Source organism: Salminus brasiliensis, chromosome 3 (assembly GCF_030463535.1).
Source record: "Salminus brasiliensis chromosome 3, fSalBra1.hap2, whole genome shotgun sequence".
Taxonomy (NCBI): Eukaryota; Metazoa; Chordata; class Actinopteri; order Characiformes; family Bryconidae; genus Salminus; species Salminus brasiliensis.
In genome coordinates, this window is record NC_132880.1 from 2,280,028 (window position 1) to 2,405,610 (window position 125,583).

The window sequence follows — 125,583 nt, forward strand, 5'->3', positions numbered from 1 at the left end:
AGATCTGGAGACATGATGGCACTGAGTAATGAGAAAGGGCTTTTACACTAATAATGTACATTATCTAGCTTAGCTAAGCCCACCTAAAACTGGTGTAGCAACACCTCTAATTGATGCTAAGGCCAGGGTTGAGATAGATTATACACCTAATTTTGCATCATGTCCTCACCTGACCAGGGTGCTCTCTCTCTCATACACACAAACACACACACAGCCATAAAGTCACTAATCACAGGCAGACATCATTTTAGATGATAGGATCACTGAGAAACTGGAAGCTTATCTGAGGCCAGTTTAGCAGCGCTATGATTACAGTTCAGTTGGATCCTTATATTTCAGTTTAATCGTTACGTTTGTTGGCATAAACGCTGAGCGCCCCACCCACTTCCCAGGCACCTACGGGCATGCAGAGCTTCCAAGCTTTCCACCCTACTGCATCTGATCCAACTAATCAACACATTCGACCCAGTCCAAGCGCGTGAGGTCTGAAGGAACAGTCTCTAACCGTACAGAGCTTGTTGTGAAATAAGGATTAGTCTCGACCATCGTTAGCCGTGAGTCACATTTACTCATCAGAATTTATTACAGGGAGGTTTATTACTTCAGAACATCAACAGACAACATTCAGTTCATTGCCAACAATCACTGAGGGAATCCAAGGCCTGTGTGTGTGTGTGTGACTGTGTGTGTTTATGTGCATTTGCTCTCACAGGATGATTTTTTTTAATCCCACCACTACCATTAGTGTATCAAAGCAAACATAATATACCATGGTTTGTTAAAGGCTTTGATTGAATGCAGTAAGTTTACTTTCATCTCGCCGGGAATGACTTTGTGGCCGTGGCCGGTCATTAGCAATGAGCTGAGTCACTCCACTCTGTAGACCCCTGCCTCCTGTTACGTAAGAGTGCCCAGAGTAGACATGCCAGTGATGGATATCGTCATTGGGTTGATAGCAGCACATAAAAGAAAACTCGAAAAGTGCCAGTATGGCCATTATGGTATCCCATAGGGGTTGCCAAGCTGTTTCTTGGTGGTTGCTAAGGTTTTGCTATGGTATCGCTTTTGGTTGCTATGGTGGTTGCTATATGTAGGTGTATGGTAAAAGATGGTTGGTTCAAACCTTCATACAATATGAAACTTTTGGCTAAAATGTGGGGCGGCAAAACATTTGGCCAAAAGCTCCTTCAATGTGTCCACAAACTTTTGGCCAAAATGTGGGGTGCCAAAACTTTTGCCTAATAGCTCCTCCAAGCACAGACATTACTAGAGAGCAAGGGAGAGAAGGGGTGTGGCCTTTCTGTACTTTCCACCATTCATTCCTATGGGTGAAAAATGTTTGAAAAGTTTACGGACACATTTCAATGCGTTCCTATGGAAGTGTTTTGGCCATGGTAGTTTTGTTTGGACGATTCCTGTCCGAATACCATTGGACCTAAATGTGGGTAGCCATTGCTTGCTTGGAGCACTTTTGTTAGGTACTGACCACTTCATACTGGGAACACCCCACCCAGTTTGACCAACCTGACCAAGCTGGTCGGCCAGCTGCACCAGGGTATGTATGCTTTCACCTGGATTACCAGCCTTTCAGCCTTTTGGTCGAATGATCAGCCAACTCCTGCAACTCCAGCAGCACACTGACGCTGGATGTAGTTGCTCTCTTAGCCTTTCAAGAGCAGTGTGTGCGTGAGCTGCTGAGCATTGTGGGTTTGACAATAGCAGTGTATCACATTGCCCAGGCGGTTATGCCCACCTGGTGCCTCGAAGGGTGGGCAAGGCCATAATGATAGGGACACATGGTGAGATGGTCCTAGAAGAGAAAAACACACACACACACACTTTCTCAAGTGGGCCACAGTGAGTCACCTCTCGCTGGCCATGTGCTGCCACTGTGTGGGTGGATTTGTGTGTGTGTGTGTGTGCGTGAATGAGGGGGAATGTACAGTTGACTCACTGCTGGCACTGCACTCACACAAAGCCAAAGATAATAAAAGTTAGGGGCTCACCTGGTTTCTCGTGCACACCTGCACACAAGTGCGCAACAACGCGGCCATTTCTAGACATGTAAAGAGCTTGTTATGGTAAACAGTCCACCTATATAATGACTAGTGCGGGTCATCATTAGCTGTGAGTCGCACTGACTCACTGACTAATTTACTGGCCTGTAGCACAGTTTATTACTTCAGAAGCACAACAGATCCAGTACAGGTACGAATGATCAGCCATAGGGCCTATAATAATATGTCCCATATGTTTTATATATTATAAGAATATGACTTATATTGTTAGTACCTATAGGCTTTATGAAATGCATATGGGATGTTTGATTTTATATATATATATATATATATACTATTATACCCCTATTATTAGTATCTATAGGCATTATAGCATTCTAAAATATATATGGGACATATAACCACATATACATATATACATTATATATATATATATATATATATATATATATATATATATATATAGAGAGAGAGAGAGAGAGAGCTATATGTCTAGCTATTTTAAGTTGCCCCCCATTGCTGACACAGACGTGCACATGCACACACTGTAGATAAGAAGTACTGCCAATAGAATAGGACTTTCTGAAGCAGATCATAAACATGAACCTATTGGCAACATGCTACCTAATGACAGGTGTGGGGTTATAAAGGGCCAGAGGGGTATAAAGCCCCCCAGCATTGAGCTGTGGAGCAGTGGAAGAACTGTGTTCTCCGGAAGGATGGATTGCGCTCCATCTAATACTTTTGGGATGAGCTGGAGAGTTGCGGATGGATGAGGTGTGGTGCTGATTATTCAACGCTCTTGTGGTTGAATGCAATCCAATCCTCACAGCAATGCTGCTCCAAAATCTAGTAGAAAGCCTTCTTCCCTGGACAGTAGAGACAGTTACTCCAACAAAAGCAGGAGAAACTCTTTTTAACCCCCTTGATTTTAGAAGAAACAATGAATGAATGAGTAGGTGTCCCAATACTTTTGTCAATAGATTTATATATAATATATAATATAATATAATATAATAGGTATTTTAAAGATAAATATATACATATGTGTGAACCCACATCCTAGCATAGTGTAGTGTGTGTGTGTGTGTGAGTGTGTGTGTGTGTGTGTGCCTTCACAGATGGGTTTATTTTGATCTCACCACCGCCGTCAGTGTATCAAAGCAAGCGCAGTTTAGCCTGGTTTGTTAAGGGCTTTTGCTTAATTGCAGCAAGTTTACTTTCATCTCTCCAGGAATGGCTTTGCGGTTGCGGCGGCCATACGTTAGCAATCCTGAGTCACTCCACTCTCTACACCACTGCATCCTCTCGTCTCCTCCTGCCTCCTGTTACATAAGTCAAACGACAAACTCAAAGGCTCTGGTGTAAGCGCCTCTGAGGCCCATGTTTATTTGTCTTTTAAAAAGTCCACTTCCTCGAACAGCAGCACCTGCACCGGCTGAGGTCCGGAGTGAGTCAACGGGCGCTATTTAGCTGCCAACATGCTGTTAAACCTTTAGCAGCCATGCCCTCTGCGGGGCCTGGGGCAGGAAACAGTGTCCGGGGAGGGAAAAGTGGCCGGTGTTGGCGTGCAGCTGTGGTAGCCGGATGCCCCAGTTGGCTTCTTGTGCCAGGTTGTGAGGATATCGCACAGGCAGTGAATTACGCTAGTCCTTTTGGGTTAGCATGTTTGTGTAGTCTCTGATTTGCGTGCACACCTGTAGTCTGGCCTAGCCTCGTCATGTTGGTGTAGACTGCACACCTGTAGCCTAGCCTTGCCCACATGAATGAGCTCATGTCTAGAAGTAACTAGAAGGTACCTCAGGATTCTCTCCCTGGCTTTAGCGCTAGCCTCTTCTCTCATTATTCCTTTATCCTTTGTTTATTTTCCCCACATTTTTCCTCTCTCACAGTTGTGGTATTTTCCAAGCGTTTGGCCTGATGCCTTTGGAACCACACACACTTTGCTGCCAACATTCCAGAGGCTTCCGGGCACCGAGCAGAGTTGGGTGTGTCCCCACATGGAGCGAAAGCTTCGTTAAAAAGCTCGGTGAATGGAATCTTCCAGCGGCCCACAAAGCTACAATGCACACCCGAGACCCAGCTTCACCCGAGGAACATCCCTACAACCTGGACGTCCTGTAAATGGCTCCTTGCTCCCTTGGCTCTGGGATTAATGGCTCCCTTAATCTGATTTAGCAAATACTGTCCAGAGAGGTGGTAAGAGCCGGTGTCGTGACACATCTTATCCCCCCGGACACAACCTAACCCCCAGACTGGACTAGACTAGAATGTCATTTTTTTATCCCCCCTCCCATAAATCAGTTGTTAACCCTTACTCTGCTCTAGCGTAAGAGGGTGGGCAAACAGGGAATTCAGGGGGGGAATCCACTCTGCGCTGGAAGCTCAATGAAGACGGTCTGAGACACTGTGGCTTGGTCAACATGACAACACGCCACTACAAATTGCCTGAAATTACTACATTGCTAAATACTACATGCCAAGATGGCACTAAAGATGTAACCAGGCTTGGTGGTCAGGATTCCTTTCCAGCTGAAGTGTTGTGGGCTTGTCAGAAATGCTTGAAATTATTTAGTGGAGCAGACTAGTACTAAAGAATAGCCTCGGCCAAAGGGCATCAATGCTGCGGCTAATGGCAAAATGCTAGCAGGAGTGGTTATATGCTACCAAAATGCTAAACAGCACTCATGGTATGACTGGGCCCATTGTAACTGTTTGTGTGGGTGGTGTTGTTGTTTTTTCTTTAAGTGGGTGTGTCTAGTGGGCGTGGTCTCTTGTCTGGCAGGAGTAAACTACAGGCCCAAGTCCACTCACTAGCTGCCAGTAGGATTGACCAACTACAGAGGCATCTTCTAGGCCATGGCAGAAGAGGTGGCTAAGGTTTTCCAGCGTCTCAGCATGATGGAAATTTAGGGGTGGGGAATTTACCTTAGAGAAGAGTCACTCTTGGGTAATGCCCAGTTATCTCCCACGTAGCTGCAGTGCCTCTGAACCAGGCCTGGGAAAGGAGAAGAACAGGGCACACTGGAGGAGGGCAAGAGAAGGAAACGGGGAAGAAGTTAAAAAGGGGAACTGGCAAGGAGCCTTGCTCTCTATTCTTGCTCGCTCGGCCAAAATCCCCATTCCCTCCTTCCTCCAAACGCATTAGTCACAGATCCTCAGTGGGTGAGCAAGTCTTCCACCTACAGCCACCCAGGCAAAGAACCTCACATCCGCCCAGCTCTAGTGTGATGTAAAAGAAGGAAGGATTGAGGGGTGGATGGGATATTAGACCCCCCTGCTGACAGTGAGAGCGAGGCCCGAGGCCCAGAGCATCCATGCACTAAAGCCTCGACTATAGTGAACTTACTGGTTGCATAACTGAGGAACGTCTTTGGGTGCTATATGGAACCATCTGCAAAAGAACCAAATGCTTAAAGAATGTCGTGGTGCTATATAGCACCATTGCTTTTACCGGAGAACTCGGGGGCACTCTTTTTTGCCCTCGTTCTCTCTGAGTGGGTAGGACGGCCCTCCCTCTCCCCCCCATCACTCGGTACTCCACTGGTGTAGCTGATGTAACAGAACTGGTGGTTAGTGTTCTCCTCCTAGCGTGCTCAAGCTGTCCAGTGTCCAGTGGTGGAGCTTCAGGAAGCTCTTGCTAGTCTTCAGCCGCAAAGCAATCAGCCATAACATTAAAACCACCTGGCCCATATTGTGTAGGCACTTGGCCTTGACCAGACCCGTCGAGGTATGGACTCCACAAGACCTCTGGGGGGTGTCCCGTGGTATCTGGCACCATGACTAATGTTAGCAGCAGATGCTTTAAGTCCCAGGAAGTTGCAAGGTCAGGTGAGGCCTTCATAAATAAATACCTGTTGGCCACACCCCTGGTTGCTGATGAGGCCCAGAGCATTCACCCACTAAAGGAGACCAGGGGAGATGATGATTATCCACAGTATTAATGACGGTGCTGGTAACATCGACGTGTTTAAAGAGAAACGGAAAGAGAGAGAGAGACACTCAGTAAACAAATGGAGTGTGAAGTTCATGGACAAATATGGTAAGGAGTACGTGTAATGGCCCGGATGGGCGGGACAGGAAGTGAAACTGACGTTAAGGTGTGCTCCCGAAGCAGGTAGGAGGGGAAAGAGAAGAGGGACGGGCAGGTACAACCCAAAGCTGGAAGCTGCTGGTCTATCTGGGTCATATAAGAGGAAGAAGGAAGGAGAGGGCCTGCCTGAGACCGAGAGCGAGGGAAGAGGCAAAGAAGGCCGGGGCCTACGTGTGCAGCTGCATGCTGATCTAAGGAAGTCATTCGCACAAAAGCGCGACACCGAGACCTGTCATCTTTACCGCTCTCTGGGAAACACTGACAGCTGGGTGTCAAACGCTGCTTATGGGAATCTGGACAGGATGGACAGGAGTGGGAGTAGAAACCTCCAAAAATAGCCAAGCAACACAATCTAGGCTCGAAACACTGAATCTGAAAGTGAATGTTAAACATGGGCTGCGGTTCCTTTTCCCAAGTTTCCCTTTCATCACAGATTTTCGGCTTTCTCATAAACAAGAGCTTTAAAGCATTTTTCATTTAAATACAAATAATCTAGAATCTCAGTTTATTTACTATTGTTATTACTATTTTATTACATGTGACATTAGCCTGTATCTAATACATCATGGGTTTCTTAACCAGGACATTTAGTAATGTCTTAAAAAGTGTTTAATTAGTGTTAGCTAGCGTTTCCACATTAGCATCACACTAGCTTACGCTTCACTTACGCTTCATTTAAGGATATTTAGACTTAGATATTTAGATATTTAGGATAAAGCTGGATATTTTGTAAAATAGGCCCATCTAGTGGCCAAACCACTGGACTTTTGTTTACTTATAGCTTGGGTTCAGTTGATAAAACACATTACTATGTGAAGGCTAATTTAGCTATTCTAGCATTTAGTCTCATTGACATACAGAGGCCTATATGCTTAATCTGTGCTAGCGTTAGCTGCCTGAGGGTACAGTAATTAGCAGTGTTGCTAATGTTTCAAAGCTGGCAAATGATTGTTATTACTTAACAATTATTAATTTAATGTATTAGTGTAGTAAATACTGAACTGATGTGTACACAAAAGTTTAGAGCTACTCATTATTCATTAATAATAAATAATAATAATAATGTCTATCAGCTTGCTTTTGGGTGTCAAATTGAAGGGTGTTCACACTTATGTACATATGATATTTTACTTTTTGATGTTTAATAAATTAGTGTCTAAAAGCCTGCTCTCGCTTTGTCACTGTTGGCTATTTTTTGGAGAATATTGTGACAAAAAATGAACTCTAAATTAACTATTAATCTATTGTGAATAAATCTATATAGCTGTCCTGTAATACTTTAGGGGTGTGGTCATATATAAATTATATACATACATAACTGTAATGCAATTCATCATGGATACATCTATATATACACATATTTGTAAACACACCTACACTGTGTGCACAATTATTAGGCAAGTCTTCTTTTTGAGGATTATTTTTTATTAATCACCGACTACAGTGCTTTATGTTAATCCAAAATATTAATAAACATCAAATATGAATGTTTAAGAAAGTTAAGGTGAGATTTTGGCTTTCTTAGGAGAATATCTATATGTGCAGAAATATTGGGCATTATTGGGCAGGTTGTCTGTGGAAAGCTGGCTGACCAGTTTGGTCCAGATTTACATTTACATTAATGCCATTTAGCAGAATGACTAGACGAGACTAACAAGGTCACTCATATTACAGAGGTGAGCCAATGCAGTGTTCAGAGTCCTGCCCAATGACTCATATTGGTGTAGCACAGCATAGTCACCCAGACCTGGAATCGAACCCCGGCCTCCCACAGTGTGTAACAGCTCACTGGCAGGTAGTGGTGTTATCTGTTGCGCACCACCAACCAGATATCCCTACTGGAGGACCACAGTCATATTACTGGTCATGCCGGCTGACCAGTTTTGGTCAGGAGGGTCATGATGGTTAACAGGCTTGGTCATGCTGGTTGACTAGATATGTAAGGTTGGCCGTGTTAGTAGAGCAGCTAAACCGTCTGACTCACAACAACAACATATCCTGTGCTAATCTAAAGCTGGTCGACCACCATAAACAGCTGGACTAGCCTAAGGTGGTCAGGCTGACTTTTCCAGCAGGGTAATGGCTAATTAAATTAAGCTTATAAATTACAAACATTTAATTATAAATTATTTAGATGTATATTTATGATTATTATTTAATTATATTATAAATTTAATTTAAACACACATTATAAAAATCATCACATACAAACCAGGTTATATAATCCCATTATTCATCTTTTGTAGTTTTTTTAGAGGTGTAGGTACATGGGGAATCTATAATAATTTAGTTATTAAATGCACACACAGCTTGTCTTGTTTTTATTTTTATAGGATTTTATATATAGTTTTTATTTGATGTATTTTTTAAATAGATTTCTGTCTTTCTCTATATATTCTGATTATATGTATTCATCAAAAAATATATATTTTTAAAACTATATTTACAATACACTAAATAACAAATAACAACAAATGCTATTCGTTACATTAATAATGAATAATAAACTATGATATTATATCATATATATATATATATATATATATATATATATATATATATATATATATATATATATATATATATATATATATATATATATATATATGTGTGTGTGTGTGTCTATCAGCAGGACCAACTTCACAAAGCTGGTTGTCAAACAGGTTGTCTGTGGAATAATATATAAATTAATAATTATTAATATAATCAAATAATAATAATAATAAATATACATATAAACACTTTATAATTATAATCTAATGTTTGTCATTTATAAGCTTAATTTAATTAGCCTTTACCCTGCTGGAAAAGTCATGAAGTTTTATATATATATAGTTTTTATTTTATTTATTTATTTGTATAAAATTATTATTAATACATTTCCGTATTTTAATATATATATTCTGATTATATGTATTAATTAAAATGTAAAATTAATTTTTAAAGCATTATTTAATTGATATAACTAAATAACATAACAAACGCGACAACGCGCGCGCTCCGTGAAAAAACGCGAGACTTTATTAGGCCGCGACGATGACGTAGCGCGTCGACGCGAGAGTGTGGAGCGCTCCGAGCAACAAACAACAACAAGCGACAAACAGGCAGAAACACCCGGCGTGTGGCCAAACCGTCCGCTCCCCGCTGCTCCCACGCGGTCCGCCATGAGTGTGGACAAGGCCGAGCTGTGTGACTCCCTGCTCAGCTGGGTAAGAGCAGCTCCGGCGGGCTCTGAGTGCGGGACCGAGGGCTTAGCTTAGCTGCAGGAGTCGCTAACTGAGCTTCAGCTGGAACAGGTGGAAACAGTCCATCCCCCCAGGGAGAGTTAAAGAGAGGGGTTTAAGAGGGACAGGGGTGGTTAGGAACTCTAGGGGTTATTTTTATTTACTAACACGTCTTTTTATTTCTTTTTTAATCTGGGGAAATCATTTAGGTTATTTTAAAATGTGATTTTAGCTGTTTTTGACTGCATGCAAGAGCTGGTGTTAACTAGATAGAGGTTTTATGGTGAATTGTACTAAATCCAGCTCAATAGGTCTCAAATATGTCTGATATTTCTCAGATTTGGTCAAATGATTAATGTACCCTCCATAATTCTGCATAAAAAGTGTCCCCCTGTGATGTCATTAAGCCTTAAGACCTCCCCTCTGAACGCGCTGTGCTGTGCTGTGCTGTGCTGGACTGGACTGGACTGGACTGGACTGGACTGACCGGTGCCTCCAGCATGTCTACGCGGACACATGCCAAAGTCTTCTCCTAGGTGGCTTTAAGGCGTAGTTACGCAACCGAGCAAAGGTCTTAGGGCTGCTCCCTGAATGCGCTCCAGTCACAAACCGAAAGGAAGCCGGCTGTTGGACCCCTGTAGTGGGAGTGTGGCTTTCACACACACACACACCTTTTCCCTTCATCACATCAGAGTCGAACATGATAATGCGAGACCTCCTTCCTTCAGCATTTCGATTGGTCCAATCATTCTGAATTACGTCAGGAAGACTCAAAAAATGATTGCGATGGTTCTACTCTTTAACAAACCTGCCCCATAATTCCTGTCCTCTTCCTCCGCAGCTGCAGACCTTTCAGGTGCCGTCATGTACGAGCAAGCGTGACCTCACCAGCGGAGTGGCCATTGCTCACGTGCTGCACAAAATGTAAGACACTGTAATGTAAGACACACTTTCCATACTTGCTTCATTGAGCTGTTGTGCTTTTGATTAGTCAATTGATCAGGAAAAGAGATAATCGGTCAATAATCTGACCGATAACAACAACAAGAAGGCTTGACCAGACGTCCTTTAGGATCCACGGAAGACGAGCATCCAGCTATTCGGGTGCCTGGACGACAGAGTGGCTCGCTGTCCTTAAACGCAGACTGAAGACCCTCCTCTTCCTAGAGTACTTAGTGTGTGGAGTATTATGGTCTCCATACTGGCTTCTGTATTTAGTAGAGTCTAAGCTTTGAGAGTATTTTCCAGGCCGTCCACCAGGAGTGTGGACAAGGCCGAGCTGTGTGACTCCCTGCTCAGCTGGGTCAGATCAGCTCCGGGTGGGTCTGAGAGCAGGGGCTTAGCTGCAGGAGGTTGTTTTTTAAAGAGACACAGGGGGTGGTTATGAACGTCTGCTAAATACCTTGATGTAAACAATGTAAATCACACAGAAATGCATAAGGTTTACACATCCTCCTAGAATCTCAGACCCCCATAAGAGCCCCTGGGGGGCTCTTATGGGGGTCTGAGATTCTAGGAGGATGTGTAAACCTTATGCATTTCTGTGTGATTTCCCATGTGGGTCAAACGACCAACTGTTTCCAGTGAGTATCTGTATCCATGTGGGCGAGCGGGTCTGTCAGCATAAGCAGCCCTGATGACCGCTGCTGAGTTGCATTTAGCCACCAACACAAGCTGGATTGTCCTGTTGCTGAATGCCCTGCTGTTCCTGATTAGTCCAAGAGTCGAGAGTGCTCGTATTCAACGATTTCATGAGCTTGTCCTGGTCGGGTTGTTTACACAGTGAGCACTGCCCCGTCCTGGAGTGATTTCTCTCATTAGCTGTTTATCCCAGCGTTAAAGACCTTGCTGGGTCAGTGGGGTCAGAGCAGGGCTGCCCTCTATCTCCTCCATAACTAGACGTTTCAGAACTTTCTACACATGAGAGTAAAGTAGCGCTTTCTATTGTCAGGATCCCCCCCCGAATCCAGTCCGAGTCTCTTAATGCTGTCTGTCGTCCGATGCCGATCTGATCTTTGTGTTTCTATAAATAACACAGCCTCACAACTTGGGTAAGCTGTGCTAATCCACAACAGTAAACAGCAGCAGTTAAATCACACACATGTTTTAGTCCCAGTTTCTAAAATCAGACTGAAGTCTAATCTGATTTACTTCTTAAATATCTTACAGTTCAGTCTGACTGACCTACCAGACCATTCAGCTCCTTTAAAACTCACTGTAGCATCTAAAAACTGTAGATCACTGTAGCATTAGCCTCCTCCTCGCTGGGATAGATCAGACCATCAGAGTTTAGATCCTCCTCTTCTATCAGATTAACTCACCCACTCTTTCCCGAACTTTGTTCCACCTTAAATAACGACGCAGTGGCGCTCTGCTGTTGAGATGTACGCACTGTAACCGTGGCGCTATTTAAGGTGGAATGGAGAGTTGGCTTTAGGATCTGACTTTAGCTTCTAGCTGTATTAGCTGCTAACTGTTAAAGCTGCCGCTCGTATCGGTTCAGATAAAGCTCTGTTTGGATCATTCGTCCATTAATGTCTAGAATCCGTATCTGTCTTGTGCATGTCTCACGTCCTCTCCTGTCCTTTCAGAGACCCATCCTGGTTTAATGAGACATGGCTGGGGAGGATAAAGGAGGACAGTGGAGACAACTGGAGACTCAAGGTACAGGAGGAATTGCCTTCTTGCTTCACTGCTTCCCTTCCTCTCTTTAGATTAAGTCGGAAATTCAGCTCATAGTGCAGAAGCACTGCCAATAGAATAGGACCCTCTGCAGCAGATAAACATGAACCTATTGGCACTGTGCTGCCTAATGCCAGGCATCTCATTAACACTCTTGTCATGGAATGCAAGTGTATTAAAAACGTCTAACGTTTTAATACCCATGATTTCAATTGTCCCAATACTTTTGTCAATATACTGTACATTAAAATGAAAAGCTTTATGATTTCAGTTTTTTTTGTACATGGAAATATAATTTCTGGTAGGTGGTGGGTGTAGATCAGTCTGACCGCCATTCCCACTATGAGAACAGTGAGTGCTAGTACTAGGCGCTGGTCATATAAAGGCCAGGACGACATGCTGACATGCCTTTGTCGTATGTGTTCTCAGGTCAGCAACCTGAAGAAGATTCTGCAGAGTATGATGGAGTATTACCATGATGTGAGTAGGATGATCACACGCTGACTAATGAGTCATGAGTGCTGGAGTGCTGCTGTGGTTTGGGACTCTCTGTTTTCGTCTGTCTTTCAGGTGTTGGGGCAGCAGGTAGCTGATGAGCATGTTCCAGATATTGCCCTGATTGGAGAAATGGGGGACGTGGTGGAGCTGGGGCGGCTGGTGCAGCTGGTTCTGGGCTGTGCGGTGAGCTGTGAGAAGAAGCAAGGTAAGCCAGCTGGTGAAATTTGAGTGGTGTTATTATTGAACAGTGGAAGAGTTTATTGAGGAACAGCTCACAGAGAGCAGCTCAGCCACCGAGTGTCTGTCAGACCACGTAAAGTTACAGAGCGGGGTCAGGGCCGAGTGCTGACTGCAGACCCGCTGCTGCTGGTAGAGCTTAGAGCAAAAGGAGAGACCAGAATGGGTTTAGAATGGGACCTCAGAAAAGCTCCTGTGGGTGTCCCAATACTTTTGTCCCCGTTGTGTACCTAGTTGTTGGGCTTAAACGCAACACAAAGTGAACCTCGATATCGATTTATGTGACTGGTACATCCCTAGTTCAGACGTGGGCTCGTGAGTATATGTTTAATCCTGTTTGAGGAGCCGCTCCCTCCGTCTGCGGGACTGTGTACTAACCCCACTCTCCTTCTCCCCCTGCAGAGCACATTCAGCAGATAATGACCTTGGAGGAGTCTGTCCAGCACGTTGTCATGACAGCCATCCAAGAGGTAAGCTTTGTTCTTCTGTGGTTTTCACCCTTTTTCTTCCCCTCCATCTGCTTTGATTGCATTCAGCCTCTAAACCACCACAGCACCATGCTCGACGGCTACACAGCCCAATCCTGTGGCATCCCATTCTACCAAGTCATTTCGACTTTTCTCTAATTACAGAAGTGGTCTCTGAATATGGTCCGATGCAGTCACCCTGATTGCGTGATCGGACTGTTATTACTGTACATAAACTGGTTATTACTCTACATGGCAGCGGCCATAAAGGGTCCTTTCATTTTCATGCATCTGTTCTTGTGCTGAAGAGCCACATTACCCTGCAGGCCAAGCTTTAAACACTTATTTATTGTGATGCTGGAGCTCTTTCTAAGATAGATCTCGACCATGTGACTGGTGTGATCCTGGAGTTCTAGAGGCGCCATAAGTAATGTTTGGGTGTGCTTTGGTGGTTGTTCACTTCTCAGCTGCTGACCAAAGAGCCTGTGGAATCTGGAAGCCCAGACACGTACGGGGATTTTGATTACCAGGTATGGGTTTTGATCTTTGCTCTCTCATCTGGGCAGACTGAGAAGAATCTGATGATCTAATTTAAGACTTAACTTAAAAACAGTCAGGTCGTTCAGGCTAGCGTATGCCTGCCGGGTCTGTTGACCGTAATTGTACTGTTATTTAATTCTGTGAAATAATAATTTATTATTATTATTATTATTAATAATAAAATTGCTTATTATTAATAATAATATTAATATTGTTACCAGCTTACTGCCTTTTCTCCTCTATGTCACGCTCTTACTAGCTCTGCCTCTCTTTCAGTCGAGGAAGTATTACTTCTTGAGCGAGGAGCTGGATGAGAAGGACGATGTGTCCCAGCGCTGTCGGGCGCTGGAGCAGCAGGTGGGTGAATAGTGCTGGGTCTCCACTCCTTCACAGACTATAAAGCCTAAAACCCCCAAATCCTGACTCTCAAGCTATGGTTGCTAGGGTATTGCTAAGTGGTTGCTATACAGTTGCTAAAATATCTCAGTTGGTTGTTAGGGTATTGCTGAGTGGTTGCTATGCAGTTGCTAAAATATCTCAGGTGGTTGTTAGTTGGTGTTGCTAAGAGTTTAAGATGTTGCTAGATGTTTGCTATGCAGTTGCTGTGTTGTTCCTAGGTGATTGCTTTGGTTATACTAAGTGGTTACTAGGCAGTTGCTAAAACATCCCAGTTGGTTGCCAGGTGGTTGCTATAGTGTCACTAAGTGGCTGCCAAGATGTTGCTAGATGGTTGCTAGGCAGTTGCTGTGGTGCTGCTTAGAGCTTGCAAGTGTCTTCCTATGTGGTTTTTAAAATGTCCCAGTTGGTTTCTAGGTGGTTGTTATGGATTTTCAAAGTGGTTTCTAGGATGTTGCTGTGTTGTTTCTATGTGATTTGCTTTGTGGTTGCTAGGTAGTTACTATGGTGTTGACACTTGCCCACATTAAGAAAACCTGCAGTTGCTCAGTGTTTCTAGTTGATTGCTAGTGATTACTGGGATGTTGCTAGAGGTTATCCCCTTTGATGTTTCATTGTCTTGCTACGTGATTGCTAGGGTGTTATTGTCTCACTGCCCACCCTAGTGCCCCTCTTGGTTGGTGGTCTTGTCTCCTTGCTCCTTTACTGTTTGCACTGTTTACTGAGGGGCTGCAGTGGGTTCCTAAAGCGTCTACTTTCAGGTACGCGACGTTTATGAAAGATTAGGCGTCTCCATTTCAAAAAAGAATAATGTCGCCGCATGATGGATTGGGTTGCCACGGCAATGTATCCTTGTAGTCTGGCTGGGAGCAGGAAAGCTGGCGCTGACCCCAGACCCCCACAGCTCTGCCGCCGCCAAGGAGTCTGGGATACAGAGCCACGTTTATTCAGTTTACTCTCAGAAAGGTCTAAGAAGGTTGGGACTTCTGTTTCTTGGCTGGCTTGAGAGAGCAGGATTAGTTTAATTGGACTTGTTTTAGAGGATTAAGCTTAATCTTGGATTCAGTTACAGTATTAGTAGACATTTATTGAAAAATCCTTTTTAATCCAGGACCAGGGTTTATGGGGGTCTGGAAAACCAGCTGCATCTACAGCTACCTCTGTACGTAGGGCTGAATGATGAGGCCTCGATAATGCAGTGTACAGTATTTGCCTGTATGAGTCTATAGGAGTATACAGAGGATTAAGCCTAGCCTTAGTTTCTCACCAGACCAGTGGTGGTTCACTATTATAAACCCCATTTAGTCTTGGACTTACACTTGGGCTTAATCTGAGCCTGGTCATATATATCGTTCCAATTTTAGGTCTCAAAACATGGTTAAAAGATAATCGAGCTGCTTAGTGGTTGCTGTGGTGTTGCTAGGTGGTTTGCTGGGTTGTTGATGGGCGCTTGCTTTGTTGATGCTTGGTGATTGATGGTCAGTTGACAAATTATTTCAGTTGCTTGCTAGGTGGTTGCTATGGAGTTGCTATAGTGTTGCTGAGGGGTTGCTATCTAGTTGCTTAGTTGTTGCTAGGTGGTGTCCCAGGTATTTGCTTTGGAGCTGCTTGGCGAATGTTGGGCAGTTGCCAAAATATCCCAGTTGCTTGCTGTCCCAGGTGGTTGCTATGGAGTTGCTATAGTGTTCCTGGGGGGTTGCTATGTGTTTAGTGGTTGCTTGGGTGTTATCCCAGGTGATTGCTTTGATGTTTGTGTTGCTAAGTGATTGCTAGGTGGTATCCCATGTATTTGCTAGAGTGTTGCATGGTGGGATCCCAGGTATTTGCTTTGGTGTTTCTAGGTGATTCTATGGTGTTGCTAGGTGGTTGCTTTGGAGCTGCTTGGTGATTGATAGGTAGTTGCCAAAATATCCCAGTTGCTTGCTGTCCCAAGTGGTTGCTATAGTGTTGCTGGGGGGTTGCTATGTGCTATGGTTGCTTGGATGGTATCCCAGGTGATTGCTTTGATGTTTCTAGGTGATAGCTATTGTGTTGCTAGGTGATTTCTAGGTGGTATCACAGGTATTTGCTTTTGTGTATCTAGGTGCTTGTTCAGGAGCTGCTTGATGATTGATAGGCAATTGCTTGCTTTCCCAAGTGGTTGATATGGAGTTGCTGTAGTGTTGCTGGGAGGTTGCTTGGGTGGTATCCCAGGTGATTGCTTTGATGTTTCTAGGTGATAGCTGTGTGTGTGTTGCAGTTGTCTGTGATAACGGAGGAGAAGTCGTCGCTGCAGATGGAGCTGCAGTCCCTGAAGGACCGACTGAGTCGCTGCGAGCCTCAGGACGCCTCCACTACGATCACAGGCAAAAAGCTGCTGCTGCTGCAGACCCAGATCGAGCAGCTGCAGGAGGAGAACTACAGGTGAGGACCCCTTCATGGAGCTCTGCTCTGAGGCCCATTCTACTAACCCCTTCTGAAATCGAGGGTGTTTTTGTTGGAGTGACCGTCTCTACTGTCCAGAGAAGAAGACTTTCTACTAGATCTTGGAGAAGCACTGCTCTGAGGATATGCATTCAGCGGCCGTGTGTTGGTCCTATTCTATTGGCAGTACGTCTCTAGAGGGACTAGTGTGACGCTGTGCATGTGTGAATATCATTAATCCCCAAAGTGTGTGTGTGTGTGTGTGTGTGTGTGTGTTTGTAGACTGGATAACAGTCGTGATGACCTGCGCATCAGGAGTGAAGCTCTGGAGAGAGAGGTAGCTGACCTGCAGCATCGCAATGAGGAACTGACCAGCCTGGCCCAAGAGGCACAAACACTCAAAGATGAGATGGACATCCTACGGTACAGTGACACACACACACCGACACACACACACACACACACCCTTACAAGTTCACACCAACCCTCTTCTTCTTTAACTCTCCTCAAGCACCAGATGCCCTCATGTTTGCGATCAAGAGGTGTGTGAGTGTGAAGAACCTTTTAAAGGTCTAAGGAACCTTTACTCAAAGGTTCTTTACCAATTTAAAGGTTCTTCACACTTCGCACATCTCAAAAAACCAATGTATATGGAGCCTGAGGTGGTCTAGGTCTTTCTATGACCACTCGGAGAACCCTTTAAAGCACCTTTAAAAGTCTAGTGATGTGTTCCGTCTGTGCCCCCAGACACTCCTCGGACCGGGTGAGTCGCCTGGAGGCACTGGTGGAGACGTACAAGCGAAAGTTGGAGGATCTGGGGGACCTGCGCAGACAGGTGCGTCTGCTGGAGGAGAGAAACACCGTCTACATGCAGCGCACCTGCGAGCTAGAGGAGGAGCTGCGCCGGGCCAACGCTGGCCGCACACAGCTGGACTCCTACAAGAGACAGGTGAGGCCTGACGCGCGTTCCTACAGAAAGTGGTGGTGGTCGTTCTCCATCACTGTGTTCATCATTAGAACGTCTCCAAAGTTCTCCTCTCTCATGGAGTCTAGTATTATTTAGAGTTCTCCTCAGATCAACACCTGGTTTGGTGGTAAATCAGGGCTTAATGATGGTAAATCAGGTGAGCTGCTGCTGCTGCTGCTGCTGATGGAGTTGAACACATCCTCCACGATGTGCTGACTGGACTGGGGGGTGTCCAGGAGAACCCTGGAGGGACCGAGCTCTGTTCTTCAGACTAGCTCACTGACAAGATCTCACTACTTTCTTTCTTCAGAATGAGAAGCTCTTGTTTCTCCTTTTTACTGGATTCATGTTTACATGCTTTATCTGTTCTGATGAGATCTGGAGCTTCTACTGTAAAAACTCTCTTAGCTGGCAGTGCGGTAGGCAAGCAGAGGTCAGGAATCAAACTACTAATTAAAATGATCATTTATTTAGTTGCATGTTTACAGGATGTGATTTTGTCAATGGGCCTCAGTGCAGAGCTCCGCAAAGGGGCCCTTACAGTTTCAGAAATATGAGCGTGTTTGTACCCGGCAGGTTCACGAGCTTCACAGCAAACACTCCTCTGAGGCCATGAAGGCGGAGAAGTGGCAGTTTGAGTACAAAAACCTTCACGATAAGTACGAAGCCCTGCTGAAGGAGAAGGAGGTGAGCTCTACCTGTGGGAAACCAAACATTTGTGTTTGCAGACCTGCGCCTGTGTGTGTGTGTGTGTGTGGACCGGTGCAGCTGGTTGCAGAATTATTAGAACTCTGGTCATATGAATATCTGTGGCTTTCAGTTCACGCTTCATGTTCTACGGTCTTGCGTAAAAAAAGGCCGAAACCCGTTAATGATTGATTGTGTGTCTGCGTGTAGAGGTTGATATCTGAGCGGGACACACTGAGAGAGACCAATGAGGAGCTTCGCTGTGTTCAGGTCCAGCAGAAATGCCTAAGCCAAGCAGGTTAGTAACTGTGACTCATGACCACTATATGTCCAAATATTTGTGGACACCCTTCTAATGAATGCATTCAGCTTTAAGTTGCACCTATTGCTGACACTGAAGTACAAAATGCACACACAGCTGGTCTAGTCCCTGTAGAGAAGAAGTACTGCCAATAGAATAGGACTCTCTGGAGCAGATCAACAACATGACCCTATTGGCACCATGCTGCCTAATAATGCCAGGTGTGGCCTAGAGGGGTATGAAGCCCCCCAGCATTGAGGAGCTGGGAGCAGTGGAAGAACTGTGTTCTCTGGAATGATGGATGGTGGAGCTCCATCCAGTACTTTTGGGATGAGGTGGGGTGGTGATCATCATTCAACATCCTAACCTCACTAATGCGCTTGTCGCAGAATGCAATCAAATCGTCACAGCAATGCTCCTCCTCCAAATTCTAGTAGAGAGCCTTCTTCCCTGGACAGTAGAGACAGTTACTCCAAAAAAGCAGGAGAAACTATCTTTAATAGCCTTGATTTTTAGAAGGAACAATGAATGAGCAGGTGTCCCAATATTTTTGTCAGCATTGTGTAGCTGTGGCGAATGTTGACTTGTCTTTGTCTCTGTCGCCCCCTGCAGGCTCTCTGGTTTCTGATTCCGATGCAGTGGGTAACCTGGCCTCTGAGATCATGCCCACAGAGTTCAAGTGAGCACCCCCCCACACACACACACACGCACACACACACAAACACAATAACACACGCACACACAAGCAGTGCAAACTACTTTTAGGTGTCAGGTGGGTTTTTTGCACACACTCAATTTTTCCACGGCTTCTGTGTTCTGTTGCTTTAGCCTGATACTGCTGCCTATTTACATAATGGCTTATTATTTTTTTAAATAAAGCTGCTCCGTGTCTTTCTGAGCTAATGCTGAAGTCACAGGTTAACCTGCATTTCACGTTACAATATGCGCTATGTTGACAAAAGTATTGGGACACCTGCTCGTTCCGATTTGACCGCATTCTGCAACAAGCGTGTTAGCAAGGTCAGGATGTTGGATGAGGATGATGATCACCACCACCACATCATTCCAGAGAACACAGTTCTACCACAGCTCCTCAATGCTGGGGGGGCTTTATACCCCTCTTGCCCACGCCTGGCATTAGGCAGCATGGCGCCAATAGCTTCATATGTTCAGTTGATTAGACAAGCTGTGTGTGCGCATTTGCACATCTGCATCAGCATTGGGTACAACTTAAAGCAGCTGAATGCATACATTAGAAAAGGTGTCCACAAATATTTGGACATTGTAGTGCATGTTTTGGTTTTACAGGATTAAGGCAGTCGAATTTAGAAAGCGATACCACGTATCAGGATCTCGGAGCTGATCTCAGATCTGTCACAGAGTAGTTTGAGCATGATGGGCTATACTTTGATGCTCTTCTTGAGGTCAGCACTTCAGTTATCGGCCCTTAGCATAATAATGGAATCAGCTGACCACCCGAGGTAGTGGTCAACTTCTTTAGAGTGGGGTATCACAGTGTGTATGTGTACTGTATGTAATGCATCTCTCTCTCTCGCTCTCTCTCTCTCTCTCTCTCTCTCTCAGGGAGACGGTGGTGCGTCTTCAGAGTGAGAATAAGATGTTGTGCGTTCAGGAGGAGTCCTACAGACAGAGACTCGGAGAGGTGCAGGTCCATCTGGAGGAGGCACAGCGCAGCAAGAACACACTTGAAACACAGAACAGGTGTGTGTGTGTGTGTGTGTGTGTGTGTGTGTGTGTGTGTGTGTGTGTGTGTGTGTGTGTTAAGGCTGAAGTCATGTCTGTAGCAGATTTTTCAAAGCGGAGTGTGAACATGCTCGTAGCAGTGCGTTTTGCGTCACTTCCCAGCAACAGAGGGCTCAGTGTGGGTTGAGACAGCAGCAGATCGTATCACAAATAGCCGTGTGTGTGTGTGTGTGTGGTGGCTGATGTGCTTTTTACTGAAATCTTGGGGCAGAATCTCTTCTGAGAGTGTGTGATGGTTGATTGACAAGCTGACATCATTATTTGCAGAGCCAGCAGTTTGTTCACTAGTATAGGCTGGAGAAAGTGTGTGTCTGTCTGTCTGTGTGTTTTCTGAGATTCTCTCTCGACCTCAGGTTGAGCCAGCAGCAGATAGCACAGTTGCGCTCTCAGGTGGAGGACTTGCAGAGAGCTCTTCAGGAGCAGGACAGCAAAGCTGAGGATGTGAGTTTTTTTTTTTTTGTTTTTTTGTTTTTTTACACACACACACACACACACACACACACACACACTGCCATGTATATGGACATACATGTTTGATCAACACAGAATCAACTAGACGGTCTGATTTTGTCTTGAATATTGAGTTTTATTGATTAAACACTATATGTCCAAATGTTTGTGGACACCCCATCTAATAAATGCTTGTCTAGTCCCTGTAGTGCAGGCGTACTGGCAATAGAATAGGACTGAACATGAACCCATTGGCTCCATGCTCCCTAATGCCAGGTGTGGGCTAGAGGAGTATAAAGTCCCCCCCCAATACTTTTGTATGGGATGAGTTGGGGAGTTGGGATGGATGAAGTAGGGTGGTGATCATTATCATCATCATAATCATCCAACATCCTCACCTCACTAATGCTCTTCTGGCAGAATACAATCAGATCCTCACAGCAATGCTCCTTCGAAATCTAGTAGAAAGTCTTCTTCTCTGGACGGTCACGGCAGTTACTCCAGCAGAAGCAGGAGAAACTCTTAGCCTTGATTTCAGAAGAAACAGTGAATGAGCAGGTGTCCCAATACTTTTGTCCATATAGTCCAATCAGTGTTACTCTGTCTGTCTGTCTGAGGTGTGTGAAGTTTAACACGTTTGCTGTGATGATCTAAATTAACACCTGCCTGATTCTGTCTCTCTCCGCCCACTTCACCCAATCGACCAATCACCTGCCTCTTAGGCCATCGTAAGTACAGTCCGTTTGTGCCTGTCTAGTGTCTGATTGAATACAGTGTCGCAAATAAGCAGAACAAAGCATGAACCAGCCACTTCATTAACACCACCTCCTTGTGGTCTTCCTATCAGCTCTACTGACCGTACAGCAGCACTGTGTAGTTCTGTAAGTCCAGGCTGTGTCCATCTGTTTCTCTGCTGTCCTGTGGTCCACAGGATGGACCACCACAGAGCAGACTGTATTATTTGGGTGGTGGTTGGGTCAGTCAGTCATTCTCAGTACTGACCGTAGGGACACTAACTGACATGGTGGTGGCGATGTGTTGACACACACTACTAAGACACTGGCCATCAGCATGTCAGTCAGAGTCCCTACTATCAGTGCAAAGAATGACTGACTGACTGACCCACCCACCACCCAAACACTACAGTCTGCTCTGTGGTGGTCCGTCCTGTGGGGTCCTGAGCACTGAAGAACAAACAGGGTGAGAGGAGGAGGCTGAGAACAGAGTCTGCAGAGAAACAGATGGAGTGTGATGCTGAGAGCATGGACGGTGAGTGTGGTGTTAATGAAGTGGCTGGTCAGTGTATAAGGTCTAGTTTGAAGCATTGACTCCTGACCTCTCTTATATTTGCTCTGTCTTCAGTCATCGCTACTGCAGAAGAAACTGGAGGAGCATCTGTGAGTATACGAGTTAAGGGGTTAATATGGAGGGATTAAGGAGAGGTGCACATGGCTGATTCTGAGGGGGTTCTGATCTGTGTATGTGTGTATGCTGCAGGGAGAAGCTGCATGAGGCCCACTCCGATCTACAGAAGAAGCGGGAAGTCATTGAGGATCTGGAGCCTGGAGTGGACAACAACAGTGAGTTTGACTCATTTTGGTATTCAAGCATCTCTAAGATCTAATAACATATTGCTCTGGGTAACCAGATTTCCTTTTATCAAACTGCACTATATGGACAAAAGTATTGGGACACCTACAGGCGCTTTTCTGACATCCCATTCTAAACCCATAGGCATTATTAATATGGAGCTGGTCCCCTTTTGCTCTAAGCTCTACCCGCAGCAGCAGCAGGTCTGGAGCTCTGCTGCAGTTACTGAGTCAGTTGGAGGCTTTTCTGCACTCTGCTCTGAGCTCAGCACTCGGCCCTGACCCCGCTCTGTAACTTTACGTGGTCTGACAGACACTCTGTGGCTGAGCTGCTCTCTGTGAGCTGTTCCTCCTAAACTCTTCCACTGTTCAATAATAACACCACTCACAGCTGATGGAGGAAGATCTTGGAGGGAGGAGATTTCACCAGCTGACTTGTTGTTGTTGGTGCAGCGGTGTCTCCTATTACATACAGAACCATGCTGGAGTTCAGTGAGCTCTGCAGAACCTCCCGTTCTTTCACTGATGTGTGGAAGAAAGACGGACTGCAGGGCTAGGGGCTTGATTTTATACGCCTGTGGTAATGGGACTGGATGAACCACTTGAATTCAGTGACTAAGACTAATACTAATACACGCGCGTGTCCCAATACTTTTGTCAAAAAAGTGCATCTGCTATAACAGTTTGTCTGCAGTGGCTAAATACCAAAAGGCAACATGGGTCCACAGGAAGCTGATAAATGTTTAGGCAGTCTTATGTTTAGGTTCTGCTCCAGATGCCTCAGTTTCGGCACCAGCTTGCCTCCTTTAGCCTCCAAAAGGTGGATATTTAGTGTTTCCAATCCGAATACGCCTTTCACCGCTTCTCGAGGACTTTCCCTGCTCCAAAATAGACTTTAGAGGAGCCGAAGCCTGTCTGTAGAGGTTCTGAAAAGTGAGATTGGGGTCAAGTCTGCTTTCACATCTGAATTGTGCCACGATGCGCCGCAGTCGCGCTTTCGGTTTTCGATTCGTTTTTACCGACACAAGATATTTTTCCGCTGGGGTTAAACAAGTGTCAACTAAAAGTGAGAGCAGTGTGGTGAAGATGCCCTGCTACACCCTGCAGACTGTGCGCACGCACACACACACACACACACACACATTTCTGTACAGCCACAGGACTAGACTAGAAGGTTGCAAGACTAGCATTTGGACTCCAGCTTATTTATTGTTTCTCATGAAATCAAGGGTGTAAAGAGTGTTGGTCTCTACAGTCCAACTGTTTCTACTAGATTCTGATCTGATTCTACATTCAGCAAGAAGAGCAGCGCTAGTGAGGTCAGGGAGTTAAATGATCACCATCCCACCTCATCCCAGAAGTATTGGCTGGAACCCCATCCAGCAGTTCCACTGCTCCACAGCTCAATGCTGGGCAGGGCTGTATACCCCCTCCAGCTCACGCCTGACATTAGACTGCTTTGTTGATCTTCTCCAGAGAGTCCTATTCTATTGCCAATACTTTCCTATTCAATTGCTATTCACAAGAATTCATTAGAAAGAGTGTCCACAAACTTTTGGACATGTCGTGTATCACAGGTAGTTGCATTGCTGTGAACAGCGCAGCTCCATTAGGTCATCTAAGCCCCTTCCAGTCGTTGTTGAGATCCTGCTGCTGTGGGTTTTCTCGCTTCTTGGGCACCGTAATAGGTGAAGACGGGGGCTCTTAGACATTTTGTAGCCAGGGGCCCCTGATGTTCAGCTTGTAGCTTTTAGTATTTAAATCCAGATGTAGCTGAGCTAGGTTCACCATCTTGTTAGCTTAAACTACCACCAAACCATTACAGGGGGGCAATTGTAAACTCATGGTTTAAGGCGGTATGAATAAAGTGGATACTGCCCGACCCTAATGAACATATTTATTTGCGGTATGTAAATGTATTTCTCTCTCTCTCTCTCTCTCTCTCTCTCTCTCTCTCTCTCTCTCTCTCTCTCTGTGTCTCTGTCTCTCTTTCAGTGGCAAAGAAGATTGATGAGTTGCATGCGGTTCTGAGAAAGAAAGATGAGGACATGAGGCTGATGGAGGAAAGATACAAGCGCTATGTGGAGAAAGCTCGGACGGTGAGAGCCCACACCATCCCACACAGGGTAGAGGACAGTACTGTACATTTTTTTTTTATATATATATATATATACACACACTCATATTAAATGGTACACTGAGAGACCCGCCACTGTATGAACACATCCCACTCTACAGCTTTACTGTAAACCACCCTACACCCTACAGCAAGCCAACCCCGCCTGCATTTGCTGTGCTGTGTTTCCTGTGTGTCAAGTGTTGCTGCTCTGGTCCTGGCACCACTGCCCCCCCCCCCCCCCCCCCCCCCCCCCAATTGCGCGAGTGTGTTTACTCACAAAGCTCTTCTTCATCAGTTTCCAGCATGCACACTCTCACAGTTTCACTATTACAGGTTTCATTTTTCCATCCCACGTCTGTCTTGAACAACATCCACCAGCTGCATGATTACCCTTCCTGTACTTCGGCGCAGAGCTGGACTCGAGCCTGAAGCTACAGCTTGTTCCATTTGAATTATCCCTTTCAAAACATCAGGCCTTCCCAAAAGCTCTCAGACCCTCCAAGCCTCCGAGGCTACGTCTCGTTTTCAGATGCGTTGTTCACTGACTGGCAGCGAAGCCCTTTGAGAGTAGAAGCGGATGAAGAAGGGTCACGACGTGGCGACAGTATTAATAACCCTGTCCTTTTAAACGTTCAGGTGGACGTTTCTACATCAGAATCTGCAGTTTCTCGTCTTCATAAATAACGTCTGTGTGTTTTTGCAGGTCATAAAGACACTGGATCCCAAGCAGAAGCCCCACTCTGTTCCTCCAGAGGTTCAGGCTCTGAGGAATCAGCTGTCGGAGAGAGACAGAAAGATCCAACATCTGGAGGTGAGCCAAAGACAAACACTTAGAGGTTCAACAGTCACAAACGTCCCGAAATACCTCGTATAGAATCGCATGATTTCTATGTATAATTTTATAATGATATATACTTATTGTGTACAAATACATATTGTATATAATGTTTGTCCTCATATTGTATATAATGTTTGTGTGTGTGTGTGTGTGTGTGTGTGTGTGTGTGTGTGTGTGTGTGTGTGTAGCATGACTTTGAGAAAACCAGGTCCAGACATGATCAGGAGGAGAAGCTCATCATCAGCGCCTGGTACAACATGGTGAGGAATATCTCCTATATCTGTTTTTTTTTTTTTTGGTGCACATTTCATACTGTACATGCAAATAATCTGCATAAACAGCCCGTTTTGAAGTAGCACAGTTATTCAATTTCAGCCCAAGGCACAACACAGGGCAGCCAATCAAAGCAGAGCTCATTTGCTTAAAGGTACATGTTCAAACACACGCACACCGTTACGTTGAGCACACTCGCCTGGGAAGCAGAGAAGAGGGTTAAGGGTCTTGCTCAAGGGCCCAACTGTGGCAGGTATCGAACCTACAACCCTGTCCTCAATAGTCCGGTGCTTTACCGCTGAGCCATGTGGACACTCCTCAGTTTGACATATGCAGTAATTTTAATGGTCTGCCTGTCTGTGTGTCTGTAGGGTATGGCTCTCCATCAGAAGGTGGCAGGGGAGCGGAGCGGTTCCCCAGGCCAGGCCCAATCATTCCTGGCCCAGCAGAGGCAGTCCACACAAGCTCGGAGAGGCCTTACGGGCCGTCTCCAGCCCAGATAACAACACACACAGAGATACACTGAGAGAAAAACACTACGACTGCCTCTAAACTCTCCTCTCCTCTCCTTCCCTACTGGAATATCTACCTTCTCTGCCCACAACTGGTCCAGAATCTCTGTGGGCAGCTGCTGGAAGCACTTTGCTGCCCCTAGAGTCAAACACTGGAAAGGCAAGGGTTGTTTTTGTTTGTTTGGTTTTTGCTGCTGGTTAAACTTGCACCTCTGTTTTCTTGCCTTTTGGAGAGTGTGGTCTGGGCTGAAAACATGAAGTTGAAGATTGCTGAAGTCCGGGGAAGAGGACAAAGGAACAATGAGAAGGGGAGCGTGTTGTTGCCTACTGTCAGCTTGTTTTCTTGCTTAGGGACTTAATAATCTATTGTAGTGGGATAGTTAGAACGGTTATATATTTTAATAATGATACAGGGTGTTTGAAAGCGCTTTAACCTGCCATATGTAGGTAGATGTAGGGCTCAGCCAATCGGGGATTAGGGAATAATAGTAGGGTATACCTCCTCCTCTTTTTTTTTTTTTTTTAATTAATACAACCCCCATCCTTCCTGCTTTTACTTTTGGTTTTTCATCCATCCAGACAAACATTTTTGTCCAATGGCCAGATGGTACAAAGCTGTTAATGATGGTCACTACAGCTATAGCTGTGGACGTGGTGAGGTGTGACCCTCCTGCTGCACAAATGCTGCTCGTATCCAGTGCTGATGTTCATGTGCGTCCTGTCTGGTTTGAATGTTGGCATATTTAGTTTTAATTTTTTAATTTTCTCTTTGATTGTTTTGATCTCTACATTTTAACCCTGGTTTATTTTGTGTTTAGTGTTAGACCTAGTTTTATGCATAACTAACAAATTATTATTATTTTTAATCATGTTTTAGCTCAGTGCTGCAGCTCTAGCCTAGCTTATTCTAACTGGAACCCGTCGATTTTGATGGCTCATTACCGTAGCACAGATCTCAGCTAATGGTGGATATCAGTGCCTTTGTAGACTCTGTTAGCAATGGCTGTTTTTGGCGCTGTCCGCTTGCTGACGTCGAAGACGTCGACCCTGAGAATGTTGACCAGGCTGGACTCTCCAGTGATGGATTGTTAGCCGTCTCTCTGGTTTGGCAGGTACGTGAATCACATGAACTAATGAAATGAATTATGAAGCCGGGTGGCTTCCCATCGAACAGACGCATGAAATGGATCATAGTCTTTAAAATGAAAGCCTTTTTCCCGGCAGGTGGACTACGCTTGTTTTCCACCCCCTCCTCTCTTTCTGGTTTGTCAGAAAGAAGCTGTAGTGTCTCAAAATAATGACGCATTTTCTTAAAAAGAAATGGGTACTTATTCTTGATCTCAAACTCATGATGGATTTTTCAAGAATTGTGACGGTACCTCAAAATAATGTCTTCCTTATGTTGAAATATTGACTCTTTTCCCTCTATATTCCAGTTTAGTGTCTCAAATTAACAATTGCTTGTCTGAAAATGACTTCATCCTAAAATAAGACAAATGGTTAAATGGATGTGGTCAGTATGGTCATTATTTCAATATTCGACCCAAGTCAGCTCTGGAAAAATCTCATCATGAGGATCTGAAGTTACTCGATTGAGATTTTAAGGCAGTGTTCAGAGATACTGCATCAGATCCTTGAGAAAATGAGTTATTTTGAGATACAAAGTCCAAATGATTCAAAATGATGGGCCTTGTTTCCACAGAAATCAGAAGAGGAACCCAATTTCATGATCTAGAGCTGTTCACCGTTCTAGATAATCTGCTTTAAAAAGAAAATAATAATAAGAATACTGTTTTCTTCTGTAAATGTGCTTCTATCACTACAGAGGTTCTCGTGGTTCTAATCTGCTTGTTGTCTGTTTGAACCTGGTTGATTTGCACAAAGTGAAAAAGCCTTTAGTCGCTAAAGGGAAGGTTTCTTCTCAAACGATGAGCTACCAAAGTTCAAAGCTGTAATTTTTATTATTATTATTATTATTATAAATAGTTTTTGGACACTACTGTCTGTGGTTAAACCCTGTTTTCTGGTTTAAAAAAAACACAGTGCTTGTCTGGAAGGAGAGCCTCGCTACGAAGCGCTAACATGGCTAACTCTGAGGGGAAGGCCTGGGTTTAGGTGTTAGCAACGTTAGCGTTGTGTGACTGAAATACTCCTCAACTCCCGGTTAGGTGACTGACTATCTCGGCCTAAGTCCGTGTGTGTTTGTGCTTCCTTTTATCGGAGCACATTGAATTTGTTACAGCTGAATTTGTTTGGAACCACGACACTAAAACTGAAGATGTGTGAAAGGTGTGATTCTGGTTTCTGTTTTTTTTGAGAGCCTTTTGTCACGAAGACACTGGAGTGAAGATGTTGATGTTTGAATCATATTTACATGTTTTAAGTCTATTTTTGATGTGTGTTTTTTTTGGTGTGGGTCGAGCACGAGTTGTAGATGACTTTAGTTCATGTTCCACATTTTGCACTGCAATAAAAACCATGAACGGCTGGTACTAGATAACTAAACGAGTGTGTGTGGGTTTGTGTGTGTGTGTGTGTGTTCTCATTGATGGTGTATCTTCACTCCATATAAACCCCTTCGTTCTTAACTGCGGGACGTGACTCCCACCCTGCAGCATGCAGCCTTGTTAAAGCATAGCTGCTGCCCTGTGGTCGGGTGGCGTAGTGAATAACACCACTGCTGTCCTCACTCCAGGTGTGAAAGCGATGGAGTGCTTCGCTTGGTTTAACCAACAGCTGCTTGGATCCGTTACATTTAATGTTTTAAGAAATGGATTTATTCTGTTCTACTGTAAACTGAACAAATATACAGTGTTTGATCCTGAAATAAACGTTTCCTAATAATACTGTTAACATGAGTTTATATTTCTACAACTAAAGAGTTCATACAGATGTTACAGATGTTACATTTGTTGATGTGGGAGGGATGAGATCAGGTCCGGCTCTACTCCTGGAAAAAAGGAAGGGAGAAGCTCTGGTTCAGCTTAGCAATTCAGTGCCTTCAGTTTTGGAAACATCAGTAGAGGAAACATTAAATATACCAGATCATCCACTTCAGCACCCTAGCAACCACTTGCAATACCATATACTAGTGTGTTGGCATGGTTTATATCATCAGCCTCAGCACCCTAGCAACCACTTGGGGTACCATATTAAATGCTTCAGTGTCCTAACAACCACATGAAATACCAAATCATACATGTAAACGCACTAGCAACCACTAGGAATACCAGACCATCCACTTCAGCACCTTAGCAACCATTCTGACTGTTATATTAAACACTTCACCATCCTAGCTACCACTTGGAATACCATGTTATCCACTTCAGCACCCTAGCAACCACTTGGAGTACCATATCAAATGCTTCGGCATCCTAGCAACCACTTGGAATACCATATTATCCAGTTCAGCACCCTAGCAACCACTTGGCGTACCATATCAAATGCTTCAGCACCTCCAAAACCACTTGGAATACCATATAAACCACCCCAGCACACTAGTAACCATTTTGAAATGGCATATCATCCACCTCAGCATCCTAGCAACCATTCTGAGTGTCATATTAACCACTTCACCGTCCTAGCAACCACTTGGAATACCATATTATCCACTTCAGCACCCTAGCAACCACTTGGAATACCATATTAAATGTTTCAGCATCCAAGCAACCACTTGGAATACCATATCATACACTTTAACACCCTAGCAACCACTTGGAATACCATATTATCCACTTCAGCACCCTAGCAACCACTTGGAATACCATATTAAATGTTTCAGCATCCAAGCAACCACTTGGAATACCATATCATCCACTTTAACACCCTAGCAACCATTTGCAACCATGCAGTTTGCAACCACCTGATATACTACTGTACTGTGTGTGAATCTGCAAGACCATAGCAATCCATGAAAAGCAACTAGCAAGACCGTTGGCGCCCACTTTGATCACCATAGCAACCGCCTAGCAACACTGGGAATTCGTTTAACAGGCAATCTCTTGTTATTGCTGTGATCATAACAGCTGCAGCTCCAGCCTCCGGCCAGCTGCCGCGCTGTAGCTGCGAGTCTCCGTCAGACCTGCAGGGGGCAGCACGGACATCAGCGGCGCTTCACCCCGCCTTTGTTCCCACGACCGCAGAAGAAAGTCAAGATGGTCGACGGGCGACGAAGCGAAAACAAAATCTAACGTGTTTTTGGGGGAATTCGGCTCTGAACTCCGCTGCTGCGTGAATTTTAAGCCCCTCCACGGCGCGCTTAGGTAGGCTAGAGGGGCAGAGCGCCGCCGGGTGACGCGCAGACGCCCTGTTGGGGTTCGTTCCGGGGAGAACCGAGCGTGCTGGGGGAGCCCGCCCGTGTGTCTGGGGCTTTTTGCGGACTGCGGGACGCTTACGCCTCATAGACCTCCTAAAAACACAGAGCCCGCTGTTTTACTGAGCGTTAACGCTCCCAGGACATCCTAGAAGGTCCCAGGAGGACATTTGGGCTGCCTGGAGATTTAGTGAGGGTAGTCGGAACCAATTTCGGCTGGGAACGCGAACACGGGCGCGAAGGTTCCGCCTGTGGATGTTTAAAAGACTCCTCCTGTCCTGAGCTTCACCCCCCCCCAAAATCTCCACCTGCGATGGAGGCCAAACGAGGCAGCAGCAAAAAACAGCCGAAGAGTAGTAGTAATAATAGTAGTAGTGGCAGCAGCAGCAGCGGTGGCAGCAGCAGCGGCAGCAGCGACTCCAGCGGAGGGCCCGGGTCGCCCGCCAGCCCCGAAGCAGCGCCAGCCGCCACCGCTGCCGCCACCGCCACCGCCGGCGGCAACGCGTTCGCCAACGACGGCAGCTTCATGGAGCTGTTCAAGAAGAAGATGGAGGAGGAGGAGAGAAGGAAAAAGCAGCTGGAGGAGGACGGGAAGGCCGAAAAGGACAGTGCGGACGCTGGACAGTCGTCCCAGGCCAAGAAGACGTTTAACGTGGCCAGCTTTGTAAGGGGTTTGGCAGTTGCTCTAGCCGGTGACAGCCGCGCTAAGTTACATTACTTCATGCTGAAACTGTTAAGAAACCAGGCTTTTCACATCCAAAATGTTCCAGAGAGTAGAAACGGCAGCCCCCCATTTCACCCCCTAGTGCTCAGTATGCTTAGAAATGGCCCACCATGAAGAGTGTTGATGATGATGATGATGGTTGAAGATGATGGGGGGACTATTTGAGGTGTTGTAAGGCATTAGTAGTGAGAGGGTGGGGTGGGACATGCTGCTGTTTGTTGTTTGGGTGGTCTCTTTTCTCGCTGTTGGGGCGGGTGAAGCCTACTGTAGATGCTGTCCTAAGTGAATGGCAGGCCTCCTTCAAAAATGGCCCGTATAACGGTTTCAGTCTTCTCCCCCTAACCCAGGTGGGCAAGCGGAGAGGCGGCGCCAAGTTGGCCCTCAAGACTGGCATGGTCGCCAAGAAGCAGAAACTGGACTCGGAGGTGAGTCGGGCCTGAGCGCTTTGTGCCGGTGTGCCGTTCCTCTATCCCGAGCTCCTGGAGGGCTGCGGTCCAGCATGGTGAGCAGAGATCGGGCCACATTGTGGTGGACTGGAGCCCTCCAGGGCTTTTTGGCACCCTCCGATGATTCATGTGGCATCTCGTGGTGTGCTGGGATAGAGCACGTCTGGGGAGTGTTGGACTTACTTGCTTATGCAGTTAGAACCTTTTCAGATGCATAGACCTCGTATCTCTGGAGGGTAGAGCTGCGCCTTATTGAGCCCCTTATGAGGGACATTTGTTGTTGGGCTGCTTAACTGCAGGACCGCAGCAATGCATTGTCCAAGGACACAACCAGGAATGCCCGGTCAGGCCTGGGATTTAAACCTTAAGGTCTGGGTCTGGGATTATAACGAATAATCTTAAATTGTCCTCATTTCAGAGCAGGGCCTGTCCTCCTGACTGACCAGTTCTCTGATGTTGCTGTGTGTTGCAGGCTGAGGCAGGTAAAGGAGACGCCTGGTCTAAGTACATGGCAGAGGTGAAAAAATACAAAGCTCACCAGTGCGGAGACGACGACAAAACCAGACCGCTGGTCAAATAGACTCACAGGAGCAGCCGTCGGACCCTCTCTCCAGACTGCCAGGCCACCCGAACACGCAGCCGACGAAAAAAAAAAGTTACAGCGTATTTTTGTTGTTTTGGTTTTGGGTTTTTTTTTGTTTGTTTGTTTTTTTTCCTAAAACTTTTTGTTTATAGGTTCCTAATTTTTAGTGTTTGCAGTTTACGCCAGCTGCAGCGACGTACGGTGATTCAGATGCTTTTTAAAAGTGTAATTTGAGCATTTATTATTATTAAGATAGTAATTATTTGTGGTGTTTATTGTATTTGCACTGACATCACACCTTGATTCTTTTTTTTTTTCTTTTCTTTTTGTATCTCAGCCCCCCCCCCTTCCTCCTCCTCCTCCTCCTCCCATGTCACCTGAATTAAAGGGTAAAATATTGAAACACTCGACGCTGAATTGAGTGATTATGCCAACCGATGCTTCCGGGTGGGTCCTGCCCACAACACAGTACAATATAGACTTCCAAAGAGCCTCCATGTCCGGCGTTTCCCTGACCAAGGGTTCTGCTCTCACCATGTGCAGTTAAAGGCCTGCTTTGCTCGCTCAGGCTGCCGTACAGTGAAAAGTACCGTCGCGGTCCCTCGATTGATGGAGAGTTGGAAGCTGTTCTTTGTAGTAGCTGTTCCTTTGAATTATGATGAATTGAATAGTTTTGTTACTTCAGTGAAAGGGGAAGGGGTGTAATAATTAAAGCATACTGGCCCCTTTGTCTCTTCTGAGGGTCTCTGCTTCATCATCTTTCAGGGAATACACCGTCAACAAGCCGGCGGGGTGCAGCTCGTCACAGGCTGCGTTCACACAGCAGGGGAAGTGTCCCAAATCTAAATGTGACCTTTATCTGCCATTCGTCTGAACAGTTCACACACAAAGGAGCTGAGCTGGACTGACGATCCAGCTGTTCAGACTGTGGCCTGACTGAAAATGTCAGATTCTCTGTGTCACATGACCAAAAAGATCAGATTTCGACTTGAGGTGTGAACGTAGCCAAAGTGGTGCATTTTAAGTTTTGCTAGAAACCAGATTTGTATCAGATCCACCTCAGAATGATCTGAGACTATAAAACACCCCTTCTTATTTTTGCTGCATCAAAAATCCATCCCTTCCGTTCTTCCTTAAAAAGTACCATTTTGGAGATAGGAGGTTCTGTCTTTATAGCAACAGCACGATTCCTGCTCGGCTACTGTGTGTGTGTGTGTGTGTGTGTGTATGATGTTTTTATACTGGAGCAGTCTCGCACTGTAAGGAGTCCTGAATCCACTTTCTACCACGTCTTTAACTAAAGACCTCTGAGGCCCTCACCCTCACTGCAGTGCTCCTACCGCAATACACTGTAGCCCCTTATACACCCCTCCCCTCCCCTCCCTCCTTATATCATCACCTAGTGCTTCAGAGAGATAGGCCAAGTAGGAAGAGACCAGTACTGCATGGCTGGGGGGCCTCAAACACCCAAGAATTACAACACCCACCCAGTGTAGTACACATGCAGATATACAGAGAATTAGCCAATGGCAAACAGCCCTGTATTATCAGTGCACAGGTCTGCAGATACCAATATAAACATTAACAGATTGAGTCGCAATGCATCTTTATGGGGCCCCTGAACGGCACACCTGTCTTAAGTAATGTAATCGTGCTTCTCTGAATGCAGCCCTACTTAGACTAAATAAAAATGTAGGAACATTTCTGACAGGTAAAATATCTTGAAAACGGAAGGACCTCTTCCATCTTCAAAATTTTTGGAAAACCTCAAAGCTGTAAAGCGATTTGGATCAGGAGTCCTGCTGATGACTAAGTGTGTTTACACACACACACTTAAGTCAATCATAATCAGATTCCTACAGATTAATCAAGTGCTCATGTAAACAGCATCCTCCAATTCCACTCTCAGATCAGAGCAAGGCTTAGAAATCTGATAAACAGAGCTGGAAAGACATAGACCTGGATTTATATATATATTTTTTCCTTATCCGATTACTCAAACACACGTAAACTCGCTGATCAGATTACCAACGAAATCTGACTTTCTGCAGTTATCAAATCATGAAGTGCATGTTAAAGCATTCCCAGACTGACTTTCCATGGACGAGGTTTTCAGGTGGCACGACTGTCTAAGTGTGTTTTTACATTTGTGCCAAATACATAAAACAGCACCCAGGACCATTTGTGGGCTGGTTTGGGGGCGGGGCTTATCACTGCTGCTTCGTTTTCACACTGAGGAATTCTGTACGGGCCGATTCCTTTCTGCACGCATTTTCGCTAAATGCTATTCCCAGGTTCACGTCTTTGTTGCTTTCTAGGAATTTTTCTTGGACACAAAACACTCCAGCGGTAAAGAGCCGTAGGTAGAGTAGAGTCCTGGCCTTCCACTCTGCAGCAACACCTGCAGTCACATGACAAAATGAACCAATCAAGCAGCCCCAAACGCCGCACCGGGAGCGGACAGCTTCCGAGTCTGACTGAGCGAACTCCAGAGCAACGATTTCGGGAGGACCGGAGATCAATTCTCTGGCCCAAACCTCTTAGAGCAAGCGCTCCCGGGTCTGAGAACACCCCGAGTGTCCATTGTTGGGCAATCGCAAGTTCTTCCTCCAGACTCTGGAGGAAGACTCCATCCCTCAGAAGCACGGTGATCCTGAAAAGACGCTGCTGGGACTAACTAATGCTTTTATTTAGCTAGTGTGGAGCTTAAGTAGACAAAATTTGAAAATTCAAGTACAATACAAATTCTCCCCCCCACCCCCACTCTTCCCTCCCCTCCCCTCCCCTCCCCTCCCCGCCCCCCCACACCACCCACTACCCTTCCACAAGTCCCCACTTTCATTTGGATATAAAATATGAATTTTTGTTCAACAGGGGCTTATTTATAATTCCACTGGGAACAGCACCAGAGAGAGACACTGACCTACACCTGAGAGAGGGAGGGATGGATGAATCCATTCAATCGTTCATTCAATCGTCCTTTCATTCATTCTCTAGCTAAAGCATTCACAATTCACTCAGTGGTTCAGAGATCAACACACACCAAAAAAATAATAATAATAAAAAAAAAAAACATACGCAAATGTTCCCTCCCTGTCCACAGTGATTAAGGTCTGTCTGTGTAAACATTAGCAAAAAAAATATCATCCATTCCAATGACAATATTATTAATTAATTCCGTCAATATTAAAAAAAACAAACCAAAAAACAATGGATCCATTCTTATTATTAGGTAAGCCAGCAGTCCATGCATGTGTGGTCAGGGCCCCCCTTGGTTATGTCCATTTCAGCATGAAAGCCACCCTGATGCCCACATTGTATCAGAGAGAGTCAGAGTCCAGCAGTCAGGTCCTGGGTGAGGTCATAGCGTCTTCCTTTTCACATCCCCGCCCTGGCTTTGAGTGACATCTGGAAGAAGTAGAGAATCGTGAGAATCAGTTCAGAAATGCAGATTTATTTCATAATTCAAAAAGGCAAGAAAAGAAAATGGGGAGGGGGAGGAGACGACACTTAACATTTAGGACGGATCCCAAAAATATACAAACAAACAAAAAAGGACTAGAAACAGCTACAGGAGGACAGACAGACAGACAGACATGCAACCACCACCGGACAGACGAGACACGAGACAGCCACCAGGCAGGCAGTGAGAGGGGCGGAGGGGGTGTCGGGGGGGGTTTAAAAGGGAGGAGGGAGGTGTACGGAGAGAGCGACGGAGGGGAGGGCCACTGTTTACCTGAGAAAGCGAGTTGCAAGTGAGGAGGCAGAGCAGCCTGAGCACCTGACATGAGACCCTTTAACAAATCTGAGGAAGGATGGACAGACAGATGGAGGAGAGAGAGAGAGAGAGAAAAGAGAGAGAGAGAGGAGGAGGAAGAGGGCAGACATTTGGGAAACGAGTAAAGTGATCAGTGAGGACAAGGATGGACAGATTAAGCGGAGGAAGGAGGGGCGGGAACGAAGGTGGGAGGACGATGGGGTCGGTAAAAGGGACGGATGAGCAGATGGGTGAGAAAGAAAGGAGGAGGAGGAGGAGGAGAAAGAGGAAGAGGTGTAAAAAGTGAGAAAGGAAGAATGGATGAACAAAATGAATCAAATGTTTGATGAGAAATACAAACAGGCTAGCAGCAGATCAAAACACTACATGAACCAACAGCAGCACAAGAGACAAGCCAGAGGACAGAGACACACAGTGTGACTGAGCTACAGCGCGCTGTCAAGTGCTAGACACTAGCTGGCGCTGTGGTTTCAACGCTGCCGGCGTACTACAAATGATGGCAGCTGAAACTGGTTCAGCGAACTAAGGCGCCGCCACTAAGACCCGAGGATCGCTGGGTCCTGCTGCCTGCCCGCCATCAGCAGCGGAGCCCTAGAGGGCACAACTGGCCGGGCTCTCTCTGGGTGGGTAGATGACTCGCTCACCACAATCCCACCCCCCATCAGAGTGTTTGGCCCCAATACACACTGCAGATCATTTTATAGTACGATCAGCTGATCACCAATATCGATCGAGGGCAGGACTGGATGCCACATTAGCTGTTGCTTTGGTAACGCATCATCCTGCAGAGCATGAGCTGCTGGAGCCACGAATTCCCGTGAGGAACTGCACTGTGGCGCTCAGAGTGTCGGTAGCTCGGCTAGTCTTTGTTAGCTTCGGTAGCTCCTCTACAAAAAATAAATTCATTTATTTTAAAAATCTCACATTTTATCTGTGTCGGACTGGATTTCTACACTGGCTTTAATCAGACTCGCTGCAGCAGAACATGGATCATACAGTAAGATCTGACCAGCTCTCTCTGGATTGGCTAAATTATCTCCATATACGTCTAAAGGTGTTGCACTAACTGTCTTCACTAGTGGTTTGGGACAGTCTGTGTTACGCTAAGGGAAACATCTGTAAGAGAAAGGTCACGAAACTGAATTTAAGGGGAAATGCGTTCATCAATCCTCCTCCTCCTCTACCGAAACTTTGCACCACAGAGCTCCACGCAGAGGTAGCAGGACAGCTCAGTTCCTGCGGTGCTACAAACGTTCCCAGTTCTGCCACTACTTCCACTTACATGGACCTGAATGCGGTCAGTCTGCTTTCCTCACAAGACCACAGCAGCAAGGGTTACCATGGAGCTGCCCCCCAATGCCTATACAAGTTCTTACCATAATAGTATTCCACCTTAAATGGCTCAGTGGTTACCTTAACGAGCGTATGCAACTGCTGCATCATTTAAGGTGGAATAGGAAAATACAAAGAGGCCATTAAAAGCTATTAGAGTAGCAACAGCACCCCCTTGTGGAGAGTCTTCAGCCAGGCGCAACCTGCTTTCCTGTACACTGATATAACTGTGTGAGAGAGAGAGAGAGAGAGAGAGAGAGAGGCAGACTCACTGGGGGGTAGAGTGTATCCTGAGCTGGTAGGGTTAGCAGAGCTGGCCCCTGCGGCGGTCGCTGTGGCCGTGGGGAGGTTGAGCAGGCCAGGGAACTGGAAAGGCAGAGAGACAGGCACCAGCCCCCCAAGCATCCCGAACCCCAGTGGCAAATTCGGGGCCCCTGAACCCAGCAGAGCCCCACTGGACGTCGACACCTGCAGAGGAAGAAGGCAGAACGTCAGACCAGGAATCGGGAGGGTGTCCTCATGGCTGGCAACTACGTGCCCATACAAGCTACACGCCTTACCTGTGGTAGCTGAGATGCCGATGCTGAGGAAACCGACGCCAACGCCTTAGTGCCCTGATTCGCCCCGCCTGCGGGCCTTTGCCGTGACCCGTGATTGGCAGAGCCAGCGGCGGGCGAAGCGCTGGTTGCCGGGGACTTGGTGATGGAGGAGGGAGTGCTTGTGAGGCTGCCGCTGTTCACCTGAGACGAATTCTTCTGCTGCCCTACTGGGGAGCTGTAACCGGCCCCGACACCTGAGAAGCCGGCGTGGAAGGCCGGACTTTTAGAGGAGTACTGGTGCATGTTGGGTAATGTAGACGTTCTGAGGGAGGGGGAGGGGGAAGGAGAGCTTGTAGCCACGCTGGGGACCGCTACCCGGGGGGTGAGTTTGAGGATGGGGGAGTTGGAGCTGTGGGGTGATTTGGTGAGCGTGGCCTGCATGGGGGTGATGAAGTTGGACTGCTGATGCTGTGGTTTTGGCTGAGCGGGTGAGGGGGAGGGTGCTGGGCGGAGGGACTCGTTTTTGGCCTGCGGCGCGTGTAAGGCCTGTGGCGATTTGGCAGCGAGGAGCGAGGAAGAGCATGAAGGTGCGGAAGAAGAAGAGGGTGTAGAAGTGGAGATTGGCCGAGCCTGAGATGAAGCCGACGCTGCCAGGCTGACGTCGCCGATACGACCGCTGTTATTATTGCTAGACTTGTGGAGGCTTGAGGGCGTGGCCATGGGCGACTTTCCCACAGGCGAGTTGAAGCTCTTGTGAGGGGGGAGGAGGGGCGAGGCAGTGGGCGGCGGCCTCGGTTTCGGTGGTGACGGCGTAGCGGGCAGGTTCACCTTGTTGGTAACGACAGGGCGCTGGACCGTCATCAGGGAATGTCTCTGCGCTTGAGACAAAGCGCTCGTCCCGACCTTCGTCCCTGCCAAGCCCTCACTCCTGACAGCGGGGGAAGAGGACACGGAGACAGAGGAAGGACGCGAGATGGTGGGAGAAGGGGAAGAGGATGAGACGAAAAGAGGGCTGCCCGTGGGCAGCGGCACAGACGGGGCAGTAGTGGTGCTGGTCTTCTTGGCGAGCGGGGTCGTGGAGGGGTGAGGGGTCATTGGGCCAGTGGGTTTGGGGCCCTCGGGAGACGCTGGACTGTCAGACTGAATCAGACCCTTGGCAGCGCTGCTGAGCAGAGCCAGCGCCTGCGAGATAGAGTCGAGAGACGGGGCTCCACCAAGATCCTCGTCCAGAGAATCCGAAAGGCAGATGGGCTCGGAGGGGGACAGTGGCCGAGGCAGCAGACCAGACTGCTGCAGACCCGTCTCCATGGACGCAGACGGCTGCTGGATCCACACACCATCCTGAGACTGGTGGAGAGAAAATAAGAAGTTTCAAAACTTTTGCAAACAAGGTATCTGGGGGCAGCCTATTAGAGGAAAAGTAGTCGGAGAGAGGGAGGGGCTTATGTTTGGCATGTCACTCAAAATACTCAAATTGATTGGGCTACAAATCTATGATAAATATACATTTCGGGGCCTTTATTTTGTTAGAAGACAAAATGAGAACTTAAATAAATAAATAAATAAATATAAGCATATTTTTAATGCTTAAAGTATCAAGAAAAGAACTGATTCTTGTGTGCATGACTCAAATTACAAAGCAGATTCCCATTATGGGAAGTCAAAAACTGCAAAAAAAAAAGTAACTAATTTCAGTAATTTATTATTATTATTATTATTATTATCATCATCATCATCAGCCACTTTAACACAATCCCGTCAATTTTTCCTTCCTGTGTGCCTGTTACCTCCTCTTTAATGTGTGTGCTCATATTCTAATTTGATTTGCAATAAATAAATAAATAAATAAATAAATAAATAAAGCCTTACTTACTTTTGGTTTCACTTTTGGAGAGGGGACCATCTTTTTCTTCACCCTGAAACAAGAAGAATGGAATACAGGCCTTCACCACCAGGAAAGCTTCCTTACAGTCTGTTTAGCTCAAATACTTCACATCATATATACCAAGATCAGAGATCAAAGGCCTTTTCACAGGGTTCACACTTTAACCAAATTTGAGGATTTTCCACAACTTTTTAACCAAATAACTAAAAAAAAAAAAAAAAAAAAAAAAAAAAAAAAATTCAGGACCAAACATTTCCCCGTAATTCGTTTATGGGAATGTTTGGTCCACGCTGGCAGCTGAAAGACCGCCCAGGCTAGCTAGTTAACAACATAACACACGGTCAAAACTGTGCGGTCAATGACCGTTTGAAATACGGGCGGCGATTGGTCATGTGAAAAATGATGCCACTATAAAAGTTCGTGTTTTATATTATTATGTAAATTTATACTTTTTTCAATTTTGTTTTTTTCCAAGGACTATTCAGTACTGGGAAATGAACATGCTGAAATCCATGACTTTCCAGGTTTTCCGGGACAAGACAAGACAAGCATTTTGACCATTTGTGACCTTTTTGTGACAGACTGAATTTGGCTTCCGCTTTAATTCCATCCGTGCAGTGAAGACAGACAGACAGACAGACAGACAGACAGACACAGACATTGCTGCGGTGCCTCCCGGGGAGCTGAGCCAGGACCCGTACAGACCCTGTTTCAATACTGGAGGCAGACATGCTCTTTCTTTTTACTGTAAGAGAACCCTGGTGAGATCAGGGTGTCGTTTTATGAGGAGCAAAAGAGTCGACTCACGTGTTTCCTGTGAGGTGGCTGTGGGCCATGCGGCTCTCTTTAATCAGCATCCTGGGAACAACACACGACAGGAAGTGAGAGTGCTGAGCATCTCCATCTCTGAACGACTTCAGGACAATACCACAGTAAACACGCGCCCACACACTAAAGCTCAAAACTGCAGCTCATTAAACCATGCCCAGGACTCCTGCACCCAACCTTTCAGACCCTCAAGTTTAATTCAAGTTTAAGACATTTGATTCCTGAATCACTGTGAATCACTCAGCATCCACTATGAATTGCTCATGTTTACTGTGAAATATTACTGGGCGATACGGTGAAAATACTGCATCACGATATGTAAAGACTTACACGATATTAGGATTAGGGCTGGGCGATACGGTGAAAATACTGCATCGCGATATGTAAAGACTTACACGATATTAGGATTAGGGCTGGGCGATACGGTGAAAATACTGCATCGCGATATGTAAAGACTTACACGATATTAGGATTAGGGCTGGGCGATACAGTGAAAATACTGCATCACGATATGTAAAGACTTACACGATATTAGGATTAGGGCTGGGCGATACGGTGAAAATACTGCATCACGATATGTAAAGACTTACACGATATTAGGATTAGGGCTGGGCGATACGGTGAAAATACTGCATCACGATATGTAAAGACTTACACGATATTAGGATTAGGGCTGGGCGATACGGTGAAAATACTGCATCATGATATGTAAAGACATACACAATATTTATCACGATATTAAAAACATCAGTAGCAACAAATTCTTATAAACTACTATTCAGATCCTCTCCTGTACTGAACACAGTGATTTATACTCCGCATCTGCTGCTCCTCATCTAATTAACCCTTCAGTCTAATTACACTGTAATGAAACCTGCAGCTGCTCAGTGTTTATTAACTAACAGTCTCCTCCATATGCTTAGAGAAGCTTACCGTAACTACATAAATTTATCACGATACGATAAAATATCATTATATCGTCCAGCTCTACTTACAATCCACTATGATTTATTCAGTATTCCCATTAACTGTTCTGTATCCTCTATGAACGGCTCATGTTCACTAGGAGGAATCAGGACCCACTATAATTTATTCTGTATCCAGTATGAATTGTTTAGTATGCATTATGAATTAAGACCCACTACCACTGAAGCAAATGCGTAACCTCAGAACTTCAGCTTTCTGAACCAAGAGTCTGTCCCATACTAACCTGGCCTGCATCCAGCCTTTAGGCCAGAGAGGCTTCACCTCTGTCTCCATAAAGGCTTTGAGGTAGTCTTCAGGAGAGGGGGAATTCTGGCCCTCCGCTTCATAACAGCCCAGCTTCACTCGTACCAGATTACACAGCAGGGCCCTGTCGACACACACAGAGAGAAAGATTCTTACTGTCCATAAGTATGCAGACAGGCTTCAGGCCGGAGAAGGGGTCTGACCTGGCTTCAGGTTCAGCTTCCTTACCTGAGTTTATCGTCCCACACGAACTTCTTCCGCGGTCCCATCACCCGTTTACCTGGCTTCTCCTCGTCCTCATCCTCTGACCCGTTCCTCTCCCCGTCCTCCGACATCTGCCTGGAATTTCATACAGAGAAATTAATTGGATTTATAGTTATGAATTACGAAGGGTTTTTTTTTTTTATATGTACATTTATTTAATTTGATTTAAATATATTTATTATATAACGTATTACTTTAATTATTTTTATTATGAATTATATATTATCAATTAAATTAATTATTAATTTATTTAATTGATAATATATTATAATATTTATTTTATTTATAATTATGGCTTTAAGGTCAACCCGCGCTGCTTTGCTGACCTTAGCCATGAGCCATAGCCGATCGAAGCTCACAATTTTCCCATGAAATCAGATCAGCAGCCAATCAGCCAAGACGTGGTTAGAGCTACACGGCTAATGTAGCCAACAACTAATTGATGTTTATAACACGCTAATTAGCATGGTGCTAACTGCATTTCTGGACCATCACACTCTCCTCAGAGTTGCTTAAGTTTGTCTGCAGCTTCATCCGTTAAAGCGGTAAACGCTGCGTTTAGCAGATACTCCCCTCCCAACCCACCACAGACACAAGCTGAGAAAGCTCTTACTTGGCCACCTTGGCCATGCAGTCCATGTTGTAGCGAGCGATCTGCTCGGGCATGGCACTGCAGACGGCCAGCTTGAGTTTGAGCAGGGGGTTCTTCAGCCTGTCGTCCTGCACGTTCAGACTCAGCTTCTTCAGGCGCTTCAGCAGAGCCTCCTTGTTGCACGGGACGAAGGCCTCCAGGTGGGAATACACAGCGGCACGCACCTCAGCCCGCTGCTCCTGAACCTGCAGCTCGATACTGCCCAGAGGTGTGGAGAAACATCTGGTTAATGAACTGCTTCAGTTATTTCACACAACACTTACAGTCAGGGGAATACACATTGCAGGCAAAAAAAAAAAAAAAAATAAAATAAAAATAATATTAAATAAATATACATAAATCTAAAGTAGAAATGAAATAATAAATAAATAAGTTATGTGATACATTATAAATCATTCAAAATGAATATAAATGGAAAAATATAAATAAACACATTATACATTTGAAATAAATTAGAACAGAAAAAAATATAATTGATTTCTGTTCTAATTCATAATGAGTTTAATTATTTATTTATATTTTTTCATTTATATTAACTATGATTTATAATGCATCACATAAATATAAAAACAAAAGGAATATTCACCAAAATATCCAAATTAACATGATTCATCACTGACTCCAGATGCAATTGATCAGCTGAAACTGTGTATTAATAGTGTAATATATAAATATATATATATAAAATATAAACAATAACCAAATAAATAAATATATTACATTTTATATATATGAAATTTTATATATGATAAATTTTATTCTACATTTTATAAATGATATAGATCATGTATAATTATGGCTTTAAGGTGAACCTGGGCTGAACAAAGCTCACAATTTCCCCATGATATCAGATGTAGCCAAGACGTTTTTAGAGCTACACGGCTAACGTAGCCAACAACTAATTGATGTTTATTACTAGACTTGCTCATGCACCTTTCATTTCATTTACCAAACTACCAATTTACGTTCATCGATTTGGTCTGACAATTATCCCACAGGTTCGTAGCTCTCCCTAGCAGAAGCGATGCTTCCGACACTAGGAGGGTAAGAACACACGTCTCCTCCGATACACGTACAGCCAGAACTGCCACCTATGCAGCACTGTCAGACAGCTGAGAGGACAGCGCCGGGTCCCCAGGACCGGCTCCACCGCAGCAGCTAACAGACGGCTGTGGCTCCCAACATCACTTTAAGAGTGATGAGGGGAGAGAGCGCCATCTATCCACTCAGAGAGAGCACGGGCAATTGTGCACTCTGGCTGCTGATGGCAAAGTGGCATGACTTGGGATGCGAACCCGTGACACCCTGGGCCCCCGGGTCTTAGTGTTAGTGTGCATTAGTCCTGGGAGGACGGGACAAAAAAACTCACTCCAGGAGGATGTTGTTCATGTCCAGCGTGAAGAACTTCTTCCTTCCCTCCATGTCAAACTGCCGGGACGCCTGAACACGCACACACACACACAAACACACAATCATTAAAAAGCATCAAACAACACTGACATGCTACTGTTCAAAAGTTTGGAGTCACCAGATGTTACTACAACTTTCTCAGCCACCTAAAGCTTCGCTCACTCACTCACTCATGAACCCATCAGCTGCCTAATGCCAGGTGTGGGCTAGAGGGGTATAAAGCCCCCCAGCATTGAGGAGCTGCAGAGCAGTGGAAAAACTGTGTTCTCTGGAATGATGGATGGTGGTGGAGCTCCATCCAGTACTCTTGGATGGGATGAGTTGGGGTGGTGATCATCCAACATCCTGACCTCGCTAGCGCTGTTGCTGCGGAATGCAATCAAAATCTCACAGCAACGCTGCTCCAAAATCTAGTAGAAAGCCTTCTTCCCTGGACAGTAGAAACAGTTACTCCAGCAAAAGCAGGAGAAACTCTTTATAATACTCTTGATTTCAGAAGAAATGATGAACAAGCAGGCGTCCCAATACTTTTGTCCAATTACTGCACTCCACCCACCTCTTTCCACCACTTCCTGGACTGCTCCTCACTCGCTGTCCCTCACTCTGCTTCCCTCCCTACCTCAGTCACAGTCCTCTCTACCTGTCTCTCTATTCTTTACTGATCCTCCTCCTCCTCCTCCTCCTCATCCTCATCCTCATCCTCATCCTCCCTCCTCTGTGCTCCACTATTCACCTGTATGGAGAAAGGCTTGAGACACACTGCTCCAACACATCTGATCATGGACATTCAAGCCTTCCTGAAATCACCACATCAATAAAAGGTAGCGAGATACACTATATGGACAAAAGTATTGGGACACCTGCTAATTCGTTGGGTCTTCTGAAATCAAGGGTATTAAAAAGAGCTGATCCTGCTTCTGTTGGAGTAACTGTAACTGTAACTACTGTCCAGGGAAGAAGACTTTCTACTATTAAATTTTTAGTGGAACATTGCTGTGAGGATTTGATTGCATTCCACTACAAGAGCATTAGTGAGGTCAGGATGTTGGATGAACACAGTTCTTCCACTGCTCTACAGCTCAATTCCAGGGGGCTTTATACCCTTCTACTAGCCCACGCCTGGCCTGGCATTAGGCAGCATGGGGTCAATAGGTTCATGTTGTTCATCTATTCCAGAGGAGTCCTATTCTATTGGCAGTACTTCTTATCTACAGGGGCTAGACGATTCAGGCATTCATTAGAAGGGTGTCCACAAACATTTGGACATACAGTGTAGATCAAAACTCAAACTCACTCAAACTGAAGATTCCAGACCTATTCAACCTCTTCTCACATCCTCCCATCAGAAAGCAGAGCTGTCCAGCACCAGGCTCTCCACTTACCGCTCGCAGGTCCTCTATACGCTTGGTGAGGGGGGCTGGCAGGCCTTCCGGCAGCGGAGGAGGTGGCAGGATACCGGTCCTCTGCACTCGGCCAGCGGCGCCTCCTCTCTGGACGCCGGCGCTGCCGTTCTCCCCCTGGCCGGGGCTGGAGGGCTCGGGAGGATCCAGCAGAGCAAAGTCCAGATCGCCCATCAGATCCTGGAGCATCTCATTGTCGTTGGCCGAACCCAGCAGCGACATCACGGCGGGGTCGTTGGTGAGGTCGGCCATGGAGAGGTCGTTGCCTGGGGCGACAGAGTTGGAGTTGAGCAAGGCTCTGTTGGTGTTCTGCGGCCCGCGGGCGACTTTGAGGGCGGCTGCAGGTGCGGGGTTCTTCTTCCTCATCTCCTCTTTCTCGCGGGTGAAGCGGCGGATCATGGCCGCCAGCGAGAGGGAGTCCTTCATCAGCTTCTTCCTCTTCTTCTTCTCGGGCCGGTTCAGCGCCGACACCCTGAGGAAACACAGAGAGAGAGAGAGAGAACGGAGGAGAGGTCGTTAAGGATTTCACCGAGAAGATCAGGAGGCTTGTCCAACAGGGACGTGTTCCTCTATTGCCTCCTGCTGGACAGACGGATGAACAGAAAGACAGAAGATGGACGCCTCTCTGACCCAGCTAAGTCTGGTTCTGGCAAGGTTCTGCGCCTGTGTAGCACATGCAAGAGGCACAGCTTGACCCGCTGTGAATTCTCCGGAAAGTTACCTTCTCTATTCACACATAGGGATGCACCGATCGGATATTAGGATCGGGTATCGTTACCTGATATTTAAACAATTAGCTGGATCGGGTTTCAGATAATGAGGCCGATCCATGGAACCGATCCTTTCACTTTCATTCGTTGGTGTGAGACGATGGCAATTTATACATTTATATCTATATTAATTTGTTTTATTATATAAAGTAATATTTAAACGATATAAAAACGGCCTTCATCTAGAAGAGACTCACCCTGGCTTTGGTACTCGGATCTTCCTGGGTTTCTTCTCCTCCATAGACCCGTCTTTCTTCTTTCTTTTCTTAATGACTCGCTCCTCACCGTCCTTCAGTTTCTACAAAGGAAACAGAACCACGCCTTAGATCAGGAACCTCAGCAGGGGCTAGAACGTTACTGCACGTTACTGGCTAAGCTAGTCGCTAGCCTAAGACTGTTAAAGCATGCTGGCCGAGGGCCGAGTGAACACCGTGTGAACCTTGAAGTGGTTTCCGTCCTTGCCGCCCTCCTCATCCTCGGACTCGGAAGCAGCTCTAAACTGCAGAGTGCCCGTGTTGATGTAGAAGCCTCCGAGTTTGGTGGTGAGTGAAGCAGGCACAAGCTCATCGTACTGCATGGGGCACAAGAGAGGGGCAAAGTTAGCAACCAGCAAACCAGCAAGGAGTTACAGACCCTAAGAGCTGATTCCTTATACAGGGATTAAGCCTAGTCTTGGACTACTTCACACACAGTAGGGCCAGCATCTCAAAAACAACCATAAAACTATATGGCCAAATGTTTTTGGACACCCCTTATAATAAATGTACTTATAGCTACATGAATCTCTGGAGCAGATTGAGGGGCTGTGGAGCAGTGGAAGAACTGTGTTCTCTGGAATGATGGATGGTGGTGGTGGTGGTGGTGGTGGTGATCCACCCAGTACTGTTGAATGGGATGAGTTAGGGTGGTGATCATTCAACATCCTGACCTTGCTAACACACAGCAATGCTCCTTCTCCAAAATCTAGTAGAGAGCCTTCTTCTCTGGACAGTAGCAGGATACACTTTCCCCCTCCCCTTCAATAACCCTCTTTTTTAGAAGCAGGTGTCCCAATACTTTTGTCCATATAGTGTGTGATTTTTTAAGGTCTTGCAGCTGCCTGTGTGAACCAGTCTTGTGTTTGAGCAACTGTTCACCTGCAAATCAACCATTTCACATGACCACAGACGTACTGGCTGAAAAGTGGGCCGTACTCACAGCCTCGGAGTTGTCAATGAACGGGTCGGTCTCATCGTAGCCGTAACCGATGTCAATGAGGTCCTGCATGCGGTCCTTCTTTTTCTTTCTCCCTGTGTTGCCCTGTCAGATTATCACAGTGGGTTACATTTATGGACATCTAACATCCCCATAAAACCAAAAAATAATAAATTAAAGGAGCAGAAAATGTATGTACTCCGGGCGCTGAGGGCAAAGCCATTTTAACTTATTTGCCGCAGCTCGTGGCTACAGGTCGGCTACTCCCAGAGGAGAGCTTGTCACTCTTGTAACTTGCTATGTGTGAATGTATGCTAACACTGCAGAGGGCTAAGATATGCAAATGATCTCTTTAACCAATAACAACGTAGGTTTTTTTTTTTTTTTTTATCGTGTGTTATGAGAATCTGGACCAATCACGGCTCTAGAGGAGTCTAGATAATATTCTGGGGGGGTGTGTGGAGGATGTACTGAACGCTATTTAACAAATGCAATTATTTAGGTCTTTCGTTTGAATAATAATAATAATAATTTTTAAATACTGAAGGGTGTTTTCCAATCCCAGTTAAGGATGTATGATAATATTAAAACCACAATGATATTGGCGTCAAATAAATAACCATTTTTTACCAATACTTCAAACCGATGCATGCAGATTTATTGATTATTGATTTACTGAACTCCAGGAGCAGAACGTTGGCCTACTGCACTGAAATATCTGCATTATTATATGTAATATTTAATATTTTTCATCCATTTGTACTCAGTCAAGCCATCATCACTGAGCAACCAGTAAAGCACCACATACCCAGCGATGTGGGGAGAGAGCGCCAGCTACCCACCCTGGAGAGAGCAAGGCCAATCAGTGTCTGTCGCCCTGTCTGTCGCCCTGTCTGTCGCCCTGTCTGTCGCCCTGTCTGTCGCCCTGTCTGTCGCCCTGTGTCAATGGCTAGCCACATAACAGAGATTCGAACCAGCGACCCTCTGATCAGTGACAGCCTTAGTCTGCTGGGCACGACTCGGGCCCCATATCTGCATTATTCATTTTACTGCATTTATACCCTCTCAGAAATAACCAACATCATGCATCCGTATCAGCCCAGATCAGACCAGCGCGTCCCAAACACCCACCACCAGAAAAGTGAGAGTACTGAGCCTCCTTAGCGAAGCATCACGATGCGAAAGCAACACTTACATATTTACTCTCAAACTTCTTGGCCAGAGCTTCGACCTCTCGCCTCTCTCGGTCCTCGTCTGCGAACGGGTCGTTTGGGTCCAAAGCTGGGGTGAGCCCTTGAGAAGGAACTTTCTTGGCCTATGGGAGACAACGCAAAGAAGAAAAACGGGATGAACAGAGAGACCGACCCAGACGGGGCAGAATGAAGGGAGATGACCGGACGGACTCTGGCTCGGGCTGGCTGTTGCCTCTTCCTGACCAGGAAAATTAATGTGCTCTTATGGGTCAATGCCTAAATCCTGCCTGATCCGGAGAACCTCAATGACACCAGTGCACCAATGCTGTTTTCCAGCATATGCCAAGTTGGGCACTAGTCATCACAGCTATCCTCCAATGAAAACCTCAACAGTTTCAGGCTGATCTTCAACCATGTCCCATCAGAAATTCATACATTTAGGCTATTATTAAGTCTGTAAACTTTACAGAGAGCCATCTAGACCAGTGAGTCTCAGCACTGGTCCTGGAGAACCCTTGTAGTCTTCTTGCTTTGCACCGAAGCTTAGAGGGTCTTCAGAGATGCTGCTCAAGTTAGTAAACAGAGCCAACCAGCCTATTATGAAGCTATGACAGTCTGTAAAGTTTACTAAGTGTGATCTAGACCAGTGGGTCCCAGCCTTGATCCTGAAATACCCCTGCAATTCACATTTTAGATCTAACTAAGCATCTCCAAAGGCTTGGGCACTGCTTTGGTTAGTAAACAGCCAACTAGAATCTTGTAAACTTTACAAAAAAAAAAGATATCTAGACCAGTCCCAGCCATGGTCCTGAAGAACCCTTGCTTTGCACATTTTAGTCCTTTCTCTGCTCCAACACACTTAATCTAAGCAGCCGACCAGTCTATTATGAGGCTGTATTGGCCTGTAAGCTATCTAGACCACTGTTGGAGCGTCCCATCCTCTAACACACTCATTCTAACTAAGCAGCTACATAATGAGGTCTTCTTGGTTTGAACTGAAGCTTAGATGATCAGAGACGCTGCTCTAGTTAGTAAACACTGCCAACCAGCCTTTTACGAAGCTATGATCGTCTGTAAACTTTACAAAGATATCTAGACCAGTGAGTCCCAGCCCTGACGCATGTAATGCGCATTTGACTACTTTTTCAGCTTCATGCACTTCATCTAAGCAGCCAAGCAGTCTATTACGAAGCTATGGAAGCCTGTAAACTTTACAAACAGCTATGCAGACCACTGTTGGGGGTTCCCATGCTCTACCAAAGCCTATTACAAAGCTATGGAAGCTTGTAAACTTTACAAAGAGCCATCTAGACCAGCTAGTCGCATGTAATGCAGATTTTACTACTTTCCTAGAGTCAAGCACTTGATCTAAGCAGCCAAGCAATCTATTATGAAACTGTAACGGTCTGTAAACTTTACAAACAGCTATGTAGACCACGAATAGAGCTTTCCATGCTTTAACAGTCTATTATGAAGCTATGGAAGACTTTAAACTTTACAAAGAGATACCTTGACCACTGCTGGAGCATCCCATGCTCTACCAAAGCCTATTATGAAACTATGGAAGCTTGTAAACTTTACAAACAGCTATGTTGACCACGGCTGGAGCTTTTCATGCTCTGATACAGCCCATTACGGAGCTATGGAAGCTTGTAAACTTTACAAAGAGATACATTGACCACTGCTGGAGCGTCCCATGCTCTAACAAAGCCTATTATGAATCTATGGAAACTTGTAAACTTTACAAAGAGATACACTGACCACTGCTGGAGCGTCCCATGCTCTAACAAAGCCTATTACGAATCTATGGAAGCTTGTAAACTTTACAAAGCGCCATCTAGACCAGCGAGTCACAGCCCTGACACATGTAATGCAGACTTTACTACTTTCCTAGCGCCATGTACTTGATCTCAGCAGCCTATTATGAAGCTGTAACGGCCTGTAAACTTTACAACGGCCTGTAAACTTTACAAAACCACTGCTGGAGCTTCCCATGCTCTACCAGTCCTCCTTCAAGCCATTCTTGGGTTGAATTAAAGCTCTGGTGATCTTCAGAGATGCTGCTCTAGTTAGTAAACACAGCCGACCAGTTTACAATGGAGCCTGTAAACTTTACAAAGAGCCATCCAGGGCAGCAGGTCCCAGGTTAGTACGGTCAGGCTGAAGAACAGCTGTAAAGGTAAAGTGCCCCAGTCTTGCCTGCTGGACCAGCTCGCTGTAGCTGAACTCTGCGGATCCGCGGTCGCTCGGCTCGGACAGGGAGAGATTCAGCCGCACCGTGGGCTCCGGATCTCCCGAAGCACCACCGCTGCCACCGCCACCGCCACCACCGCTGCCACCGCCGCTGCCACCGCCACCGCCACCGCCTGTAGCTGTGGCTTTCCCGGCCCCGAATAACCCAGCAGCCCCGGCCCCAGCTCCTCCATCCCTCGGGAGGTGGTGTTGGTGGTGGTGTTGAGGAGGAGGAGGAGGAGGAGGATGATGATGATGATGATGATGATGATGAGGATGAGGATGATGAGGGTTGCCTTCGCCCTCCTCCTCCCTCCGTCGTTTCTTGGATTCAGGGGTCGCGCTGTACGAAGCGAGAGTCACGAATGGGACTTTTCTGGGGTCGGCCATTGGAGGGATGACCGCTTCGGCCCTCGGGTGGTCCCGTTACCCCCCCTCAAACTCTCTAAAGTAGCCGAGCAGGCGGGCTAGCACCAGCCTTTAGCTGCAGCCTAGCCGAGCTGCTAACTAACCGGCCGGTAAACACGCAGCTCAGGCGGCCGCTCACAGCACCAACTCCCGCCGTCGAGGATCCGGCGTCTTTCGGAGCCTCCCGAGCCGCTTTCCCGCACCGAGAGGGGGCGAATTTTAGTCTGTCTTCGCCTCCATGAGACTGGGGGTTCCAGCAGCATCCGTGGTGGCCATTTTATCCAGCGCTAAACGGGTTTATTCTGCTGCGGGTCACCGGGCCTGCGCACTGCTGGCGCCCAGCGGAAATGGTGGAAGCGTACGCGGGGTGGAGACGCACCAATCGCGGCGCAGAGCGCTCCTCAGAGCCCGCCCCCAATGGTTGCTAGTCTTTGTTTACTTGGATGTATTATATTTTTACCAGCTTATTTATATCACTTGGAGGGTGCATTTTGCACACAGCCACCTTCATATTTCAGCCATAACATTAGGACCACCTGCCTGACCATGTGTAGGCCCACCTCCTGTGTCCTGTGGCAGGTTGTGAGGTGGGGCCTCCATGAGCATTTTGAGTTATTCAGCTTATTTGTAAGCCTTAAAGCCTCAATACACTCTATGGTGCCTTTTTATACATTTATACTTAACATTAAAACCACTATAAAAAAAAAACAGTCAAAAAATAGGCAAGTCTGAGGGGTCTGGGATGGCTAGACGGATGACCGGGTCAGAGCAGGTCCAAAACATCAGGCAGGTTTCATGAGCTGGTGCATGCAGTGGTCATTACCTACCAAAAGTGCTCCAAGGAAGGACAGCTGCTAACAGGGGGCAACAGGGGGCTCATTGATGCCTTTGGAGGCCTCGCCTCACAACTTACAGGACACCACAGGACACCCTCAGAGGTCCTGATGAGCTCATGCCTCTACAAGTCAAAGCTGTGTTGGTGTCGAAAAAGCAACCTACACAATATTAGGCAGGTGGTTTTAATGTTATGGCTGATGTTTTAATGTTTTGCATGTTTATAGATACACTATATAGATGGACAGATGAGCACTGAGGCCCTCGTTTCCCCACTGTGTGTTACAGGTTTGGGTGCTGAGTGAAACTGGCCCATCTGATCAAATAGAGGCAATTAGCTTATCTGGGATCAGTAATGCCTTAGCAGGAAGGGACATCACCCCAGATCAGTATTCATATTCAGAAATGTCTGATAACAACTTTAGACAATTGTGTTTGACAAACGGTTTAACGGGTTTAACAGGTCTCACGGCTGAGGCTACTGAGTGGCCCAGCCGTCTAAGCGCTTGCACTAGTATCCAGAGATCACCAGTCCAATCCCTGGTGATGCCACAGCCATCTGCGGCTGAGTGTCCCTGGCCTCCCTGGGTATAACTGGGTAGGGATGTCCCTCGATCTCCCCTCATCAGTCAGCGCAGGCCTCTGTTAGCGGACTGAACAGAATTAGCAGCTAGCATTGTTGTGTTAGGAGCAGCTGAAAAAAAGATGCTGGAGGAAACATGAAATAAGGGGAGTCATAAATAGTCATAAATGAATCATTTATCTGTGCGTTTTTCTTTGTTTTTTATTCAGACGTTTTATTGTTCACAAGGGAGGAAAATGCCAACAAGAATGTAATGCTTCTAAAAGCTCCATCTGCGTTTACCTAAAAAAAATTAATAAAAATTAAAAAAAGAGCCGACTCGAAAAACTGACTCAATGAGTCGACTCAATGAGTCGACTAACGACGCAGTTCTGCAGGGCTGCTGTAGATGGCGCAGCCCTCAATGGCGAGTGTGGAGCCGGAGCCGCGCTGACGCAGAAGAAGCAGCAGCAGCAGCAGCAGCAGCAGCAGCAGCACTGTAAACAAGAGGTGGATTAACAGTCATTTTACTGGAAATATTGGGAATATTGGGAATATTGGGCTGTTTAAAGATCACAGAAAGACCTTCAGTTGTATATATCGATATTAACGGGCTGTTTTATCCACCGTTAGGCTCCTAAAGTTAGTTAGCTAGCTGGCTAGCGCTAGGTAGCTGTAGCTATAGTGCTAGCTAGCTGACCTGTCTGACTTTCTGAAACTTTAGGTTGTGCTAGCTAATTAACTAACCAATTTAAGTCGCTGTCGTGTAGTAAAAGACTTTAAGGCCCTCACAGGGTGTTTCTGAGATAATATTAGTGCTAAAATATCAAAATTTCAAAGTTTTGATCACTACTGTGTAGCTTAGTAGTCTTGTTAGCTAGCTAGCTAGCATTAGCTAATTATTAGCATTGTTATTGTGGGGTAATTTAGTGTGGGATTAAAAGACCCCTCTCTGAAATCATCTCCAATCCAGTGTCCTGTTTCCTTTTTACGAGCTGGACACAAACTCACGTCCTCTGGTCAAAAAACCTCGAATACACTATGTGGACAAAAGTATTGGGACACCTGCTTATTAGGCTTTCTGCTAGATTCTGGAGCAGCATTGCTGTGAGGATTTGGGATTATATGGATTACACCGACAAGAGCGTCAGTGAGGTCAGGATGTTGGATGATGATCACCACCCCACCTCCTTCCAAAAGTACTGGATGGAGCCCCACCATCCATCAGTCCAGAGAACACAGTTGCTGGGGGGCTTTATACCCCTCTAGCCCACGCCTGGCTTTAGGTTCATGATGTTTATCTGCTCCAGATAGTCCTATTCTATTGGCAGGACTTCTCTACAGGGACTAGACAAGCTGAAGGGGTGTCCACAAACATTTGGACATGTAGTGTAAAGCAGTTTTGTCTGAGGGGGTTTCATATTTAAAAGTCTTATATTTAGCCTATGGGCAGTTTCTCAAACAGGGATTAAACGCAGTCCAGGGACTAGGCCTACCTCTCTGTTCAGTAAACTGACCCTTACTGACCCTCAGTGGTTATTATAAACCACTTCATGTTATTTTTATAAATGCTCACCAGAAATAACGTGGTCTCTCCGTCTTTCCAGCTGTGACCAACATGGACGTCAGCTTCACGAGCGGCAAGTCGGCCATCCTGGAGCGTCCGCTGTCCCGACCCAAGAACGAGGTCAGCCCGAGTGCCTTCGCCTTTCTCTTCTCTGAAATGGTCCAGTACTGCCAGAGTCGAGTGTACTCTGTGTCCGAGCTGCAGGCACGTCTGGCGGAGATGGGTCAGAGCGTGGGGGCCAGCCTGCTGGACGTCTTGGTGCTTCGGGAGAAGAACGGCAAGAGGGAGACCAAAGTGCTCAACATCCTGCTCTTTATTAAGGTCTGCTTTTGTTTAGTTTTGTTGGTGGAGGGGGGGGGGGGCTCCACAGCTTAATACTGGGGGGCTTATACCCCTTTATACCCCTCTAGCCCGCCGCGGCATGGTGACCATAATATGTTTCAGCTCCAGAGAGTCCTATTCTATTGGCTGTACCAGTTCTCTACAGGGACTAGAGAAGCTTTGTGTGTGCATTTGCACATCTGGGTGCAACCTAAAGCAGCTACATAAATGTATACATTAGAGGGGGTGTCCACAAATATTTGGACATATAGTGTAGTTTGTTATTATATATATTATGTAACTACAGATGGTTCTGTTCATTTTTCACTATATTGGTAAAGCGTCTTACTGTCCACCTTTAACCACATCCTTATTTTTGTGAATAGGATTAGACAGTTAGCCAATCACTCACCATCGTTTACACAATGACAATCTGCTGATTTTCTTTGCAGGTCTCTGTCTGGAAGTCTCTGTTCGGCAAGGAAGCGGACAAGCTAGAGCAGGCGAACGATGACGACAAAACCTACTACATCATCGAAAAAGAGCCGCTGGTCAACGCGTTTATATCCGTCCCCAAGGAGAACAGCACTCTGAACTGTGCCGCCTTTACCGCCGGGCTGGTGGAGGCCGTGCTCACCCACAGCGGCTTCCCGGCCAAAGTCACCGCACACTGGCACAAAGGCACCACTCTCATGATCAAGTTTGACGAAGCGGTCATCGCCCGGGACAAGCAGCTAGACAGCAGATAAAAACCAGGAAGGAGCTGTAGACTGAAGGAGAGACATTTGGGGTGGGAGTCAGTTGATCCGGCTCTGTAATGCAGGAAATACACTGTTCGTCCCAAAGTGTGACGCACACTGATGTTCACTCAGAGCAGGAGAAGTCACAACACCAGTGACGTGACGAGGCTAGAGGCCACATGTTCTTATTGAGTGCCTCAGTTTCACTTACAGGGCTCATATTCTTCACTTTTCAACCTGGCTGTTTTTTTTCTGTGCCTGTAAAATGTTAAAAACATTTCTATGTAAATGAATCCTGATTTATTGCCGAATTGTCATTGACTTTGAAATACACACACACACACACACACAAATATATACATACACTTTAGGGTGGTGGCATCATGCTGGGGGACTGTTTAGAGTCTTGTACATTGCACAAAGTTGCTGGAATAAAGAAGGAGGACGGCTACCTCTGAGACCAGGGCACGTTTGGGTGTTCCCACAGGGCAGCTGTGGTTGTAGAATGGATAAGATTACGTCTGACATTGCACTTCTTTCTTTCTCAGTTCTAACCTCAAACATGTTTACCGTGCTTAAAAGTCAGGCGATACCATGCCAGGGAGACAAAGCTTTAATTGGGTTCTACTGGTTCTGCCATTAAAATTGTGGTCAAATATCCAATTTCCAATTTTTGATGATGGCTGCTTGACCTTTGCCGTCTTTGTGTGTTAAAATTGCTGTTCGTTATTATTTCTGAGCATGGTCTCAGTTTCCTAAATGCAAAGTCAGATATGTGGTCTACTATATGAAATATTAAAACGTTTTTATGAGTCATATTGTTTTATTTTTTTTTTTTTTGCGAGCGTCATTATAAATAGCACGTCCTTAAAAAAGGAGTAATAATAATAAAAAAAAATATTAATAATAATAATGATGACTTTTAGCAGAGCGCTGACGTCACCAAAACACAACACAGCGTTCAGGTAGTCATGTGGGCGCAGCCACGTGACTCGCCCGGAAGTCTCCGTGTTTACAGTGCGTGTTGGCTCGCTGGGCTGTTTTGACATCTCCGGCATTATGACAGCGACGTTGCGGCAGGATCGACAGTTAGCTTCGGGTTTTACTTAATTCCTTTCTTCTCTAAGTGAATTCATTCATTTCTATTGGATTTTAGGTGCTTTTATTCAGCTCTAGTCTCTACAGTTGCCGGAATGGCGAGCTCCCTGTCAAAGCAGCCGAGAGAAGGAGGAGAGGACACAGGTCTGTCTGGGCTTTTATTATTTTTTTTAGGTTTAAATGTTCATATTTTGCAGTTTTTAACTTAATAAAGTACAAAACAAAAACCTGGTGATACTCTGATCTAATCCACGTGACTAGAAGGGCTCGCAGCTGCACTGCGCAGGTTCCCATAGCAGGACACAGTGGCTCCTCGTGTCCTCCCCGTCCAGCCAAGCTGACCCACGCAGGAACAGCCCCATCTCTACTGGGAAGCCTTTACACAAGGATTTGATTGCATTCAGCCTGATGTTGCATGACTAGTCCTGTCTCTCATTAATGTATGAGATCCTTAAGGAACTTTTGGAGGTTCTTCACTGTGGAGGAACCTCTTCAGGTGCAGTTTCAAACTCAAGAACCTCCTTGAAAAGGTTCCTCAAGGATCTTGTACTTTTGACAGGGCAGAGGACACAGCTCCACAGCCCAGCGATGGGCATGGGGACCTTACGTTCATGTGGTCACAGGTGCTGCAGAGCGTTGGTCAGTGCTTTCCTGTGGGAGCTGCTGTCCAGATACTTTTGGCCATAGAGCAGTATATGTGTATTGGAGTATTAGAGGGTCTACACCATATGTCCAAATGCTTGTGGACACCTTCTTTTCTAATGAATGCATAGTGGCTGCCTAATGCCAGGTGGGGGCTGGATAGAACTGTGTGAGTTGGGACGTTGATCATCATCCAACATCCTGACCTCACTAATCCTCTTATTGCTGAATGCAATAAAATCCTCACAGCAATGCTTCTTTAAACTCTAGTAGAAAGCCTTCATCCCTGGACAGTTGAGACAGTTACTCCAACAAAAGCAGGATCAACTCTTTTTAAAACTCTTGATTTCAGAAGAAACGTTGAATAACCAAGTGTCCCAATACTTTTGTCCTTTTTGTAGTGTGTGTGTTTGCTGGTGGTTTATTCTGTGGGTTTATTCACGTTGCAGAGAAGGACGGGTTGCTGACCTCTGTGACCGGCTGCGGTGCCGACGATGAGGCTCGCGGCAACCGGCCCTCGCTGGATGTTGGCGGCTCGTCGTCATGGAAACGGAGCGACGAGGAGGCGGAAGAGGCTCTGCGCAGGAAGCTCAAGTACTTCTTCATGAGCCCATGTGACAAGTACCACGCCAAGGGTCGCAAACCGTACAAGCTGGCCCTGCAGATGCTGAAGATCGTCATAGTGACCGTGCAGGTGGAGCACTGAGCTGTCCGGGGGTCGTTCCTTGGGATGCATTCATCAAACTAAAAGGATCACATCCCCTTAACTCAGATGTGATTGTCTGATTGTCTCTCTCTCTCTCTCTCTCTCTCTCTCTCTCAGCTGGTGTTGTTTGGCCTGAGTAATCAGATGGTGGTGATGTTTAAGGATGAGAACACCGACACCTTCAGGCACCTCTTTCTGCACGACTACCAGGACGACTCTGACGGACTGGCTGTTCACACGCAGAGCGGAGTGTACGAGCACATCCACTACGCCATCGAGCAGGTAGGCCTCATCACACACCCACACACACACACATTATAACCACTCATCACACACATCCTCTCTCTCTCTCTCTCTCTCTCTCTCTCTCTCTCTCTCTCTCTCTCTTTTCCTCTCGCAGTATCTGGATCTTTCTCAGAACTCGGTCAGCATGTATGCCTACGTGTTGGGTACAGGAGTGAACGACAGCGCCCTCTCTCTGTGCCAGCGGTACTACAAGAAGGGCAGGATCGACCCGGTCAACGACACCTTCAACATTGACCCTCGCATCATCATCGGTAGGCTTCCAACACTGTACAATTAGACAAAATCGTCGTCAGCTTTAATAGTAATTGTATATTTAAACGTTTAAACGTGGTTTTATATGAACTGGGCGGAGCTACAAATCGGCGCTAGACCTGTTGTTCCTTTCTTTTTGGGAGATGCTGGGAATCTGTAATAGCTATGCTTGTGAAGGTCTGGGATGTATGCATAGGGCTATGTAGCTGCAGACCAGTCATAGTGCCCATGCTGACCCCCGTCCACCATTAAAGGCTTCTGCAATGTACATGTTAGAGCTGGACCCTGACCTTGACTTGATGAATCCGGTTTTCTTGTATTTCTATGTCATGGTGCCAGATACCACAGATACCACCTTCTGGGCTTTTGTAAATGGAGCTGTTTCGGTAGCAGGTGTTCAGGGTTCGGAGTGTATGAGTTTTCTGTGTCTGTTTTCTAGACTGTATAGGAGTGAACCCCCCAACAGACTCTTCAGCTCCTCCCCAAGAAGACTACAAGAACTTCACACTCAAATTCCACAAGTAAGGATAAGTGAGAGGGACACATTCAGCCTCACAGAGAGATCAGGCTGTATGTAAAACAAAGGAGACATGGTTCCCCCTAGTTCTAATAATCGGTGCAGGGTTAGTCACTCAGAAAACTACTCCATTATAAATGACTAATTAAAAACAGTACGGTGGAAAATATACTCTTAATGTACTCCAAATAGTTAGTAGGGAACCGTAAAGTTAACATTTAGTAAAGTTAAAGGATAGTAGGAAGCTGTAAAGTTAAAGATTAGTAAAGGTTGGTAGAAGTCGTAAAGTTAAAGATTAGTAAATTTAAAGGGTGTTAAATAGCCGTAAAGTTAAAGGTTGGTAGGGAGCAGTAAAGTTAAAGGTTGGTAGGAAGCAGTAAAGTTAAAGGTTGGTATGTAGCCGTAAAGTTAAAGGTTGGTAGGGAGCAGTAAAGTTAAAGGTTGGTAGGAAGCAGTAAAGTTAAAGGTTGGTATGTAGCCGTAAAGTTAAAGGTTGGTAGGAAGCAGTAAAGTTAAAGGTTGGTAGGGAGCAGTAAAGTTAAAGGTTAGTAAAGATAAAGGTTGGTAAAGTTACAGGTTGGTAGGGAGCTGTAAAGTTAAAGGTTAGTAAAGATAAAGGTTGGTAAAGTTACAGGTTGGTAGGGAGCTGTAAAGTTACAGGTTGGTAGGGAGCTGTAAAGTTACAGGTTGGTAGGGATGGTAGGGATATAACAGTAACTTTTGAAAATGTCATTCTCACACCTGCTTCTCTCTCTTCCTCTTTCTGTTATTCAAGGCTGATAAACGTGACGATCAAATTCAAGCTGAAGGCCATAAATATCCAGTCCATCATCAACAACGAGATTCCCGACTGCTACACCTTCTCAGTTACTGTAAGTCATGGCACGTCTACAGCTGCCCTTACTTTCCCTCCACTTTCTGCACAAATTAGTGGGTTTTTTCCACTGTCTGAGATCACAGACAACTGAATTATCCTTGGAAGTAAGAGAATGAAAACATTGGTCTCAAAGTTTCAAAATCTGTCATTCCCTCCTCAAATTCATATGGTATCAAAACTGCAAAAACTCCTTTTAAAATCGTCATGGTTGTGATGTCACATCGGGTTTCTTTAAAGCGTCCATACTGTGGAAAAACGTGTGTCTCTGTGTGTGTGTGTGTGTGTATATATATATAGTTGCTGCTGTCTTTTTTTATTGGACAGAAAAGAGATACATACTTACATCTGTGGGAGTGTGTGATCTGGGACACACACCTGCTTTGTACACACCTGTTCTGTTGGTCTGTAAAGGGTTTACCAGCTGCAGTATACTGACCAAATAATTAGCATTTGAAAATACTATGTGTGTGTGTGTGTGTGTGTGTGTGTGTGTGTGTGTGTGTGTGTGTGTGTGTGTGTTCTCTCTCTCAGATCCTCTTTGATAACAGAGCCCACAGCGGGAAAGTGAAGATCAGTCTGCATAACCATGCCGTCATTACAGAGTGCAGGGACCCCAACGTGTCTGGACACAGTAAGACTACACACTCCTCAGATACACACTCCTTCACAGTTTCTCCACTGTCCGATTCACGGCAGGGCCAATACAGCCCAGAGTGGCTCAGCAGACTAAGACGCTGACACTGTGGTCAAAGGAAATTGCGAGTGTGAATCCCGGGTCATGCCACTTTGCCATCAGCAGCTGGAGCCTGAGAGAGCACAATTGGCCATGCTCTCTCTGGGTGGATAGATGGCGCTCTCTCTTCTCATCACATTAGTGTGATGCTGGCCGGCACAGGCGTCTGTTAAGATTATCCGCACAATTCTGAATACTTGTATTCTCTCTCTCTCTCTCTCTCTCTCTCTCTCTCTCTCTCTCTCTTTCTCGCAGAGGAAAACTACCTGCGGGTGGCGTTTGATGTGTTGGTGGCGATAGTGTGTGGTCTCTCTCTGGCACTGTGTGGACGGTCCATACTCCGAGGAATCGCTCTGCAACATGTACGAGTCTGGGGGATGGGAAGGACTCACACTCACACACATATATATATATATATATATATATATATATATATTACACTATATGGACAAAAGTATTGGGACACCTGCTCATTCATTCATTGTTTCTTGTGAAGGGTATTAAAACATACAGACATGTCTCTACTGTCCAGAGAAGAAAGCTTTCTACTAAATTTTGGAGGATTTGATTACATTCAGCAACAGAACGTTAGTTTGTGCGGTCAGGATATTGGATAGTCACCAGCTGCCTCATAACCAACTCATCCCAAAAGTACTGGATGGAGCTCCACCACCATCCATCATTTCAGAGAACACAGTTCTTCCACTGCTCCACAGCTCCTCAATGCTGGGGGGCTTTATACCCCTCTAGCCCACACCTGGCATTAGGCAGCATGGTGGGAATAGGTCCATGTTTGACATGTTTGACATCTGCTCCAGTCCTAGTCCCATTCTATGGGCAGTGCTTTTCTGCAGGGACTAGACAAGCTGTGTGTGTGAATGCTTTCGCACATCTTTGTCAGCAGTAGGTACAACTTAAAGCAGCTCAATGCATTCATTAGACTACCATGTCCACAAACATTTGGACATGGTAGTGTAAGTAATGACAGCAGGAGCTGAGAGCAGTAGAATGTTAGACGGGGGGAGTACAGTAATGGATGAAATGGCCTCTAGAAACAATGGGTTAACACTGTGTGTGTGTGTGTGTGTGTGTGTAGGAGTTTGTACGCTTCTTCAGGCAGTCTCTGGATCGTAAGGTGTGTTGGGCTGACCGTCTGGAGTTCATTAACGGCTGGTATTTACTCCTCATCATCAGCGACGTGCTCACCATCATCGCTTCCTTCATCAAGATTGGCATCGAGACCAAGGTTTGGCACGCACACACACTCTTCCCCCACACACTCTTCCCCCACACACTCACACACACACACAGTAAAATAATGAATACATGTGAAACGATCAACTCTACGAATAGGTGTCTCTTAGTGGTGACTCATGGCGCCAGTTACACTTCCGGACTATAGGGGGAGCCCAGGAGCAAGAAACACCAATGAAGGGGTATGCATATGCATGTGACGTCAGAAGGCCGTGCCCAATGAGTGCTGGAAAGCCCGACTGAGTGGCAGCGTTAGCGGTCAGTGTAAATGCTGTGTGACTGACTGTACAAACAGATTGAGCAGGGATTCAGAGCTTTCTTCTACACAAGATCAGAGAAACAAATGGATTTTGCTGCAATTGCTGCACAGAAACTACTGATATCCAGGTCCTGAAAGGTGTGGGAGCTCACTGAGAGCTGAAGTCACACTCTGAAAAAAAACAGGTGGGGAAAAAAACGAAACCCGCTGTAGCTGCTAATTAAGTGACATACTGAGCTCAAGTAAGAGGGAAAGCAAGCAAACCTGGATGAGCCAGTCTACTGAATGAGCCTGAAGACCGTGGAAAACACTCCTAAGATGTCAGCAGACTGCTCACCGCTCCGAACGGGCTTCAACAGAACCTGTGGAGTCGGGGGTTGATTCACTGGACGACAGGATGGACGTTGATCTCGGTGTTGACGGGTTCTTGCTGTGAGAGTGTGTTTATTGAGTGTTAGGTTGTTGTTTGATGTAGGAATAGTAAGTGTGTGACTTCGGTCGGGGTGGAAATTGCTCAGATGCTGCTTTACGAGACTGTTTACCACCCTGTTATTTTTACGTTTTTACATTTTTAAAATTTTCTCCCAATTTGGTTCTGCCAGTTAACCCACCCACCTGCTCCGCCTAGCACTAGCAACGCTCCCGACCCGAGGAGGGTCAGCACTTAACACACGTCTCCTCCGATACAGACGCCTGAGCCGGCCAACATCTCTCTTTAGCGCCATCTACCCTCCCGGAGAGAGCTCGGCTGGTTGTGCACTCTGGGATACAACCCTGTTATTTTACCTCGCTGACTTTTTTCTTTTTCTGAGGTTTCGTGACTCTTCTCTGATTGGTTGTTTTCTCCGATTGTGTCGTCCGGCAGAACCTGTCGTCCTATGACTTGTGTGGGATTCTGATGGGCACCTCCACTCTGCTGGTGTGGGTGGGGGTCATCCGCTACCTCAGCTTCTTCCAGAAGTACAATGTGAGTTTTCAGAGAAGACGTGAGTGAGTGGACGAGTGAATGTGTGGGAATGTTAGTATGTATATTATCATGCGAAAACCTTGTATCTCAGCTTTTTGACATAATGTGAATCTGATAAGTGTTCTTTATATTGTATCAGAATTTCATGATGAACGGACCAATAGAAACGCTCCAAAATGACCTGGAATTAAATCTTTTTACATTGACTTTCATTGAAAGTAAGGAAGGTTTCTTCCTTCTGCTGAAGTTGATATTTTGGAGACTTAGTATTTTTGGATGACCGTGAATTAATTTGCTAATTTGTAATTAATATAAATAGCATATTTTTTATCCTCATTTCCTACAAACACAGATGTGCTATGGATTGTAAGCAGACATTAAACAATCAGAATATACAATATTATACCATTATTGTGATGAATTACATCACAATATGCTTTCCTAAAGTCCTAGATCTACAGTACCAGTCAAAAGTTTGGAAAAGTTTTTTTCTACACTGTAGATTAATATTGAAAACATCAGAACTATGAAGGAACACATCTGCACTTATGAAGTAATTAAAATTCCTGGTGTGGATGACCGCTTAGCACAGGCTTGAACACGGCCCCAGAGGTGCTGAGCACGTGTTGGCCGCTTGTCCTTTTTCCTCTGTGGCCCAGCTCATCCCAAACCATCTCAGCTGGGCTTAGGTCGGGTAATGGTGGAAGCCAGGTCACCTGACGCAGCACTCCACCACTCACACTTCTACTAGGTCAGATAGCCTGGAGGTACCAGGTGTGTTCCTTCGTAGTTGTGATGTCATCAGTATTAACCTACAGTGTGGAAAATAATCAAGATAAAGCATTGAATGACAAGGTGTCCAAACTTTTGACTGGTATTGTATTGGTGCAGCGTAGTGTGTAACAACAGTGGGTTCAATTCCCAGACTGGGCAAACAAGCACACCCCACACTACAGCAGTAAAGAGTCCTTGGCCAGAGGCCAGAGTCCTTCAGCATGGCCAGCAGTTCACTTGACCGGACTGTGTGTGGTCGCCCATGTTCTCCTGCAGATCCTGATCGTGACCCTGAGAGCTGCGTTCCCCAGCGTGATCCGCTTCTGCTGCTGCGCTGCTGCCATCTACTTCGGCTATGTCTTCTGCGGCTGGATCGTACTGGGACCCTACCATGCTAAGGTAAAGGCTCGCGCCCCCTACAGACGCCCCTGGGGCCGTGTAGTCCGGCTACACCTGCCCTAACCCTCCCCCTGTCTCTCTCTCTCTCTCTCTCTCTCTCTCGCTCTACCCCAGTTCCGTTCTCTGTCCACGGTGTCGGAGTGTCTGTTCTCCCTGATAAACGGGGACGACATGTTCGCCACGTTCTCGGAGGTGGAGCGCAGCGGGACGCTGGTGTGGCTCTTCAGTCAGGTCTACCTGTACACCTTCATCTCGCTCTTCATCTACATGGTGCTGTCGCTCTTCATCGCCCTCATCACCGGAGCCTACGACACCATCACTGTGAGTCAGAGAGCCTCACTTTGTGAGGAACACCTGCACACCTGCTCATTCGTGCAGTTACCTGATTAGCCAGTCGTGTGGCAGCAGAGCCATGCGTGATATACGGCTATATGGACAAAAGTTTTGGGACACCTGCTCGTTCATCGCTCCTTCTGAAATAAAGCGTATTAAAAATAGTTCATCCTGCTTTTGTTGGAGTGCGGGACAGGTACTAGATTTTCAAGCATTGCAGTGAGGATTTGATTGCATTCAGCAACAGCTCATCTCAAAAGTACTGGATGGAGCACCATCCATCATTCCATATAACACAGAAGAGGGCTTTATACTCCTCTAGGCCATGATGTCAATAGCTTCATGTTTAGTCCTATTCTATTGGCAAGGGACTAGACAAGCTCTGTGTGAGTGTGTGTGTGTGTGTGTGTGTGTGCATTTGCACATGTGTGTCAGCAATGGGTGCAGCTTAAAGTAGCTGAATGCGTTCAGTAGAAGGGTGTCCACAAACATTTGGACATATAGTGTATGACACAAATGATTCCTTGCAAGGTAAGAAAACAAGTGTATCTGTCTGTCTGTCTGTCTGTCTCCATAGCAACAAGCCCAGGAGCCCGTCCAGGTGTCGGAGCTTCATAAGTTCATCGCTGAGTGCACGGACACGCCCACTTCAGGAAACTTTCACAGCCCGGAGAACACGTCCTGCTCCCTCTTCTGCTGCTGCAACTAGACAGGAAAGAGTGTGTGTGTGTGTGTGTGTGAGCGAGAGAGTGTGTGTGTGTGTGAGCGAGAGAGTGTGTGTGTGTGAGCGAGAGAGTGTGTGTGTGTGTGTGAGTGAGAGAGTGTGTGTGTGTGTGTTGAGAGTCCATGTAAATTGGAGTTGTGGAAGTGCTGCCCAGGGGGTCAGGTAAACTGTGTGGAACAGTGCCCCCTAGTGGCAGTGACCGTTAGCACACCACAATACTCAGCCTTTCAGGACATTTTTAGGAGTTTTATTATTTATTTTAAACCAGTATTCTTTTAATTATTGCTTATTTATGAAGGGAGTGTGATCAGTGCTATTTGCACAACAATTGTTTGATGTTTGTTTGTTTGTTTGTTTGTTTTGTAAATAAACACACTTGACGGTTGTTAAAGCTAAATTATAGTTATAGTTAGAATTATAGTTAGAATCGTAACCTGAGCTTGTGCACACACACACACACGCACACACACACACACACCCACACACACACACACACACACACACACACACACACACTTTCTCAGCTAAAGCTCCTTCATGGCCTTCAGCTAAATATCACAGACAGATCTCCAGTAGCCTTCTTCATGTTCCTCTCTCTGCTCTGTTGCTTCTTGTCTTTTATCTCCACCCTGCCGACGAGAAAGAGAGAGAGTGTGTGTGTGTGTGTGTGTGTGTGTGTGTGTGTGTGTAGCCTGCAGCTTAACTGAAGCATCAATATTTATGTGAGCTCTTGTGGTGTCCAGGGAGCTGACCTTGTGTTTTTAATGGAGTTGGAGCAGTTGGAGCCTCTTTTCTGACCATGCTGGCCTTTCATCCACACTGTCCCTGCAGAGAGAGGGAGAGAGAGAGAGCAGGGGGTGGAGACAAGGAGAAGGAGACAGTTAGGGGGAGAAGAGGTAAGGGGGAAATGTGTGAACGTGCCTCAAATGGCTCTTTGTTGGAGTGATGCCATAGAAAAACCACCTTTGCATTTGTGGAGAACCCTCATTTGTGTGTCCCTGTAGCACCATGGCTAACACCAGACGTGGGCTAGTAGAGGGGTATAAAGCCCCCCAGCATTGAGGAGCTGTGGAGCAGTGGAAGAGCTGTGCTCTCTGGAATGATGGATGGTGGCGCTCTATACAGTACTTAAATTGGGATGAGGTGGGGATGGATGAGGTGGGATGGTGATCATCCAACATCCTGACCTCAATAATGCGCTTGTTGCTGAATGCAATCAAATCCTCACATCAAAAATTCAAAATCAAAGTTCTTCCCTGGACATTAGAGACCATTACTCCAACAAAAGCAGGAGAAACTTTTTGAATACCCTTGATTTCAAGGAATAAGCAGGTGTCCCAATACTTTTGTCCTTTTAGTGGATCTCTATTTCAGATTTGGTTCCACTTTTGGTTCCATAAGGCATCTCTATTGTGGCATCGCTCAAAGAACCATTTGAGGCACCTTTGTTTTTAGGAGTGTGGCACTCGGCCCCCGGTTCTGAGAGCAGGAGAAGAGCTTTTTAGTAAGAGCTTCTTGGTCGGCTCCACGTCCTTTCAGACCTACGGCGGTGGTCAGTCGTCTTCTCGCGGTGGAACGATAGAGGACACAAACGTCGGTGGGCGTTCTCGTATCTGAAGCTACAGCCTAATTTTCTCGTGTCTTGTGTTTTGCTGCTGCTCTCGCCCGAAACTCCAGGACAAGAAGACCCAAAAAAAGGGGGGTTGTTGTTAGAAGGGTCTCTCGCTCTTTTGAGGATTTTTGCCTGTAGCTCCCAGCCGAATCGGGCTCAGACAGAGCAGCTTCTGTACTTGGATGCCTTAAAGATTTATTGTGCGTCATTCGTGGGTTTGGCCGAGCTGCTGCCCTGCGCTGTTTTAATTGAAAAGGCTCATGAAGCAGATTTATGAAAGATCCCAGCTGGATAAAGGAGAGGTTCTCCGTGCCAGGCCTGGAGGGCCAGAGAACCGCAGAGCTTTTAGCCCGTCTCCCGCTTCAACATGTCTCAGAGAACACAGAGGTATGAGGCTCAGGCAGGGGTGTTAGAACAGGGAGAGCACAGAGTACAGGCTTTAAAATAAAGGTTCTTCAGACTGTTTTTTTTTTTTTGAGGAGAACCATAGAAGAACCACTTTTGGTTGATTCAAAATAAAAGCGTTTCAAAGGGGTCTGTGAGGAACATCTCCTTAGAAGAACCTTCTTTGGTTCCTTAGAAATAATAAAGCTTCAAATGGTCCTTTGAGCAAAACCATATGAGAACCCTTTTCAGTTTCTAAACATGAAGGTTCTTTTATGGTTATTTGAGGAACTCTTTTTTTGTAGAAATTAAGGTTCTTCAAAGGGTTCCACTTTCACTTCCATAAAGAACCATGCTTGTACTGGGGATGTGAGAGTGTGAAGAACCTTTTACTTAACAAAGGAATTTTTAAAAGTTCTTTACCAATTTAAAAGTCCTCCACACTCCCCTTTGAAGCACCTTTACTTTCCAGGAACCAAAACTGGTTCTTCTGTTCCTCAAAGAACCCCCTGATGCTCCTCCCAATTTATTTCAGATTTTTTTGCCAATTTTTAGTTCGCCAATTCTCCCTCCCCACAATTCACATGCAACGCCCCCGACACTAGTGAGGTGGAGACCAACACACGCCCCCTCCGACACGTGCGCAGCCAGCCACACCTCTTTTTCGAACCGCCGCCAACCTGGAGGGAAGCGCTGTGTACCCGGCACCGACGCACCGGCTAGCAGACGCCAGTGGCGTCCAGTGCCGGACTACTGTGTACTGTGTGTAATGTGGTTGGTAGCGCCATCTACCCACCCTGGGAAGAGCAAGGCCAATTGCGCTCTCTCTCTCAGGGCCACGGCTGTCAATGGCCAGCTAGCAGCGTGATCGGGATTCGAACCAGCGACCCTCCGCTGGACCACCCGGGGCCAGACGCTCCTTCATTGTTGAAGAGGCTGCAGAAGCTGTAGAACCTTTGGACCAGTCAGGAACCATTTATCCAGTCCTGTGGTTCTGTTTGAGTTGCTGTGGTTCTGTTATGGAACGTCGTGGCTTTGTTGAAGGACAGTATGACTCACTTGTGCTCTCGCTACTGTACACCTTTTGAAGTGTAAATGCCTCCGAGAATGTGCCGAGGCTTTTCTGGAGAAGGTGGAGAAGGTGTTTGGGGGAAGGGTGGGATGGTTAGGTGTTTGGAGCTTTGGGGAGCTGTGGGAACTGGGGTCTGCCTGTATCCGTGCAGCGATGACGGGAGATGAAAGGAAAGGGAATGTTGCTGCTGAACAAAAGAGCGGTGCGGCTGTCGGTGACGGTCGATACCCACCCAAACACACACTCTTCAAAACACACACTCTTCAGCCCCTGGAGCAGTCTTCTGAGTCTGCAGTGTGATATCACGTCAGTGCTGTCGGGAACTTTATAGAGAACAGAGAGTAATTCTGTGCTTTTCGGTACTCTGTTGAAAAACAGCCGGCAGATTCAGACGATTCGGCCTGACACTGGTTAAAATATGAGGCACATGTTAAAGGGGAAGTCCTCTACTTTTTCGAAAGCTCTGTAGAATCTCTTCACGGAGATGTGAACACTCCCTCGAAGTGGATTTGGCATGAAACGTTTCATAGTTCAGAAACCAGCCGCCTCAGATGTCTTTACTGCGGTGGTGAATGGAACCAGACGTCGCCGTGACCGCAACACAGATGTAGCCAATTTTTTATTTACTATCCAAACCCACCAGTGAACCTACACATATCTTCTGAGTTTGATGTGTAATGTGGATGACCATCAGAAGCATCAGAAATCCAAAAAAATGTTGGGACTATTTTTGCTGCCTGTATCCCTCCACCATGAATAGCTTTTAAAAAGTACACTTTAGGCCAAAACATTACATTAGAATTATTCCAAAACGAAGTCTCTGGTGTCAAGAAGTGAATTCATGACCATTTCATGGTTAATAAAGTTCTGCGAGGGAGCTTTTAGAGCTGTTAAACTTTTCAGACGTGTGGTTCCATTCACCCCCACAGCTCTGACGGCGTACGTTTCACAGCAAACTCACTCTAAATGATTTTAACGTGATTTTTATTATAAAGGAATGGAACAGATGCTAATTTATAGTTATTATTACAAATATGAATTATTATTTATGTAATTCATTCTGTTTACTGTGTGTGTGTGTGTGTGTGTGTGTGTGTGTGTGTACTTTAAAGGGGAAAGTATCTAATCCGAAGTAGGTGTTTACAGAATTAGCTATCAGCTAACAGTTGCTGTTTTCCTTGTTCCGTGATCCTGATTCCGGCATCCAGTCTTTAAAAATACATAATAAAATGTCTGATGTCTGATCTGATGTGTTTGATGGACACTTTCTTGTCTTTCTGGGTTATAAAGTAAGCCCGAATCATCAGCTTAACCGCGGTGAATTATTTGGTTGCAGTTTAGCATGTTTTGTGGCATCCCACAAGGTTCTATTTTAGGGTCTATGAAACTGACAGTATGAGGGTGAATTGAGCTGAAATGTGGGCCCATGTTCAGGGTACACACTTTTCATCTGTATTTTGCCATATTGAATATCATGTTGCCCCGCCCACTTGTGTACAATAAAAATCAGCATACAGGAAATCATAAATTACAGGATACAGGATCATAAATTATTAAAAATGACAATTAACACAAACTAATGCTGTAAAAAAGGTCCCGGTTGATTCCAGGTTGACTGTAGAGGAGCTGGACAGTCTGCTGAGTCACTGCAGCCATTCCTCCGTAGTAATTACAGTACAGTAGGAAAGAGGCTGCTGTTCCGCATTGAATTTCCTTTGTCTTCCTCGGTTTTCCCAGATAATTCCTGTGGATTCTTGGTGAGAGGCGATTAAACCCAACACAGCTGCTTCGGAAGTGGATCGGACTCCACTCCTAATTGCTGATGGTTTTTTTGTATCTGTGGTGCCTCATTGTTGTCTGGGCTGAATTGAATCTGCCCTTATTTGGACAATACAGATGCCGTGTAGCGCCCTCGCCGGGCTGCAGGGGGCGCAGTGAACAGCAGCAGCTGAGGGGCTTCAGCAGTAGAGGCTAAATCAATGTGCTGTCTGGGGGAGCAGGGAGAGAGCTGCAGTGTTGGAGCAGGCCGAGTGGAAACAGCACTTACTGTTAAAGGCAGGGGAAAACACTGCAGTGGGTACACCACCTCCCACAGCCGCGCTGCAGCATCTCCACACATTTTCCAGTTTGAAGAAGCAGTTAATATCATATATATATATATATTATATATATATATATGTTCTGATAGATCAATATCCAGAATTAATTTCCAAAATATTAAAATCCAGAATGAATTTCTAATAAATGAATGCCCAACATTATTCTAATAGATTAATATCCAGAATTAATTTCTGATAAATTGATGCCCAGAATACATCTCTAATAGATTAATATCCATAATAAAGTTCTAATAGGTCAATATCCAAAATTAATTTATAATAAATTAAAATCCAGAATGAAGTTCTAATAGATCAATATCAAAATTAATTTCTAAAAGATTAATGCCCAGAATAAAGATCTAATAGATTATCATCCAGAATGAAGTTTAATAAATAAATAAATATTTAAAAAGGAATTATTTATAAAGAAGGTTTATAAGGCTACATCTTATTCCAGGCTAAATGTCTAAAAAAACCTCCATAATGAATTACAATTATTAACAAATTAATCTCATAAATCTACAAATCTCAGCGTTTCAAGAACTAATAAGTACTGATATAAATTATTATCCAGGTTGAGGTTTTAATAAATTCATATCCTGAATATTATTAAATATTTAATAATAGTAATATTTAATTATTATGAGTGTGTGTGTGTGTGTGTGTGTGTGTGTGTGTGCGCACAATTAAATGTTCTGAGCTGAAAAATGACCTTCAGTGGGTTTTAATGTACTGGACGAATACCAGTTTGTCCAATACTCTTAACAGTGACATCCATTATTCACTAAACAATGGAGCCAGGACACAGGAAGCACTTAGCATACGACCCCAGAGAGAGCGAGAGTGAGTGAAGTGTGAGTGTGTGTGTGTGTGTGTGTGTGTGTGTGTGTGTGTGTGTGTGTGTGAGAGAGATGGACTGGGTTGTGTTGGAGTCTGGCCCCAGGGGAGAAGCTAACTGTACTGTCACTGGAGCTTCAGGAAGCCAGCCTCTCCTCACCTGCCAGTCCATCACCTCCAGCCTGAATATTTAATCCGGGGCTTTTCTTGGCTCTCTGCTGCTGGTCGGGTCTGATGATCTAGGCCTGCAGTCAGAACCATGCTAATTGGTGTACATAAGCTTCTATTGCTTGTTAACTGCATTAGCCCCATGGCTCTAAAGCGAAACCCCACACACTAACCATGACGTGTAGAAATAGTGGACAGTGTTTTATATATATATATATATATATATATATATATATATAATAGTTATACAAAGTGCCAGTGTTGTGGTGCATTTACACCCAGTTGCATTATTTTATAATCCTTTTATATCATTAAAATCTAATAATAGGATAATAATAATAATAATAATTATTATTATAATAATATTTTATTAGCACAAATAAATAATTGTTTATGACAATATAATTTCGCTTTATTTATTTTACTATAGATACTATACATCTTTGTTTATTATGAATAATAATAATAATTACTTCTATTGTTTGTGTTTACTTTTTATAATGTATTTACCTAAATTATTTAATTTCACTTAGAATTAATAAATAAACATTTATATAAACAACAAATTATGGTATATTATAATTATTAGTATAATTGTTATAATGATATCTCAATTCTATTAAGTGTTACTAACAATTATTATTATTATTAATATTATTTACTATTTTACTATTAAAATATCAGTTTTGATCAATAATTATTTTTTAAACAGCTTTATATATGTTCTTTAAATAGCTAAATAATATTCATATATTATTATTGATTATTTATTTATTAAATGTATTAATATGTACTCTTTATTAAAACGTAAATACTTAATACTTTTATTAATACTTACATGAAAATCTTAAAGTATTTCATTCATGAAACTGAATCTTAGTACAGTTCAGAGCGGTCTGTCTGGCCTCCGGGGATCACAGTTTTGTCATTTACATGCATATTTGGCCTGAAGTCACTGCAGGATGCAGGACTGCAGGAGACTGTTCCCCCTGGGGACAGCTGGGGGCCTACATGTCCTGCCCGGGGGCAAGCTGGGGACCACATTGTGTATAAAACGAGATCAATCCTCAGCATAAAGCATAACTGCATAACTGATGAGTGAGAAGAGCTAAGACAGTTCCTATTGGACAGTCCTGACTCTAGGGTTTAGGTTATCTGAATAACTGATCAATTCTGCATTGCGGGACGTCCTGCAGGAGGAGGGGGGGGGGGGGCTGTGGGGTGTGGTTTAATAAAAGAAATGGGAATTATAGTAATAACTATAATCCTGATGAAAACACTGTGTTGCAGCTGTAGGTGCTTGGACCCCTGAGTGTGAGCGGTGTTGTGCAGTACTGCTGATCAGTCGAGGTTCTGGCAGGTTTCCGGTCTCCAGGGAGACGGTGTGGGCTCGGAGAGCTGCAGCTGCTGCAGGGCTGAGTGTGAGTGTGTGAGTGTGTGTGCTCACCTGCGAGGCCTTTATTCGCTGCTCTGCATCTGCTCCGGCAGCCCTGTTGATTATTTATGTGCAGCACTCGCTGGGTGTTTTCGGACTGGAGGGAGTGTGTGTACCACGCAGGGTGTGCCTGCTGCCGGCACGCTTCCACACAAACACACACACCCAGTTCCTTTGTGTGTGTTTGGCTGAGAGAAGTGCAACCGGGGTGTGTGTGTGTGTGTGTGTGTGTGTGCTTGTGTGTCGGTGCTGTGTGTGAGTTGGTTCGAAGGCCATGGATTCATGCTGCTGTTTTGCTTGGGACTGTAAGGGGAAATATGTGTGTGTGTGTGTGTGTGTGTGTGTGTGTGTGTGTGTGTGTGTCTTCTGCATGATTGCCCCCGCTCCCTTTCACAAGTTTAACTGTTTGCAATACCATCCTCCAGCCGGACCACCCTGTGTTGGAACTGCTGCTAGTGGATCACTAACCAACACAACATGTCCAAAAGTTTGTGGACACCCCTTCAAACTAATGCATTCTGCTACTCTAAACTGCACTACTTCTTCTTCTAGAGAAGAAGTACTGCCAATAGAATAGGACTCTCTGGAGCAGATCATCTGGGCTAGAGGGGTACGAAGCCCCCCAGCATTGAGGAGCTGTGGAGCAGTGGAAGAACTGTGTTCTCTGAAATGATGGATGGATGGTACTCCATCCAGTACTTTTGGGATGAGCTGAGGCATGAGGTGGGGTGGAGACCATCCAACATCCTGACCTCACTAACTAACGCTCCGTTGCTGAATGCAATCAAATCTCCAAAATCTAGTGGAAAGCCTTCTTCCCTGGACACCTTTAGAAGGTGTCCCAATACATTTGTCCATATTGTGGCTCGTCGATCCCTCCTTTAAGATTCTGGTCCATCCGTGCCGACTGTGTTCCGCAGGTCCTGCAGATTTTTCAGGACCACCTTCATGCTCTGAATCTCTACCAACCATCACACCCCAGTGCTGTTCTACTGGTTCAGATCTGGTGATTGGGAAGAGCTGCCGCTGAAGACCTCTGGACCTCTGGCCATCATGTTCATGAAACCACCACGACTTCTGCTTCCCGAGGCGACTTCTGCTTTGTGGCATGGTGCATGTCCACAGTCAGCAGTACTGTTCAAACGGCCCAAAGTGGAGCCAAAAAACCTTCCCCACAACATTAAACTGTTGACCAGGGCCGGCCCAAGCCTTTATGGGGCCCTAAGCAGATTTTCATTTGGGCCCCCCCCCAACCCATACCACCACCTCAGCACCAGACACTTCATTAACATCATTAACACGTCCACTATCATTAGCATCAGTTGTAATGAGCTTAAATCAGACTGGCTATTGTTTTGAACTTTACAGGAGGAGCAAACTCTCCAAAATATTCATATTAATTTTCTCTTTTAAAGACTGAGGGGTGTGTTCAGGAACCGTGTTCAGGAACATCAGCAGACAAGACCCTGCATTTACAGTGAACAACTTAACCCCTGTCATTTCTTTTGTTCTTAAACTTTGAACAGACGTAAGGGGGGAGCGATTTGCCATAAGAGAGAGATATTGCGCAATACGCCTTTATCACCCACCCAAGAGGCGCATATCTGCATTTGCCCAACAGTGGGAGCAGCAGGAGCTGATTAGCCTCGTATTTCTGTGCCAGCTATGAAAATAAATTCATATAAAATCGCTGTTATTTTTTTTTTTATATTTATATATCATGATATCTTGGTGCTCTTGGGAGCCCCCTGGTGGCATTGGGATTGGTTGAGTCCACGGATTCAAGCTGTCGGTGCCAAATTTGGACCCTACCCTCTGTAGTGAGGTGCCTCAGCAGAAATTCAAGAAATTAGGGATTGATCAGACCAGGCTACGTGTCTCCAGTGTTCAGCTGTCCCGTGTTGGTGAGCCTGTGCTGAGCCACTGCAGCCTCAGCTTTCTGGTCTTGGCTAAACGTAGTGGAGCCCATCGGGGCCTGCTGCTGTTCTAGCCCATCCGCCTCAAGGTTGGGCGAGAGATCAAGAGAGCAAGAGAAAGAGTCTGTGTGTGTGTGTGAGTGTGTGTGTGTGTGTATTTCTGAGTGTGTGTACGTTCCTCTCTCAGGATTTGATCCCGTGCCAGTGCTTTTGTGCCGTGTTGCCCAGCTGCGGAGCGAGGCTACGGGGCAACAAACACACTCTAATGGTCAGGGGGAAGTGAGCGACTGGCCCGTCCTCTTCCTGCCTCTCTCTGCTAGTCCACTCTGCTCGGACCACAACACTTCCTCCCTTTGTGTGGCCTGCTGGACCGGGCCAGATCCCACCTCCCTCGCTGATCCACACCAGAGACTGAGCTCTTATGTGACCTTTGACCTCACAACAGCACAATAGGGTTCTTTAGGAAGCAATTCACAGCATCATAGTAAGTCAGACTGAGCTGCGATTGGATTGGATTTGATTGGACAGTCTGACTCATAGTCCGACAGCGATGCTTCACAATGCACTGATACAATTTTGGACACCCCTCTCCGTCCTCTGTTTGTCCCGTTGATGGGGCTGAGATCATGTCCATGATAGTGTGTGTGATGCTAGGGGAACAGAATGTGAGAGGAGGAGGAGGAGGAGGAGGATGCCGTCATACAGAGAGCCACACAGCTACAAGCTGAATATTGCATTCACGGCAGGGTCAGGCGGGTCTGGCTATGCTGCTGCTAAAAACACCGCAACCGCAGTTGTGGTGAAGGCTGACTTTTCCACACTGCGCCGCCAAACGCGCCGTCCACTTTTCACAATCCCAATCCAACAGAAATGGGAAACTGCACCTGCTCACAAGTAATCACAGTAATCACAGTAATCACAGAGAGCAGATGGCCTCCCAATTAGCCCTGGGGCTATACAGTGCTCATATTAGCTAACTAGCTAACCTCCTCCACTCAGGAAAGGAATGAGCCCTGGGGTTGTACAGTAACTAGTACAGCTAACTAGGAAGGCAGCTAACCCAGTAGCTGCCCAGTTGCTCTCTCTCCGCTCCGGATATAAATTAGCCCTGGGGCTAGCTAAATAGCTAACTTCCCAAACTATGCTCACTTGATCTCTCTAGTCTGGGAAATGAATCAGCCCTGGGCCTATACAGTACTCATACCAGCTAACTGGCTAATCTCCTCCACTCGGGAAATGAATTAGCTCAGGGGCAATACAGTACTAATATTAGCTAACTAGCTAATGTGTAAGGAAAGTAGCTCGTCGCTACAGTCCGAAATATGCCCAGTTGGTCTGTTTGTTTACTGATATTAGCTAAATAGCTAACATACTGGTAAAATAACTGACCGCTACAATCCAAACTATGGCCAGTTGGTCTGTCTACTCTGGAACTAAGGCTAATCTGAGGCAATATAGTACAGTATGTTAGCAAACTAGCTAACGGTCCAAACAATGGCCAGTTGGTCTGTCTACTCTGGAACTAAGGCTAATCTGAGGCAATATAGTACAGTATGTTAGCAAACTAGCTAACGGTCCAAACTGTGGCCAGTTGGCCTGTCTACTCTGGACCTGAATTAGCCCTGGGGCTACACAGTACTCCCAGTAGCGAACTAGCCTGGCATTAGGCAGCTCTCTACAGGGACTAGACAAGCTGTGTGTGTGCATTTGCACATCTGTTTCAGCTCTGGATGCTCAAACGTAACTTTAAGTAGCTGAATGCATTCATTAGAAGGGGTGTCCACAAACTTTGGGACATATAGTACGTGCCCAGTTCAGAATTAGCCCTGGGGTTGCAGTGTTCGTATGGTTGACCTTGCATGCCCAGGCTGTGGTTCTAATGTTATGGCTGATACTCGTTCCACACCTAGTTCTATTCCTGAGCCCATGTGGGCTGAAGGGTGTGTGTGCTGTAAGGAGGGTCTGGAACCATCTCAAGAGGCTTCCTGTGAACGGGCCTTCGAGTGGCCATGGTTCTGTGGTTCAGTGATGGCTAGAAGACCGGGTCAGTAGTGGTCAGTACCTACCGACAAGGGTCATGGGCACCCAAGTCCACCTCACAACTTGCAGGACACCTTCTGGACACCTTCAGAGGTCTTGCATGGGGCTATGATGCTGTGAGGTGCTGCGTTACAGATGCCGGCGTGGGGCTGCAGGGCCTCCGAGAAGGGCGTTCAACAGGAGGCGAGTGAGCGAGTGGCCGGCGTGCCTGTGAGAGAGCGCGCCTTTCGCAGCCTTTGTGCTACAATAGCGACGCTTACGTGGGAGCCTTTGTATGGGAGACAGAGGAGGACAACTCTAAGCCTGCACAAAGGCCTGGCTCCTGCAGACAGACAGGCAGACAGGGGGAGGGAGGGAGGGAAGGAGGAGGAGCGAGGCAAAAGTAGACATGCCAAAAACTCGGAGTCTGAATTTGTCTCTAAAGTGCCAGAGAGCGAGACAGAGAGACAGCGAGACAGAGAGACAGCGAGACAGAGAGACAGAGAGACAGGGGGTGAGCACGAGCAGAGCGAACCAGAGGACAAAGGCTGTAGCATAGCTGGAGAGAGAGAGAGAGGGCTAGTATGTCAGCATGCTGCATGGACGGCGATGGTCTGGTTTAAGCGCCATGCCGAGGCCATGCTGGACTCTGCTGGGCTCAGTGGGTCCAGGCAGCATCCAGCTTGACCTCTAGCAGCAGCAGCAGCAGCAGCAGCAGCAGCAGCAGCAGTGATCTGGGGAGGACTGAACCACTTGCTGCCACAGAATAGTGTCTTTTTATTATATTTGAATTCCTCCTGCAGTAAAATATGAATATTAGGGTAAATATGGTGGAGATTTACTGTGTTAGTGTTTAAAAAAGTAAAATAGTAAAAATCTTCATTGTCCTTCACAAAAGAAACGGCGGGAGCCTGCATCTTGTATAGGGCGGGGGGGGGGGGTGGGGGTGGCGGGGTGGGCTGCGGGGGTTGCAAAAGGGGTTGGGAGGATTTGGAACTTTCTAAACGGGGTAAAAATGACATCATCCCTACTTTGCATAAACCCCAGTCGTCAGTCGCGATTGGTCCAGACGGCTGGAGAAACCCGAAGCCGCTACGCTTTTCATTCGCGCCTTTGAATTGAACCCGCACCCCCCCTCCGCCTCGCCCGCGATGGTTCAGCCCGCCGCCCGCCTGCGGCTTAGGGAGTGTGGGAGTGTTCCTGTCCGCGACCAAAAGCGTTGATCCTATTCTTCGCAGGAGACGTGCATCACCTCTCTCTCTCCCTCTCTCTCTCTCTCTCTGTCTTCTGCTAAGACCTCGTTTTACTCTCCACACCGGCCTGGCTGGCTGCTCGACGGAAAGCCCACGGTAGACGGTAGACGTTCTCGCCGGCTCGTCTGGACTCTGGACCGAGGAGGAGGAGGCGAGGATAGGAGCGACTTCACTGGGCGTAGCTGGAAGAGGAAAGGCGCCGGAGCTCCGGTACGAGCCCTCAGTCATTCTCACACTCTCAGTCTGCGGGGGTTGGTCGTGGCTTGCAGTAGCTGGTCGATTAAGGAGAGGAGGATTATGATTTATTATAGGAAGAGTGAAAATATGACAGTGTGTCTGATCTGATGAGCGCCTGCGAGGGCGTTTTTTGTCTGATCTGAATTCATTGAACTGATTCATACTGGTTGAGCTGCCGGCTACATCTATTAATATGCAAATGCAGCTGTATTGTGCTACAGGACATTGGGGAAAACCTCTATATCTACATTTATATCTATCTATCTATCTATCTATATATATATATATATATATATATATATATATATATCCACCTATATATCTCTATATAATTCATACTGGTTCACCTACCAGCTAAAACTATATTAATATGCAAATACATTTGCCTTTCTAATATAAACCATATCTATCTATCTATTTATATGTTTATCTATCTAACTAATTCATACTGGTTCACCTACCAGTTACCATCTGTATTGTGCTACAGAACATTGGGGAAAGCCAGTATCTATATATATATATATCTATTTATCTATCTATATATGTATTTATATATATATATATAATTCATACTGATTCAGCTACCAGCTGAATAATAAATATTAATATGCAGATACATTTGCCTGTCTAATATAAACCATATCTATCTGTCTGTCTGTCTATATATCTATCTAATTCATACTGGTTCACCTACCAGTTACCATCTGCATTGTGCTACAGAACATTGGGGAAAGCCAGTATCTATCTATATATATATATATGTATTTATATATATATAATTCATACTGATTCAGCTACCAGCTGAATAATAAATATTAATATGCAGATACATTTGCCTGTCTAATATAAACCCTATCTATCTGTCTGTCTGTCTGTCTGTCTATCTATATATCTATCTAATTCATACCGGTTCAGCTGCCAGTTGCCATCTGCATTGTGCTACAGAACATTGGGGAAAGCCAGTATGTATGTGTCTAGCTCTATATCTAAATATAAGTATATATATATATGTATATAAAATTCATACTGGTTCAGCTACCAGCCAAATAATAACCATTAACACGCAAATACATTTCCCTGTCTAATATAAACCATGTCTATCTATCTATTCATTGTATGCAATCAAATAAGCGAACTTGTTGCCAGTTATTTTTAGTAGAAACGATGACCATGCTATGGGTTTAGCTGTTATCCGTCGTGCTCCAGACCTCCAGACCTTACTTTGGCAGACTTTAGCATAACAGTCATTGTTTCTCGGTTCTCCGGTTCTGCATCTCCATCCATATATAGTCCTCCGTCCTCCTGCGCGGAACATTTGAGCATTTTTCCCTGCACTAACACACCCATTTAACCTCATGAAGGGCTCGGCTCGGTGGTGTGTTCGAGCAGGGTAGGTACTAACCCCCCCACCCCCATCTCACACACACACACACACACACACACACACACACACACACACATCTATGATTTAATAAGCACTGATGTCCAGGGTGTTCAGAGCTGGATGGAGATGCAGGTCTGGCTCAGAACTGGGCGGTGGCGGTACCGTCATTGTAGCCGAGGCTGAGCCTGGCCCTCTGCTCGGCCTGGCTTCTCGCTGTATGACCCGTGTATGGGTGGGTCGGTGGCACGCTGCTGCTGGGCTGAAGAGCTCTTTTTTTTCAGATCCTTCAGCCTGCTGAAACTTTTTTTTCCTCCTCCTCCTCCTCCTCCTCCTCCATCTCCATCTCCATCGTTTGGGGTCTATTGTTCTGCAGTTGGGAGGCGAACGGCTCCATTCATTCCGCCAAAGGGGGAAAGGGTTCATTTAGCCATGATAACTGGTTTGCCCACCCTGTGTAGAGCGGGTGGGTGTCAGATCTTCCGGACTCGGTCGTTAGGGCGATTTTACACACGATATTCAGAGACGCCGCTGTAGTTTCACCCCTGTCCTGTCAGGGTCTAATATTAGGATTTGGGGCATCCAGACAGTGCAGTCGGTGGGATGTGCCGGCAGACAGACAGTCTGCTGTCTCCTTCCCCACAAAGGCAGCCGGAGATTTGCGCCTCAGAAGTGCCTCCTCTCCTCGCCGCCTCGTTCAGAGCCCTGCAGAGCCGGCGCTCAGGCGGGGTGATTACGGCTGGCAAGGGCAGGTCGATATTTTTTGCAGTGATCTGCCACGAGGTATTGATGCCCTTCCAGATGAATTGGGTCCTGGGGCGATTACGGTGACGGGCTTTGTGGAGACGAGCTCGTAGTGTTTGGAACGAGTCCAGGGCGTAAGGTAATGCCGGCCTGCTGCCGGAGAGCCTGTTGAGTTCTTTGTATATCAGGGTTCGGGGTGTAACGCCGGCCTTGGGTGGGGGTCCTCCTGGTCTCTCTTTGTGATGGTGGTTCAGAAGGGCGTAGTGCTTCAGCGGTTCTGATTAGAGGCGGCTCCGGAACGCTGCTCCATTCAGAGCCTCGAACAACGGTGAATCATCGGGTTTCGGGGCGGTATCGATCATATTGACTCAGGGGTATTACTGGTCGATACTGCGGCTAATATCTTGGGTATCGGTGCGATGATATTGCTGTGAAAATCGATAATCTTGAATTTTGGGGTGATATGGACACGAAAATGTAGATATTTATTAGAAAAATAATGATCATTACTAATATTGAAATCTTGACAATCAGGATCATATTGATAATATATATTGATTGACTAATATTAAAACCATCAATCAGGTCAAAACTGATACTAATATTAAAATTTTGACTATCAGGACGATATCGATACCGAATATTGAAATCTTATTGATCCTAAGTATCGGTGTGATAATATTAATATGAAAATCTAAATCTTGAATTTTGGGGTGATATTGACACTAAAATGTAGCTATTTAGTAGCAAAATTATATCAATTCTAATATTAAAATCTTAACTATTAGGACGATATTGATACTAATGTTAAAATCTTAGTATTGGTGTGGTCGAGTATTGGTCGATATTGGTACTAATATTGAAATATTCAGTATTGGGTGATATTGATACTTATATTAAAATCTTGTGAATCAGTCGATACTGATACTAATATTGAAATCTTGACTATCAGGGCGATATCGATACTACTATTGAAATCTTAAGTATCGTGTGACATTGATCCTGCTATTGAAATCCTGGGTATTGGTGTGATAATATTAATATGAAAATCTAAATCTTGAATTTTGGGGTGATATGGACACTAAAATATAGATATTTCGTAGCGAAATGATATCAATAATAATATTAAAATCTTGACTATTAAGGCAATATTGATACTAATATTAAAATCTTGTCGATCGGTCGATATTGATACTAATATTGAAATATTCAGTCTTGGGTGATATTGATACTAATATTAAAATCTTCTAGATCAGGTCAGTATCGATACTAATATTGAAATCTTGACTATCAGGGCGATATCGATACTACTATTGAAATCTTACGTATCAGGATGATATTGAAACCAGTATTAAAATCTGTAGTATCGGTTGATATTGATACTAATTTTGAAATCTTGAGTTTTAGGGCGATAACAATACTAATATTGAAGTCTTGATAATCGGTTGATATTGATCCTACTATTGAAATCCTGACTATTAGGGCGATATCGCTACTTACATTAAAATGTTGAGTATTTGAGAGATACCAGTACTTATAATATCAGAGCTGATATTTACCTGCCTAAGATGGCGGTCTTCTCTATGAGCGGTGGGCCTCTGGAGGACGCTGCTGCTCAATATTCAGTGTAGCTTGTTTAAAAATATCGATTTAGTCCCACATACGGCCTCACTGACCCCTGTATCATTCCCTAGGCATGTCCTGTTCAGAGCATCACCTGGGATTCAGGAGGTGGGGGGTGCCCGACGCCCTTCCTGGGAGGCTAGAGGCAGCTCTGAGTGCAGATACAGGATTAGCTTAAGATGAGCGTGATGTATCGCCGAGCCCAGGTGCCATCAGAGCTGCAAGACATGCTGGATATCAGACATTTGCTTTTATAGCTAGAACTTTAGATACCAGGCTAGCGTCGCTAACAAAGACTGGATTTGGACTGTCACCAATTGTACCTTCTACTCTGCAGAGGCAGATTTCTCAGTAATTTTGCTCCAGATTTTAGTTTTAGTCCCAATTCCTATGTTTTATAAATGGTTTATAAAGCAACAGCTGCAGATTTGCACCGACATGGGTGTAGCTCTGGGCCTGCTGTATGGAGATGCGTGACTTGATAGTGATAGCCAGCTTGATAGTGACATTAGTGACGAATAATTGGGCTACTTAACCCCTCGAACCTTAGACTTCTTATTAGGGGTTAAATGAGGATTGTTTACTGTACTTTATGTCTTCTGAGAGTAATTAGAGGGATATGCCCTGTTTACCGTACAGGCCTTTTAGGGGTCAAAGGGTCAGTCATATTGTCATATTGGTTACTGACTGAGATTCGCTTTAGAAATGGACCAATATTGAACAGATATTCAGATTTGGCCAATACTTGATCAATATATCAGTACGATTAAGGGACGCTGGACTGATTTTGACGCAGCAGAAATAATTTGATTCTTTTGATTCTGATCCAGGTGGATTTAGACTCAGTTCCCAATTTGGGTGCTTCCCTATAATTTATCTAAGCTGGAACATCATGAAACAACATGTCGGCGGTAATGCGTGCCTGTGCGGTAGGGCAAATCGCACCACGCTAAAGCGTAACTCTGAGAGACCCGAGTGATTGCAGGTTAGGAAAGTAGGGGCGTTGTTGCAGGAGCTTATCTTACAAAAGGAGGAAACGAATGCAGGCAGTCTAGAGGTTGCCTGTCAGGACTGTAGTTTATCACATCGGATAGCCCTCCAGTGCTCTCCAGTCCAGCTTAACTGCTGCTAGAGCTGGGCAACCTGACGATATCTTATCGTATCGTGATTAAATTTGTTATGGTGATTTACAATAAGCTTTTCTAATCATATGGAGGTGACTTAATAAGTGTTGGTGCTTAATATTAATAAACACTGATCAGCTGCAGGTTTCATTACTAACAGTGTAATTAGACTGGGTTAATTAGATGAAGAGCAGCAGATGTTATAGAGTATAAATCACTGTATTCAGTACAGGAGAGGATCTGAATAGTAGTTTATAAGAATCTAATGTTTTTAGTCTGTGGTCACATGTATCGTGATAAATATCGTGAAAAAAGTCAGTAAATATCGTGATTATAGTATTTTTACCATATCGCCCAGCCCTAACTGCTGGTCATACTGTGCCAACCCATCCTAAAAAACATCTTTGACCGATTTACCAAAGGTAAATTCATAATTTTCATAATTAAATGAGTGTGTTTTATGTGAAAGGTCAATCAGAGTGGAGTTTGGTGTGAAACGTCCCATTCAAAATCAACTAGACCAACATTGTTGGCAGTTGTTCACAGTGGCGGTGAATGGAACCAGACATCTTAAAAGTTTAAGGCCTCTAAAAACCTGCTCTCATAAAGTTGTTAACCATCATATGGGTATGAACACACTGCCTGATGTCTGGCATATTGTTTTAGAGTAGTTTTTAAGAAAGTTTTGGTTTTAGTCTATAAAATCATGGCAGTGTAAGACCGAACAGTACCCAAGAATTATAATTTTTTTCTAGATTTGCCTCTAATTTACCATCATCATCATCATCATCATCATTCTAAATAAAAATCAGACACATTTAGGTTCACTGGTGATTTGGATAATAAATAAAGTGGCTGTATTTGTGTTGTAGTCATGGCGACCGACGCCTGGTTCCATTCACCACCACTGTACAGAAACCAGAGTCAGTACGTTTCTCGACAATGAGCCATTATAGACCAGAACTGCCCAGAATGGCTTTGTTCACATGGTAATCTCTACATTTTGCAGGGATATTGAAGACCTAATGGAATTCCACTTTAACGCTGACTCAGATCACCAGCTCTAAATGAAGCTCTGACGGGTCCAGACAGTTCTGCTGAGCTCACGAAAGCTGAGAAACTCAGTCTCGGTCATCCTCAGATACGGGTCTAACGCAGGGATGATCCGATCGTGGATTGGCAGAGAGATATGTCAGCGAGAAGACGAGGCGCTGACCTCATTTTCCCGTATTCAGTGTATTCAGTGCCCTATTGCTAAAGGTCATGGGAGATGTTTCACGAGCCAAACGTCCTGCAGCATTCTGGACGTGCTTTGGTACCATCTTTCTCCGTGACCCAGTTCTGGCCGTCTTGCCTGCCTTGACGCTCAGGCCTGCAGGCCTTTTGGGGTTGAGGCCTGCACGGCCAGCAATTACCCATGTGTCATACTGTGACGAGTAGTTGCCGTGGAAGCCTGGGGAACGTGGGAATGACTCAGCCGTCTCCCGGGCCCTCTGCGATTGGACGGCCCTGCCATCCGTCTTCCTTATTCTCCAGAATAATTACTGGAGGAACTGAATGACCTCACAAATGTCACAACCGGCCCCATTTATAATCATCTAAGCTGGCACCGGAGTCTGCAGCGGTACGATTATCTGGACCGCAACTGTCACTGATACTCTCAGGGTGACCGCTCCGTGGCTCGCACTGTTTACCCAAGATGGCTGCGCCAGAACTGCTGTGGTTTTCCTGCCGCTCTGTGTGAGAGTGTGTGTGTGTGTGTGTGCGTGTGTGTGTGTGTGTATGCTTTTCCAGATAGTGCCACGACCTCAGGCTCACTCTTCCGTGCTCAGTTGCCGCAGGACAGCAATAATACCCCCATGGGTGAGGGCAGTTGTCACCCGCGACAGTTGGCATCGCGTTGCAGCTGTGATGATGCCCGCTGTTTGTGGACTCCTCAGGTCGAGGCCCGCTGCTCTCCAAACATGATGTGTCACATGACCTTTCCTACCACTCCCTGGAGTATTTTAGGGAGAAGCATTTCAATCAAATGGGATGTTTGAATGTGTAAGGTACTATCTGAAGGAGAGCGCCCCTCCCCCTGGAAATGGAGAGGGCGTTTAGGGCTCCAGGCTAATCTCAAATAATTAAAGGGCTCATGTCTATATTCTTCAGTTTTGTGGCATTTTTACAGTTGTATTGAATGAGGGGCTCTTTAAATAAAATAACTGTAATATAATTATAATATTAAATATTTCCAGACAATGTTTTGGAAAGTCAGGGTTGGAGGACGAGGCCAAAGTAGCAAAATATTGGAGTTGAAATATTAATAAAATGGTAATTATAATGATTTTATTTTTTTATTATGAATTGTATTCATCAGTTATATATAGTTATTTATTTTTAAATATTTTTACCCAATATTCCTCCCCAATTTTAGGTCAGTAGATTAGGTCAGTACTCTCCCCCCACCCCCCACATCACATGTACTGCTGGGGAGGGTGAGCACTGACACATGCACTACCGAACTGCCGCAGATGCCACGTCACCGGGCAACCAACGCGCTCGGAGGAAAGCAGCGGGTACCCAGCTCTGATGCATCGGCTAGCCGGCGCCCGTGCCAGGCAGTTAGACCTGGGAATGCATCGTCCTGCATCGTCTCTGAAGATAAAATGTACTTTCGGGTCTTTCGGTTCTGCAAGAACCGCACTGTTAAGCTTAGTGTCATTAGCAGTGTTTGCTAGTTCTGCTGAAACTCACTGTACTGGGCTGAGTGATGTGCTCTTAGAGGGGTGTCCGGTTAGTGGTGTTTTACTACGTGCTGGCCTTAATGGGTTGGGGGAGGTTTGTATGGCACCTAGTGGTCGATTGAGGAACTGCAGGGTCATGTGACCGGCGGGGCCTCGCATAATGTCTCAGCAACTCGCAAAATATTGAGCGTATATGATCTGAGCAGCTCTCAGGATGAGCTGATCGCATATTTGGGCTGATTTCAGCCGACACACAGCCGATCGATAAAAGCATCTCAGAAAACACGAAATATGATTCGTAGATGGTCGAGCGAGCTTCACACTGAACTCTCTCTCTCTCTCTCTCTCTCTCTCTACCAGTAAACTAAAAGGCTAAAACTGGGAAACTAGTCCTAGATGAGACCAAACACTGACCAGAGATAATACACATGCTCTACACTGCCCTCTGGGGGATAATAGAGTTCGGACATCTCGTGCTTCTCCAACATGGGAACGGATAATGATTAGAGAGAAGCTCATTTGCATATCAGAAATCTCTTATTTTGGCTGTTATGTCTCATGGCTGGTGTGTTTATGTAACAGTCATGGTAACACTCATTACCCGTCCTCGTCACCTCTGGATAACTGGAACCGGCCGGGGGGGTATTTCGGGTGGTGGGGGTGGTGGCTGATTGATTTGCTTTATAGACACTCAGTTTAGTCACATGCACTGAGCACTTTTGATCCCCTCAGCCCACAGGCCGTCTGACGGGTGAGCTCTCGCCCAATATAAACAAATCTATCATTTAAATGAGGGCTGCAGGAAGCGTTGCCCGCCCGTGGCTGCTGCAGTGCTGACAGTGCAGAAGCATGATCTGTAATATGCAAATGAGCTAATGATTTTTGCTTTTTTCAGCGTGTGAGTGGGCGGCCTGATACCCATCCATACCGATCCATAGCATCAGATGTTTTGCTGAGGTCCTGCAAAAGTCTTGCATCACCAATTTTGATGTTTTTCACTTTTTGTGAAAATGTGAATCTGGCAGTTGCTCTTTAGATCTTCTGAACATTTTGTGAAGAACGGACCAATAGGAACGCTCCAAAATGACCTGGAATGAAATCATTTTCCATTGACTTCCATTGAAGGTTAAGAAGTTTTTTCCTTCTCCTGTAAAGTTGATGTTTTGAAGATACCAGGTTTTTGGAAGACAGTGAGGATGTACTGATGTACCATATCTGATATACATTGATATAGCTGTAATTTATAGGAGCTCTGATGCATTAGGTGACCCCGTCCAGATATCCAGAACCTTCATTTTTCGGAGCAGTTGACTCCCTCAGTGTCCATTGGTTCACAGCGTGTTGCACCTGTGAGGGATCCATCTGGCCTGTGCCAGTCACCTCCTGGCAGGAGGATGGGTAATCCTCTTATAGGTAGAGTACTTTCCTGCATTGTGTGTGTGTGTGTGTGTGTGTGTGTGTGTGTGTGTGTGTGTGTGTGCCTCATTCTGTTAGCTGGCAGGCATATTGGCTTTCTGGTGCAGATGTTATCTGTGGCCATTGTACTGTGTGTGTGTGTGTGTGTGTGTGTGTGTGTGTGTGTGGGTCCAGTGCTATTGATCGAACCCGACCAGCTGCTCCTGATCAGCACTTATCTAATTTGCCCCCCCACCCCCACCCCCCTTTCCCATTCTTTCCCGGCAGGGTCTCTCTCAGTGCAAGTAGAGGATAATGGTAATGGTTCCTCTCTTCAGGTTACAAATGACACTACCACCCAGTACCACCCCACCCACCACTGATGGGACCCTAGTGGGGGAGGGGAGACAACTGGTGTCACCAGGGTTAGCCCACACATGTCCTACTAATGCATTGGTAAGGGTCCTCCCCCCCTCCCCGAATAAGGAAAGTCACCCATGCACTTATGTACTTTCTCCAGGCAATCAATCCCACCCGCTATCGGTCCACAACGCTGCCTTTGTGACCGCTCCCCTTACCCCCCACCCCACCCCGGAGCCCCGGGCCAGACCGGACCTCATCAAAACTGTGTTTGTTGTGGACTCTCTTGCCGCGATTACTGGTGTTGGGTGGGTGTATTTGTGTCCTAGTGTACACTAGGCCTCTCTCTCGCTCTCTCCTCATGGGTTGGAGGACGGTCAGGCCATGCGATCGTGCAGGATTAGCATCAGGCTTTGTCCAGGGTTAACGAGCCCTGTCGTGTGTTAATCTCTCTGCCCCCAGGGGACCAAGCCTCCTGAGGCCGGCGGCCATGATGATTCATGCCAGTGCGCACAGCATGGGGGGTGATGGGACCGGCGCCTTTTGCTGGAGCTTGGGGGGACTGCCCCTAGCCCTCTGCCTTCTTCCCGCTGCCCTCTGCCTAATGCTTACGTCCTGGGGGCAGGGCATATTTAGGGAAGCATCGAATCAGGCCTAAGATTTTGAGAAGCAAGCTTGAGACCAGAAGGTTGTTGGTTCAATCCCCTGGACTTGCATGAGCCTGGACTGCAAGGCAAAGCCCCTAGTTGTTTCCTTGGAGCTGAGGTGGCGACACAGCTTTGGAAGGCCTGGGGTTGAGGGTTTGACCCTCACTCTGGTCACTGTCTGTGAGGAGTTTGGAGTCTTCTCCCTGGGTGGGTTTCCTTCAGGTACTCCATGTTTCTTTCAGGTACTCCATGTGGGCTGTGAACCCACTGTGAACCTGATCAGATCAGATCCGACCTGTTTTGTGCCTCATTCAAAAAGCAGTCCTACAAAACCCCTTATAACTTCAGTGCGAGTGGGCGGGGCTAAAGTCTGTGGAACCTCAAAAGCACTGCTTCCACACTACATCCGGTTCTTTTATTTTCCCAGAAAGGGACGACGTCCTCGCTCAGGAGCTGGAGAGTGTTCTAGAAAACTGCCGTAAATCTTCCTCGCAGTGCAAGGATTAGCTCGCTGCATCTTGGCCGGAGCCCAGGTGACCGCCACACAAGCTGCTGGCCTGCCAGCCAAGTAAACAACAAAAGGTACATCCTCATTCGCCGCTTAGGCCTACTTCACTCTGAATGCCCTTGGTTTAGGTTTTGTTTTCCGACTTCCCCCAGAGGGCAGTGGCCTCAAAAGAGGTCTGTTATGGCCTGACGTCACCGCCCGCACAAGCCTCGCATCTCCTTCCTCCCGGCCTCCTCCGCGCGTATTCTGGGAACGCTCGGCCAGAGCGCAGCGAGCTTTGTTCACAGCAGTTTGTTTGTGTGCTGAGCCAAGGCGGCTTCCTGACCTTCTGGTCGAGGGCGTGTTTGGGAATGCGCTAGCCGCGACTGCGATTTGAGCAGCGGGGGAAGCTGATTGGCTTCTGCATGCTTGGACATCAGCTGGTGTCATACGTTTCTGACTTGTCCAGACGTCCAGAAGGTTCTGCGAGTTGTCTTGGATCTGAAGAGCCATTGCCTTTGTGATTTTTTTTTAAAGAGCGTAGTTAGGAAAAACAGTAGTAGCAGCGACCTGGAAGCCTAGGGTGTGGACGTTTGTCCATTTTATAGAGGATAGTGTCATACCAGTCTCTGTGAGATCACTCGTGTGGGAATTCCACTGATGTTCAACATTCCTGCATAACTGGTTCATGGTTGAGATGGTTGCAAGTCATTGAGAGTGGTTTGGTGTGAAGTACTGCTTTCAACATTACCTGTAAAGCTCAGAAGACACGTGCAGGAACCAACAACCTTCTGGTCTCAAGTCAAGAAGGTCAAAAATCTTAGGCCATGGCTGCTTTGATACTAGGAGGAATGTCCAACTGTTATCCTGTAGTATGGAGTATCACTGGGTGACAGGTGAGAGGCGAGAACACCCCCTGGACAGGGTGGAAACCTGCCGAACTTGAAGGAAATCCGCTCTGGGAGAAGACTTCCAAACTCCTCACAGACAGTGACCAGAGTGAGCGTCAAACCCACAGCCTCAGGCCTTCCAGTTGGCCTTCCTGTTGCCACCTCAGCTCCCAGGGAACAACTAGGGGCTTTGCCTTGCTCAAGGGCATCTCAGCTGTCCAGGCTCCTGCAAGTGCAGGGGATTGAACCAATAACCTTCTGGTCTCAAGCCTGCTTCTGAAAATCTTAGGCCTGCTTTGGCTGCTTTGGTGTTCTTGCCTCTCGCCCGGTGATTCCGTACTACAGGGTAACAGTTGGACATTCCTGGGGGCGAGGCATATTTAGGGAAGTAGCGCATCTCGACGGATGAAATTCCAATAATTTGATGGAATTGCTCATTTGACTCAATGGGATTTGACCTATGTTACTCTCGTAGCTCCAGTGCACAACCGAAGAAACAAAGATCAGACTCCAAACAGGCCTAAAACACTGCATTTGCTTGTAAGCTGCGCTTCCGTCGCTGATCCCTGTGGTGGCAGCAGCAGCGCTAGTGCTGTAACAGTCCCTCCTTCAGTCTCGTGTTCAGTTGGAATGAGCTAACAGGCTTTGTTTCTGTATAAAGGACCCAGTCAGAGCAGCGCTAAAGACAGCACGCCTAACGGGCTGTCGAGCCTGCTAATGGAGAGCGAGAACACAGCCCTCCAGTCTCTCCGCACAGATGCCGGCCAGAGCACAGGAGCAGCATTATGTAATCTCGGTGTTGAGGACGCAAACAACCGTTGGGCGATTCATGTGGTCGTGAGAGACACCATTTGACTTCTGGAAAGACTGCTCTGTTTCATAGCCCTCTCAGCTTCAAGGCCTGAGCCTTCATGCGCTTGCCATGTGCAAGCTTGTGTCAGGGTATATTTATGGCAGCATCTTTTACTGATCAGAGGATTCGTGATTCTGACCTGCCCTGTGTCCAAATATTTGTGGACACCCCTTCTTATGAATTCATTTAGCTGCTATAAGTTGCTAATTGCTGGTGTAGATCAGATGATGCTGAATGCAATCAAATCCTCACAGAAATTATTCTCCAAAATCTAGTAGAAAGTCTTCTTCTCTGAACAGTAGAGACAGTTACTTCAACAAAAGCAGGGTCAGCTCTTTTTAATACCCTTGATTTCACAAGAAACAATGAATGAGAAGGTGTCCCAATACTTTTGTCAATATTGTGTATATTTAGTCAGTAGTTAGAAACTAACGATTTTTGGTTAGTGGAGCGTTTTATGGACGTTTCTAGAGCGTTTTTATGTAGCATTTCAGTACCGTTTCTGCAACGTTACATGGACCTAATATTTAGGTTATCCAAACGTTTTGTGAATGTTTTAAGAACATTTTTACGTTCTCTCCAAAAAAAGTTATATTTCCTAAAACGTTTTCTGGAGGTTCTGAGAACATTTTTCCTACAACGTTGCCGCGATCTTGTTTGCAAAAACATTTCTTAACGTTCTGAGGACGTTTTGCGTAATTTCTTTAAATGTTCTTTAAACAACCGCTGCGATTTTATGGCATTATTTATTCCTTAGAACTTTCTGAAACATTTGGGAATGTTTCTGGTAATGTTTCCATGACGTTATGTGAGAAACGCTCTAATGACGTTGGGATGCAAACTATTACTACAGTAAGTTTTAAATATATATAATAAGCCTTTGAGACCAGAAGGTTATTGATTCAAATCCCCTGGGCTTGCTGGCGTTGTCTTCTGGCGTTGTCTGTTAGCTGGATACAAGCTGGTCAAACAACGATATAATTTAAAGAAAGCTCAATACTGAGTGTGTGTGTGTGTGTGTGTGTGTGTGTGTGTGTGTTGTAGAACAGGACAAAGCTAGCTATGTTCCCAGGCTTGCCTTTACGAGTGGTCAGAAAACCACATGATTTTCAGGTGTGGGATTCAAAACCACCCCAAAAAGCTCCTGGTCTCGAGCGTTGCTGAGCAGCGGCGCTGCGCGAAAAACTGTTTACCTTCGTTAACTCGGCCGCTCTCTGTTTCGCTCTTCCTTGATTATATTAATACCTTCCTGCTGAGCCTTGCTCTCAATTGTTTTAGGCTTGTGTGGTCCGATCCCATGCCCCCTACCCTTTAAAGGCAGCATGCCAAGTGCCATGTGGCACCTTGGTCAGCGAATGTTGTGGGGAGGGGTCTCCTGTTCCCCTGAACGGCTCTTGCGCTCCCTTTCTCTTTGGGTTGGAGGTTGGGTCGGGGATGTGGGGGAGGGTCCACTACACCACTACGGTGAACCCTCCCAGGGGGGCTAGAGCAGAAAAAAGGAGGGGTGTTGTTGCAGGATAGAGATGCTGAATGGTCCCAGTCCGCCAGTCGGAGAATGGCTGCGGTTAGCTGGAGCTCCACAGTGCATTAGCGAGGCAGGCTGGATCTCAGCAAAATGCCAAGCAGTGATAAATGGCTGATGATCACCGGGTCAGATAGGCGTTAACTGCTTCTTTCTTTCAGGCGACCCAACCAGAGCCTTCAGGGAAGCTAGCGTTCGCTGAGTAATCTCATTCCACTAAGTGATGAATGGGAATTTGATGGTTCTTAATTTATACTTGTGTATATAAGTGCATAAATGGCAATTATGTTCATTAGATATGGCGTACTGGTATGGATGGGTCTCAATAATGACAAAATAGTAACTTATGATTGGGTTTAGTAGGTTCTGATCGATATTTTATTTATTTGATATTGAAAAATGTAGTGGATAATTGCCTGGATCAGAGCATCTCCAAAACATCAGGCAGGTCTAATTCAGTGTTCCCAGTATGAAGTGGTCAGTACCTACCAAAGGTGCTCCAAGAATGCTCAGTGACGTGGTCATGGGCACCTAAGGCTCACTGATCATGCACATGGGGGCCCCCCCCTCACAAGGACTAAAATACGGATCTGGTGCTAACATCTTGATGCCAGGTACCACAGGACACGGGTACCACAGCTGTTTTGGTGGCACGAGGGTGGTCTGGGTATATATAGCACCCTCTAAGTGGCATCTTTGGTCATCTGCCAGATTTTCATATGGGCTGATTTCGTCAGCATTTTCCGCTCCATGCAAAATCCCCGCTTCCGTCGCCCAGTTCCTCCATTGATGGCTATTTACAGAAAGGCCTCGGGAGACTTGCAGCCAAAAGCTGCAGGATTGTACACACTGCACGCTGAGATTGGCTGGAGCTTCAATAGCAATCTATTCATAAACGCTATTAGCGCAGGCTTGTTTCGCATCAGGCATCAGGCCCTCTGGTCTCGATTGTCTTTGTGGTGATGCAAGACGGTCCGGTACTGGCTTTCTGTGTAGGGCGCTGGGCTACCGAGCTGCTGCTGTGTTGGGGGGGGGGGCGTATTTATGCATGCACGCTCTTCACTGCGCTGCGTATGCCCTCACATAAAGAGGCCAGGGTGCAAATTGCCCTTAAAATATGCTGATGACCTGATTAGGCAGAGCAAGGGGACCCAGAGGGTTGCGTCTAGACGAGCAACAGGGCTCAGATCACCCTGCTTTGTTGGAGACGTGCCAGACACATGAAGTGCTATGCCTCTGTTGGTGGCACACACACTTGCGTACATGGTGCTGTTCATTCCAGACTGTTTAATAATAGGAAGTTAGATTTTTTTTAGGGGCCCTAGAAAGGGAAACTGGCTTCATCCCCTTAAAAGAACACAGAAAACGGGCCAATTCCGACCCCCCGAAACTGTTACATCACAGTCTTGACTCTCGGCCGAACCAAACTTCGCATCAATGTAATGGTGAGACTCGAGAAAGTCAATCTGAGGGGGAGGCAAGGCTAAAAGCTAACCGGCTACACTCTTTTTAGCCTGCTAGTGCTAATAGCACATCGTATGCACATCGTAACAGCAGTAATGACAGTGTTTTCGTCACTACGCTATAATATTATGGGGTCCATGAGCCATCGCTGGTGCCGTAAACCAGCCGTAAATCAGAGCAGAGCTTGCTGGGGGTTTTTTGTATTTAATATTTATACTATTTATACTATAAATGCATTCTTTGGCGTCTGTAATGATTGGCCCACAATGCTTCCTCCTCATAAATAGGATGTAGAGCTCTGTGTTATTTTTAAAGGGATGCTGAGAACTGTTGACCCTGTTATCCTCTTTGGGATTTAGGTGAACAGGACGGTGTCCCTTTCTCACAGATTACCTTTGTTTGTGGGGTCAAAAGGCCAGCAAGTCGTCAGGTGGTGTGTAAATGTGTGTGTGTTGTCTGGAGCCAGGCTAGTAATCACTGTGCAAAGTAATACCCTGAAAAAGGATGTAGAGATGCTCGTAGTCATTAATTTCCTCATATAATTATTCCTAGCGTCTAACTAGCCCAGCAGCCCAGTCATAGCCTGGATAATTATAGTGTCGAGCCCAAGCTAAGGGTCACATCACTCTGAAGCCCAGTGATAAGACTTCTTTGAGTGATGCCATAGAAGAACCACTTTTGGCTCCATAAAGAACCATGCAATAGGATGATATATGATCTAATAATCTAGCATTAAAAGTAACGCTCTTGTCGCTGAATACAATCAAATCCTCACAGCAATGCTAGTACAAAGCCTTCTTCTCTGAAAGCTACTCCAGCAAAAGCAGGAAAATCTGTTTTTTCAGTACCCTTGATTTCAGAAGAAACGAAGAATGAACATTTGTCCCAATACTTTTGTCATTTGATATTTTTTAGCTTCTACCTGATTCTACTCTTGTTTGTGTGTTTTCTGGAGATGGAGAACACGTATAAACATGTGTTGGCTATTATTTACTTCTAATTATGTTCAAACAGGTGGGAAGGCCGATGTTAAGGCCGTGTCCAGTTATTATTTTAGAAAATATAAACCATCATGCAGCAAGAAAACTAACAGAGAACACCAGTTGGAGATATCATTTGTATATATAAAAAGCCCATCCAGTGCATTTGGTAGCGAGGAGGCATTGCTAATCTCTCAGCTGTGGACTGGAGAAACGGAGCCATGCTTCAGTGCTGTCGCCTGTGATTTATCAGTCTGGCACGGCGAACGAGCGAGAGCTCATCCACGCCGGCATCACTCCGCCAGACTGTGAGGAAGATGGGAGAGGGAGGGCGCCGCTGCTGGAGGGTTCAGCACTTATTCATTCTTTCCGAGGCTTCAGTGTCTGGTTTCAGAAGTAGGGACACTGTGAAGTTGGAGCTATCATGAGCTGCAGGCTGATTTATACTTTGGCTGAAGATGACCGTAAACAAGCCGCAGGGAGGGGCTTCAGGGGGAAGGGTAGCTCGCAGAGAGACGTACGACCCCAAGATCTCAACGACACGTCTAGCGTAGGTTTAAAGATCCGACGATTTATCCTGGGAAAGAGGCAGTGGGACAAGCATGCAGGTTTGAATGTGGGCGGAGTAATTACAGGCAGGTCTGATCACAAAATCGTCAACCCTCCTCTGCTCACAGGCTGATTGGCTCTTTTTGTTGAAGGGCGGGACTTCATCTGTAAACAGAGGCCATGCTGAGCGTTACGAGAACCTAGTTCAACCATTGAGCACTCTAGCCTAACCATAAAAATGGGTGTACTGTAACCATGGAAATGGGTGTAGCACAACTTTAAAATGGGTCTGTCGTAACCATAGAAATGGGTGTAGCACAACTTTAAAATGGGTCTGATGTTCCCATGAAAGTGGGTGTAGCATAAGCATGGAAATAGGTTCATTGTAAGGATTGAAATGGGTGCAGTGTAAATATGCAAATGAGTATAACATAACCATGGGAATGGGTGTAGTGTAACCATGAAAATGGATGTAGCATAACCATGGAAATGGGAGAAGTGTATCCACAGAAATGGGTGTAGCGTTACCGTAGAAATGGTTGTAGTATAACCATGGGAGTAGGTGTAGCCTAACCATGGAAATAGGTGTAGCGTAACCATGGAAATGGGTGTAGCATAACAATCTGAATGGGTGAAGCCTATCCATATAAGTGGTTGTAGTATAACCATAGAATTGTCTGAAGTGGAATTGGTGTAATGTAACCATAGGAATGGGTGTAGCACAACTTCAAAATGAGTTTGTTGTAACCATGGAAATGGGTGTAGCACAACTTTAAAATGGGTCTGATGTAGCCACAGAAAAGGATATGGTGTTCGCATGAAAGTGGGTGTAGCATAAGCATGGAAATAGGTTCATTGTAAGGATTGAAATGGGTGCAGTGTAAATATGCAAATGAGTATAACATAACCATGGGAATGGGTGTAGTATAACCATGGAAATGGGTGTAGTATAACCATGGCAATAGGTGTAGTGTAACCATGAAAATGGATGTAGCATAACCATGGAAATGGGAGAAGTGTATCCACAGAAAAGGGTGTAGCGTTACCGTAGAAATGGTTGTAGTATAACCGTGGGAGTAGGTGTAGCCTAACCATGGAAATAGGTGTAGCGTAACCATGGAAATGGGTGTAGCATAACAATGGGAATGGGTGTAGCATAACAATCTGAATGGGTGTAGCCTATCCATGTAAGTGGGTGTGGTGTAACCATGAAAATGGCTGTAGTGTAATCATTGAAATTGGTGTAGCATTTCACCCACAAGCTGTAGCTAAGGTTGGAGGTGGGGACGTTGGAGGGGGCAGAAACTATATTTTGAGGAGAGTGGTAGGAGCGACCTACAGGCCCTGTAACCTTTGTGAGTCAGGCGTTAGGCCTGTGCGTCGAGGTCGGAGCAGTCGGGAGGAGAAACTGATTCACAGCTCTGGTCTGTGGGGAGGATGGTCAGGAGTTCCAGGAGATCCTGTCTAGGGCTCCACACACAGCCAGGCTGCGACCAGTCGAGGCTGCCAGAGAGAGCAGGAGCGAGTCGGTGATTTATTGTTAAAATTGTGGTGGGATTTAGAGCGCTGGCAGAGGCCTGCTGAAATAAGCTGTGCAGAGATAAGGCTGGAGCCAGCCGCATTCATAAACACTGGCTAACACTGGCCAGCACAGACAGAGGGGCTGGCAGGGAGGTGGAGGGGGGCAGTACGCAAAGCTACGTCCAGTTATGCAGGGACAACGATCAGGGTGACCTTGAGATCTTCTCTGGACGCCAAGCTTATTGTGACCATCCCTGATCCTGTACCAGATCCCTGTAGCCCCTGCTGCTACATCGCAGCCTGTCTGGGCGATGATCCCATCCCTGCAAACATTCGGTCGTTGGATCCAAGCCCAACAGGGTTTACTGGTTGTTTACTGGGACAGTTAACAGATCCCAGTAGACCAGCGATGCTCAACCCTGGTCCTGTAGTACCCCTCACTTACGTTGACTCAGGAAGGTTGATTAGACCATTGGAGCAAGGGAGCAAGGCTCCAAGGGTCCCTTGCTTGCTTCCCTCGCCTGACATCCCACTCCATCCCATCCCTCATTTTTGTGAGAGTGTGGGAGACTCTCTCACTTCGCCGTCTCTTCGCTCTCGCCGTTTCTGCCTGACTTTGCTAATGTTCCCTTGAAATGGAGTCAAATTCGGACGGAGCTGCCTGCCAGGAGTAGGGATTCTCTCCCTGGGGCTTTTTCTCTCTCCCACTCTTTTCCCCTTCCTCGCACCCTCCCCCCCCAAGCCTCTCTGGGTTTCCTCAGCTGCCGAGGCCATCTGTGCGAAGGCAACTGAGAACAGATCCTGCGCCGGACAGAAGGAGGGAGGAGGGGCGTGTTTGCAGCTCGGGTTAATACGGACCTTGCGAGATAGGATACGTTCCGGTTCGGAGGAGAAGCAAAGGAAGGATAAGCAAAAGGTGATGCTAGGGCCAGCCGGCGGGGTGCCGCAGGTGACCGGGGCGACGTGGTGCAGTGCGTGGAAGCGGGTCGGACGGAGGCGGCTGCTTTAGTGGAATTTGGCGTATCTTCTTGGGACCCAAAGGACTCCTTGTTTCTTTTCCCATGCTCTCTCGGGCCAAGCCGTTTCCTTTGGCTGGCTTCTGGTACATTTGTTGTTTCTGAGCTCTTAAATCACACATGCAGCAACATCTGCATCCGCAGTGCATCATGGGTAATGCCGCTGGTGTTACTGCTGTTCGCAGCCAAGATCCAGCTTCTCACAACTGGATTTCTGGAATTGGTTTGAAGGCTACGGGGACTAAAAGACTGTCCCCGGTTTTTGGCGTGGGCAGTGAGCACCTTAACTGGTCTCGGACTTTACTTGACTTGAGTCTGACTGATGAGTCAAGCCAGTGACCCGATCTAGAAAGGGCTCTGGAGCAGATACACCTGGGCCTAACGTCATCAGGCCAGCAGGGCATTGGCTAAAGCCCCCCAGCTTTGGGCTGTTGAGCTGTGGAACTGGGTTCTCAGCAGTTCTCATGCAATTCACTGCATTGATTGGTGATTGTAGTCCAGAAGTAATCATCCAATATCAGTACCTGTAAGGAACACTGGATCTGTCTACAAACCTTTGGCCAGTTCTGTTTGATTGTGTGATTGGGAAGTATTTAATTTAGAGAAACCGAAGCAAAGTGAGATGGTGTTGCAGTTGGGCCAGAGATGAATGTGTTGGCCTGTATGCTGCTGCTGAAAATGTCCATTAAGCTACCATTACAATTCCCTTTGGTTGCAGTTTCACCAAATCCGAAAGCTTACAGACAGCTCTTTTGTGGAGCGGCACTTGTTCCCTGTGTTCCCTCTGAGTGCCGGGCCACTTTCGTCCTTAAGCGGTTTCTCAGAGGCTGAGTTTCCCAAAGCAGACCTAATCCTTGACCTGATCGTTCTCAGGGGTCTACTTGACAATACAATGGTTCTGATTTGCTATAGTTCTCACATCTTACTTTTCCTTTTTCTAGGTCACTGCTGTCGTTACCTTAGAGTGGGTGTCGCTGACCAGCCTGCCGAGTCTCCAGGCTCCCGATTCCTCTTCACTGAGAAGGACCATCAGGCGTCAAGCTATTCTCAAAGCTAGCAAAAGCAGCCGGTTCAGACAAGATGAAACCGGACGGGGTCGACGCAGCAACAATGGAGCCCATGGTAGCACTAGATGCCGAGCCTGTGGTCGAGGTGGCACCGCTGGGGGAGGGCCAGGAACAGGTCCCGCCCACTTCACAGACGGAAGAGACTGGACAAGGGGAACCACAGCCGGCCGGGACGCCGGCTGCTGCCACCAAGACCGGCAAGGACAAGCCCGCAGACCCTAAAGCCAAGACAAAGGGTCCCATTAAAACCAAGACGCCCACATCCAAGACGTCCACAGCGGGCTCTCGTCCCACCACCGCTCAAAGCCGCCTGACAAATGGGGTACAGAAGACACAAACTAATGGTGTTGCCAAGAAAACCCCTAGTGCAGCTCCAGAGAAGAAGACCACCTCAACCACCGCACCGTCCAGAAAACCTGCAGGCGCTGTGACCACCAAAACTGCCCCTAAGGCCACGGAAAAGAAGCCTGCTGGGACAACGCGGCCAGCCACTGCCCCTGCCAGTGCAGCGAAGACCACGGGGACGACGCAGCCTGCTAAGAAGACACCAGTCGCACCTGTGAATGGGGATAAAGCCAAACCAAAAACTACAGGTAGGATCACAGGAGGCGTGCTGTTAAATGGAGACGTTGATAAGTTGGACAAAAGTATTGTGCTATTTAGAGACCACTCGTCCCCGTTATCGTTAGCCATAATGATGTTTGGTCGAGTCCCTTTAAACTGGTCCTGGACGTGATTTTTCTGCTTAAGCCCACCTGATTCAACTCACCTGTTAATTGCAAGGGTTATTCGGGAGTGGAGCCCTTTTTCTGTTAGATCTCAGTCACTTTGAGAAGATTGGTGGCTTGAAGGTTGTGGGTTCGAGTCCCAGGGCCAGACAAAGTGTCAAAATGGTCCATATTTTCAGATCAGATTTCAGATTCCTGAATGTAAGGTGCTTGGTCCCCTTGTGTTGCTGCTTGCAGCTATAGTTTTAATGTCGTTACTGAAATCACGGTCAAATCTAAACACCTGCCAGATGCCCAAAACGTCTTAAGAAACCGTCCGCCTGAACGGGTTATTATGATGACATCGTGCATCCCTAGTTCGGAAGCAGCTATGATTGCAAGGTGCAAAAGAGGGTAAAGAGAGGCCTGCAGATAGGAGCAATTTCCTGAGTGAAGTGCCTTTCAAACCTCTCTCTCGTTTCTCTCTCTTTCAGCCCCGAGACCTGCCTCTGCAGCTACCACCAAGCCTGGTGCCACCTCTTCTCCCAAAACGGATAGGCCGCCTGTCTCCAAGACAACCAGGTAGGCCTTTCATTGGCTCAGATGTCTCCGAGCAGTCTGTCAGATGGGGCATGGTGCTCATTACTGACTCGCCTCACACACACCTCGCATGCACAACGCCGCAGCCTAGCTTTCAGCTCTCAGCAGGAACCATCGCACTCTTTGCATTATTGGGAAGCGTCACTCTTGTTGCTTAGCAATAAACAGCTCTTTTCCTGCTGGGAAACGTCTGGCCCGAGAGACGTTCCCTATGACAAGCACTGACGCTCTAGTAAAACACAACAGTGCATCGTCCCGCTTGGAGAGAGGGCTCATAGGATGTCCTCGTAAGTAGGCCGGCAGTCCCGCCAAGGCCCGGCAGCTTCTTCCTTGTTGGGTTTTGTTCAGAGATTACGGCGCTCCGCAGATAAGACACAGAGACGGGGAGGCGGCGCTGTGTTCGGCTCCTTTCTGTGAAGCGCCTGCAATCGGCTCAGATTACCGTGACTACCTGAGTCACGCTGTGTTGAGCGTCTGCGCCTCGCAGAAACAAACGTGGCAGTTCTGGCCGCCCTGCCTGAAAGAGGCCTTTGTTGGCGGGCGATGAGAGATGAGAGATGTCTGGAGGTGCTTGGCTCTTGTTGGAAATAAGTTCGGTTGCTGTTTGTTTGTTTGTTTGTTTGTTTTAGACCATGTTAGTAAACAATGAGCTGTTTGTGTACCACTGTTTAACCCTCAGAAGTCTTACGCTGCATTCGAGTGGCATCCAAAACAGCTGGGCTAGAGCTGGGCAATGTGACGATATTTTATCGTATCGTAAAAAAATGATATATACAACCTGAAACAACAATATAAATATGTAAAAATAATTAATTATGTATTTATTATTTGTTATTATTTATCTTAATAATTAATAAATAATTACAAGTGCATTGCTCTATAAAAGTGCATTATTATGCTATTATATTATCAGTCAGGCATAAAATGGGTCTTAAAAATACAATAATGTCGTTTATTACTTTATATCGTCCAAAAAAATTGTTATAATAAACTCCTGGGCTAATCACAAGCTAACATGCTAACTGAGAACGAATCTATCACGCATTACGGCAAGCTAACAGGTTAACCGCGGACCATTTTAATGTTAAAAGTTTACAACCTGTTATTGTGTATGTTTTAACGTGTTAAGCTAACAGGCTAACAGGAGGCCTGCTTGCTAATCGCTAACTAACATGCTATCTCTAAGCTAACACACTATTAAATGTAAACTTACCATGACACATTATTTGTTGAAATAATAATTAGTAATTTATTAAACAATTAAATTTTCATTCTTTATGGTTTCATTTAGAACATATATCATAATTATCTCTTTTGAATGTGAATGTGAGCGAAGGGAGCGTCTGTGAGACGCTTCTGTGAGAAAGAGGCCGGAGGTCGCTGGCCGGAGACCCCGTGAGCTGTCTCTCCCTCTCGTCTTCTTTTGTCCTCGTGTTTGCCTGTCTCTCTCCTCTTGGATAGTTTACTTAGACATGACGACAGGGATGTCAGCATCCAGTGTGCTTCTTGTCTCCGAGGGGGGAAAAAAGAGGGATTTAGCTTCGCCAGGACCGAGTGAAGACGGTCGCCTCTCTGCCAAGCTGGCCGGAGAGCTGTATCCACGGCCCAGACAGCTTCATAAATCACTCCTGTTATTGGACGGGACCTTTTCCCCCCTCTTTCGCTGCTTCTTTAATTTATACTCAACCAGAAGAGCCTTAATGCCGAAGATCCATCATGTCTTTTTTCTGAACCCATTTTGTTATTAAACAGGAAGCCAGGCAGTCAAATGGACAGGGTGGACTGTTTGGACACTGTTACGGTCAAAGTATGCTTTTACTTTTACTTTTACAGGCCTTTTAAAATGGGTCACGGCAGCCGACTTTCTTACTGGCCGTCTTCTTCTTAAATGGGGGACCACAATTCGCAAGCTGTAGTGGCGTCCAACTGGAGACTGTAGAGGACAAAGAAGCTCATATTATCAATCAATCAATCAATCAAAATGTATTTGTGTATGGTTTTTTAGTAAGAGGACAAAAGATCAACAAGACATCAAAACCTAAGACCCTCAGTGAGGAAGACCAGGGCGACTGTGGCAAAAACCTTGACGAGACCCTGGGAGGAACCAAGACTCACAGGGGGGAGGACCCGTCTATCCTCCTCTGATCAGAACTATTTATAGATTATTGATAATAGTCACATCTTCTGCTTGGGTGTTCAACATAATCTTAAAATAATAATCATAAAATTGTAATATAATATAAATAATATAAATAATTTAACATAGTTATTAAGCAGGTAGCAGTGGCAGGAGGGTGGGCAGCTAGTCTGACACAGGTCGAGCCAGATAGACATATCTAAGGTGGCTTTAAGTTATTTAGGTCAGTTATCATTAGGTCAGCTGGTAGGGGGATGAATCACTTGACAAATCACTAAATGAACTGAACCTGTGCAGCAGTGGAGGAACTGTGTTCTCGGGATATCATGGTGTCCCGTCCAGTACTTCTGGGATGAGTTGGGTTGCAGATGGGAGGTGCAGACTAGTTCCCTGGACGGTAGAGGCAGTTACTCCAACAAAAGCAAGGTTGATTGATTTCAGAAGAAACAACAAATGAATGTGCAGGTGTCCCAATACTTTTGTCCACATCATGTATGGATATTCAAACAGCAGCAGTGGTTAAAATGCCCACCCCATTAAATCATGCACAAACACGTCTGAGGTCCTTGGCATTTCTTTGTGCTGGAATGTGTGTGTGTGTGTGTGTGTGTGTGTGTGTGTGTGTGTGTGTGTGTCCTCTGGTCTGTGGGTGTTGGCATCTCTGTGTGGATGAGAGAGAGAGCGAGAGAGGGAGAATGGCCTCTGTTGTAGTGAGCACTGATGGGCTGTGGTATCATATGCAGAGTCGGAGGTTTGCGAGGCTGCAGTAAATGTTTATGTTCTACAGGCACATGCAGACGCTCGAACCGAGCCCACCGATATAAACCAACACTGTGTTATAACACTATAGACAAAAGTATTGGGACACCTGCTCAGTCATTCATTGTTCTTCTGAAATCAAGGGTATTAAAAAGATCTGATCCTGCTTTTGTTGGAGTGACTGTCTCCAAGGGGAAGAAGAAGACTTTCTACTGGATTTTGGAGGAGCATTGCTGTGAGAATTTGATTGCATTCAGTGACGAGGGGTAGTTCCAAAACGTGTTATATTTACACCCAACTTAGAGAAAGCCTTTGAGGCTAAAGGCAATAGCTGCCACCTTAGATACTGTAACAACCACTGGGCTAATTACTGCATAGTAACCACCTACCACCACCATAGCAACTACCTTTGATACCAGAGCAACCACCTACATACTCCATAACAACCACCTAGAACATCATAGCAACTACTTGTCAACCACCTAGCAACACTATAGCTGCCAGCTCAGATCCATAAACAACCACCTGGCCACTGTCTGGATACTGCATCGTAACCACCTAGCACCACCATAGCACCCATCTGTGATACCAGAGCCACCACCTACCAACTCCATAACAACCACCTAGCAACTACTTGGGAACCACCTAGCAATAATATAGCTGCTACCTGAGGCTGGCCACCGTTTATTTACTGCATTGTAACCACCTGGCCAGTACTTAGCGACACCATAGCAACCACCTATCAGCGTTCTACCAACCACATAGAAACCCCATAGCAAGCCTGTATGACTTCTCCCAGACTGTCCACAGTGCAGTGTAACAAATGCCCCAGTATTGCTACACCACAAACCCGAGCCCAAGATCATCTACACACACACACACACACACACACACACACATTACCATTGATGATGTCAGTGTTACTGTTTGGGTCTTACCGGTTCCACAGCCGGCCCAGTAGACGAGATGACGTCATCTGTGGTGCAATGGGTGTGTCTCTCAGCCTGGGATAAAGTCATACTGAGTCATTACACATTAGCTTGTAAATCTCTCTCGCTCTCTCTCTCTCTCTCTCTCTCTCTCTCTCTCTCTCTCTCTCTCGCTCGCTCGCTCGCTCGCTCGCTCTCGCTCTCACACTCACACTCGTTCTCACTTTGACGCAGTTTCTTCCTGCATCATGTTTTACATCAGCTACTGCACTGGATCTAATCACCAAATGGATCTTGTGGGAGAGATGGGTTGAGTGGGTGAGGGGTGTGTGTGTGTGTGTGTGTGTGTTTGTGTGTGTGTGAGTAACCCGCAGCACCAGCATGATTGATTGCTCTGAAAGACTCCAGTGGTTTGTGGTGCGGCTCATTCCCTTCAGCTTCTCGGCCTTCTCTGTTCATTACCCTTAGCGCTTATTAAAGAGCCACAGTCGTGCGACACTGTTGAGAAATGAAGAAGCTCGGCCTCGTGCTACAGCCGTGCTCGTCCCTACATGTGAACCAGGCTGCAAAGACAACCTGCTTGAGATCCGTTGTTGTTGTGATTGTTTACTTTATGGGTCTTAGTTGTAGCAATGTGTGAAACTACCTCCACCATGTTTGGAAGCCGGACTGTAGCCAGGTTAGCTCTCACTGTGAGTTGCTGATGAAACTGGGATGGATTGGGATGGGACGGGACGGGGTGGGTTGGGATGGGATGGGATGGGGAAGAGATGGGAATGGGGACGGGATGGGATGGGATAGGTTGGGATGGGACTGGGATGGGACAGCGGTTAGGGTTGGAATGGGACAGGGATGGTTTGGGATGGGACAGAAATGGGTTGGGTTGGGATAGGATGAGATGAAATGGGGAAGGGATGGGGCGGGGATGGGATGGGATGGGATGGGTTGGGATGGGATGGGGTGAGGACGGGACGGGATGGGATAGGTTGGGATGGGATGGGATGAGGGCAACAGTGCACCTGCTGAAAATGCAAAACTCTTATGCAAAAGTGAACCATTCAAATCAGCTGAATTTGGAGCCTGTTTTTATTCTACACTTCCAGCTTGTGGAGATCAGCCTCTCCATGACTGAGACTTAGGCCGTGTGTATTTTTGCTGATGCAAGGCTCGTGGCTCACATGTCAGCTCACACTGGGGAATGACCTCGCAGTTTCCGCCTTGGCTGGAGATGAATCGGGCCTACGCTACAGTAGCTCAGCTGTGTGCAGATCTGGTTTATCCGAGTGCCTGATGAACCTGTTTAAGGGGCTAATGAGTCCCTTCTGGCCCTTCCGCCTAATTAAAACTTCATCAGCTGTGAGCTGCTGGTCGCCTGCTGTAGGAGGACGTCCCGCCACTGCTCCCTCGCTCTGGGCAGGAGACACTCCAGCCTGGTCCCGTCGGTTTAATTGCAGCGAATCAGAGCCGTGTTGTGTTCCCTCTTCAGCACTTCTGTGTTGATTCTGACAAAAGTCCCTTGTCGGCGCAAAGGGCTAATGATTCAGTGTTATTTACAGAAAGGGCCCGGGGCCATGCTTGTGAACTTTAAAGCGTTGGTGTGTGTAAGTGTGTGTGTGTGTGCTTTCATGCCTCCCCTCGTGATTGGGATTGTTTTTCATTTCTTCTCCTTAAAGCTTCAGTGGGTTTCTAGGCTATATTCTACATTTATGCTTTGACCCCAACTGTGGCCCAGATCCTGGCCTAGCCAGTGGCCACATAAAACTTGTATAGACGCATGAAAAATGAAGAGCGCCGGCCTAGTTTCACGAGCGAGATCACGAGCGACCAAGCTAGCTAATTTCAAGCTGTGTAGAACTTCTCCAACGAACCAGCACTCATTACATAAGTGGCCACTGTATGGCCAAAAGTTTGTGGACACCCCTTCTGATGAATCCATTCAGCTATTTTAAGTTGCACCCATTGCTCACACAGATTGTCTAGTCCCTGTAGAGAGGTATTGCCAATAGAATAGGACTCTCTGTAGCAGATCAGCATGAACCTATTAGCATTAGGCCCGGATCTAATACCAGGCGTGGGCTAGAGGGGTAAAGCGATAAGCTGTGGAGCAGCCTATTGATGACCTCCTTCTCTTGCATCGTCACCTCACTGGACCTGTGGGTTTTACCTGTGAGTTGTTGAAAAAACTACCTCCACATGTTTAGAAGCTGGACTGTAGCCTGGCTAGCTCTCCCTGTGAGCTGTTGATGAAACTACCTCCACCATGTTTAGAAGCTGGACAGTAGCCTGGCTAGATCTCACTGTGAGCTGTTGATGAAACTACCTCCACCATGTTTAGAAGCTGGACAGTAGTCTGGCTAGCTCTCACTGTGAGCTGTTGATGAAACAACCTCCACCATGTTTAGAAGCTGGACAGTAGCCTGGCTAGATCTCACTGTGAGCTGTTGATGAAACAACCTCCACCATGTTTAGAAGCTGGACAGTAGCCTGGCTAGATCTCACTGTGAGCTGTTGATGAAACTACCTGCCTGTGCAGACCGTCTGAAAGATGGCTGGTTGATGCAGTATGTTGCTTGCTTGCTTCATTACAAATCCATTGAGATGCAAAATTACAAAACAAAAGTGCATCACTGTCCAAATACTTATGGACACTTACGTTTTTTCCTACCAGAACAATCCATCAACCCACACGCAGGTGTCCCATAGAGGACATTATTTGCCAAGTGGAAAGTGACACTAATATGAAGTTAATAGTCTTTAATCGGATGAGTAATGCACATCTCGTTCCCCCATTGAACCAAGTGCAGACTAATTCTCTCTCTCTCTCTCTCTCTCTCTCTCTCTCTCTCTCTCTCTCTCTCTCGCTCTCTCTCTCGCGCTCTCTCTTAAGTCATCCTACTGTCACAGTGGATTATACATATTGGTTTTATCCAGGGGATTTAGGTGAATGCTCTCACAATATCTCCCATGTCCCCTACCCTTCCTCCATACCATCCTATTGTGTCCCTGCTCTGAATGTCTACTCTGGAACTTTCTCTTTGTTAGCTACTCAAAGCATAGAGCCACTCTTTTACCCCCCACCCCCCAACCCCCCGCCCGCAAGTTCCCATCCCTGCTGTGCCCATTATATATATGGAAATGTTGATAGTGATGCAGATTCTAAAGGGCTGAAAATTCTGACAACTAGTAATATCAGCAGATATTTTTATATTTCAAATTTAGTTGTTAGTTATACAGCCCAGTTTCAATTAAAAACAGCCCAGCTCTACTTACAAAAGCCTGGTTTCAATGAAAAACAGCCCAGTTTTAGTTAAAAACACCCCAGATTTAATTAAAAACACCCCAGTTTTAATGAAAAACACCCAATTTTTAATGAAAAACACCCCAGTTATGGTTAAAAACACTCCTGATTCAGTTAAACACCCCAGATTTAATTAAAAACAGCCTAGTTTTAATGAAAAACACTCCAGATTTAGTTAAAAACACCCAAGTTTTAATGAAAAACACCAGTTTCAGTTAAAAACACCCCAGTTTTTAGTTAAAAACACCAGTTTCAGTTAAAAGCGAATAACAGATTTCATATTGCCCACCACAAGATGCCGTGACCCACAGCTAGTTAGATGAAAATAAGCAGTCAGCTGTCCGTTTACTTTTTGTTCAACTTCTTCACAAAGATCCTGTAAAGAAAGGGATTTAAATTCTCACAGCCTCCACCCAGCAGCCCTGCAACCCAGCCTCCACCGTCTTTTCTTGCTAATGGCGGAGACACTTTTAACCCTTGTTGTTTGAGTAGAAGCTCACAGTTCAGCACTCTGAAGGCTTTGTCTTCGGCTTCTCGTCCTTGAATCATCGTAAAGCAGATAAAATGGGTCTGGAAGGCGCCGCAGTCTGTAAACTCATCTGCTGTAAGCTCATTGTTCTCTCACCTGCGTGGCTAGGCCTACTTTTCTAAACCCATTACGCTGCTACATGTAGGACACCAGTTTGATATCAGTGACATGTTTTTTTCCCCCGTTGTTCAGAAGAGGAGCGTGTGGCACCTCTGCACGAAGCGAAGGAGCATCAAATATTCAGCGCTTTTGCTTTCTGCCTCCACACATGCGCCTCGACCAGTTATTTTTACTCCTGCTCTTTTAGAATCAAAGATTAATGTGACTCTCACGCTCTCGTCCCGTCGTCCTCGGTGGTGCTCCCTTGGTTCAGGGTCTTTATTTAGAGTGAGAGATCAGAGGCCGTCAGCAGAGCGTGAGTTAAGGAGATCAGCGACTCGTGCCGTGCCTGAGGGATCTAGGTTACTTTACTCAGCCCCTGACGTGAAGCCTGGGCCCGAGCGGACGGGCGGTAGCCGCGGGATCACCCAGGTCACCAGGACTTGGATGGACGCAGGGCTGATGAGGTCCAAGTTAGGTTCCGTCCTCGTGGTGACTCGTCCGTCATCGGTTAGTCTGCTCTGCCTCATCGTCCTCAAGGGTAGGGTGAGAGTTGGGGTGGCCATGTTTGAAATGAAGAGCTGTTTCCTGGGGGTGGCGGCTCGTACATGAGGCTGAGTGAGAGTGACAGCGGTAATTAGTCCAGGAACTGAAAAGGACAGGATAAACAGGACATGGGCGGCGTAGGGATGGAGAGAAATGAGGATCTGGCGCCTTCTGCAAAGGCCAGAGAGCTGGACTCTTGATCGTAGACTCTATAACTGTTCTCATCATGTAGAAGATCAGTGTATCCCTGGTGGAACCTGATCCCACAGCATCCCTGATGCTCTGTTAGTGAGCTTCTCAGAAGCTCTCTACTGTCGGGAATCTACTGCAGTTGGAAAACTTGTACTAGATCCTATCTTGTACTAGAAGAATTAAAAACACTCCAGTTTAATTACAACACCCCAGATTTATTAAAAAACACTCCAACACCACATTTGTAAGTAAAACACCTCTGTTCTAGGTAAAAATGTTTTCATTAAAAACACTCCAGTTTTAGGTAAAAACACTACAGATTTGTTTAAACACCCAAGTGTTATGTAAAAACACCCAAGTTTTAAGTAAAAACACCCCAGTTTTAAGTAAAAACATCCCAGTTTTAGTTGAAAACACTGCAGATTTAGTTAAACATCACAGTTTTAGTTAAAAACACTAAAAATACTTTAGTTAAATCCCACACCCTGATGCTCTGTTAGTGAGCTTCTCAGAAGCTCTCTGATGTTGGGAATCTACTGCAGTTGGGAAACTGGGCCAGCAGCTGACCTGATCCTATCTTGTACTTCTGCTCTGAGAAGACAAACAGATAAAGACTCTGGCACCCTTGCTCCTCTCCTCCCCCTGGTGTTCTGCTTTTATGCTGGCTCCCCGGGCCACACTTCGCAGTGCGACTAATCAGCTCTCAGGTTAATGTTCGCGCTCGAGGCAGGGCCTCTTGCTTGCTGTCCGAACAGTTTGACTGCAGTTTATAAACCTTTGGTCATCACTCTCAAGAATGTCGGAAGAAACTCGCAAACACGGGTTCGAACAAGAGGTCAAACCTCCCTGCTATTTGATTGCCATTTCCTTCCCTGTTAAACCCAGAATTTACATGTAGATGCACCACCAGTGACCCTTTTTTTTGCATAGCAAGGTTTGCATACAGTTTTCACAGACGCTGACCACATGTCTCTCTTCTGTCCTCTTGTCCAGGCCGGCCACAGGGACCACAGCTTCTCGCCCGGCATCTGCCGCACCAAAGCCAACTGCCGCATCCAAGACGTCGACATCTGCGTCAAAGCCCTCTCCTACAGCTAAAACGACCACCACGACTGCCAAACCATCACCTGCTAAAACCACAGCTCCCCCTGTTGGCCGCGCCCCAGCCCAGTCCACAAAGACCACTACACCCATCAAGAAAGGTAGATACGAGAACTGCCGTATATATTCATAGTCCTAAAGGTTTACGTTTGCTGAATTTTGCAGGGATATTTTAGGATGTTTGCATAATGGAAATCGAGCAGTGAACTAAATTTTGGCCTGGATTGTTCTCCTTATAATGCAAGTCAGCAAGAAGCTAGAGGCAGTTTCCAGGAAGTAACTTGCATGGTAGAGTTTTTCATAATTTCGTGATTGTATCCTAATTGATCCTGTAAACATTTCACACAGTTCACAGCATATAAATATAACCCTCGGCTATACTGGATGTTCACGTACTGGTTTTGAAAACAGTGAAAACACACCGCTCACTCTTTGGCCTTCCCTTATTCTCTTTTTAGATGTTAGCAAGCCAACCACCCCAGCAGCCAAGAAGCCAGCTGCCTCCCCTCTCACCCGCCCAGCCTCGACCAAGCCCACAAAGCCGGACACCCCGAAAGCAGCCACGCCAGCCAAACCAGAGTCCGCCTCCAAGAAACTCTCTTCTCCTACCAAGGCAGCAGCAGATGCCAAGACCAGTAAGCCCAAGGATAGCAAACCAGCATCCTCAAAGGAGGTCACTGCTAGCCCAAGAACTCCTAGTGCGAAGAGCAGCACAGCCAAGACGGCCAGTCCTAAGAAATCAGTGGGTAGCAGCACTCCCATGCCAGTGAAGCGTGGCCCCAAAGCTGCACCGGCAGCTGAACCTGCACCCAAAGAGAGTGAGAAGAAGGAGGAGTCTCCTGCCATCGAAACAACTCCCAGTGTTGAAGCTGTGGCTGCTGCAACTACTGTGGCTGCTGCTGCTGCCGCTGCCGCTGTTGTTACAGCTGCCACAGCTGCTGATACCTTTGTCACAGAGGCAACCAATGAGCCTGAAGTCCATTCCGAACCTATGTCCGAACTCCTGCCTGAAACCAAATCTGAACTTGCACCTGAATCGAAGTCTGAACTTTCACTTGAGCCCAGTTCTGAACTCCAGTTGGACACCAAGTCTGAACCTGAAGTCGAACCCCAGTCCGAAGTCTTAATGGAAACAGAGTCTGAACTCCCACATGAACCCAAGTCTGAACCTGGTGTCGAACCCCAGTCCGAAGTCCTAATGAAAACAGAGTCTGAAGTCCCATATGAACCCAAGTCTGAACCTGAAGTCGAACCCCAGTCCGAAGTCTTAATGGAAACAGAGTCTGAACTCCCATATGAACCCAAGTCTGAACCTGAAGTCGAACCCCAGTCCGACGTTCTGATGGACACAGAGTCTGAACTCGCACCTGGGTCCAAGTCTGAACCTGAAGTCGAACCCCAGTCTGCATTCCTGTTGGAGCCAGAGTCTAAACCTGCACCTGAACCCATGTCAGAGTCTGAACCCGCGCATGAACCCCACTCTGAACTTGCATTCGAACCCCAGTCTGAATTCCTGTTGGAACCAGAGTCTGAACTTGCACCTGAACACAAGTATGGATTTGAGGCTGAACCCCTGTCAGAGTCTGAACCCGCATCTGAACCCCACTCTGAACTTGTGGCCGAACCACAGTCAGATTTCCTGTTGGAAACAGAGTCTGAACTTGCACCTGGACCCAAGTCTGAACTTGCAGCCGAAGCCCAGTCTGAACCTCTGTCAGAAACTGAGTCTGAACCCGCACCTGAACCCCACTCTGAACTTGCGTCTGAACCCCGGTCTGAATTCCTGTTGGAACCAGAGTCTGAACTTGCACCCGAACACAAGTCTGAACTTGCGTCCGAACCTCAGTCTGAACCCCTGTCAGAAACGGAGTCTGAACCTGCACCTGAACCCCACTCTGAATTTGCAGCCGAACCTCAGTCTGAATTCCTGTTGGAACCAGAGTCTGAGTTCGCACCTGAACCCAAGGCTGAGGTCCTGATGGAAACAGAGTCTGAATTTAAGCCTGAAGAGAAATCGGCACTACTGCAGGAAACCGAGCTTCAGCTCTCACCTGAACCTCTGCCTGAAATCACAACTGCTGCCATTGAGGACATGCTACAGGACGGCGAGGATAACCAGGATATTCCAGAAGATACAGAGGAAGAAACAACCGAAGACACAGTGCCACAGCTGGCAGCCGAGTTGGACCTGGTCAGTCTCAAGGAGCCCACAGGTGCTACTTCTCCTTTGGGCACGACAGTCATGTCACCACCATCTTCTCCCAACCGGGCTTCACCTTTGCCTGTGGAAGCCCAGATCTCTGCCCCGTTACCGGAAATGCAAGCTCCTGTTAATCCCTGGGCAGAAAGCCAGTCCATGTTCTCTGAAGGTCTGACTGCAGATGACCTGGAACAAGAGGAAGTCAGGGCCCATGAGGACTTCCTAACAACTGCAGAGTCTGCAGAAGAGGAGCCAGAGCCAGAAGTTGTAGAAAAGCCCTTCAATCTGGCAGTGGAGCCCAGTCTGTTGAGTACCTCCCCTATGGAGCATTTTAGTGGCGCATCGCCAACCTCACCTGGCTTTGAGAAGGAGGAGGCAGTAGAGAAAGCAGAGGAAGAAATCAATGAAGATGATCATTATGAGGAGGAGGAGGAGGAGGACGAGGAAGAGGAGCAGGAGGAGCAGGAGGAGGAGGAGGTTGTGAAGCCTGAGACATTTTCCCAGAGGCCACAAGTGGAAGATTACACTGTTGGCTTGTCAGAATTTGGTGGCTCCAGTTGGGGTACGGTGCATTCTGATGGTGCTGGCAGCTTCAGCCAGCAGGAGAAAACCTCACCCGCCCTCATTGAAAGTCATGACGACGAAGGTGTGGAGGACGTCTCTTTGCAGAAGGTGGAAATGGAGATGGCGCCCCCTTCCTTAATGGAGAGTCATCAGGTGCGTGACGATGTGGATGACTTTGGTCTCAAACAAGTGGAAACCGAGCAGCCATTCATGGGCCCGCCAGGAGTGAAATCCTTCTCAGATGACGAGGAAGAGGAGGAGGAGGAAGAAGAAGAAGATGAGCCACTAAAGCAGGACTTGGATGCCGTCCTTGAGCATACAGATAAACGTCAGATAAACATGGACTTTGGCTTTGGCTTTGCTGAGCAAGCCGACAGCCATCATGTGGGTGTCGATCATCACCTCAAATCCCAAGAAGAAGAGGAGCATGAGGATGAAGATGTTGAGATGGTTAGTGAGGGTCTGATGGAGAGTGGGATCAAGACTTCGGGAAATGTTGATGAGGATGATTATGAAGGAGGTTATATGGATAATTTAAATCGCACTGCTCCAGCTCCCTCTATGCCCAGGACTGCAGCCTGGGGTCCATCCAACCCTTTCGCAGACACTTGGGCGCAGCCAGCTTCCATGCATATGACTTCTAGTCCTTTAGAGATGGGTGCAGCTGATCCAGAAATGCCCAAAAAGTCCCCTGCTGAGGCCTGGCTGGAGCAGCCTCTAGGCCAGCAGTTTGATGAACCCCGCCTTGAGGTCCAGGAAGAGATGGAGAGCTCAGTCCCGGTAGACGTCTCGAACCTGGGTGTGCCTGCCGTAGGTATGTCTCAGTCGAGCACCTTGAGTGGAGCAGCCTTGGCAGCCCACAGCAGCAGCGAGACCAGCACACCAGAAGAGCTTCGGGACTACGACAGCAGCTCGGGTGTGGAGTCGCGCTCGGACAAGCAGCAGACCCCTGTCCCTACAGCCCAGCCCGACCTGGAGCAGGACCTAGGGATCCATCTGGAGCGTGGAGATGGTGAAGAGGAGGAGGCGGAGACTCTCCCAGCAGACGAGGTACTCGGGGATGCTCCGACTGCCCCAGCGTCCGCTCCGTCCTCGGCTTCCACTTCCGGGGATGAGGCCAGTGACACTGAAGGAGAGATGCAGATCAATGATCCTGACGTTCCTGTGGATGACTCCGCAGCTTTCGACAGCCCCTCCGCCTCCCGAAACCTCCCTGCCTTGGATGAGGACGAGGAGGCTGGAGACATGCACATCGGAGAGGAAGACGGTGGAGGCACGCCGCAGTCCGCCAACTCCGTCGCGTCCTACGGCTTTGACTGCTCGGCGTCCAACTCCAACGCCCATTCTACAGCTGAGAGTTGCGGAAAGAGTCCTGGAATCTTCTCCCTGGAGAACGAAGACCAGCTTCCCGAAGAGGCCAAAGATCCCTCGCTCATCAAGGAGCTGACCCTGCCGGCGGCATCCGCCTACCCCGAGGAGCTGCTGGGTTGCCCTGTGGACCTGCTTCCCCTGGGCCAGCAGGGCGAGTCGCACATCGGCCTAGACGACGAGTACCTGCTCTGCGGGAAGACGGGAGCCAGCGCTTTGGAGGAGGCTGACCCCGAGTCACCCATGCACCTCTCGCCCCAGCACGGGGGCAGCACCGACAGCCAGCCACCTTACTACTCTGCCATTTGCGATAAGACTGATAGCTTTCTGGCAGGTAACGTATAAAAATCCCTCCTTTCGGAATGCACCTTTTTCTTCCCCCATTCCCTACGAACACCCCACCCCCTCCCCTGTTTATGTCAGTTTTTTTGTTTTCTTACGACACGGGGTGATTGCTTAGAAAACAGGGAGACGAAATTATAGTGGGGGTAAAATGGGGACCTTGGGGGGGGGGGACTGTAGGTTTGTCAGTGCTGCTTTCTCTTTCTTACTACTATTATAGTCATGGTTATGATTGTATGGCTTAAAACTCCTGTATGTACAATAGGTATTCTCATTTTCTATTAGAATGTACTTCTAAGTAACACTGCATACTATGGCTGGCACCCCTGAACTTGGTTGATAGACTGAGATGTTGTGAAGTCCTTTAATGAAAAAGGAAAAAAAAATCATCAAAAAAAAGAAAGAAAGAAAAGAAACACATTGGGTGGACTCGACCTGTGTTTGTATTTATCCTACTGTTTTTACCGAAAAAAAAAATGTCAAGGATTTTTTTTTATACCTTTTTTTATTGTTTTTATTTGTTTCGTTGATCCCTGTCTTGCCTACCGTTTGTACACATGTCAGTTCTCCTGCACTGTAGAAGTAGCCTTAAACCCTATTTTTTGTTTTTTAACTCATTCTTGTGTCAAGAAATTAATGTTTTAGCACTAACTAAGGTTAGATATTCTTACAGAGGCTTTGCACTTTGGGTGTTTTTGACGTAGGGAGTTATCGGAATGTTAGATGGCAAGCCATGTTTCATTTTTACATCTTTTCCTACTATAAAAAAAAATAAAAAAGAATAATAATAATAATACAGCGCATTTTTGTGAAGGGTAACTCATCATGGCGAGTAATGTCACCGCAAGTGTTTTTAAAATACCGAAGCGATCTGGCTGTGTTGATTTGCAGTAGTTGGACATTTTACCTTGGATCAAACTAACGATTTCTTGGAATTTCTCGTTTGTTGGAAAGAAAAAAAAGAGAAAAAAAAGATTTCGCCACTTTTGTAAATTAAAAAAAAAAAGAGAGAGAAGAAGATACTCGCTTGAACGTCGGTGGCGAGTATCGGACACTTCGATTGGGGATTGCATGTGGAACTAATGAGACTGTAATACCGTTCAGGATTATGTCAGGATGATCATAAATTAATGGTTCACACTAATCAAAAGGCTTTTCTTTTTTTTTTCAAAATTCCATTAAACAGCATTGCAAGGCCATCTGTTCCCGTTTCTTATTTCTCCCTGGCTTAGAGTGGTCTTAGAAATTGGTCCACGCACTTTTCAGAGGTTCAGGCTTCTCTCAAGGGTGGAGACGAAGGCCCTGAGTGGAGTCTGAGTGGGAACAGGAATGGTGTTACCTCCTAATGGAATTTTGATGAAATGACGAACCCTGGTGTCCCCACCCGTAATCTCCAGCATGCACTGTGTGTGTCTGGCCACCCAAAGACCAGAATCCCCTCCCTGCAAGAAGAACCTGCACAGCCAGACGTGTGTGAAATCCCACCCCTGGTCATCCACTGGTCTGCAACTCTGGGAATGACTGGGTATTCCGCACGCTTCATATCCGCATCCATACATCCATATGTGTATATATATGTGTATATAAACACACACACACACACACACACACACACACACACTCTTACACACTCGCACACTTTTCCAAACCCAACCCAGCTCTTTCCTGATTGTATCCGTGCCTGTGAGAGGTGGTTTTGGGGGTTGCTGTCTGGAGAAGAAGCCTTGAAATGAAATCTTCTTGCCCTCTCTCTCTCTCTGTCTCTGTCTCTGTCTCTCTACCTGTCCCTTGCCCATCTCTGTAGGGTCCTGGTCACGCCTCCTGTTTGCACTGCCCCTCCTACACCACTAGTCTAGTCATTTCAGACCCAGTACATCCAACAAATGCAGGATTTTCAGTGCTGCTCTTCTTTTTATGGTATTAATGGTCATCCCTGCAATCCCACCGCAGGTGTTCCAGTGATTTCCACTTGAAGGAAGTGAGGGAGGGAGGAAGGAAGGAAGTGAGAGAGTTGTTTATTTGGGTGGTGGCAGGGGGGTGGGGGGGGTTTGGGGGACACAATACTGTCTTTCATTCATCCGGAAGGTTGATTTTTTTTTTTTTTTTTTAGAACAGCTGTTCATCCATATTTGGGTTCATTAACAATTTGCTTCTGCAAAAAAAATAACGATGCTCATTTGAGAAGCTTTATAAATGATGGATTCGTCTCTGAAAGGGACTGAACTGACCTAAGCAGATGCCACGGACACAGTACCATCTTTGATTCGTCTGGAAAAGATTTGCCGTAATATTTTCCACAGGGGATCGTTTCTCGGAACCAGGCCGGTCTTTGGAAAGGTGGTGATTACAGCTTCGTAACCGCTCCACTTTCTTCGATTATAGAGGGCAGGGTTTCAGGTTTGCTCCCCTGATACATTCAAGTCAATATAGAGGGGGGCGGGACTGGGGGTGGGGGGGGGTCATCTCTCAGCATCTTTTCCAGAGGGAGGGGACCATCTTGATACTACACTTCTTGATGCTAATCCAAATCTGGAAGCTGGAATCAGCCGAACGCCACATCACAAACGTGTAAACTGTGAACTAGGTCAACTGCTTGCGCTCGTGCAGCTGAAACAGCTTCTGGACATCTTCAGGTTTTGATGTCTCAGACTTTGGCGCAAAGGCTGTGGCCCGGGGCCAGAATTATAATTTGTAGCAAAGCAAGCGCCAGTGTGTCTGTAGTGAAGTGGAACACTTACAAAACAAAAAAGGCAGGCTGATCTTTATCGCCCGTTTGTTTGTTTTTTTTAATTCCTCAGTGAAGTTAGCAAGAAAGTAATGTTCCCGGTTAGTCCTTTTAGCTTAGCCATGCGTTGTGCGATGCCTGTGTCTCAGGTTTGGCAGAGAAGGCCGTAATTGGTCTGATGCTACGCTAATTTAGTTTGCTGAGCAAATTTCCAGCTGTGCGGCCTAAGGATAGATATCTGATCCCATCTAGGTTCCAGAATTGCATTAAATCCGGCCAGCAGAAAAGACGACGCTCAGCCTCCAGGAGCTAATCCAGTACAGAAGCCAGAAACGTATGGGATCGCCAAGGCCACTGGTGAAGACAGGACTGGCCTATTGATTCTGTACACCAGTACTGATTTTCCCTGCATCTGAGTTGTGGACGTTGCATGAGAGGGACATTATGATCTGTAGCTCTGACGGCAATCCAGCAACATCGCAGAGCGACGCTTCTAGTGCAGATTGAGTGCAGATCTGCCTGCAGATAGTCGACCATCATTAGTCCATTAGCCTCTAGATTGCTGGCAGGTTCGACAGACGGTTTTTGGCAGGAGTCTTTGTTGACGTTTTGTCTCGTTTTCTGAATTTTTCATTTGTGAAGTGCTGCTTGACCGTCTGCATGCTCCTTTTTCGTTCTCCTTCTCTTCCCTTTGGTCAACCCCTCTTTGTCACATGTGCCTCTGTCAGTAATGCATACCGCAGGTGCTCTTGACTGTTCCGCAGGGCACGATAACCTGCCACTAGTGAACCATCGGGACGTAAAGAGTGGCGGCCTGCCATCACTTGCCCGAGAGGTCAACGACAATAATTACCTTGTTCCAGTGCAGAACAGTCACCGGCAACCTAAACTCTCTTCGCCTCAGCAACAGCAGCCTGTCAGCCATGGTATGGAGCTGGTCAAGCTGCCTGCCGAACCTACGAAGGGGCAGCTGAGGCGCCTGGAGCAGCACCAGCTGCAGCTCCACCAAATCCAGCAGCGGCAGGAGCAAGAGAGAAACCAGCGCCTGTGGCTGGAGGGTGCAAGGCAGCGGCTGGAGCTGCAGAGGCATCTGGAGAGGCAGCGAAGGCTGCGGCATGAGCGGCAGAGGTTGGTGCGGCAGGATGAAGGGAGGCAGCAGCTGGAGCTGCAGAGGCAGCAAGAGAAGCAGCGGATGGAGCGGCAGAGGCTGCGGCAGGAGGAAGAGCGGCAGCGGCTGGAGAAGCAGAGGCAGCAGGAGAGGCAACAGAGACAGCGACAGGAGGAAGACATGCAGCAGCTGGAGGTACAGAAGCAGCGTCAAGAAGAAGAGAGGCAGCGGCTCGAGCTGCAGAGGCAGCGGCAGGAGGAGGAGCGGAAGCGGGTTGAGCTGCAGAGACAGCAAGAGAGGCAGCAGCTGGAGTTGCAGAGGCAGCGGCAAGAGGAGGAGCGGAAGCGGTTGGAGTTGCAGAGGCAGCAGGAAAGGCAGCAGCTGGAGTTGCAGAGGCAGCGGCAAGAGGAGGAGCGAAAGCGGCTTGAGCTGCAGAGGCAGCAGGAGAGGCAGCAGCTGGAGTTGCAGAGGCAGCGGCAAGAGGAGGAGCGAAAGCGGCTTGAGCTGCAGAGGCAGCAAGAGAGGCAGCAACTCGATCTGCAGAGACAACGGCAAGAGGAGGAGCGAAAGCGGCTTGAGCTGCAAAGGCAGCAAGAGAGGCAGCAGCTGGATCTGCAGAGGCAGCGACAAGAGGAAGAGCGCAAGCGAATGGAGCTACAGAGGCAACAAAAGCAGAAGCAGGAGGAAGAAAGGCAGCGTCTGGAGCGCCAGAAGCAACTAGAGAGGCAACGGCGCGAGCTACTACAACTGCAGCTCCATCAGCAACAGCAAGAGCACAGGCAGCGTCGGCAGCTCCTGCAGTGGCAGCTGGAGCTGGAGCAGCAGTTCCGGCTTAAAATGCAACAGCAGCAGCAGCTGAAGACGCTGTCACCCTCATCCGGCCTCTGCACCATCTACGAGGCCATGGAGACCAGCGAAGACGAGGAGGAAGACAGGATTCCCCGCCAGGACTTCCCAGCAGAGTTGCCCCTGCGAGCGGCCAATGGGAACCTCCGCCGTCCACCTCCACGCGAGCTGGACTGGAACACGAAGGTGGACATGGTGCAGCAACTGATCAACCAGGCCCTGCTGCTGGAGGGCGAGGACGGCTGCCCACCACTGCTTTACCTGCCCGGGCAGGGAGGAGGCATCCTCAGCCCCCTGGAGAGCAGCCTCTGGCCCCACATCCTGCCTCAGCTCAGTCCCACATCCGCCACCGTCACTTCTGTTAGCAGCTACTCCCCGACAAGCCAGGGCAGCTCGCCGCAGGGTGACTGGACCGTGGTCGAGCTCGAGACACACCACTGACGGTTACCTGGGGAGCTTCAAAGCGCACTGCTCTGGAGTAGGGTCCAACAGAACAGAAGTTTAATATCAAATTTTAAGATTCTAAATTTTATTTATTGGTCTAGTGAGCGCTCAGGCCCGACTCCAGAGAGCTGCCAGTGTCTACGCCAGTCTACGCCAGTCTACGCTAACCTGCTCTTAGTCTAAGTCTAAATACGCTAGCAAGAAATGAAGAATTTGGTTCCAAGCTTTCATCAACTTTTGTTTTCCAGGGTAATCCGCCGTTGGGAGTGGGCTTTACTCACACAAGACCTTGCCGTGGTGTACAATCATGACTTTGCTATTCCTCACAGCTATTGGGGGCGAAAAACGTCTTATTATTGGAACTCTGGAACGAAGCCCTGCGGTCTCTTTCACAGTCTCTCGTTTAGACATTTGGTGATTGGTGTTTCTTTGCCAACAAGCTCCAGGTTTGTCCTACAGTACCAGCCAAAAGTTTGGACACCTTCTCAAGAGGGCTGTTTGGAACTGGTTTCCACGTTAGACCTTCTTTTTTTAGTACCTGATATGTAGTGTAGGGTTCAGGCCTGCCCTGTTCTCGCTCTGGAGCTTGTCCTAAAAGTTCCTAAAAGGAAAAGATTGGCCTGGATGCAGACTGAGCACATTTTGCACCCAAGTAGCTTCCTGGCGAGCCGCCTAGACGGCCTCTACAGCAGGCTTGAAGTCTTGAAGATGTTCCTCGTGACGTTTCTTACTCTTTAGAAGGAAGGTGTGTCCAACGGTGAGGCTTCTGCAGGTTCCAAATGCCACAGAAGAACCACTTCAGGCTTCATAATTGAGACGTGAGTGTGGGGGGCCATCTAGGAACCGGTGAGTTTTGTCCATGGGTTCCATATTGGCCCCACATATGAATGCCCACCAGGGTCAGTGACGGGACCGGGACTGGGACCAGGAGGTGGTCCCCTACATGGGTCCCCTACATCTAGGTTGTACACTTGTCCCATCTAGGCCCCATGTGGGTCTAGTGTGTGCTGTAATGATGGGGTTCCAACTGGATCCCAGTAACAACACATACAGTACAAAACCCGCTCAGATCCCATGCACACCTGGAACCCGACTAGCCCATGTTCCACGGTCCCGTGTGACCCCACATGAACTTTTTGGATCTTCAAAGGATCTTCACACTCACACACACATCTCTATTTCAATCAGGTGTGTCCAAACATTCGACCGGTACTGTAGTTTCCCCTATCAGCCCACGCCCTGTGTTTCGGACGTGCCCTGCTCCACACAGTGTACTATGGGCCAGTTGTTCCCAGTGCTAATCTGCACCAGAGGTAATGCTGCGGACCCCTTGTCCTGCAGCTGTAAGCTATCATTGCCCTGTATTTGCACTGGTGTCGGTTATTAGCGTAAGGTTCTCATAGTGCCTGTGGTGCTTTCAGCTGTTCAGTGTGAACCACGGTCCAGTTTACGCTCTGTATGTATAATCCTTCAGCATGAATCAGCTTGTATGGTATGAACTCATACACCAGAACATAGAGCTTAATCAGCCTGATCCTGGATCAGTGCCGGCTTTTAGGATCTCTGCTAGGACAGTGAAGTGCCGAATGGTATGGCTGATCCTAGATCAGCCCTGTAGTCCACTGTCTTCTGCAGATTTACTGCAGCGTATCTTCGTGATTTGAGGAGGCCGGCGAGTTCACACGTGCCCTTACCTGAACTGAGCTTGCTGGGTGGGGACTCCAGGCCTGGACATTTCGGAGGCGGAGCTTCAGGAGGATTCAAGACGCTACACCTACTTCAACCCAGTACTCTCTGAACAGAATAGGCTCCATCTGACCACACTACTGTCCAAGCTCAAACAGTGTAGATTAAAGTTCTATAGTTATATGAAGTTATATAAGATATGTAACCTGGTTTATTCGCGATTTAAAGAATTGTATTATATCATAATAATATACTATATTAGCATTATTATTAGCACTCTCCAGGTGGGTAGATGGCGCTCTCTCTTTCTCTCCCCTTGTCACTCTTCAGCGATGTTGGCCCGGCCCAGGCGTCCGTTAGCTGGTGCAGTCCGGCACTTTAGCCCTCATAGCGTGTCGGCTGCCCGGCATCAGTCAGAAATGAGCCCTTCTAGTGTCGGGAGCAATGCGAGTGCTAGGGGGGGCTACGAACGGGTGAACCAAACTGGGAGAAAAAGGGAAACAGTCGATAAATTAATTTAGTTAAAAATATTATAATAATAATTACTGTTTTTTCTAAACATTCAGAGCTGGGAGCAGATTTCTCCACACTGCACAAAAGGTTACAGAGCACAACTCGCTCATCGGCCCTCCCACTCCTTTCTAAATTACCCTCATTATCGAGCCCCTGTAGGCCTCGGCGTGTGACGGAACTGTGTAGTAAGTTCACGGTACGTCCTGAAGACCCTGCGCGGGAGATCATTGGTGGGCTCTCACATTGTGAAAACACGTTTTTTTAATTGTTGCACTTTTAGCTGGAACAGATGATTAGCCCCAAACGAGAGAACTGCAGCAGGGATCCGCCGGCTCTCCGAGAGCCCGTCGAGGAGAGGACTTTATAGACAGCCCTGAAGACAGAACTGCACTAATGACCACTGCGAGAGAAGAGGGATGCTAGGGGTTGTTAGACTCACTCACTCACTCTCTCTCTCTCTCTCTCTCGCTCTCTCTCGCTCTCTCTCTCTCTCTCTCTCGCTCTCTCTCGCTCTCTCTCTCTCGCTCTCTCTCTCTCTCTTACTCTCTGAAAGGGAGATTTCTCTTCTGTGTTCTTTCTCCACATTCCTCAGCCATTACCTCATTTCCTGGGTCCCTTTGCCTCAATAGGTTTCCCGGGTTACCCGGGATGATGTCATGGCAACAGATAAAGGAGGGGGGTTGTGGGTGGGTGGTGATGGTGCTGGGTAGGCAGGGGTGGGAGGAGGGTGCTGTTTGGAACAAAACCCACAGAGAGGGAACAGGACAGGCCTGGACCCACAGTGGGCCCCAACGCCCTAACCGGGGGTCCCTGTGGAAAGTGTGTGTTAAGGTCGCTAGTCGGTGTGAAATAGTGGCTGATCCAAAATGATCATTAATGACGTATTCCTAATGACGTAATGTCTGGGAACAGGGGCGCTGTATGAAGGGGGAGAGGGGGGGCGGAGTTGGGATGATTCCAGGGGCCCTAAATATGTATTAATGGAGTATTTCGGTGTATTTGTAAGCCGTGGGCTCAGTGTATTATCGTCACAAGGGGCCAAAAATTGCCACTAGTGGCCCTGCCTGGGAAAGCCATTGGTTTGGCTGTAGAAAATGAGCAGCCTGCCTTAACTGAGAGGCTGACTGTACTCGGCCGTGTCTTATTAGAAAGTGTGTGGGCTTAACCTTGCGAAAAATATGATGCCATTATAATACATCATAAATATCATGCCACACAAAAAACCTTGTATGTACATTTTTGCTGTTTTTTCTTTACTTGACATGATGCCAATCTTCCAGCCCATCTCCCCAAGCTGATACAAGCGGCCCAATCCTACATTATTACCACTAGTTCCATAAACCGCCTCCTAATCCTGTACGACCCCTAAAGATCGCTGCTTCACTACTGTTTCACAAAAAAAGGCCACAGGAGGGTCTTGGCTCTGGAAGCCTGGGTGTGGTTTTTGGACGGGGATGAAGAGAAGAGCCCATCTGCAGGCTCGGCGGGTGGGGGGCTGGTTGCACAAGGCCCTTTCTGCACTTTGACAAGGGAAGAGTTTTATTTAAGCCGTGCCTCGCATCACGACCGAACCCCAAACCGCCCCTCGAATCCAACTACATCATATAGGGAGGGGGTGACCCGCAGCACAGACTGACCCGTATGAGCAATAACGAGCCAGACGACATTCACCTGTGCCTCACAAGTGACAGCCTCGTCCTTCTGTGAGGTATAAGAAATAAAAGGGCCTACAGCACAAAGACTGCAGGGCCTTTGTAAGAGCCTTTGTTTCACACGGAACCGTACTGCCACCTACTGGCTGGACAGTGTAAGGATGAATGACATTGGGCAAAAGCATAGTGGACTGTTTCATATACGAGTCATATACATATGTGCATCGTCTATTCAGTGTACTTGTCTATGCAATAACGCCTGATTGGGACTACTCCAGCAGGGACTGTCATCCTTTCTACTGTAGCTTATGATATTTACAGATTTCTGTGAGTTTTGTGAGGCATGATGCAAAAACAAGAGTAATAAATGCACTATAAGCAATACATCTTTATATATAAATATATATCTATACTGATTTCTACAAAGATATAAAGATATAATCCCTTTATAGAGCATGGCTATACACAGATCAGCCACTTCATTAACACTACCTCCTTGTGTCCATCCTAACAGCTCCACTGACCGTACAGGAGCACTGTGTCCATCTGTTTCTCAGCCTCCTCCTCTCCTGCTCAGGACCCCACAGGACGGACCACCACAGAGAGCAGACTGTAGTGTTTGGGTGGTGGGTGAGTCAGTCAGTCATTCTCAGCACTGACAGTAGTGACACTGACTGACATGGTGGTGGGGAGTGTGATAGAATGGTCAGTGAGTGTAAGAGCAAGGAGGAGGTGGTGTTAATGTTATGGCTGAATATATATATATATATATATAGCTTATATTCTGAGAGAGGTTTTGTATTGAGGTATATATTTACAGTGTGTTCATATTTACACGTGTTCCAGGTTACATGTGGGTCTTAATTGTGCTTCAGTACTGCTGTGTAATTAGTGAGTGTTGCTGCAGTGTGCCTATTATTTTGCTTTCACTACAGACCGTGTTCTGGCCAGGTACCTTTATAATAATAATAACCATAACAGTATGAATAGTGATGAGCATTATGTTATTATGGTGTTTATGATTCTCTCTGTTGTTTTGTGGTGATACACTCTGTTTATTACAATAAACCACTCTGGATTCCACAGGCTGATCTGAAAGCTGTCTTTAATAGGAGGTGTGGCCCTGTGGCCACTAGATGTCGCTGTCTAACAAACCTCATACTGTTGCCACACACTGCAGTGGGCCATCAGGTGACACACACACACACACACACACACACTCCATTGCAACATTAGTATTACATTAGCTATCAATATTGCTGCCACCAATACCACTAATAATAATAATAATAATAATAATAATAATAATAACAATAATAACAACAACAACAACAACAATATTATTAATAATAACAACAATAATAATAATAATAATAATAATAACAATATTAATAATAATAATAATAATAACAATAATAATAATAATAACAATATTATTAATAATAATAACAACAACAACAACAATAATAACAATAATAATAATAATAGACCAAAATTACAAATCAGAAATGTGGCTAATGCTAGCCTACTACTACTGCTAATACTGCTAACATGCTAATAATAATAATAACATAATGAATATGAGCTGTAATACTAATGTAATCCAAATTTCTGCATAATTCAATGGTAAAGATGTGAGCAGAATCAGACGTCTTCCTCTAAAAGCTCCCTCGCAGAAAGTTTTTACACCCGGCGGTTATATATAGTTTTATAAAAAATAAATAATAATACATTTGAAAAAAAAAAAAAACTTACAATATTCCTATGGTGGAAAGATATTTTGGGAGTGTTGTGAGGCAAAATAGTCCCCAAATAAAGCTTGTTTTTTCAGATTTAGCACGAGTTTACCACCATCAATATTATCAGCAGAGCTCAGCAGACACGTGACGGTTCACTGGAGGGTTTGGAGAATAAATAAAGAGGCAAAATTTGTGTTCCATGGAGTCGTGGTGACGTCTGGTTCCATTCACCACCACTGTGTAGAAATGTAAAGTGTGTAGGCTTCTCTACACTGAAGCGTCTCTGGAACAGCGTTTCACACCAAACCACTCAGAGTTACTTTGTTTACATTGTAACTGTTTAATTATGCAAAAAGATTTTTTTTATAAACGTCCCCTTTAAAAAAAATTTAACTAGCAGCCAATAAACGCTGAGATGTCAGACTGAGCTGAGCTACCAGCCAATCCAAGGGCATGAGGGCGGGGCTTTGGAGCTCTAGAACGTCCGACTGTCTGTGAGTATGAGTGACCAGCCAATCCAAACATTTGGGGGCGGGGCTTTGGAGCTCTAGAACGTCCGACTGTCTGTGAGTATGAGTGACCAGCCAATCCAAGCGTGTGGGGGCGGGGCTTTGACGTTCTAGAACGGAATAATGTCTGTAAATCTAAGCAACGAAGCAATCAAAGCACAGGAGGGCGGGGCTTCAGCATTCTAGAACGTGAGTATTTGAGTATGAGCTACTAGCCAATCCAAACATTTGAGGGGGCGGGGCTTTGACGTTCTAGAACGACAAACTGACTGTGAGTATGATCTACCAGCCAATCCAAGGGCTGGAGGGCGTGGCTTTGGCGTTTTACAATGTAGACTACCTGTAGGTATGAGCTATCCACCAATCCAATTACGTGGGGGCGGGGCTTTGACGTTCTAGAACGACAAACTGACTGTGAGTATGAGCGACCAGCCAATCCAAACATTTGAGGGCGGGGCTTTTGAGCTCTAGAACGTCCGACTGTCTGTGAGTATGAGCTACCA

The 125,583-nt window shown here is 46.4% G+C and overlaps 7 protein-coding genes across 10 annotated transcripts; 6 read left to right on the forward strand and 1 right to left on the reverse strand.

Moving 5' to 3' along the window:
* Positions 1-9,151: 9,151 nt before the first annotated feature.
* hook2 (hook microtubule-tethering protein 2) lies at positions 9,152-28,911 on the forward strand. 2 transcript variants are annotated; one of them, XM_072675149.1, is made up of 22 exons: positions 9,152-9,320; positions 10,177-10,259; positions 11,927-11,999; positions 12,447-12,497; positions 12,588-12,720; positions 13,155-13,222; positions 13,687-13,749; positions 14,036-14,116; positions 16,395-16,558; positions 16,841-16,981; positions 17,306-17,507; positions 18,102-18,212; positions 18,423-18,510; positions 19,126-19,192; positions 20,098-20,235; positions 20,631-20,718; positions 22,090-22,124; positions 22,225-22,307; positions 24,312-24,415; positions 25,139-25,246; positions 25,462-25,533; positions 25,918-28,911. In XM_072675149.1, exons 1-22 carry the CDS (start codon positions 9,276-9,278, stop codon positions 26,047-26,049), a joined length of 2,130 nt encoding a protein of 709 aa, XP_072531250.1. In that variant the 5' UTR covers positions 9,152-9,275; the 3' UTR covers positions 26,050-28,911. The 2 variants fall into 2 exon arrangements, with proteins under 2 accessions (XP_072531250.1, XP_072531251.1); XM_072675150.1 differs by lacking the exon at positions 9,152-9,320 and adding an exon at positions 11,287-11,386 and having other exon boundaries at positions 9,800-10,259.
* Positions 28,912-30,169: 1,258 nt separating this feature from the next.
* trir (telomerase RNA component interacting RNase) lies at positions 30,170-32,526 on the forward strand. Its single transcript, XM_072675151.1, has 3 exons — positions 30,170-31,034; positions 31,442-31,519; positions 32,013-32,526. Exons 1-3 carry the CDS (start codon positions 30,684-30,686, stop codon positions 32,118-32,120), a joined length of 537 nt encoding a protein of 178 aa, XP_072531252.1. The 5' UTR covers positions 30,170-30,683; the 3' UTR covers positions 32,121-32,526.
* Positions 32,527-34,983: 2,457 nt separating this feature from the next.
* Positions 34,984-51,520, reverse strand: ubn2b (ubinuclein 2b). 2 transcript variants are annotated; one of them, XM_072675147.1, is made up of 16 exons: positions 50,798-51,520; positions 48,601-48,720; positions 47,409-47,510; positions 46,651-46,782; positions 46,409-46,509; positions 45,424-45,913; positions 44,001-44,071; positions 42,593-42,829; positions 41,944-42,054; positions 41,696-41,839; positions 40,465-40,515; positions 39,646-39,688; positions 37,794-39,119; positions 37,506-37,701; positions 35,860-35,928; positions 34,984-35,531 (listed from the first exon to the last, which is right to left on the reverse strand). In XM_072675147.1, the coding sequence occupies exons 1-16, from the start codon at positions 51,218-51,220 to the stop codon at positions 35,485-35,487; spliced, it is 3,663 nt and encodes a 1,220-aa protein (XP_072531248.1). In that variant the 5' UTR covers positions 51,221-51,520; the 3' UTR covers positions 34,984-35,484. The 2 variants fall into 2 exon arrangements, with proteins under 2 accessions (XP_072531248.1, XP_072531249.1); XM_072675148.1 differs by lacking the exon at positions 35,860-35,928.
* A 1,568-nt stretch (positions 51,521-53,088) lies between these two features.
* Positions 53,089-56,078, forward strand: LOC140551642 (trafficking protein particle complex subunit 5-like). The gene is made up of 3 exons (XM_072675154.1): positions 53,089-53,144; positions 54,242-54,522; positions 54,975-56,078. The coding sequence occupies exons 2-3, from the start codon at positions 54,253-54,255 to the stop codon at positions 55,269-55,271; spliced, it is 567 nt and encodes a 188-aa protein (XP_072531255.1). The 5' UTR covers positions 53,089-53,144; positions 54,242-54,252; the 3' UTR covers positions 55,272-56,078.
* Positions 56,079-56,252: 174 nt separating this feature from the next.
* mcoln1b (mucolipin TRP cation channel 1b) lies at positions 56,253-69,416 on the forward strand. The gene is made up of 13 exons (XM_072675152.1): positions 56,253-56,504; positions 57,452-57,696; positions 57,826-57,990; positions 58,109-58,265; positions 58,706-58,787; positions 59,559-59,655; positions 60,192-60,291; positions 60,649-60,755; positions 61,490-61,639; positions 62,772-62,873; positions 63,924-64,046; positions 64,161-64,367; positions 64,957-69,416. The coding sequence occupies exons 1-13, from the start codon at positions 56,456-56,458 to the stop codon at positions 65,086-65,088; spliced, it is 1,716 nt and encodes a 571-aa protein (XP_072531253.1). The 5' UTR covers positions 56,253-56,455; the 3' UTR covers positions 65,089-69,416.
* Positions 69,417-77,700: 8,284 nt separating this feature from the next.
* prr36b (proline rich 36b) lies at positions 77,701-115,055 on the forward strand. 2 transcript variants are annotated; one of them, XM_072675156.1, is made up of 6 exons: positions 77,701-78,108; positions 88,566-88,720; positions 98,362-99,080; positions 99,689-99,776; positions 109,277-109,485; positions 109,843-115,055. In XM_072675156.1, exons 3-6 carry the CDS (start codon positions 98,501-98,503, stop codon positions 113,859-113,861), a joined length of 4,896 nt encoding a protein of 1,631 aa, XP_072531257.1. In that variant the 5' UTR covers positions 77,701-78,108; positions 88,566-88,720; positions 98,362-98,500; the 3' UTR covers positions 113,862-115,055. The 2 variants fall into 2 exon arrangements, with proteins under 2 accessions (XP_072531257.1, XP_072531256.1); XM_072675155.1 differs by lacking the exon at positions 88,566-88,720.
* A 1,346-nt stretch (positions 115,056-116,401) lies between these two features.
* LOC140551159 (uncharacterized) lies at positions 116,402-121,849 on the forward strand. Its single transcript, XM_072674534.1, has one exon. It carries the CDS (start codon positions 117,314-117,316, stop codon positions 118,976-118,978), a length of 1,665 nt encoding a protein of 554 aa, XP_072530635.1. The 5' UTR covers positions 116,402-117,313; the 3' UTR covers positions 118,979-121,849.
* The last annotated feature ends 3,734 nt before the right edge of the window (positions 121,850-125,583 follow it).

Bases quoted from the DNA above. Each gene is read 5' to 3' on its own strand.
- hook2 (XM_072675149.1), top strand. From the start codon at position 9,276: ATGAGTGTGGACAAGGCCGAGCTGTGTGACTCCCTGCTCAGCTGG. The intron at 13,223-13,686 runs GTAAGCTTTGTT...TTCACTTCTCAG, and splicing joins TCATGACAGCCATCCAAGAG to CTGCTGACCAAAGAGCCTGT. The intron at 20,236-20,630 runs GTGTGTGTGTGT...TCTCGACCTCAG, and splicing joins ACACTTGAAACACAGAACAG to GTTGAGCCAGCAGCAGATAG.
- trir (XM_072675151.1), top strand. From the start codon at position 30,684: ATGGAGGCCAAACGAGGCAGCAGCAAAAAACAGCCGAAGAGTAGTAGT. The intron at 31,035-31,441 runs GTAAGGGGTTTG...CCCCTAACCCAG, and splicing joins CGTTTAACGTGGCCAGCTTT to GTGGGCAAGCGGAGAGGCGG. The intron at 31,520-32,012 runs GTGAGTCGGGCC...TGTGTGTTGCAG, and splicing joins AGCAGAAACTGGACTCGGAG to GCTGAGGCAGGTAAAGGAGA.
- ubn2b (XM_072675147.1), bottom strand. From the start codon at position 51,220: ATGGCCGACCCCAGAAAAGTCCCATTCGTGACTCTCGCTTCGTACAGC. The intron at 47,511-48,600 runs GTAAGTGTTGCT...ATAATCTGACAG, and splicing joins AGAAGTTTGAGAGTAAATAT to GGCAACACAGGGAGAAAGAA. The intron at 46,783-47,408 runs GTGAGTACGGCC...TGCCCCATGCAG, and splicing joins TCATTGACAACTCCGAGGCT to TACGATGAGCTTGTGCCTGC.
- LOC140551642 (XM_072675154.1), top strand. From the start codon at position 54,253: ATGGACGTCAGCTTCACGAGCGGCAAGTCGGCCATCCTGGAGCGTCCG. The intron at 54,523-54,974 runs GTCTGCTTTTGT...TTTTCTTTGCAG, and splicing joins ACATCCTGCTCTTTATTAAG to GTCTCTGTCTGGAAGTCTCT.
- mcoln1b (XM_072675152.1), top strand. From the start codon at position 56,456: ATGGCGAGCTCCCTGTCAAAGCAGCCGAGAGAAGGAGGAGAGGACACA. The intron at 56,505-57,451 runs GTCTGTCTGGGC...TTCACGTTGCAG, and splicing joins AGAAGGAGGAGAGGACACAG to AGAAGGACGGGTTGCTGACC. The intron at 58,266-58,705 runs GTAGGCTTCCAA...TCTGTTTTCTAG, and splicing joins TGACCCTCGCATCATCATCG to ACTGTATAGGAGTGAACCCC.
- prr36b (XM_072675156.1), top strand. From the start codon at position 98,501: ATGAAACCGGACGGGGTCGACGCAGCAACAATGGAGCCCATGGTAGCA. The intron at 99,081-99,688 runs GTAGGATCACAG...TCTCTCTTTCAG, and splicing joins AGCCAAACCAAAAACTACAG to CCCCGAGACCTGCCTCTGCA. The intron at 109,486-109,842 runs GTAGATACGAGA...TTCTCTTTTTAG, and splicing joins CACTACACCCATCAAGAAAG to ATGTTAGCAAGCCAACCACC.
- LOC140551159 (XM_072674534.1), top strand. From the start codon at position 117,314: ATGCATACCGCAGGTGCTCTTGACTGTTCCGCAGGGCACGATAACCTG.